Here is a 144,179-nt window from a genome sequence, read left to right as displayed (position 1 = left end):
ACAATATGTTTCTAACTGAGAAGACACGTTTTCCCTTTCAGTGGACAGTCATGTAGGGAATAATTTCTCTCACATTAAAATTATAACTCAGAACCACTTTTGGGTAATCCTAGGAGCTGCAACTCAACTTTTTCAAGGTCCCCATAGAATCCTAGAGCTCCAGAATGGAATACATAATTAATGTCTCTAAAATAAAGGACAATTCAGTGACATTCAGTCATACTGTAATTAATTGCTCTAATTGTCAAGAAGGTAAGCCACATAGGATGCAAAGCAAAGTGACATTTTAAAACTATGGATTATTTGCCCAGTCCAGAGATATAATCTTGATTTGAGCTTTTCTGCTGCTTATTTTCTTCTCTTTTTCCCCATTGAGTATACTCTAGCACAGGGGTGTCCAAACTTGGCAACTTTAAGACTTGTGGACTTCAACTCCCAGAATTCCCCAGCCAGCTCTGCTCTAGCTATATATACTATATACTGCTAAAATTCTCCTGTTTGTCTGTAACCTTTAACTTGATAGAATGATGTGTTATAGAGCAATTATATTTGAACCAAGGTACATCAAATGGGCTACCTTACAGAATGTGTCCAAAATGTGTCCATAGGTCATCAGGACCTATGACTTCTATGGAATTGAATTTTTGAAAAATTATAAACATTTGATGACATAAAAATATCACAAAGGAGTGTAAGACATAATACAAAATCTCATAAAATACTTCCTGTAGTCAGTTCCTGATATTTAACTACGCATAAGCTATTTCTCAAGGCAGATACATCTCTGAATTTCCCTAAATTTTAAAGAACTTTTCCAGTGAAGGCACTTCATTAGAAGCTCTGCCATTGTTGAAGGCTTTGATGGATCTGGTAAGGAAATACTATCTCTGAAATGATGATCTTATGGGTCACAGGTTATTTAGACAGCCACAAAATGGATAGTGCTGAAAAATCTGCAAATACTGAAATACATATGTAACTCTTGGCATTAAACTGATGATTTCTACTATTTTGAATGAGCAATATTCAAACATCTAAAGGACTCAAATACAAATCCATATTTTGGATGGGGACCCTAAATGGGAAACTGTGGAGCTCCATGGACTTTCCTCAATATTTATTTTATTACCAAGTAGCATTTTACAAGTTCAAAAACAATATTTATTTAATGATGGTGGTGGAAAACGAGCAGTCATTTTGTCCCATAAGCAATCATTTTGTTTTCTATATGTAAAAAAACAACAACAATGCAGTTCAAAACAGTTCCAAAAATCTTAAAATCTTTTTCTGATACAATCACTTGAAAATTGGAAAGCTGTAGATGTTCCTGTCCTCTTGGAAAAAAAGGAAGATCAGTCCTTCATTTTTATCTATTTATCCAAAATATTACTCTCTTTTTGATTTAATACAGAGAGAACTTTAATTATTTTCCCGTCTTGTCCTTTAGGCTGAAAACATCCATGGTTAATTCTACAGACATACAGCAATGCTGCCCTCTTTTGGTGAGAGAGAATATGTGCACCAAAAGCTAGTCAACAAAGCAATATCTTACATTAAAATAATGAATGTGAATCGATTTATCCTATTCGTATCAACGCAGAAATAAATTCCATTCGTTCAACTTTACTTACCTTTAATAGATGTGCATAGAACCTCAGCCTAAATATACTATCTCCTATCTTTGCATCCACTCTTTATTGATATTAAATTAATTAAAATATAGTTAGGTGTTTTATTCTTCCATCGCTTTTCTGTTTTGAAGCTAAAATTAAAAATCCCTTTCATAAAAGAAAATAAAAAAATATTTTCTGTAAATAAAATTTATAATTAAGTAAATATGGTTGGAGATATTGAGAAGGGGTATATCCAGAGTTTGGTGGGTACTTGTGGCCTCAAGGGAGACCTCTCTGCTAAAGTATTATTAACACTATGGATTAACACTATGGAAAGAGCTCATCAAGCATCTTTTTTGGAGAAAGCCTCACAAAGCAAAATGTGTATGTAAATTTTCTATTTCTCTGAAATGAATTCATGAAAAAACAGCTTTCATTTTCTTAAAGAATCATTCCACATAGCCTTCAATTTGCAACCACAATTGACCCCAAACTCTATGTTGCTAAGCGAGACAATTAAGTGAGTTTTGCTCCATTTTACAACCTCTCTTGTTTAGCAGTTGTTAAGTGAATCATTGCAGCTGCTAAGTTAGTAACACAGTTGTCATGCCATCACTCTGCTAAACAATTAATTCCCTCAACACTGTCAAGCTATTCACTAGGGCTACATTTACTATTACTATTAGTCTTCTCATCATTCCTATCACCCATCTCCTCCCACTTATGACTGCAGGACTGTAACTTTGTTGCTTGTATCCTTACGATTTATATTGATATTGATTGTTTCCTGATGGCTTATTTGTGCCCTATGACAGTGGTGAAATTCAATTTTTTTTACTATCAGTTCTGTAGGCATGGCTTGGTGGGCGTGGTGTGGCTTGGTGGGCGTGGCAGGGGAAGGATACTGCAAAATCTCCATTCCCACCCCACTCTGGGACCAGCCAAAGGTGGCATTTGCTGGTTCTCTGAACTACTCAAAATTTCCGCTACCAGTTCTCCAAAACCTGTCAGAACCTGCTGGATTTCACCCCTGCCTATGACTGTCATTAAGAGCTGTACCTTATGATTTGTGACTAATGTATCTTGTCTTTTTATGCACACTGAGAGCATCTGCGCCAAAGACAAATTCCTTGTGTGTCCAATCACACTTGGCCAATAAAGAATTCTGTTCTGTTCTATTCTATTAAGTGAATCTGGCTTCCCCATTGACTTTGATTGTCAAAAGGTCGCAACAGATGATCACGTGACTCCAGGACACTGCACCCGTCATAAATATGAGTCAGTTTCTAAGCATCTGAATTTTGATCACATGACCATGGGGATGCTGCAATGGTTGTAAATGTGAAAAATGGTCAAAAGTCATTTTTAGATTATGACTGATGATAATGACCGTTAAATCGAGAATTTAAAATGCCAGAGTGTGCATAGTGTGACTACTATTTTGAGACAACCCAGGAGCAAAATACAGTACACAGAGGTTTTGTCTTTCAAACAGTAGTTTATATACAGGACTTATATATACATACATACACGTGTCAGGCAAATACGAAGCAATCAATCAATCTTCAACTCTACACTGAGAACTACAATGCAGATAGATACACGAGGAGAAAGACACACAAGGAGAGAGATACACGAGGAGAGATGCCTTCACATGGCCTCCCTTATATATATAGCTTCTTAAAGTGGCAGTAACTCTGCTGATTCTTCATCATCATCTCCGTTTACAACCTTACAGCAGCTGTTCAGCTATTAAATCATCATTACCCTGACATAAAATGCTTAAAATGTTGAGGAAATTTATGATAAATCAAAAACCACTTTAATTTTTTCCAAAAACTGTCTGCAATCTACAGGCCAAAACTATTGTTAAATCTTCTTCATATACATCAAAGAAATAATTGGAAAAAATAGTCAATTTATTTCAAATGTTGGGAAGACGTAGAACATTTACTTCTAGCATGCATCTTTTAAGATACTAGGTCACTGGCTAGGATCTTGCATTTTGAATAACAATTACCCAATTTTGTATTATCCTAATCTAGCATGTTATATAAAACCATGATTTTTTAAATTAATCATAAACATGATAACTTATAACAAGTGAATGGTTTGTGGATCTGTCACCAAATTACATTTATAATGTATTAATAGGGTTTTTAAAGATTTCTGCTTTTTCTTTAGATGAGAGAATTCATCTCCTTGTTGGAGGTTAAGGTATTCTGTGTGTAGGTATGAATTTTCCTGAGAGTGGGGAATTTAAGCTGAACAATTAGTGAAGCAGCTTTTATAACTGCAACAAAAAATGAGATGTATTTATAGGAACTACATTATAGGCACAAAGCCTATGTGACAAACTGTCATTCAGCCACATCTTCCTGCTGTGTGCTAATTTTGTTGATAGCAAGAAGCAAAGAATAGTTAATTGTTAATTTAGATTCTCACAGGGATAGAAGGAGAGTTTACAGATATGGTTGGGGTGGGATTCTGGGGAAAAAAAAGAACTGAAACAGAAAATTGGGAAATGGCTGGTAATTAAAATAGACCACAATGTCTATTGAAGCTGAAATGTTAAATGCTACATAGGCTGCTAAATCAGAATCAGACTGGGCTATATATATGCACTACTTAAAGATAATGGTTGAGCCCAATCTGAAGAAGCATGTGAAAGACCAGAATAGGCAAGGGACTGTCGGAAGAAACGTCCTTCTGGATTCGGCTCCAAGTGGGGAAAAAGACACTGGAGACACGGAGGCTGCTTGGAAAGATGGTTTGAATGGTGGACAGGACCACATGGCTTGAGTCCTGAACAGAAAAGGTGATCACATGCTTCAATGTTGGGGAGAAGAAGAGAAGGAAGGACTGAGATGCTGAGTCCCTGGTTTTATGCCCTCTCTGGCCTTTGATCTTGAGCTTGTATTCTGATTGGTTGTCAGATTCCCATGGGGCTATGCAGGGACAACTATCTAGGCTGCGTTTTGAATCCAGGTTTGGTTGAGTTCTCAGATGCCATGTGATGAGTTGGGTAAAGGGCCAATATTATCATGTCTTAATCCCATCCCCCCTGGAGCTGAAGGGGAGAACTCTTTATTATGTAAAGGGGCTGGCTTGACCTTCTTAATGGCCCATTGACAAAGTGGGTGGGGGCAGGAAGCAGCAGGGAACTATTCTCAATTTAAACATGTTTCTTCCTTTTCACATCCAGGGAAATATAATATTCTGCCTTTTCAATATTTCCTAGGATATTTCATTTTTTCTGGGAGAGGGCTGGGTGATAACTTTCCATAGGACAATGACAGACGCAGAAGGTAGATAGATCAAGTGAAAAGTTAGCAGCAAGTTAGATAGCTATCACTTAAGCCAGGGGTGTCCAATTCAATTTCATGGAGGGCCACATCAGGGTTGTGTTTGACCGTGGGGAGCTGGGGTGGGTGTGGCCAGCTTGACGTCACTCATGTCGGGGACGCCTGTGGTGGCTTGAGAGCTCTGTCAGCGAAAACGGGCTCCTGTGCTCCATTTTGGCTGCAACAGCTTCCTGCAACCCTCTGCCAGCGAAAATGGAGCTTGGGAGGGCTGCACACAGCCTCCCGAGCTCTGTTTTCACTAGCAGAGGCACTGCAGGCCAGTCCTTCACTGTTTCCAGGATGGCCCCGCAGGCCACATCTAAGCACCAGTGGGCTGGATCTGGCCCCCAAGGCCTTGAATTTGACACCCCCGACTTAGGCAGTTTAAAAGGGGGCCGCCCTAGGATCTGTTTCCCCACTCCCATCACATTTTTAAAAGATTGGTATTGTTTTCCTCTCCAGCAGCTGGTGATGTTGGGTGGGAGGGAAACACAACCAGAGGAGTCCCCAATCTGTTGCCTTAAGCTGCCCTGCGCTAAAGTCATGAGCACTGAAGGACTTGTAATCCTTGCTGCTAAGAGATCTTTTCAATCAGATACAGATTAACAGAGCTGGAAGGGACCTTGTAGGTCATCTAGTCCAACATCCCATCCAAGCAGACCCTACACCATTCTTGACAGATGGCAGTCCAGTCTCTTCTTGAAAGCTTCCAGTGATGAAGCTCCCACAATGTCCGAAGGCAAGTTGTTCCATTGGTTGATTGTTCTCACTGTTAGAATTTTTTTCCTTATTTCCAGGTTGAATCTTTCCTTGTTCAGTTTCCATCCATTATTCCTTGTCTGCCCTTCGGGTGCTTTGGAAAATAGTTTGACCCCTTCCTCTCCGTGGCAGCCCCTCAAATATTGGAATACTGCTATCATGTCTCCCTTGCTCCTTCTCTTCACTAAACTAGCCATGGCCAGTTCCTGGAACTTTCCATTGTATGTCTCCAGTCCCCTAATCAGGGGTGGGTTCCTGCCAGTTCTAACCTCTTCTATAGAAGAGATTCCACAAATTTACAGTGCCGTTTAGAACCGGTTCCAGCTCCCTCCCCTGCCTGTCCGTACATCATCAAGATGAAGAGCGAGAGGAGGAATTCTGGGAGTTGAAGTCCACAAATCTTAAAGCTGTCAAGTTTGAACACTCTGGTTTTTTTTTTCTAAAGGGTTAGAGGTGCAAGAGTCTTGTAACTTGACAGCTTTAAGACTTGCGTGCTTCAAATGCCAGAGTTTCTGAGACAACAATTCCGTTGCTAAGCAAGAGCGTTAAGTCAGTTTCACCACATTTTACAAGTTGGCCACGCCCACCCAGTCACATGGCTGGCAAGCCACACCCACCCAGTCACATGGCCGGCAAGCCACTCCCACAAAGCAGGCCATGCCTACAGAAGAGGTTCTAAAAAATTTTGAAACCCACCATTGCCCGTAATGATCTTGATTGCATTTCTCTGCACTCTTTCCAGAGTCTCAACATCTTTGTTATAGTGTGGTGACCAAAACTAGATGTAGTACTCTAGGTGTGGTCTTATTAATCGAAGGACAGAGAAAGGCACACTGTACAGCCCTCAAGAACAGCCATTCAGCTGACACATGACCTATGGTACTGTATATATTCACCGCTAGAGGTTGCCCTATATCTCTTCCTGGTAGAATAAGCTCCATAGCACTCAGCATGCTGTACAGCTGACTGCTTTCCCTCTGTGGAAAGATTTCCAGTCTGCTGTGCAATCAGGCTGACAATGGAATAAACTTACTCAAGCAAGATCTCAGATAACACATCACAAACATTCAGCACACGGAAGCAACATCCTTCAATGCATCTCATTCTCCCTGTTCAGTGCGGCATGGGCCTACAAATGAATGATAGAGAAATCAGGGGGAAAAGGAAGACATGTAAATACAGCTGCTCTGAGTACACGAGAAGAAAAATCTATGCAGAGGCCAGCAAGTGGAATGAGAAAAATGGGGCGCTTAGTTACCCAACATTGCAGGTTCCATGATCCTTAATCTGAAGCATTTGGTATAATACTGTGTTTCCCTGAAAATATGACATGTCCTGATAATAAGGCCATGCCACATTTTTCTGGTGGGCAAATATAAGCCCTCCCCTGCAAATAAGCCCCCTGGACACCTCCCCCTCCAGCCAGGCAGAGCGCCGCTCACCAACCTAGCAGTATCCCGAAGGTGCCAAGCCACGGGAACTGGGAGGGGGGCAATGGTGAACATGTTGCAATGGCAGCAGCGGAGGTGCCCTGGCTCTGCAGGGAGAGCTGGGCCAGGTCATCCTGAGGTGGGAGGCGCATGAGTGGGAACAGCCGCTCGTGCAACCCCCCTCTCCATCCGTGCAGATCGCCATTCACTGGCATTTCGAAGGCGCCAAGCCGTGGGAGCCGGGCGGCGGCAAACAGGTGCTCACGCGGCTTGGCCATACCCCTAGGTCAGTGAATGGTGCTGTGCCTGGCTGGAAAGGGGGTTTGCCAGGTGGCTGCTTGTGAGCGTGGTCACTTCATGACTGCTGTGTTGCGCTGCTGCGATAGCACAAGACAGCTGTTCGCCCCTGAGGCTGTGCCTGGCTCTTTGGGAGCCCGCTCGCAAGAGAGCAGCCGCCTGGCAACCCCAAAACAATAAGCCCTCCCCTGATAATAAGGCCCAAGCCATATTTTGTGGGTCCAAAGAAAATAAGACACTGTCTTATTTTCGGGGAAACATGGTATATCAGGTGGCAACCCTTCCCCCCACAAGCAACACCCGCCCCTCCCAAGCCTCCTTTATTGGTTGTACCAATAAAGGAGAATATTTGTAGCTCAGGGTAAAAATGAGGGGACCTTGGTGCTCTCCGAGCTTGGTTGTTTTCTTGCAGGTGTTTCATGACCAAACTAGGTAACATCATCAGTGCTAGCAATACTAGCACTGATGATGTTACCTAGTTTGAGTAATGAAACGCCTTCAAGAATCATAAGATAAGAAAGTGGCTAGAAGAGATCACTGAACAGAGGATAGAGTTGAAGACAGAACTATTTCTCCTGGGTTTTTTTTGATGGGAAAATGGGGAAAAAGCTACAATACATAACACGACATATTCTAACTGCAAGTAGAATCGTGTTAGCACAGAATTGGAAACAAACAGATACTCCTCCAGACCCGATCATAAGAAGAAAAATTTATGAATGTGCAGAAATGGATAGACTGTTTATGGAAATGAAGGAGAGGGAAGAAACCAAGTACTACCAAATCTGGAATAGATGGTATTCCTGGCTTGAGAGTAAATGTAAAACTTAAGGGTATAAAATGTTAAAGTACATATATAGAATGCAAAAGGTACAGGAAATAGATGATGTTGACTTGATGCCATTATAAGCTAAATAAGGATATAATTTAGGATAGTGAAATGGAGATAGAATTTTTGTTAGTAGATTGTTACGAAAGACATTGCTATGGAAAAGCTGCTATAAGTGTAAGTTTGTGTCTTGTGTTTTGTCTCTTAAATGTTGGAAAATTCAATAAATACTATTTTTTAAAAAAGAAGAAACGCCTGCAAGAAAACAACCAGCTCTCAGAGAGCACCAAGGACCCCTCTGTTGCAGTCCCCATTGTCACAAAATGACTGCCAATAGTGGTTGTGGACTCTTATAAAATAGTCACATTCCCAAAGAAGTCAGCATGTAGAGCTGTGTTTACTGCTTCAAAGAAATGGTGCCTCCCTGCACAGAAAGAGCTGGCTGACCATTGATTTGAGCACAATCTCCCTTTCTCTTCAAATGCGGCATCTAACGCTATCAAATGCTACTTGCAATGGCACACTTTGGCTCTGCAGGGCAATAAAAGGCTAAGCCAAGAGAAGGAAAAGGGCTTCAGAAAGGTAAAAGGAGAAAAATACATGGATCAGACAGACAGAAAGGGAGAAGGAATGCTGGAATCCTGAACCTGCAGAAAAGAGGGAAGACTGAATGTATAGGGCTAGGGGAGGGCAAAGGACATTTTGGACAGGGTCATTCTAAAACAAGCGAGAAGGAAAAGATAGGAAGAGCTAGAGCAGGGGTGTCAAACTCAATTTCATGGAGGGCTGCAACAGGGTTGTGTTTGACCTCGGGGGCATGGGGCGTGGCCAGCTCAATATCACTCAGTGAAGGTCTATTTTGGGCCGCGACGGTATCCTGCAGTCCTCTGCCAGTGAAAATGGAGTTCAGGGGAGCAGCGTGCACCTCACCTGGGTTCCATTTGGGGCTGTTCTGACCTAGGCTTCCCAAGAGCATGAAGCAAACTTCTTGTTCTGACAAAAACCCCTTTTATTAATTTACTATGAATTCTGCTCATTCACATCCAGCAAAGTCTTTCAAGGGAGGATTTACAGTCACAGACCTTATCTGGCTTGGAGAGCTACCAGGCTAATATCTGCAAAATTTGGGAAGGAGTCTCGGAGAGTCATGAACCAATTAAGCGAACTAATTGCCTCCTGCAAACTCCACTCTGCTTTCGCTCCTCTTTTATTTCCTCTGGGAGGGGACATTCATCGTCCACCTGTGGCCTTACTCCCAAATCAACTCCTGTTATTTAGCTGTTCCCTTTGTCTGGCAACTCTGCGCAGGTGCACACTGGGAACAGGCTCCAGCTGTTCATCTGCCTCACTAATGTCTGACTCTGAAGGCAGCTAATAACTGGCATACAGCTCTGTTCCCATCTCTGCCTCCCAACACAGAGCCCTCATGAGAGTCTTCCACAGATTCCAGGACTGGCCCATGTTCCTCCCCAAACTCCTCACTCTCTGAATCTGCTGCCAGTTCTGCTGGCCACTGGTGGGCCACAACATTGGCCATGATGGCCTCCTGCAGCCCTCTCCCAGCAAAAGCAGAGCTCGGGGAACTCCATTTTCACTGGGAGAGGCACCACGGGCCAGTCCTTTACTTTTTCCATGGCGGCCTGGCGGGCCTGATCATTTTCAAAAGGAATGCCACATGTGAAGTGTTAATACCACTTTACAATGCCTTGGTAACACACTTGGAGTACTGCATTCAGTTTTGGTCACCACGATGTAGAAAAGATGTGGAGACTGTAGAAAGAGTGCAGAGAAGAGCAACAAAGATGATTAGGGGACTGGAGACTAAAACATATGAAGAACGGTTGCAGGAACTGGGTATGTTTAGCTTAAGAGAAAGAAGGACTAGGGGAGACATGATAGCAGTGTTCCAATATCTCAGAGGTTGCCACAAAGAAGAGGGAGTCAAACTATTCTCCAAGGCACCTGAGGGTAGAACAAGAAGCAATGGGTGGAAACTAATCAAGGAGAAAAGCAACTTAGAACTGAGTAGAAATTTCCTGACAGTTAGAACAATTAATCAGTGGAACAGAAGTTGCCTCCAGAGGTTGCGAATGCCCCAACACTGGAAGTCTTTAAGAAGATGCTGGATAGCCATTTATCTGAAACGGTGTAGGTTTTCCTGCCTAGGCAGGGGGTTGGACTAGAAGACCTCCAAGGTCCCGTCCAACTCTGCTATTGTATTGTATTGTATATCCGGCTTGCAACAAGGTTGCACCAGCAAAAGAGGTCAGGATAACCTTGGTAGGATATCCTTTACCCCTCTCAAATTTTCTACTGTTTCAAGGGTAGGACCACAGCTGCATCATCTGTATCAAAAAGCCACCGCAAAGGAATTCAATGTGAAATGTTATGCCAAGTCCCTAATTGGATGCTGAAATGTGTCTCCTGAGAAACCCCATTATATTTCATCCCAGCCTTAGCCGGGAGATAGATGGCATTCTTGTACTTCTTCTAGGTCGTCAGGAAATGCTTGCTGAGCCTCAGAATTTATGCCCAGTTACAACTGACTTTTTACTGAGACTCTTGCTGCCAAGTTGTGCAAGGCTGGGTGATCAAAGGGAGATCTGGCCTAATGCACTGAAGAGGAATCATCTGAGGTTTGCAGTCACTCGTTGCTGCCAGTTCCACAAGCGATGGCCACAATCAGAGTTATTGCAGAAAGAAAGCAATAAACCATTACTCTCAAGACATATTGCCAATAACTGGCATTGGATTCTGCAAGGCAGACAGACATTTCTAATATATCTTCTTCTCCTGGGACATGAGAATGTGCCTGTAGTGATTAAGAAGTTAAATGTGCTGTTTAATAAGAATATCAAAAAAGGCTGGGAAGGGGTTGCCAATAAATCCCAGAGCACAGGAACAGCTACACTCTGAAGAAACCTAATCAATCACAGTTCTAAAAACAGATCTTGTAAGAGGTTAGCATTTGCCATCCATGCAGTCATTCATGGCTGACTGCAGGGAGCAGAAAGAAGGAAGGCAATTGGTGTCAAAATTACAAGGGTTTGTACTTGTGATATTTTATGTAGTGGCGTCCTACTGACCTTGACATCGTTATGGCTTGTTCCAGATACTTACATGTCTTAATCTGAGGGCAAGAACATTTATGGAAATCTTTTCTGAATTCCTTCCTTGACACTGACAATTAAAGGAAGCACGGGAGTATTTTTGTTGCTGTTAGTTGCAAAGTCATATCTGACCCATGGTGACCCCATGAACAATGTTCCGCCAGGCCTTCCTGTCATCTTCCGTCCTCTGGAGTCCATTTAATCTCACTCCTACTGCTTCTGTGACTCCATCCATCTCATTCTCTGTCTTTCTCTACTTCTTTTGCCCTCAATCTTTCCCAGCATTAGGTTCTCCCCCAGTGAGTCCTTCCTTCTCATTAGGTGGCCAAAGTATTTGAGTTTCATCTTCAGGATCTGGCCTTCTAAAGAGCAGTCAGGGTTGATTTCTAGGGCTGACTAGTTTGATCACCTTGCAGTCCAAGGGACTCACAGGAGTCCTCTCCAGCACCATTGTTTAAAGACCTCAATTTTTTGGCTCTCAGCCTTTCTTATGATCTAACTTTCACAGCCATACATTGCAACTGGGAAAACCATAGCCTTGACTATATACACTTTTGTTGGCAGGGTGATATCTCTGCTTTTTTGCATACTGTCTAGATTTGCCATAGCTTTCCTCCCCAGGAGCAAGCATCTTTTAATTTCTTGGCTACAGTCCCCATCTGCAGTGATCTTGGGGCCCAGGAAAATAAAATGTCACTAGCTCCATTTCTTCTCCTTCCAGAAACCAGCCCCAGTCTCCCTGCCCCAAGCAGAAACTGGGGAGACCAGCTTTTAGAAATGCAGATTTGGTAATCCATTCAGAAAGACTGGGTCAGACAGAAACTCCAGATAAGCAACACAATTAGGCAAGCCAAAGGTTGACAAGATTAGCTCAGGTGAACACCTAGGATTTGCATTTCCCCTTTCACCTAGAGAGTCAGCCATGACCCCATAAGAATCAAGAAGGTATAAAAAACCCACCCACTCTCAAGTCTATTTTGTCAGCTGTCCCAGAACTGCACACTGTGTGTGTGTTGTTTCTGCCCATCAATAAACAGACTCTTTCTTTCCAATCAGCCTCCATTTTATTCCCGGCTTGGACCTGGACCTGGATATTTCTTCCAACAATGGCTAACTGCCATCCTGTAAAAACAGAACAAGAACTGTATAGACAGGAGATCACTTTTGGTCACTGAAGGCGACGGACATTATTGTCTGCTGTTCGTCTCTCTGGTGGGCTCCTTTTAGGAGCACAGGGGGTCTCGGAGGGGCCACCTGCTGCAGGGCGGCTTGCTGGAACCCCCCAGATTCGGCGGCAGCCGGCGGGGGTGTTTCCAGCCTCGCCCCAGGAGCCGGGGAATGGAGGGGGGGCATGGAACAGCATTTGGCTGTCTCCCCTTTCGCTGAATGGCCTCCGGGAGGAAGTAGTTAAATAAGGAGGAGCAGCTGGAATGCGGGTGGCGAGAGATCCGTCCTCATCTCCTTAATTATCATTAATGGATAAGCAGCAGACTATTGTAAATTCGTGTTCAATCTATTTGAAGCTGGAAGATTAGAGGGGGGTTTCTCTTTCTCTTTACCTCCCTCGGATAAAGTGGCATTCATATTATCTCTCTCTATATCAGAATGGAGAGAGAATAAAGGCTGACGTGTCACCTGTATTAACTATGTGAGAAAGATTCATATCACAACTGCAAGAGGTGATTGCTGAGCTGTTTTCTTAAAGGAAAAAAAACTTTATGGAAATCTTTGTTCTTCTCCCTGTGAAAGGAGGAGCCAAGATGGCTCTCCTCCGTCTTCGCTTTTGTACTTACAAATGAAGTCTGCCTTTTGAAACTACCTTTGAAAAAATCTCTGGCATTGTATTATTACCCCCCCTGAAGGACCCCTGGACCTCTCCTGTTATATGGTCTTCCAGGATTTTGATTATTTGATTTTCCCCTTTCTGGTGTGCCTCAGTGCCTTGGAACTGTGATGGAGAACTAACTTTTCACTTTCGGATTTGCCTGCCTCCTTCGATCGGTACAGCTGCGCACTCCACTGACGCCATTTCTTTTGTAAAAGATTTATACCATCTCTGAACTCAGATAAATGGGGCCCAAAAAACCACCAACGGGCAAGACATTCTCGGCTCCCACATCTGCCACCTCCAGCCCAAGTATGCATCAGATGAAAATTACTTCATTGTTACAACAAGAAGGGACTGGAGAGAGCTCAAAAGACTTATCCGTTACCCAAATGTTTCAGGAAATTATGAGGGGTCAAAATGAGTTGAAAAAGGAGGTGACAGATCTCAAAGAAGAACTCAGAGGTGTACAACACCATATAACAGAAAACAAACAAAGAATTAATGTGTTGGAGGAGGGGGCGGCTGGGCTGGGGGAGGAGGTTAAGGCAGTCTGGAAGGGGAATTTAGAATTGGAAAATTTTATGGCAAAGATAGAACTTGAAAGAATGTCCTTTTTTCTCAGATTCCAGAACCTACCAGAGACAGAAAGTGAAGATCTTAAGGATATTATGAGTACAATTTTAGCAGAATATATTAAGAGAGAGAGAGAACAGTTGTGGTGGGATATGGATCTGGTTTACAGGATTAATTCAGCATATGCTAGAACACATAATGTTCCAAGGGAGGTACATGTTAATTTTCTTAGGAGGACCATGAAGGATGGGGTGCTAAGGGCTCAAAGGGGGGGACCACTAAAATATAAAAACAAAGAAATTACCATTCTTAAGCAAATTCCCCCCCCAAAAAAATAAGAGAGAAAAGGACGAAGTACTCCTCCTTATCAAAGAAATTATATAATAAAGGAGTTTGGTTTAGATGGTTATTGCCAGAGGAATGTTGATCTTTTGGGAGGGAAACAAAATTAGAATTAATACAGTGGGGGAGGCAGAAGCCTTCATTAAAAAAACACAGTTCTCTCCTAGAGGACGAAAATATGGGAGGTAGTGAAAAAGGTAGTAATGTACAAGATATGAAAGAGGGAGGGGCTGTGACTCCATCTGGGGACAGAGAGGAGGGAGCAATATCGAAAAGGCTCAGGCCACAAAAATAAATGCATTTGAAATATTATTGTAATTGTTGATATACTAGAAAGTGACAAAAAAAGAGATGATTGAACACATGATTGATATAATGTAGAACAAGATTCTGTTTTTGCTTATCTTTTATACGTTGTCTTTAACATTGTAAAAACTGTGAGATTTGGAGGGATTTCTACCACCAGCACGGGAGCTGCCAAAATTTTCTATGTACCCTTTTACCTTTCCCCATAAATGTTTAAAAACCAATAAAATTCTTTTTTAAAAACAGAACTGTATAGACAAGAAAGGAGGCAGCCAAGGCAAATAGCTTCCCAAACAGATGATTCACAAAGTATGATAAACTAAACATTAAGGTAAAATGGAGCACTCGGTGCTTATTTTCTGCAAAGTAGCTGGGGGGCTAGTAAACTGGGTTGCAGAAATCCAGACAACCAACAACAAACTGTTGCGGCGGACTGGGGTGTTTGACCTCAGTTCACCAAAGATGGGACGTGAGACCACAAGGTGCTAGAGAAAACAGGTTTATTGATGCATTGAGTCCAGCGTGTTCATACACAATTCTGAACTGTCTTGGCTATGCCCAAGACAGTACTTTTATACTTTTTCTAGCTTCTAGGTTTTGGGCAAGTCCACACCCCCGAAACAGCCACCTGCTCGGGGGGGGGGGGTTTGGTTTGCCTTGGTCATCAAAAGCAATACTTACATTTCACATTTATGTCTTACAAATACATTTGGAAAGTTACAGAAAGAGAAGTGAAAAAGTTAGCATTAGCAACCTCTTAATGCCAAGGTTTATTAATACGCTAAACGGCAGTTTCATATCTTACACAAACACCATCTGTTTCTTGTACCCAAGTCTTGAAGCCTTTTGCAACTTATGTTCCAGTAAGATTTGTAGCAGATATTAAGCAAGCTAATTTAAAGGTCAATTAATATGCTGGCTCGATTGTCCTTTTAATATAGGGGAGTCTGGGTGCTCCTATATCCTTTAGGTAACCTGGCTATTTACCTGCTGCCTCAAAACAAATACAGAAAATAGGTAACTCTACCATTTAGCAGTTGTTCAGAATTTTGTAACCCACATCAGATAGGCTTCAGGATTTAGGATATGGGGTACTTCTATGCCCCATCCCAGGTGTGAAATGCCCAAACTGGTAGTAAAAAAATGCTACTAATTCGGGCAAACCGATATTTCTGACAATCAGCTGTGAAACACGATTTATATTAGCTAGAAAGCAGGATTTCCTGCTTTCTAGCTAATTTAAATCGCATTGCACAGCGGATCGCCCCCCTCGCTGTTCTACGTACCTTTCAGGCATGCTTGGTATCAGGCTCCACCCACTCACCCCGACATCATCACGTCCTTTTTTGATGCTCTGCGGGAGTGAAGGTAAGCAGATTTCACCAATGCCCAGTGGCGGGATTCAAATTTTTTTACTACCGGTTCTGTGGGCATGGCTTGATGGGCGTGGCATGGCTTGGTGGGTGTGGCAGGGGAAGGATACTGTAAAATCCCCATTCCCTCCCCATCAGCTGGGACTCGGGAGGCAGAGGATAGATGGGGGCGGGGCCAGTCAGAGTATTTACCGGTTCTCCGAACCACTCAAAATTTCCACTACTAGTTCTCCAGAATCAGTTTACTTTAAATCAGTTTCAATATTTAATATTAAAATTATCTACAAATAAAGAAACAAAATCAGGTGGGTTATAGAGCTTGGTAAACATCCAGAATGGTGTCACCAGCCATGAATATGTAACAGCAATAATCACATGCTGTTCACAATTTTTCAGATCTTAAATGCATCAGAAAAGAGGATTATTTCCTTGTGGGCTGCAAAGCACTATGTAGCCTTGCTGTATTTGGCATCTCAGAGCTTAAAATAAATCTTCTTCAAAATCCTGAGTCCTTGTAAAGCAAGCTTTTTGATTCAGCTCAAAGTACTGTAAGGAAATCATTCTTGTTTTGAATGTTAATAAGTATACCAGATATGCTAAATGCATATGTACAGGAATAGGTGTTTCCCATTCAGCTCATTCCTCTCAACATATCAGGAAAATAAAAGCTTAAGGAAACTGCCATGTAGCAAACAGTTTAGAAGCAAAATATGCCATGAAACTCTTTGCATAAATTAATGTAAATATACTTCCATTCCAACAGTAAAATGCTATTCCATTCATACATTCAAAGGTAGGTAGCAAATATGCTTTCACACAGATTTAAAATATGTACCATGCTAATAGGGCCACTATAAAAGTGATTGTTTATAAGGTGTTCCTTTCGTGTTCACCATCCAGAAGTTCTATTTACATTCATCTGCATGTTTTTAAAAGACAGCTTTAAAATTTGGTAACTGAGAATGGAAAACGAGATTTATTTAGCAAATGTTAATTAAGCTGCTTGGATTTACATTTGATTATTTAATTGTGATTGAAGTACTATGTACTTGTAGTTTGTTTTGAGGAAGAACAATTATCGTTTGGTAAATAAATGTATATTTTAGGTATCACCGTTGTTTATGTATGCATATGTGTATCAGAACATTTCCTACGATGTAAAGTCTGATGCTTCTAACAGCTTTTTCATGAATATACTGAAATTTAGTAGTGGAAATACTTTCCGTTGTTTTAATTCTGTGTTAGCAGCTGTGCGGCAGATGGCTTAAAAGAGCAGAGAACAGAATTAAACACACACCTACAAGTTTGCAACTCGGCTAAGAAGAGATGCTTAAATCATACACAACAAAGATTGTGGATTCAGAACATAGACTGTTTATTATATTACCAAAGTAAAAATACAAGGCAGTCCTCAACTTACAACCAAAATCAAGCCTAACAGTTCTGAGGCTAAACAAGACAATTGTTAAGTGTGTTTTGCCCCATTTAACGACTTCTTTCACCACAGTTGTTAAGCGAATCACTGCAGTTGTAAAGTGATACATGCAATTGTTAAGTGAATCTGACTTCTTGTTGTGGCCCGCCAGCGGGCAGCGGAGCTGGCAGCAGATTTGGACAGTGAGGAGGTTGGGAAGGAACATGGGCCAGTCCTGGAGTCTGGGGAAGGCTCGGATGAGGGCTCTGTGTCGGAGGCAAAGATGGGACCAGGACTGTCTGACAGTTATCAGCTGCCTTTGGAGTCAGACATCAGTGAGGCAGACGAACAGCTGGAGCCTTTTCCCAGTGTGCGTATGAGCAGAGTTGCCAGATGAAGGGAACAGCTAAGGAACAAGGGTCGACTTGGGAGTAACGCCACAGGTGGACAATGAATGGCCCCTTCCAGAGGAAATAAAAGAGCAGCGAAAGGGGAATGGAGTTTACAGGAAACAATTAGTTAGCTTAATTGTTTCGTGACTCTCTGAGACTCCTTGCCAAGTTTTTCAGATATCTGCCTGGCAGCTCTCCAAGCCTGCTAAGGTAACTGTGACTGTAAATCCCCCCTTGAAAGACTTTGCAGGATGTGAATGAGCAGAATTCACAGTAAATTAATAAAAAGGGTTTTTTTGTCGGGACAAGGAGTTTGCTTCGTGGTTTGGGGAAGCGTAGGTCAGAACACATCAGGGACTTTCAAAATTTCTTTCTAATAACTTCCATGTAATCTGGCAGGGAGACAGATCTTTTCACAGATAATGGAAAAGCTTGCAGCTGGCTCTTTACATAACTGTCTCTTCAATCTTTATCAGTCTGGGAACCCGGCACTGCTGCCTCAAAGATGGAAGGGAATCCAACCCAAAGCACTTACTTACCTGAATTAAATCTGCAGCATCTTATCCTGACTGCCTCTCCCAGCCAAAGTGCAAAGTCCAAGCCAGTGTCAAATTGTTTGAATCTTTAATTGTACCCCTTGCCTCTTCTCTCACCCTTGTAATAAAATTTTTAAAATAATTTTAAAAGTACTTTTTTTTAACTTTTAAAACCGAAAAGAATTTAATAATTTAAGAACTAACTAAATTGTTGCCTTTTAACTAAAGTCTCTGCAGAGCTATTTCAGCTCCTGATGACTACATGGGCATGTCCATGTCATTTTCTCAGCAATGTTAAAGTAATTTACTATGCATTCTTCTTTTCCTTTTCCTTTTCTTTTCACATCCTATAATAGCTTTTCACAGCACTTTACTGATACACAACATTAGTCACACAGTACTGTACAGTTATAGTAATCCATTGTAGGAAATTCGTACTAGTAGTGGGTTCCTACCAGTTTGGACCGGTTCGGCCGAACCAGTAATGGTTTGGTGGCCTGGGACACTGGAACCGGCAACGACCCAGGCCTGCCACACCCCAAACCGGTTCTCTAGGCGGCACCATCTTGTTTTTCAGTTCTGCGCATGCGCAGAAAAATTTTAATTGCACTGCCCATGCACGCACGGACAAAGCGTGCACATGAGCAAACTGGCAGTAGTGCCTGCCACAACCCACCCCTGGTTAGCACCCACCTCTCTCCTAGGAAAATGAGCTATTTTAGGAAATATTAAAAGGGCAGAATATTTCCACTAAAAGGGAGGCAGAAACTCATCTCCCCACCTCCCACTTGTCAATGGGCCATTAAGGCCTTGGCCAGTCTATTCTACTTAACAAAGATCTACTTCCTTCAGGCAAAGCCCTAGTAGGAATTGCCCAAAGCCCTTTCATTACATCATCACCCAGCAAGGCTCAACCAAGCCTAGGACTCAAAAACAACTTACAAAGTTACCCCTAAATGGCCCCATGGGAGTCTGACAACCAATCAGAATAAAAGCTCAAATTCAAAGCCCAACAGAGGGTATAAATCTATCTCTATCTCTCACCCATGTGCTTTTTTGCCCAGGATCTCAAGCCATGTGGTCCTGTCCACCATGAAAACCATCTTTCCAAACAGACTCCGTGTTTCCATTGTCTTTCTCCCTACTTGGAAGTGAACCCAGATTGACATTTCTTCCAACACCATAGTAGTAGCGGTGATGGAGGAAAATCATTTCCCTAAATTATGGTGAATTTCAAAACCAAATTTGCCTGCACTTTAGCACTTTGTATGCTGTATATGAACATGTGCACAGAATGAGAGGGAAATTTCTTTTTCTAGTTAGCTCAAGAAACCTTTCTATTAATCCCACTCCTCTTGGGGAAAAATGACTTGCCAGGCGCCTCCTAATTATATGAAGAAATGAGAGGAGGACATTTTGCAATGAACAAGAAGAGTCTTGGGGTTTAAATACAGCATAGAATTACCTGTCAAGATGACAGATTCCATTTCAAAACAGCTTGGGGGAAAAAATCTGGAAACAGGTTCATTTTGCAAAACAGTAGCATAAATCAGCATAAAATGGAAAGTTTTTAAGAATCTCGCAACAAATATTTGGTTAATCCTTAATCTGACTCCCCAACTGTACCTTCTTGTTCCTTTTTTAACCTTGCAGGTAATTTCAGATTCCATTTGTATTGATTTCAACATTATTTTTAAACTCACAGAAGAAAGGGAGAAAGAGCCTATCAAGATTGAAACCATGGTTTAAAAACCACCAATGGTTACAATCCTATACCATGTTAAGGTAAAACCACATGATTTAGAGCCAATCTACAAGTACGATCCGTTTTTGTGGAGTCAGCAGAAAACAGTATCCACTCAAAATTTGCTGCACCCATTGTTGATCCGAATCTTGCCTCGTCTTCGACTTCAGAAATTCCAATCCAGATTGCAGTGGGAATGGCCTGGTGCTCGATTCGAACTGCAGTCATCCCAAGACCTAATTGGTTATTTCCCTGCAGAGAAGACAACTCTTGCTTGGTAGATTCAGTGCAATACGTCCATCCACTCATGCATCCATCCATGCCTTTTTCTTTTAGGGATATCCCCTCCTTGTCCCTGTGCTTTTTCTTTGCTTTCCCCAGATCATCATCATCATCATCAGGCACCTCCTTGAAGTGGTTGTAATGTGGTTGTGGGACTTGAATGAGGAAGACAAGAACTTTGACAGAGGTTCAAACATGTTGAACCAATCTCATGAAAAGAGCCAGCCAAAGAATGTTTTATGTCCCTGCGAACCGCGAATAACTGAGGCGGTGAAAGGTTCAAACTATTTATTTAACAACAAACGCTACAAGGTATAGGCAGAACAGAACAGCAACTAGCCCGCCTGACAGCTATTTATACTTGGAGCTGTCAGGCGGGGAGCCAATGAGAGGGGTGTAATCCTCCCGCCAGCTGGCAGATGCGCCTTGGCCAATCAGGGCCTTCCAGTGTCTCTCGGCTGCCGCCAGTCGTATCTCCAAGGACACAACAGAATGTCTCTTATAGGGTGAGAGATATAAGTTACAGAAATCTATACTGAATCAGGGGTGGGATTCAGCTGGTTTGGACTGGTTTGGGTGAACCGGATGCTAATTTTACATCTGGTTTGCCGAACCGGTAGTTGCAAGGACTGGCTGGCCCTGCCCACCCCTCCCCTCCCAGGAGTCTCCACACAGTCCATTTTGGATGCCAGGTAAGTGCAGGGCCCACGCAGAGGCTCTGGGAGGGAGGGCGAAAAACGGGCCTTCCAGAAGTTCTGGAAGTCTGGAAATGGCCCCATTTCCGGTCTCCAGGGGACCTCTGGAACCTGGGAAAGGCCATTTTCACCCTCCCGGAGGCTCAAAGAAAGCCTCTGGACCCTGGGGAGGTTGAAAATGCCTCCCCCCCACTGTAGTGCAGGAGGCTGAGTAGGCCATGCCCACCAAGCAACCAGGCAGAGAACAGGTTGCTAATTTTTTTCAATCCCACCCCCATACTAAATCAGTCATTGCCCAGGTCACCAACGACTGGACTAATTGTTGGAATTCCTGGACATCTGGTGACACAGTGGGCTACAAGACTCAGGAGTGTTGCTGAGCAACCAAGGCTGGCAGCTGCAGGACTACTGAAAGAAAAGTTGCTTACCCATCATAAATGTATTAAGAAGGAAAGCAAAGAAATAATGATTTGCTATTACCAATAGTAATAGGTGCCTTGAGTGCAATTCCCAAACATCTGAAGCACCACTTGAACACCATCAGCACTGAGAGAATTACCATCAGTCAATTGGAAAAGGAAGATTGATTGTACCTGGAACAGCTGACATCCTGCCACGCTACATTTAATATTATTAAACCTCAACATCTGCCTATCCCAGGTCCTTAGGAAAGACTCGATGGGTAGATAAAAATGCCAAATCCAGTTAAACATCTGGCTGATAATGCAGCCAGCGATAATAATTTATTGAATTTATGTGCTATCTGACTTCCAATGACTCACCCATGACTCTGGGTGGTTTGGTCTTGGGATTAAGGCACCCGGCTACAATCAGGAGATTATGATTTCTAGTCCCATTTTAGACATGAAAACTGGCTGGGTGATCTTGGGTTAGCAACTCTCAGCCCCACACACTTCACAGGGATGTTGTGGTGGGGAAAGCAGGACAGGAGGCAGGAATATTATGTATGTTTGCTGCCTTGACTTCACAACTTCTGTCTTACCTAAAAGCAAGTTAAAAATAACAATGTAATAATGTATATTTATACCGTGTTTCCCCCAAAATAAGACAGGGTCTTATTTTCTTTTGCCCCCTGAAATAAACACTTGGCCTTATTTTTGGGGAGGTCTTATTATTTTTGAGGTGCAGGAGGCTGCAAGCGTGGTCTCCTCATGGCTGCTGCTGCGTTGCAATATTTTCAGGGAGGGCTTATTTTAGCACACGCACTCAAAAACCCGATTGGGTTAATTATCCGGGGAGGTCTTATTTTCAGGGAAACAGGTAATTTAAATTTGGCCACCCATCTCAGGTTCACGACTCTGGGCAGCTAACAATGTGGAAAAAAAATATAAAAGCACACAAAAACCCACAACCCAACTCCCAAATAGTACTCAAAACAGCAGCCAGATTACCATATATCAGTGACAAGTTAATATAACCAGAGGTGGTATTCATCCACTTCTGACAGGTTTCTGGAGAACCGGTAGCGGAAATTTTGAGTAGTCCAAAGAACCGGCAAATAGGCTGGCCCCGCCCTTGCTGCCTCCCTGTCTCCAAGCTGACCTTCTTTTATTGCCCCGAACAGGAGAATGGAGCAGGAAAGCAGGTTAGTGGGATGGGTAGAGAATGGGGATTTTGCAGTAACCTTCCCCTGCCACGCCCACAAAGCCACACCATGCCCACAAAGCCACGCTCACAGAACCTGTAGTAAAAAAAGTTGAATCCCACCACTGAATATAATAATAATATAAATAATAATAATAATAATAATAATAATAATAATAATAATAATAATATTAATAATAATAATAATAATAATAATAATAATAATAATAATAATAATAATAATAATAATAATAATAATAATAATAATAATAATAATAATAATAAATAATATAATAATATAATAATAATAATAATAATAATAATAATAATAATAATAATAATAATAATAATAATAATAATAATAATAATAATAATAATAATAATAAATTTGGATTTATTAGCCGCTCCCTTTCCCAGTAGGACTCGGAAATATAACCAATGCGTCCTTGTGGGTAGGCAGGGGTCTATATTCTGGCAAAGGAACATCCCCATCCGATTCCTCTGTGAACCGGAGTGGGAGCTGCTTGGTCACGCCGAGCGGGGGAAGCAGCCACGGCCTTCCCAAGCGAGCGACGGGTCTTACTGGGCACATTTCTCCGGAAGTGAGAGATTTCCAGCGCTAGCTTCACCGCGTACTCAGCCCCACTCCCCCCCCCCAAGGTCTGGTGACGAACCAATTCTTTAAGGGAAAAGCCAGGCATTGCAGCCCATGAGAGTTAGGGAGAGCCATTAGATCAGAACGAAGTGCTGGCGATCATCCTCTCTGAAGACAGCTTTTGTCAGAAATCAGCCATTTTGAATCAAAGCTGGAAAAGATGGGCGCAGGAGACATTGGCAATGGGCTGGAGAGGGATGCAATAGGCCAAGCAGCAAATGTAGATCCGCCCTCACAGCATGGCATATTACGCTGTCCTGATTTGTGGTGCCTGTAAGAAAATGCTTGTCTGATTATTCTGGCTTTACTCTTCTCCCTCTTCCACCATCCACAAACATCTGGGGGAGGGAGAGGGAAAGCCCACCAATTTCGGTACTGCAGTAGGAGTAAGTCAGGTCAGAGCGCAAGCCTCCATCCATCATCTCTAGTGCCTTCCTGTGCTGCTTCTCCCCCCCCCCCCCGCCCACGTGCCACTCTGCAATAATCCAAGCTGAATATAATTGCAATAACCAAAACAGACTGGAGTCATGAAGCCACTGAGTCACAAGCAATATTTTACTTAGAAATTTTCTCTCCCATCCCCCCCCCGCTTAGACCACAAATGCCAATATGCACCTTCTTTCATGTGATGTTTTGGAGCAACAGAGGAGGGGGGTCATTTTTACCCTTTAATGCTATACTGTTCTAGCCTACTCTACTTTTCACTGTTACATCATTTCCTTTTTACACCAACATTTATTGATTTATTATGAAATGTATTTGCTGCACCCCTCATACTAATGACTCTGACAGGCTTACAACATTTAAAAAGTGTGCCAACAAGATTGGCAAAAATGTACCCAACACTGAAATCGACCTGTTGGAAATGTAAAAAAGAACAAGGGACCTTCTATCACATGTGGTGGACCTGCCCGGAATCGCAAAAATATTGGAAAAGAATTTGGAAGTGGGCACAAGAAATTACGGGGGAACAAATAAAGTATAAACCCGAAACCTTCTTATTAGGAATAATCAAAGGGAACTACACAAAAAAAATTAAATATCTACTAACACATATATTAACCACAGCTAGAATAGCTTTTGCCCAATGCTGGAAGCAAAACAATATACCGCCGGACGAATTAGTGATTAAAAAAACCTTGGATTGTGCAGAAATGGACAAATTAACCCTAAAATTAAAGGACAAAGAAGAATTGGAATACTACAAAATTTGGAATAAGTGGTATGAATGGTTGGAAAATAAGAAAAATAATTAAGCCAAAAACAATATACATAAATAAACATAGAACTGTATATAAAAGTAGGTAAATATGTAAAATATCATAAAAATGTATAGATAAGATGACATAATGATTGTAATATATGGTAAAGAGAGGAAAACATATATAGATACGACGATGTAACATTGTACAAACTGTTGATATAAAGATTGTAATATGTGATGAAAAGACAAAAACAATAAAAATTATTATTAAAAAAAAGTGTGATTTTCATGTTTTGTGTCTGTACCTTTCATTTTATGGCCAGGTCTTTGAGGGAAAAAACCCGTCAGTGAATATTTACCTCAGCCAAGACTCATCTCACTTCAGGTCAACTGATTTTGCCTCCAGTGTAATGGGTGGCGAAGCATAATAGATTGCTGCACACCTTGCAGCTGTTGTCGAATGCTGTCAGCTTTGTGGGAACACACTTCTGCAACACTTGCATAGCTAAGAGAACTTAACCCCATTTCAATTACAGATTAGAATAAAACATGTCATGGGAACACAGCAGAAGCAAAAACACCTTCATTGCTTATGTCATGGTTAAAACAGAAAATCTTCACGGTTAGGCAAGGATGTGTCTGCTTTGGCTACTCTTTCCATAAACCCCCGCGTGCATAAAAAAATAAAGAGTAGAAAGGAAGGATCTGCCAGAAAACCTCTTTGTAACTGTTATGTTCTCCCCAGCAGATGGTAAATTCCTGCCTTTTATTGGACACAATGTGATCTGTACCAAATTCTTACTTTGCACCATACAAACATCATCTGCGAAGCTCTAACTATATACAGCTAAATTTTGATCTCCTTGCCTTAAAATTAATCTGGAATGGAAATGATATTTCAAAGGAATGATTGAGAAACGAACTTCAGCAGATTTTAGCAACTATAATCTAAAATATCTAATTGACTGCAAATAAACATAACCGATGGACCTATTCATCAATCTCTTAGTAGCTGTTTATTTTAGTCAACTAAATGAAAAATTAGTATTCGATACCATTTATTACGATGCTGTCCTTTGCAATTTATCCCTAAATTAGACAGCTGACGGCGCAGCAAAATATAGTATTTCATTCCTTATACACAGAAAGGGAACTAAATGCTCCTTTCCTTTTCCCTCATTTTTCATTTTTTATTAGCAGGAGAATATGTTGCATTAAAAACATGGCTTCAATTTCCAGATGCTCAATTAAAGAGGAATGTAATGTAATTTCACATGCCCAATAAACATTTTGTTTATGTACCAATGTTAGCTGCGCTTGAGACCTCAGGGTAACTTGCAAAAACAAAAACAGTCTGAAGGACTACTTGACTAAACCACAGCAGAATAGAATCATCCAAAATATATGTCTCAGCAAAATGGTGTCTTGATGGGTGAAAAACTCTTTCAAGCAGGAGTGTCAAACTCAATTTCATCGAGGGCCACATCAGGATTGTGTTTGACCTTGGAGGGCCGTGGTGGCCGTGGGTGTGGTGACCGTGGCCAGCTCAATGTCACTTGTGTCTGGGGCACCTGTGGTGGCCAAGTGCTAAGGCAGGAGTTCCCTGAAACCCTTCCTTCCTTCCTTCCTTCTTTCTTTCCTTTTCTTATTTTTCCTTCCCCCTTCATTCTTTCTTCTTCCTTCCCCTCTTCCTTTCTTTTTCCTTCCTTGCTCTTTTTCCATCTTTCCTTCTTTTTCTTTGTCTTTCCTTTTCCCCTTTCTTCTTTCCTGTCCCTTCTTTCATGTTCAAATGCAAAATGGGAAACATTTCTTCTTTTGTTTTGTTTTTAGTTTGTTTTGGGAGACCTCTGCCAGCTAAAACAGGGTCTGGCAGAGCCATGCATGACTCCCTGGCCACGATGACCTCTTGCAGCCCTCTGCCAGTGAAAATGGAGCTCCTTTTTCACTGGCAAAGACACTGCAGGCCAGTCCTTTGATGCTTCCAGGTCGGCCCTGTGGGCCAGATTTAAGCACCCGATGGGCCGGATGGGCCTTGCATTTGATTCCCCTGTTTTAGAGACACAAAGTTCTTCCCTCTGCTACTACAGAAAGTGTTAGATTGGGTAATGGATAGGCACACACAGGCTTAACGGTAACGGCTCTTTATTAAGTACAACAAGTGAGAACAATCCAGCGAAGGTTGAATCTGACAGAAGTCCTGTTATAGGGAGCTGTCAGACCCTTCGACCAATAGGATTAAACCTCTGTTCCCGCCGGATCAGAGGACCTTGGTGGAAACCACTGAAGTTAGAACGAATATCTAACAGAAAGCATGTTGCTTTGTTTCCAGCAAGCACTTTGCTACTTGTGAACCATGCTATTAGGCCTCTTCAGCTTCTTAAGAAGATGCGGAAGACCATATTTATGTCTAGGAAACCATGCACTACTTATGCAACTGTATTTTGAAATCTTTACATTTCATTTTCCCCAGTTTATTTCAGGGCACAACAAAACAAATATGATTTATTGCTTTTGTAAAGCCCTAAAATGGCTTTTGAGGGCCAAAGAACCTCATTGTCAGGTTTCCAAAAGATGCCCTAATTAATTCATGAGCCTCGAGCCAAATTTCAAAAGAAATCCAGTCATTTATTAAGAACACCATTTCGGCAATACCTCATTGCAGTCAGATCTGACCTCACTTAAATTATGGCTGAACTTTGCCCCCGTTTCTTCCCTCTCCTCAGTCTGTGTCATAAATCACATTCTCCAACTAGGTGCATGCCTCAAAAGCCTGCTGTAGTAATCTGAGATCCGACTCTAGCTGAAGGTATGCATGGAATGTGCTCCTCCCCTTTCCTCACCATGGCAACCTGATAACAGACATGCAAATGCTTTATGAGTTGACACTCATACTCCAAAATATAGTTTAGTGGACATTCACATAGGCATTTTTTCCTAAACATGATGATGCCAAAATAACAAAGTTCAGATGTTTGTCATTTTCCCCTCCTAACCCTACTCCCCTTGAAGGCTCACTGCTAGTGGTCCTCAGCCCATCATATTGCTACTTAGACTGAGCCTTCTCTTGGATGGTCCAGCATCTGTGGAAACTGTTTTCCAAGACAAGATGGCAGCTGGCATCCACAATGGCCTTCAAAAAGAACATAAAAACACCTCCCTTTCAACTCGTCTAAAATATTTCACTCTTCATTTTAAAGCATTTAACCTCATTGCTAAAATGATTATTCTGTTTTAACATAAATGTCCATATTTTATCTATTATTTAACATTACATTAAATTATTTTAATTAGATAAGGCTTATGCTTATGTATTTTATACATTTTGTTTATCGCATGTGTCTCAAATATTCAGCTTTTGTCATTTTCATGTAGTACCGGAGGGACTTTAGTGAGGGAGAGTTTAAAACTCCAACAAGAAGGAAGATTGATAGACAGGTTGACTCGATGGATTGCAGGGGACTGGACTTCAGTTCCCATAATCCCTTGCCTGGGTGGCCATTGCTGAGAATTCTGTGAGGGATGTATAAATTTGGAAGGCATCAAGACTGGCAAAACTGATATCCAAGTCTATTTTACATTTTATTAGAATAGTCAATGTTTATGATCCAACCCATCATGCATTCACACATATTAGAATCATATCTATCTATCTATCTATCTATCTATCTATCTATCTATCTATCTATCTATCTATCTATCTATCTATCTATCTATCTATCATCTATCTATCTATCTATCTATCTATCTATCTATCTATCTATCTATCTATCTATCTATCATCTATCTATCTATCATCTATCTATCTATCTATCTATCATCTATCTATCTATCTATCATCTATCTATCTATCATCTATCTATCTATCTATCTATCTATCTATCTATCTTTCTATCTATCATCTATCTATCTATCTATCTATCTATCTATCTATCTATCTATCTATCATCTTTGTAGGCAAGATACGTTTATTGACTTATACTTTCAATTTAGTGATTCTGGTGATTATCAATGCGGTATGTATATAACTGTGTGTCCAGTTCCTCCTAATTATGTACTCTCAAATAATTCAGTTCCAGATGGTGTCCTAGGGAGCATCTCAGCAAGGATGAGGTAGGAAAGAAGAAACGAATGCTAATGAGTTAGTAACACATGGTAAGTTTGCAAATTACTGTACTCTGGATTCCTAACATTGTGACTTGGAACAAAGACAACTTTGCAAACAAATAGGGTATTACAGTTGTATGTGCACATAATGCCCAAACCCACAATGAAAATGCAATTTTTAACCACTGTCATTGAAATATGGGGATAGCCACTAGATTAAATGGCTTCAAAATGGGATTAGACCAATTCAAGGAAGAAAATCGTCATAATAATTATTGTATATGCCTATGAAAAGAAGGGACGCGGTGGCTCAGTGGCTAAGACGTTGAGCTTGTCGATCAGAAAGGTTAGCAGTTCAGCGGTTCGAATCCCTAGCGCCATGTAACGGGGTGAGCTCCCGTTACTTGTCTCAGCTTCTGCCAACCTAGCAGTTCAAAAGCATGTAAAAATGCAAGTAGAAAAATAGGGACCACTTTGGTGGGAAGGTAACAGTTTTCCATGCACCTTCAGTGTTTAGTCATGCCGGCCACATGACCACGGAGATGTCTTCGGACAGCACTGGCTCTTCGGCTTTAAAATGGAGATAAGCACCGTCCCTTAGAGTCGGGAACGGCTAGCACATATGTGCGAGGGGAAACTTTACCTTTACCTATGAAAATCTAATCTTAAAACCTAAAAAAGGGAAACAGTTTCTGTTATCCAGTAAAACAGAATATATCTAGATTAGGGTTGAAGTGTGGAATTCTTGGCGTTCTCTGAGCTTGGGTGTTTGCTCTAAAATATTTCATTACCTGACTAGGTAACACTATCAGTGCTAGCAAATTTGGAGTTTGCAGCTCACTAAGCACTGATAATACTTAATCAGATAACGAAACATCTGCAAGCCAATGACCAAGTTCAGAGAGCACCAAGGACTCTACAATTTTATGTATATTTAATCTCAAAAGTCAATTGCACTAGGACAGGGGTGTCCAAACTTGGGAACTTTAAGACTTGTGGACTTCAACTCCCAGAATTCCCCAGCCAGCCATGCTGGCTGGGGAATTCTGGGAGTTGAAGTCCACAAGTCTTAAAGTTCCCAAGTTTGGACACCCCTGCACTAGGAGAAATAGGATGTGAAATTAGACGAGCTTTAACCAGCCTTTATCTTTACCAACATGGCCAAAGATCCCTGTGTTGTTGTTGTTTTAAAATAAGGTATATTTAATAAAAGTGATGATTGTAAATGGATTTCATGGCTTACCTCCTGTAGGAAGTTAGCACCCACCCCTCTCCTAGGAAAATGAGTTATTTTTGGAAATATTAAAAGGGAAGAATATTTCCCCTAAAAGGAAGGCAGAAACAGCCCCCTTCCTTTGTCAATAGACCATTAAGGCCTGAGCCAGTCTGTTTTACATAACAAAGGTCTACCTCCTTCAGGCAGAGCCATAATAGGAATCCCAAAGCCTTTTCATTTCATCATCACTCCAGCAAGCTTGAGACTCAGGACATCCTACAGAGTTGTCCCTGCATGGCAATACAAGCTCAAATTCAAAGCCCAACAGAGGCTATGAATCTCTCTCTCAAAGTCAGTAGAGTATCAAAAGTTTCAGGTTTACTGAGCAGACAGTGAGCAAATACATTTCAATTCTCCCTTGGCCACTAAGTTTAGGGGAGTTAGATGAAAAGAGGCCCTAGGCTATTCCACTTATGGGGCCCTTTCACCTCCCATTTTTAAGTTTGTAAATTACATGAGAGATAGTAAAATACATCATTACTGTGATATATATATCAATATATTAAATGAAACATGTTGTAATTGGTACAAACCTTTATAAAAAATGTGGCACGGATAAATAAAAGGCCCCTCTTGATCTTGAGGCCCTAGGCTGAAGCCTAGTTAGCCTATAGGAAAATCCGGCCCTGGAGTTGGTAGACCTCCAAGGTCAGTTTCTATCTCAGAGAGCCAATGGAGTGTCATGATTGATATGCTGGATAAGACACATGGAAATCCAGGTTCAAATTCCCCAGCCAGTCAAATCCCGTCAATAATTTTGGGTCAATTGTTAACCCTTGGCCCAACCTACCGCACTAGATTATTGCTCAGGAAACAAATATGGAGGAGTGGTATAAACAACATCTTGAATTCCTGGAGAAAGGCAAGATATAATGATAATAAATAATTAACAAATATAATTAATAATTGATTAATCTCCCTTACAAAATGATTGCAAGGGTAAAATGAGAGTGTATCTGCCATAAGCTACTGCTAGGAAAGACTTCCAGTGTTGAGACATTCACAACTTCTGGAGGCAAGTTGTTCCACTGATTAATTGTTCTAACTGTCAGGAAATTTCTCCTCAGTTCTAAGTTGCTTCTCTCCTTGATTAGTTTCCACCCATTGCTTCTTGTCCTCAGGTGCCTTGGAGAATAGTTTGACTCCCTCTTCTTTGTGGCAACCCCTGAGATATTGGAACACTGCTGTCATGTCTCCCCTAGTCCTTCTTTTCATTAAACTAGACATACCCAGTTCCTGCAACCGTTCTTCATATGTTTTATGTGTCCAGTCCCTTAATCATCTTTGTTACTCTTCTCTGCACTCTTTCTAGAGTCTCCACATCTTTTCTACATTGTGGCGACCAAAACTGAATGCAGTATTCCAAGTGCGGCTTTACCAAGGCATTATAAAGTGGTATTAACACTTCATGTGATCTTGATTCTATTCCCTGTGTTTATGTAGCCTAAAACTGTGTTGGCTTTTTTGGCAGCTGCTGCACACTGCTGGCTTATATTTAAATGGTTGTCCATTAGGACTCCAAGATCCCTCTCACAGTTACTACTATTGAGGAAGGTACCACCTACACTATAACTGTGCATTTTGTTTTTCTTGTCTAAATGTAGAACTTTACTCTTTTCACCATTGAATTTCATTTTATTAGATAGTGTCCAATGTTCAAGTTTGTCAAGATCCTTCTGTATCTTAAGCCTATCTTCTGGAGTGTTAATGTTGGCTATTCCTGCCAGCTTGGTGTCATCTGCAAATTTGATGAGGTCCCCATTTATTCCTTCATCCAAATCACTGATGAAGATGTTGAAGAGTACTGGGTCTAAAACAGAGCCTTGGGGTACTCCACTGGATACTTCTCTACATGTAGATGTAGTTCTGTTGAGGACTACACGTTGTGTGCGGTTTGTCAGCCAGTTACGAATCTATCTGGTGGTGATGCTGTCCAACCTACATTCTTCTACTTTATCTAGTAGTAGGTTATGGTCTACCTTATCAAATGTCTTACTGAAGTCCAAGTAAACTATATCGATGGCATTCCTCTGGTCCACTAATTTTGTCACTTTGTCAAAGAATGCAATAAGATTAGTATGGCATGATCTGTTTTTGACAAACCCATGTTGGCTTTTGGCTATTACTTTGTTTACTTCTAGGTAAATATGCACATATGTATATGTCTCTGTTCTTTTTGTATATATGTTTGTCTTATGTGTATTTTTATCCGTTTTTGATTGTACGCCGCCCCGAGTCCTTCGGGAGAGGGTTGCGGCTAATCAAATAAAATTATTATTATTATTATTATTATTATTATTATTATTATTATTATTATTATTATTATTATTATTATTATTATTATTATTATTATTATTATTATTATTATTATAGATGTTCGCTAATTTGTTGCTTGATTATCTTTTCCAGAAACTTTCCTGGTATTGAGGTCAGGCTGATGGGTCTATAGTTTCCTGGATCTATTTTTTTCCTTTTTTGAAGATGAGAACCACATCAGCTCTTCTCCAGTCCTCTGGCAGTTCCCCCGTGCTCCAGGATCTCTGAAAGATATAGTTCAGTGGTTCTGAGATCTCATCTGCCAGTTCCTTCAGAACCCTGGGATGTAATCCATCCGGTCCTGGTGATTTGAATTCGTCTAGGTAGACAGGTGCTCACTTACCATTTTCTTCCCTATTTCAATTTGTGTTCCTAATCTGATTTTTGTGGTGCTGTTTTTGATAGGTTGGACTGTTTTATCCCTTTGTGTAAAGACAGATGCAAAACATGAGTTACGTAAATAGTTCTGCTTTCTCCCTGACAAGACATTAGACATAATACACAAATTCTTACTAGGATTTTTATGCTCCATGGCAAAGAAATGGTCAGGATGCCTTGAAAGAAGCCACTGCTGTGGGCTAGAAGTCATTCAGGTTTATGAACCATAAATCTTTTAATGCATCATGGATAAAAAGGACCCCAATATGAATGCAAAATCATACCTAGAGTGGCAAATATAAAAATGGTTGCTGCTTAAACAGCAACAGGACATCTCATCACTGGAGAGAAGATTATGATCAAGTGATTTGTGCTTTCCTTGTACAGGTAATCCTCGATTTACGACAACCATTGAGCCCAAAATTTCTATTTGTTAAGTGATACATTTGTTAATTAAGTCTTGCCCCATTTTACGATCTTCCTTGCCACAGTTCTTAAGTGAATCACTGCAGCCAATAAGTTAGTGACCTGGTTGTTAAGCGAATCTGGCTTCCCCATTGACTTTGCTTGTCAGAAGGTCGCAAAAGGTGATCACATGACCTTGGGACACAGCAGCCGTCGTAACTATGAAACAGTTGCCAGGCATCTGAATTTTGTTCACATGAGCATGGGGATTCTGCAAAGGTCGTAGAAACTGTGAGAAATGGTCATAAGTCACCTTTCTAAAGTGCCATTAACTAAATTAACCATTCATTAACTTTGAATGGTCACTAAATGAATTGTTGTAAGTCAAGGATTACCAGGATATTGTCTAAATGGGCAACAGAAGATGGGCATCTTGAAGGTCCAAAGATCTTTTGGTTTGACATTGTCCTGAAGTAGAGGATACAGATATGTAACTGGACAGTACCTACTAATCAACTTTGGCTGATCTCAAAAGGATGACAATTAAATCTGTTTAATATATGAAGACTACAAAATCATCCCAATGCGTAGGTTAGGCTAGAAAGACTAGACTGTGAAAAATATCCCAAAGACAATGATAAACCATTTCTGTATTTTGTCTGAAAAAAATATGAATGTGTCTATACCAGTGATGGCTAACCTTTTTCTAAAGGTATGCCAAAATTTGTGCCCGCATGCCCACCCACCTGCACATGTGCACATGACTCCCACCTGTGCATGCACGAGTGCTCCCCATTCATACACGCGTGCATGCACTGGGGGGGGGGATTTCGCCCTCCCCAGGCTCCAGAGGCTCTTCTGAAGCCCGGGGAGGGCGAAAACCGTCTCCTGCAGCCCTCCAGAAGGCCAAAACCCAGCTGGCCAGCCCATACATGCGCACTAGAGCAGAGGGCTGCTGTGCTGGCAAATATGGCTGCATGAGCTACCTGTGGCACAAGTGCCATAGATTCGCCATCACAGGTCTATACACTATAGTCACAAGGATTTCCTCTTGATTCATAAGAGCTGTGGTGGTACAGTGGTTAGAGTGCAATACCGCAGGCTACTTCTGCTGACTGCCGGCTGCCAGCAGTTTGGCAATTCAAATCTCACCAGGCTCAAGGTTGAGGACCCAGATTGTTGGGGGCAATATGCTGACTCTGTAAACCGCTTAGAAAAGGCTGTGAAGTCTAAGTGCTATTGCTATTCATCTCTTTTTAACATTACAGTTCCTGTTCTGCATTTCTTTTTTCTTATACGCAAAATCCCTCATGTTTACTCTTGAAATGCAAGAGTGTTCCCACACAGAACGCTTCCTGATGGACTCCATCTAGTACTATCAGTATATAATAATAATAATAAATATGTTGGCTGGGGGGGGGGACACATAATCCTATACAGTAGATTCTACATTTCTCCATCTCCATCTCCCCCACACCCCATCTTATTTTTCCCTGTCTCTCTTTTCTAACCATTTGGCCTGGGATTTGGATAAATTAAAATCTGCAGTATAGTATTATACAGTATTTGTTTTATATACCGGTAATATTTGTATAGTATTATATAGTATTTGTTGACCAAATATAGAATTTGGTCAACAAAATTCTCATTCTTTCCTTAATAGGGTGTTGTTGTTGTTTTGTAATAAAGACAAAGAAGAGGGAGTAAAAGCAGGAGACTAACCAATTAGTCCGGATAGAAGAATTTCTAGAATACTCTATCAAATGCCACAAATAAGTCAAGGTGATTGTACAAGAAAAGACCCAAAGCACTTGAGCATGCAAAAATATTCCTAGCCAAAGCCCTTCCTGGCAAAATAATTCAGCCTGCAATAGATTTCAGTGGCTACGTTTATATTAAAAGCAGAGTGTTTATCATCCCAATAGCCCTTGGGATATTGACATTTGGTGAGTTAAGTTGATGAAGCAAGGCGCTTTGGATATCCCAGCAAATTAAGTATGGCCGAACCCTATAATTAATTGTCACATGCAGGAAAGAAGACCACCGTTGGCTCTTTAAATCTAAATTTAAAACCATAATAGGGAAAGAATATTAAAGTGCTAGTTCATAATCATAGCTGGGGGAGGGTTACGGTAAAAAAAAAGTATGTATTTTGGAAGCCTACTGCTGAGATTCGGATCGATCTAAATTGCTTTGTAGCCCTGAAAAAAGTGGATTGGTTCTTATTACAACATTGCAGGAATCTCTGAAAACGTACGGCATGCTGTTGCCTCTTGAGGAATGCAGCCTCTTGATAAAGCTACAGAAAGCAAAACTGCCAGGTGAAAAGAGTTAACACTTCTGTAGCTGGTATTGATTCATTTCTCATCAGATTCTTCACTATTGTATATAAATATTATACAGTCCAGTCTCTTGACCCTTTATTGTTATTTGGAGATTTTTGTAATTAGAAAGAAATGGAGGGTTTGCATGTTACAAATCAAAAGCATAAGCTTCTGCTATCTCACATGTTTTACTCTACAAAGTTTATAGGTCAGCATATATTCTCCTCTTACTAGAGAGGTTGCCAGGGAGGGCAGATGATTTTTATGTAGGCTTTCTCCTCCAGGACTCAAACCCGTCTACCACGCATGCAGTGGCAAAATTCTGTGTTGAAAAAATATTGGTTACAGAATTATAGCTGTCAACTTGTACCAATTTTTTGGAGGTATCTCTAACAATTTTTGGAATATTATATTTACTCACATACTTATCGGCTTTTTACCCAGGTAAACTAGGGAGTGACCCTAACAGTTTGAGAACATGTATTTTTTTAACAGGGATGTTATTATCCACTATTAATGTCAATACTATTTATATATATATATATATATATATATATATATATATATATATATGTGTGTGTGTGTGTGTGTGTGTGTGTGTGTGTGTGTGTGTGTGTGTGTATGTACGTACGTACGTATACACACACACACACAAACACACACACACACAAACACACACACACACACACACACACACACACACACACACACACACACACATATATATATATATATATATATATATATATATATATATATATATATATATATAGTAAAAAGTGATGTCTATTGCTGGTCTATGACCGTAATAAAGATATATTCTATTTTATTCTATTCTATTCTTCTGCTATCAACTTTATTTACAAGAGGGCTACTCTCTCCTCTCCCCCCAGTGGAATCTGTCAGGGGGAGGGAGTGGATGTCAAAAATATTGGTAGCCACAATCATACAATCAAAGTTCCCATCTCTTTTAGATTGTCACATGCAGTCTGCATGTTAAACCAGGGCAGGCTTCAATTGTGCAATTATCACTACCATCCTGGTTTTCCCCCCACACTTCTCTGTGAATATCTCTGTTCCCTGATAAGTGAGAGGTAGTAAATAGTGTACATTTGCACTCTTGTACATTTTGGGGATTTGTGCTCTTCTGTCTAGAAGAGAGGAAAAAAGGTAGGTGGTTCGTAAAAGGGAATTTTGCACAGAGGAGCAATGAGATGGCAAAAGTTTGCTTTCTTGTACACGAGTGTTTTGGGCTCACTGTGGCAGCTGTTTTATGGGGAAGGGGAGGAGGAGGAGGATTCCAAAAGCAACAACTGGGAAAGCATGCTCAAAATCCCAAATACACTCACCAATTACATACTGTATAATTCAAGATGACTTAACTTCTATGTGACATAGAATATGGAGTTAAGACAAATGGACAGTGCAATCCTGTTGCAATTCTCGACTTCCCCAACAACTTTAAATCCTTACCAGCTGCAGAATGAGAGGTGTGAGAATGTTTTTAGGCTTTCATTCCATCTTTGCCAGATATTTCTTTCTTTCTCTTTCTTTCTTTCTTTCTTTCTTTCTTTCTTTCTTTCTTTCTTTCTTTCTTTCTTTCTTTCTTTCCTTTTTCTTTCTTTCTTCCTCTTTCCCTCTACACTACCTCCCACCCTTCATTCCTTCGCTGATCTTCACTGATAAACCTTTTATCTATTTGAGGGCTAGACAGTAAGTAATAAAAGGTTAGAACGTAGTATGACAAAAATCCACTCCAAACTCAATTTCAGGAAATACGACTTCAGCAACAGAATGGTCAATGCCTGGAATGCTCTACCTGACTCCATTGTTACATCCCCAAACCCTCACAGCTTCAACCTCAAACTGTCTACAGTGGACCTCGCCCTTACGGACATTCCTAAGAGGTCCGTAAAGGGGGTGTCCATAAGCGCACCAGCGTGCCTACCGTCCCTGTCCTACTGCCCCCCATTTATTTGTATTCATTTCCTTTGTTCATGTCCATGTTCATACTTATACCTGCTATCTTGTACACGTTTGAAAAAACTAATCAATAAAAATAAAATAAATAAAAATAGAGAGCTTTGGTGGCTTGATATGTAGAAAATGGACCTGTTGTTTTGTAGTTTTGCCACAGTGTTTTCAAACGGGGTAAAATTATATTGGTGGGAGAGGAATTTTATTCCTTTGTATGGGGTGGGGTAGTTAATCATGTGAACTCTATTTAATGTCTTACTCAATCATTTTGATCGTGTGTCTTATCTGAAATGATAAAAACTTTATCAGGGCAGGCAAACCATCCAAACCCTGTAGCCAAGCCAGAGGCTTTAGAAGCTGCAAAAGTAGACCTAGGAGTCACTCCAGCAATTCTTAGTCCTGCTCAATCACTTCCTGCTTCATTCCCATCAAGGTTCAGGCGCCAGGTCTTCTGTTGCCAAGTCAGGAAGAGCTGCCCTTCAAAAGTGAAACGGTGGAGGAGACAGACCAAGAAAGTTCAGCTTTCTCCCCCTCCTCACTGTCAGCATAAATATATAAACACACTAATAAAACTGATATATTAAGCAATTAGAAGTATCCCGTTTAATGTGGAGCTATAATTTAAATTTGCAAGGGCAAAAGGTAATGAATAAGAATTACAGTCAAGTGCATACTATACTTCATAAAAGTATTTGACAATGATACACCAGGCTAAAAGGTAAACGTTCCCCTCGCACATATGTGCTAGTTGTTCCCAACTCTAGGGGGCGGTGCTCATCTTGTTTCAAAGCCAAAAAACTAGCGCTGTTTGAAGACGTCTCCGTTGTCATGGGGCCGGCATGACTAAATGCCAAAGGCACATGGAACTCCATTACCTTCCCACCAAAGGTGGTTCCTATTTTTCTACTTGAATTTTTACATGCTTTTGAACTGCTAGGCTGGCAGAAGCTGGGACAAGTAACGGGAGCGCAGGGGTGGGTTCCTGCCAGTTCTAACCTCTTCTATAGAAGAGGTTCCACAAATCTACAGTGCCGTTTAGAATCGGTTCCAGCTCCCTCCCCCCCACCCATCCGCACATCATCAAGAGGAATTCTGGGAGTTGAAGTCCACAAGTCTTAAAGCTTTCAGTCTTGAATACCCCTGGGGTTTTTTTCTAAAGGGTTAGGGGTGCAAGGGTCTTGTAATTTGACAGCTTTAAGGCTTGCGTGCTTCAATGCCAGAGTTCCTGAGTCAACATGACTGGAGGAGGAATTCTGGGAGTTGAAGTCCACAAGTTTTAAAACTGTCAAGTTTGAACACCCTGGGGGTTTTTTTTCTAAAGGGTTAGGGGTGCAAGGGTCTTGTAACTTGACAGCTTTAAGACTTCCATGGTTCAAATGCCAGAGTTTCTGAGCCAACATTTTGGTTGCTAAGCAAGAGCTTTGTTAAGTGAGTTTCACCACATTTTACAAGTTGGCCACGGCCACCCAGTCACATGACTGCCAAGCCACTCCCACTCAGTCACATGGCTGGCAAGCCAATCCCACCCGGTTACATGGCCAGCAAGCCACTCCCACCTGGTCACGTGGCCGGGAAGCCACTCCCACAAAGTAGGCCACACCCACAGAAGAGGTTCTAAAAAATTTTGAAACCCACCACTGATTACGCGGCACTAGGGATTCGAACCGCCATACTGCCAACCTTTCTAATCAACAAGCTCAGCATCTTAGCCACTGAACCGCTGCGACTCCTTGGACTCCTAGGGTAGAGTTTCTCAAGCTGGAAGTCATGGCTTCTGTGGTAGAGGGCTTCCTATGCAAATTAAAATGGGCTCACAAAAATGTTTTAAAATGTTTTTATTTAAAGCTTTCACAGGTAAAATTTGTTCCTACTTTGCCTAGACAAGCCCACCACTTATCCAGGCATATCCTACATGTAGTCCTCGGCTTACAACAGTTTGCTTAGTGACCATTTGAAATTACAAGAACACTGAAAAAAGTGACTTATGACCATTTTTCACACTTATGACTATTGAAACATCCCCATGGTCATGGGATTTACATTCAGATGCTTGGCAATTGACTCACATTTATGACAGTTGCAGTGTCCTGGGGTTATGTGATCCCCTTTTGCAACCTTCTGACAAACAAAGTCAAGGGGGAGACCAGATTCACTTAACAACCATGTTACTAATGTAACAGCTGCAGTGATTCACTTAGCCAATGTGACAAAAAAAGTTGTAAAGTGGGGCAAAATTCACTTAACCATTTTCTCACTTAGCAACATAATTTTGGGCTCAATTGTGGTCATAAGTTGAGGACTACCTGTACAGGCTTACATAGGCAACGTGGAAAGGAAAGCCCAGACAATTTTGAGAGATGGACAAACTCACAGTCTGGCCATCTATTAAAACTAGTCACCAATCTGAGCCAACGTCGTGACGATACAGCATGCGGTCTCGACACTCCGAGACCGCCGTTGATACTTTTGCTGCTGGATGGTCCATTTGGACCTAAACCATCCTGCAGAGAGGGTGATCAGGAAGATGAATCCTTGCTGGTCTCAGGAACACCGCAAAGTCCCTAATTGACCCAAGGGAAGCTCTTCAAGTCGGCGGTAAACAGGCAGCCCCAGGCTGATGAAGTTGGGATGGCTCCAGAAGGAAGGAAGTGAAAAGAGAAAGTGAGTCCATCTGGTGAGGTATTTTTTCTATTTTGAGAAAGACTGCCCAAAGAAACTTTTTTTAAAGCCAAATTAAATCCTTAAGCAAAAGAATTAAGCAGCGAAATTAACCTATATTAGATTGCTCTGGAAAGCTTTTTTTTTCTTTGTAACTATACTTTGTGGATTGAAGTGCTCGCAAAGTTTTTTGTTTCTCCTCTTAAAGTGAACAGATTATTTTTTCTTCTGTTTCTTGTTACTTTATTTTTTGACTTTTGGATTAAAACCTTCCTTTTTATTTTAACAATTCTTCCTATTGTTATTAAATTTCATTAAAGAACTTTGTTTCCTATAAACCAGAGATAAATATTAGAAAGTGAAAGGTAGCAACACTGCCACTCGGAGGTCAGAGGCTGGAGTTTTTGAAACAATGTATTTCTTCTCTTTTCCTCTTTGAACTTACTGACTTTGTAGCTGAAAGGTTTGCAATTTGTTTACAGAAACTGATAAAGAGCTACAGGCACGAATTGTTTTCGCAGGTGCTCTTTGAGAACTATTTTGGCAGGGGAGAGAAAGGGAAAAAAACCAGAACCCTTCTCCTTTGAAGAGCATAAAAGAACTTGTGTTTAAGTCAATCTAAAATAAAAAAATAAAAGAGGCCTGGAAGGCTAGAGCGGCAGTGGCTATTAGTTTTTCTTTTTCCTCCTTCTTTTTTAGAAACATGGATCAATACTCAGATGAGGAAACCTTAACATTCCAAAATATCTTGACTGGAATTCAAAATCTACTGGAAGGATATGGAAGAATTGAGAAGAAGTTGGAAAAACTAGTGTTCCTCACAGCAAAAGATGAAGGGGTTGGAGCCCCAAAAATTAAAGAGGAGAATGAAGACATAGAAGATAAAGACAAGACAATAGATGATTTTATTAATGGAGCAAATGTGGGTGAAAGTGGAAAGAAGGGAATATGGAAAAGGGAATTCAACGAACTGGAGCTCTACCTCAGATTCCAAGATACAGAAGAAGAAAAAAGAGAAATGATGATGGATTTAAGAAGAGAAATTTTTTCAGAAGCACGATTGACAACCAAAGACAAGCTAATTTTATTTTATTTTTTGAATAATTTTTTTATTGTTTTTGTCTTTTTATCACATATTACACTCTTTATATCAACAGTTTGTACAATGTTACATCGTCGTATCTATGTATGTTTTCCTCTCTTTACCATATATTACAATCCTTATGTCATTTTATCTATACATTTTTATGATGTTTAACATATTTACCTACTTTTATATACAGTTCTATGTTTATTTATGTATATTGTTTTCGGCTTAAATGTTTTTCTTATTATCCAACCATTCATACCACTTATTCCAAATTTCGTAATATTCCGATTCTTCTTTGTCCTGTAATTTTTGAGTTAGTTTGTCCATCTCTGCACACTCCAAAGTTTTTTTTATCACTAATTCGTCTGGCGGTGTATTGTTTTGCTTCCAGCATTGGGCGAAGGCAATTCTAGCTATAGTTAATATATGTGTTAGTAAATATTTAATTTTTTTTGTATAGTTCCCTTTAATTATTCCTAATAAAAGGGTTTCGGGTTTATACTTTACTTGTTCCCCCGTAATTTCTTGTGCCCACTTCCAGATTCTTTTCCAGTATTTTTGCGATTCCGGGCATGTCCACCACATGTGGTAGTAGGTCCCTTCTTCTTTTTTACATTTCCAGCATATCGATTTCAGTGTTGGGTACATTTTTGCTAATCTTGTTGGTGGTAGGTGCCAACGATAAAACATTTTATATATATTATCTTTCAGTGTCACTGATCTCGTTAATTTATAATTTATATTCCAATTTTTTTCCCAATCCGCTAGATCTATGTTATAACCAAAATTTTTGGCCCATGCTATCATACATCCTTTAACTATTTCTTCTTCTAAGTTTATTTCTAACAAATATTTATACATTTTCGTTATAAATTTGTTTTCTGGGCCAATTAAGATTTTGTCTATTTGTTGCAATTCCGTATATATTCCATATTCTTTTATATCTTTTTTATATCTTGATTGTAATTGGAGGTATGGCCACCAATCTATATTGATATTATTCTCTTTTAGTTCTTGGTTCGTTTTCAAATTCCCTTGGTTATCTAATATTTCACTATACCTAACCATTTTTGATAAATCTAGCGTATTGGGGTGTATCATGGCTTCCATGGTGGAAAGCCATGCCGGTATTTTCATATAGTGTTTTGCTTTAATTTTATTCCAGACTTGAATTAATGCTTCTCTAATGTAATGTCTATGGAAATATTTTTGCTTCTTTTTACTCTCTTCCCATAAGAAAAAGTGCCATCCTGTTTGTAGGTCGTGGCCTTCTATTGCTAATATTCGTTTTTTAGATTTATCCAATCTTTAATCCAAATTAGTGCTGCTGCATTGTAGTAGAGTTCCCAGTCAGGTAGTCCCATACCACCTCTGCTTCTATCGTCCTGTAATGCTTTCAGTTTTATCCTAGCTTTTTTCCCTTGCCAGATGAATTTTAGTATTATTTTATTCAATTCAGTAAAAAAAGTTTTCTCTAGTTTTATGGGGATCGTTTGAAATAGATATAGGACTCTTGGTAATATGTTCATTTTTATAGTTGCTATTTTCCCTAATAGCGATAGTTGTAGTTTCCCCCATAATTCTAGGTCTTTTTTTATTTGTTGCACTAATTTTGTGTAATTATTTTCTTTTATGGTTGAGCACTTTGCAGTTAGCCATATTCCTAAATATTTGACTTTCTTTACTACCTGGAGTCCTATTGTTTTTTCTAATTCTTTGTTCTGTTTTTCCTTCAGATTTTTGGTTATTATTTTAGTCTTTTCTCTATTAATTTTTAGTCCTGCCACATTTCCATATTTTTCTAGTTCTTGCATTAACCTGTTCCCTGTTTCTAATGGATCTTCTATGATAAATACTAAGTCATCTGCAAAGGCCTGTATTTTGTATTCTTCCTTTTTAGTTTTGGTTCCTCTTATTTCCTGGTTTTTTCTAATTCGTATCAGAAGGCTTTCTAGCGTCAGAATAAAAAGCAGAGGTGATAGTGGGCAGCCTTGTCTCACTCCTTTCGTTATTTCAAAAGACTCTGTATTCTCCCCATTCAATAGTATGCTTGCCTTTTGGGTGGAGTATATTGTTTCTATTAATTTTTCAAATTTATTTCCTAGATTCATATTTTTAATTTGTTGTTTCATGTATTGCCAATTTAAATTATCGAATGCCTTCTGTGCATCCAGGAATACAAGTGCCACTTGTTTCTCTGTATGCACCTCATAGTACTCCAAGATATTAGCAATTATTCTGGTATTATTTCTAATTTGTCTTGTTGGGAGAAATCCATTTTGATCTGGGTGTATGTAATCATTTAGTAATCTTTTTAGTCTCTCCGCTATTATTGTTGCAAATATTTTGTAGTCCACATTCAGCAACGAGATTGGCCTGTAATTTTGAATTTGGTTGTGGTCTGTACCTTCTTTATATATTAACGTAATGTATGCTTCCCTCCATGTGTTTGGTATTTTTGCTTTCGTCAATGTTTCATTGTACATCTCCAACATTAGGGGTTCTATTGATTCATTCAGCTCGTTTATCGTTTTGTACCATTCTGCTGGGAATCCATCTGGACCTGGTGTTTTATTATTTTTCTGTTTTTGAATTGCCTGTTTCAGTTCAATATTTGTTATTTGTTTCGTTAGCATTTCTTTCATCTCTTCCGGTATTACTGGGGGTTCTTCTTTGTTCAAATATTCTTGTATTTGTTTGTCATCTACTTGTTCCCCCTTGTATAACTTCTCGAAATATTTATGTACAATCTTTTTTTTCCCTTCCCTTGTGTGTTGTAATTCACCCGTTTCCTCTTGGAGTTGATATATTAGTCTTTTTTCTCTTTCTTTTCTCAATCTATAAGATAACCACCTTCCTGGTTTATTTGCTTATTCAAAAATTTTTTGTTTCGTTAGTTTTAAGTGTTTTACTATTTCTTCCTGGACTAGTATGTTTAATTTGTGTTTCGCTAGCATCCAATCTTTTCTAATTTTGTCACTTTGTGGTTTGTTTTGGAGTTCTTTTTCTAGGTTCTCAATTTCCTTCTCTAATGCTTTCTGTTGTGCCCATTTTTCTTTATTTCTTTTTGCTGAATAAGCTATAATGATTCCTCGTATGTAGGCTTTCATGGTATCCCATAGGTTTTGTATTGATGTCTGTTCTTTTGTGTTTTCTTTGAAAAATAGTCCCAACTCACTCTTACACTTTTGGATAAATTCTTTTTCTTTTAATATTTGCAGGTTTAATGTCCATCTTCGTCTAGTTTTTTTTTTCCCTTTCCAGATTATTTTAATGGGGTTATGGTCTGCCCAGGTGTTTGGTAGTATTTCAATTTTATATACTTCTGCCCCGATTTCCTTATTCATCCATTCCATGTCGATCCATGACCAAGATTGGTGTGGATTTGAGTAAAAGGTAAATTGTTTTTTATTTGGTTCCATTTTTCTCCAGATGTCTATTAGATTTAACTCTTCCATCATCTCCATACACGTTGTTGGTAATACTTTTTTTTGTTTTTGGTTTTTTTGTCACTTACATAGTCTATTTTGCTATCTACTATGGCATTATAGTCTCCTATTATACAGATGTTTTCCCCTCCAATTTCTCTGATTTTTTCATGTAATTTTTTATAGAAATTTTTCTGGTCTTCGTTTGGGGCATAAATTGCTACCAGCAATATTGGTTTTTGGTTTATCCATATCTCTAAGATTAATATTCTTCCCCTTGGATCTGCATAGATTAAGCTTGTCTTTATTCTCTCTTTAACATAAATTGCTAATCCTTTTCTTTTTTCTTCTGCTGATGCTGTATATAATTTCCCCAATTTCGGACATTCTAAGTATTTTATGTCTTGTTGTTTGATATGTGTTTCCTGTAGACATATTATGTCTGCTTTTTGTTTTATTAATTTTGCCCAGATGTGTTTTCTTTTTGTTAGTGAATTTAAACCATTGACATTTACAGATAGTAGTTGGATTTCTTCCTCCATTTTCCTAGATCTCTACTTGTCCTTATTTTTATTTGTCTCTAGTTTCTTTTTGACTTCTTGTTTTTGGTCTTACTTCTTCTTCTTTCTGTTGTTCTTCCTCTTCCCTGCTACGTCCTCCCTGTCTTCCCTCCCTTGCCTTTTGTTATCTTTCTTCCCTTCTTCTATATTCTATTTCCTCTTCTGTGTTTTGTTTCTCTTCTGGATACATTAATTGCTCGTATAATTCCTGTGCTTTTTCAAGGTTGTCAATTTTAATTCTCTTCTCCTGCCATGTTACTAACATCCCTTCTGGTATTAACCATCTAAATAGTATCTCCCTCTTAATTAATTGCGTGGCCAAGAATTGGTAGTCTCTTCTCTGTTCCCTCACTCTTCGTGGGATTTGTTTTAATATTAGTATCTCCTTCCCCTCGTACATCATCGGTTCTTCTCTTGTTATTTTATATAGTATGTCTCTTACTTTTTTCCTCGCGAACCTGATGTGCACTCCTCTGGGTAGTCGATGTTTCCTCGCATAATTGGTGGTAACTCTATAAATGTCGTCGAGTTCATTTATAATCTCTTGTTTATCTGTGTTTAAAGTTTCTGCAATTAAGCCAGACATTATCGTAGTTAGGTCTTCACCTTTTACCTCTGTCACATTCTGAAAGCGGAGGTAGAAAGCTGCACGGTCCATCTCCATGTGAATAAGCGATTCCTCTAGATTTTTATTTGATGCTTTCATTTGTTGTTCAACCTGGTTTATTTTTGTTTCTGTCTGTTCTGTTCTTTTTTCTACTTCTTTTATTAATTGTTCATTCTTTCCCAGAGCTTGTTGTATAGTTTCCATTTTATCATCTAATTTCTGTATATCTTTCTTGACTTCATTTTTCATTTCACACATCTCTGCTTTCATTTCATTCATATCTATTTTCATTTCATTCATATCTTTTTTCATTTCATCATGGTTTTTTGTTGCTGTTTCTTGGAATTTTAGCATAGTTTCTTGAATGGTTTGCAGCACTGTCTGTATATTTTCAGTATTCGACGCCACATTTGTTTTTTCTGTTTCATTCATTTCTTCTGTTGGTCCTTTGGTTGTTGGGGGGGCCGGCAAACCCCTTGTTGTTGGGTTTATTGCAGGGTTGATGTTCGTCTTTTTTCCACTTCTAAGTGCTGTTGATGTTATATTTGCCATTTCTCTTATAGTTTTATCTTGTTCTGAAAGTATCTTGTATATATTGTCCCAAACTGGCATTCAATCTTTCCCCCACCTTCTTTTTTTTTTGTTTTAGTATATCCGCATTAATCTTAGTATACTATATAAATTTTAAGTAATACAGTATAATAATAATAATTATTATACAATAATATCTAGAGGTGTTGGGAGAAGGGGTTATATAGGCAGGGAGGGAGGACTGGGGAGAGTCTCAATATTTGTTCATTTTAACATTTACAGTGCTATATTTAAGTACTTAAATGCTTAGATTGTTTCTTAATAATGTTAAATTTAAACTTATTTAAATGGTTGTGGCATATATAGCTAGTAATTGCCACCAGGATTCACACTTACTTATTTATGGTTATAGCAATGTAGCAATAAATATATATATAAATAAAGCTATTTGTCTTAAATATTGATTAATTTAAATATTTGGTTATAAAGATTATAACAATTGTTAAAAAAAGCTAATTTTAATAGCAGATGGAGGGCAACGAGATTACCTGAGAGATCCTTCAAGCAACAAAGTGCGGAGAGAAGTCTATAAAAACCTTATAAAGGAGATAAAAAGAAGACTGACACCACAATTGGCAAGAGAGATAAGACTGCTTTGTTACTGGAAAGATACAGGTTGACAATGAAAATTGATAATAAAAAATTAGTTAATTTTGGTGATCAATAAGTAGGAATTTAGTAATTTTTAGATTGTTTTAGATTGTTATTAAATGTTTATTCATTAACAAATAATTAATTATAATAACAATAATGAAATGATAATGGATACAGCTTAATGATATATACATGTACTGACAAACTAGTAAAAGAAATTTGGATACAAATTGCAAATTGCAATCTGGGAAAAAGACCTATAAATTTTATTAACCAATTTTTATTCAGATCTTGTCATAAAGGTGTAACACTTTTGGGGTTTGACGAGAGGAGGTTGGATATAAATAGTAAATGATTTTTAGCCAACTATAATAACAAGGAAATCTCAGTGGATATTGTTTACTAATATATATATGCTCTGGTTTTGGCAAAAGAAACTTGGGTACAAACTCTAAACAGCAAGTTGAGAAAAAAAAAGGAAAAAAAGGTTTAAAAACTTTATTAATTGACTTTTACCTAGAACATGTCATAAAGGTGTAATGTTATTGGAGGATTTTTGAAATAGCTAATGAATGCCATTATGTGGTTGAGTCTTTAAGTATGAATTATTTGAGGTAAAAGCATGTTCAAATAATTGTAGTCAAATGAGAATTGTGGTACATGGATAGTAAGATATACAAAGATTTTTGATTTAAAGTGTATAATCTAATATGAACTATAAGTAATGACTGTGGAAGAAATGCATGAAAGTTATCTGTAACCAATTGACACGCTTTTTACAAGATGTAATGAAGGGTAATTCTTTTTTTGTGTTTTTGTCTAATTAAAATAAAAAAAACTTTTTAAAAAACTAGTCACCAATCACAGCACTGTTATGAGTGACATCTGCAGAAACTTTCAGACAAGAGGATGGTCAGGGCTTTGCTGTAGCCCTTAGGATGTGTCTTACTAATTTTTCTCCAAAATGATTGAATAAGGATTAAACTTCAAGAAGAATGGTCTCTTCAATGTCAACCTTCTGTTGTTTTCTTTATCAATGGGCCTCTATTCACAAATTATTATTTGTCTTTATTTTCTACTAAGCCTTTCACCTCTTCCTTCTCTCCCCTTTATTCCCAATCTGAGGTGTTTTGTTACCATGAGAAAATTATTCCTTTCAAACTAATATTGCAATTTTCCCTGCATCTGGTGACTACTATGCCCTAGTCAATATAGCCAAAAGCTGGAAGTCACCATCCAAGAAGGCTTCCTGCTTCCTCACCTCCCCAACTTTACTACCTCCCTAATATTCTTGTGTCAACCCTGGGCTGGCTAAATATATAGCATGAACTGCTGCTGTTTCACAGTCATATACATTAAAAGTAATCTCAGCTGTTTTATACTACTTCAGGGGTGTCCAAACTTGGCAACTTTAAGACTTGTGGACTTCAACTCCCAGAATTCCCCAGCCAGCTCTGGGAGTTGAAGTCCACAAGTCTTAAAGTAGTCAAGTTTGGACACCCCTGTACTACCTGTAGTGGAGCCGAAACTGGAAGAGGTACTAGTGGGCAATTGGAATCTGACATCTGGAGAAGTAACAATTGTTAAGTTGGCACAAAGGCGAGCGGAGTCGTGAGGAGAATTAACCAGTCTTTATTGAACACGAACAGACTCAACAAATATACAGGAGAGAATCAATGCAGGGTTCGTCTGACAGCTATTTATACGAAGCTGTCAGACGAACCAGCCAATCCCCAAGCCAGAGTTTCCCCGCTCTCAGCCAGGTCGCGTCTTAGCCAATCAGACGCGACCTGGCTGTTGCTAGTGCAGATGCCGGCTGTCAGGGGGAATTCCCTGACGTCATCTGCATGGACACAATACTCCTTCCCCCCCAGTGACTGCGCATGTGTAGACGACGCACAAACGTAGTCACGCAAATAGTCTGGGCGGCGCCGGACCCGCCCAGAACGCCTCAGTTCGACAGGAGGCGCCGGAGAGGAAGGTGGTGCCCGTTGAAGCTCCTCCTGCAAGGGAGTGGAGCTCCGGGCGCCATCTTGGAGGCCCACCCCTGACGGAGGACGACAAGGACCAGGTAGGCAGGGCCGAGGGGGCGCAGCCGAAGGCGGGCTTGACTGGGGAACTTCAGGGTAGGCCTGGCCTGACTCGGGGAAGGCCAGTTGGAGACCGGGAGGCAGACGCCTAACGGGCGGCACATCCTCAACAATGGACGGCCGGAAGGCGGCGTCCGAGGACAGGAAGGCCCTGGGCAGCTGGACCGGGTGATCAGTGGCTGGTGGAAGGGCACCAGGAAACGAAACGTTGGAGGGCTCAGGCGCAGCGACGTCGATGGCCGACCTGGCAGGGATGTTGTCGCTGTTGCTGGGCAGGCGGCGCCTCAATTGATCCAGGTGCCGCCGCCATTCGGTCCCATCATGTAGCTGGACCCTGTAAGAACAGGGCCGGTTATGGCGGTGATGGTGGCAGGCACCCACCTAACCGCCCCTGAGAACGCCTGAGCCCATACAGAATCGCCCAGACGGAAAGAACGGGGAGGGGGCCCCAGGTTGCCAGGCTGTTCACTTGAATAGAGTGGGTGCAACCTATCCAAGGTGGTCCGCAGGTGCCGGCCCATCAGCAGCTCAGCTGGAGACTTCCCGGTCAGGGGGCAAGGAGTGGCATGCTGTACCAAGAGGTAAGCAGCCACCCTTGATGGCCAGTCTGCCCCATCCATCCTGCCTAACGCCTCCTTGGCCGAGCGGACCGCCCGTTCCGCCCGGCCATTACTAGCCGGATGGTATGGGGCGACTGGGGCATGGCGGATACCCTGAGAAGCCAGGAACAGCTGGAACGCGGTGGATGCAAATTGAGGCCCGTTATCAGAGACAATGACGTCCGGCAAGCCATGGGTGGCGAAAAGCCTAGTCAGTTCCCTGATCGTGGCCTCGGCTGTGGTGGACCTCATGAGGATGAGCTCCACCCAGCGCAAATATGCATCCACCACCACCATGAAGACCTGGCCTCTGAAGGGACCCGCGAAATCCACGTGGAGGCGGGACCAAGGCCCACGGGGCAATTCCCATTCCCTAGGAGCGGCTGCCGGTGGCGCCAGTCGGGAATGTTGGCAGGGGGAGCAGCCGGCCACCCAGGCGGCTATCTCGTCCTCAATGCGAGGCCACCAGACATAGCTGCGCGCCAGGCATTTCATGCGCACTATGCCCGGGTGGCCCTCATGAAGGCGAGATAGCACCTGATGGCGCAGGCTGGGTGGAATGACCACCCTGTCACCCCACAGGAGGCACCCACTGTGAAGTGACAGCTCCAACTGCCTGGCCTTGAAGGGACGAAGGTGCTCTGGCACCGGTCCCTCAGGCCAGCCCCTATGGACCCATAGCATGACCTGGGACAGGTCAGGGTCAGCCCTAGATTTCGAGGCCACCTCTCCGGAAGAGAGCGGAAGACAAATCCGCTATGGCCAAAACCGACAGGCAAGGCACTGTCGGGGGGTCTGCAACGGGCAGGGGGCAGCGGCTGAGGGCATCAGCGTGCCCTATGTGCTTGCCCGGGCGGTAGAGCAGAGTGTAGCTGTATGCAGCTAGGAACTCTGTCCACCTGGTCATGCGCGGTGAAAGGATGGGAGGGGTTGGCTTGTTACCTGCCAAAAGCCCAAGGAGTGGCTTATGGTCGGTGAACAAAGTAAAGTGCCGACCATAGAGGTAATCATGGAATCTCTTAATCCCTGACACTGCAGCCAAAGCCTCCTTGTCAATCTGGCTGTAGTTGCGTTCTGCAGAAGTCAGTGTCCGGGAATAAAAGGCTATGGGGCCCTCCGAGCCATTGGGCAGCACATGGCTCAGGACCGCCCCCAAACCCACGGGGGAGGCGTCACAAGCAAGAGTCAAAGGCAGCTTGTCCGAATATTGGACGAGGACTGCCTCTGACGTCAGCAAGTCTTTGACAGCCGCGAACGCATGCGCTTTGCGGCTGCCCCAGCGCCAGGCTGCCGATCGGTCGAGCAACCGATGCAGTGGCTCGGCTAGTGATGCCTTATGCGGCAAAAATGGCGCGTAAAAGTTAAGCAAGCCAAGGAACGCCTGCAGCTCCGTCTTGGAGGCAGGTGTGGGGGCGTTCCTGATGGCTGCTACCTTGGAAGGGGTGGGGTGAATTCCCTGGGCATCAATTGTGAAGCCCAGGAAATCAACCCGGGGCACAGCAAATGAGCATTTGCTGTGCTTTAATTTTAAGCCCGCGCCCCTGAAACGCTCGAGGACCTTCACTAGTACTTCGATGAGGCCCGATCGGCTGCTGGCGGCGATCAGGACGTCATCGAAGTACGGAACCACACCAGGGAGCCCATGGAGCAGCCGCTCCATTAGGCTCTGGAAGATCCCCGGGGCTACGGAAACGCCGAATTGCAAGCGGCGGCAACGGAAAGCTCCACGGTGGGTGACGATGGTCTGCGCGGCCGCCGCCTCATCATCCACCGGGAGCTGCTGGTAGGCCTGCGCCATATCCAGCTTCGCAAAGATGCAGCCTTGCCCCAAAGAGTGGAGCAAGTGCTGCACTACCGGAACTGGATAGGGGTTCGCCTGGAGGGCAAGGTTGATGGTGGATTTAAAGTCGGCGCAGAGGCGAATGAACCCATCCGCCTTAACTGGGAGGACCAAAGGGGTCTCCCACTTGGAGTAATCCACCGGCTCCAAGACTCCCTGCGCGACGAGCTTGTCCAGCTCTGCATCAACCTTTGCCCTCAAGGCGAAAGGCACCCTACGGGCCTTCAGCCTAATGGGGGCAACCTGGGGGTCTAGGTTCAAGGAGATGGGCGTTCCCTTATACGCCCCCAGCTGCCCATCAAACACATCGGAGAACCTGGCAAGTACATCGGCCACGTCAGGAGGCGTGGCCACCACTTGCCTTACCCCGTGCACTGATAGGCCAAGTGCCGGGAACCAGTCAAGGCCCAAGAGGGCCGGCAAAGGCTTTTCCACTACTAGGAGGGGAAGGCACCCCGAAAAGTCCCCGTACTCCACCCGCACCAGGTGACAACCCAGGGTAGGAATTAGAGTCCCCTGGTAGTCCCGTAGGGTTGTGTCTGGGGAGGAGAGCTGGGTCTTTGAGATGCCTGGACAGAGGCGGGAGAACTCTGCCCACGACAATAGGGATCGGGATGACCCCGAGTCCACCTCCATGGTGCAGGGGGAGCCCTCAATGAGGAGCGACGCCTTGATGCGCTCCGCACCTGCACCCGTGTGGAAGGCCAACTCTGCGGGGTTGGCGTGGAAGTCAGCGTCCACGGCGTAGCAGCCTCCGCGCGACTGCTGCTGCTGCTGCTGCTGCTGCTGCTGCTGTCGTCCAGCACGGCTTCCAGGTCGCTGTTTGACGGCGGCTGTGGTCGGGACGTCATCTGGACGCTGTGGCAAGGGGAACTGCGCTCGGCAGACCTGGGCCAAATGTCCTTTCTTAAGGCAGCGGCGGCAAACCGTGGCCTTAAAGGGGCAACCCGAACGGTCGTGGTTGCCTCCACAGCCAAGGCAAGCGGTCATAGCTTCCCGGGCTCGCTGAGGGCCGCGTCTTCTGGTGGACTGGCCAATGCGCGCCACCGCTCCCTCCTCAGGGTAGTCAATAGGCAGGGGAACTAGTTCGTCTACCAGGCAAGTGCGGCCTGGCGGAGGCGGCAGGTTGAACATCTCCGCCATTGACTCGTCAGAGAGTTCAGCCGCCCTTGCCTGCTCAATGGCCCCAGTCAGTGTGATGTCCGCTTGTGACAGGAGCCGCCGGCGAAGGTGCAGATCTTTCACGCCGCTGACGAACTGCTCCGTGAGGTTGCGATCGAGGTCGGCAAACTCGCACCTCATCGCCGCTGTGCGAAGCGACTGGAGGAACTGGCTCACCGACTCCTCCGGCTTCTGGACACAGCGCCTGAAAGCGTAGTGCTTCGCCACCCAGGATGGTGTAGGGGCGTAGTGGCGCTGAAGACGCTCCGTTAATGTAGCCCAGTCCAGAGAGTGGACTGGCTGAGGGGCGGCTAGCGAGCGAGCGGCGCTAAACATTGGCGTGCCGCAACAGCTCAAGAAGAAGCTGCACTTCTCATCATCTGGCACATCGCGACGGCCGTTGGCTATCAGATAGCACTCGAAACACTCCAGGAACGCTTCCCATGTCTCGCCGTCGCAGCCAAAAGGAACGAATGTTGGCATCGCCGACATGGTCTCCTCAGAGGTTCGAGCTAGGCTGGAAAGAAACGGGTCGCCGGTACGATTGTGCCAAGATGGAATGTTCGGTGGGTTAGCGGCTGTATCCCATCCTCGTCGCCAGTGTTAAGTTGGCACAAAGGCGAGCGGAGTCGTGAGGAGAATTAACCAGTCTTTATTGAACACGAACAGACTCAACAAATATACAGGAGAGAATCAATGCAGGGTTCGTCTGACAGCTATTTATACGAAGCTGTCAGACGAACCAGCCAATCCCCAAGCCAGAGTTTCCCCGCTCTCAGCCAGGTCGCGTCTTAGCCAATCAGACGCGACCTGGCTGTTGCTAGTGCAGATGCCGGCTGTCAGGGGGAATTCCCTGACGTCATCTGCATGGACACAATAACAATATATTGAGAGAAAAAAGAAGAAACAAAGGAGGAAGACATTAAGTTCTGTGTATTAGATCTGAATCTTAGTAATGAATGTTGAGCTTGAAGAACAATTGGAAAATCAACAAACAATGATTGAGACATGATGGCATGGCATAGGGTGGCATGGGATGGCACGGCACGGCACGGCATGGGTTGGGTTGGGTTGGGAAGTGAAACTGAGCGATGGATCCTGGAAGATACATGCTAATTGATAGGAGCATTTCATATTGCAATATTTTGTTCCAAGTTCCACTTGTCCACACTGTTTCATATCTATTCAAAAGTGGAAAACAAGATGTGGGAAGGCTATCCAAAAAAAAGTCCAATGAGATCTAATCATGGAACATGCTTGTCAAGTGCAAGGGGATAGAAAGCCTTGTGAACAAGTATTATTATTTTTATTTGTGCCAGGAGCATCCTTATTAAATGTTTATGCATACCGGCGAACATAAGAACATAAAATTTAAAATGCATGAAAACCACAAGTAATGTAATACTTAATATATTCAATTGTACAGTATATAGAATATTATATTAATAGTAATATATTATTTGTGGGCAAGTAATTGCAAGCAAGTAATACATCTTGAAGGGATGGAAAGGGCTCCATGTCAGTATTTTTCATTATAATAAGGCTCAATGCCAATGAACAAATGACATGCCCAGTGTTCAATAACAACTTTTGTAAATTAAGAGCACTTTAATTCATGAATGATCAAGGAAAACAATCTATGTGGTTATTAAAAGTTGAGAATAACCTAATGGCACATAATCAAAATAATCCTGAGGGAATAAATGAATGATATTTGGAATCTTTATAGACAATAGTTTTTTTTTCCCTTTCAGCTCTAGTAATTATTTCAAAACCTCTATTATCTCCTGTCCATAATGACATTTGGGAAATGATAGTCATTCCATTGGGCATCTTTATCATGATTCATGACCTGAAAACTCAGAAAGCTCACCAAACATAGGAAGCCCCGTGGATTTCTGCAAGCAAAGGATACCTGATGGATACCTGATCTTTGTCTCAGCTAGTCTGCAGAGCTTTGCAGGGGCCTGGGGTCAGAGTAAAGCATGTGTAAATGCTCTCTGAATCAACAGGAAACATGCCATGATGAGAAGAGAAGAGTGTGTTTTCCATATGTCATCTTTCACTTGATTATAATTACTTGACAGCTCACTTGACTTCTTGGTGCAAAAGGTGGACATTAATTAATGGTCTCATCCATATTCATAACTGTGGGGCAAATGCAGAAACCTGGCTGATGATGACAAAGAAGCAAATGAATTTATCTAAATATGCTCTGTGCAATTGGAGCATGATTGATGCTAAGTGGAACACGGAGCATAATTTTATAAGATGATTAATCTGCAGGGGTGTGAGTTTGTGTGCGGTGTGCACACAAATGGTCTCTGAAGGGTATTTTTCCTCAATGTTTATAATGCAGTAGGGCAGTGTTCCCCAACCTTTGGGGCTTGATGATTCAGTGCAGGGAAGGGGAACCTGGCCTCGCGAACAGTAGGGCATTGCATTGAGTGTGTGCGTGCAGCTCAATTTGTGCAAGCAGTGGGCCGGAGTGCATGCACATGCGCCCACAGCTTGACTTACACAAGTTGAACTGGGCACATGTACGTATGTGTGTCAGCCCACCATTCGCACAAACTGAGCTGCGTGCACATGCATCCTGGCCCACAACTCACGTGGCTCCAGTTCTGAACAGGCCACAGCCTGGTAGTGGGCTGTGGCTCAGGGGTGAGGACCAGTGGTGGGTTGCAAGTATTTGTACTACTGGTTCAGATGTGCTCCTGTGCGCGCCTGCGCACATGCAACATTTCTGTCCAGGCAGGTGGGTGGGGCCTCCCACCAACGCTACTACTGGTTCGGCCGAACCGGGAGCAACCCACCACTGGTGAGGACCCCTGCAGTAGGGGAAGGATTGCATTCAATGCCAAGATAAAGAACAGTAATATAATACAACCAAATTATAAGATCTATAATATTTTGCATGTAATACTCCACGAGTGGGGAACTTGAATCTTGACTGGGAAATGAATGAATTTCACATTGGAAAGCCCCATCAGTCAATAAATTTTTGGCAAACCAGAAGACACCGGAAGAGAGGTAAAGTTTGTCCCTTTAAACCCCCTGATTTCTTAATGATTCCCTCCACCAGTGGTCTTTGTTTAGCAACCACAATGGGGACCAGCAATTCTGTCATTAAGCAAAGGGTCTTAGTGAAACTAGTTTCACTAAGTGACACTGCAACTGTCCTTATGCTCTTATTTCAGTTTTACTTTGCTTTAAGGACCTGCAGAGGTCATAAATGTGAGGACTAGTCATAAAGATAATTTACCATCACAACTATGCATGGTCACTAAATGAGGCAATCCCTAAATGAGTATACGACTTTGATAAGACACCGCACACCCCCAAAAGCGAAACTGATCCTTAATGCATAGCCTTTAGGAGGCTTATAGAGTGCTCCTAGGGGCTGTGGGGGGCAGAAACGAGCAAAGAATTGCCCATTTCTCACTCCTTTTTGCCCTCCCCAACTCCCAGGAGCACCCTGGAAGCCTCCTAAAGGCTATGCACAGTCGTTTTTGCAAAAAATGCTGTATTCAGTGTATAAGACACACCCAGATTTTCACCCTCTTTTTTGGGGGGGAAAGGTGTGTCTTATACTCTGAAAAATACGGTAACCAGTTACTAAGCCCCATCTATCAAAACTTCCTATAGAATATACTTCCTTTATTACATTTTGTCTGGCTTTTTTTATAAGGACAAGAGAAGAAGGATTTTTGAACAAGTCTTCTTTGCAGCCCATCATGATTTTATGAAGTCCAAAAGCATTCTTACAAACAAAGATGATCTGGATGCTGGCATTTCACTTTGTAATATTTTAATTTCTAATTTTAGCTTTTTAATGTTAAAGGTGGTGGCGCAGGGCAGGAAGTAGAGAGCCTAGCAGCTTTCCAGACAGGTATCTCTAAACAACTGGATATCTTTTTCTATATATCCGACCCTTGTTTTAAACCAAGATTAGTCAGTACTGTCCATTTATCAAGCTTCCTTCAGATGGACAAACAGAGCAACCAGTCAATAAGATAGGAGGAGAATAGAATAGAATGGAATGGGAATGGGAATAGAATGGAAATTCTTTATTAACCAGTCATCTATCTCCACCACCTCCATCTTAGATACACCAAATTATAAATTATGTAGTGAATTATGTAATGAAATAAATTACATGAAATAAATAAAAGTTATATAATTGTTTATATTGTTTATATAATTATTTATATATGATTATAAATAAAATAATTATATAACCATTATTTATAATTATAAATTATGTAATGAAATTCTCTCTTCTTAAATACTATCAGAAATTGAAGAAAAGAATGCAGAGGGGACCCTTTGCCCCAGTAAATTGTGAACTCATGAAAGCAGCTCTCTGTAATCTCCAGAGTACCATACCAACAACCTTGTATAACCTAGAGAGAATAACTGCATTTCTCAAAGGAGATATTTACTAAGGAATGGGGAAAAGAGATGAATAAAGCACTTCTTGTATATCTGCTTTCCTTTTTTTCAAGTCCAGTACCAAAAAACTTTAATCTGGAATCTCCAAAAGAGAAGCTATGTATACCATCATACCAATACATTTGGCTTACTATTTCATCTATTTCCACCAATCCCTTTCAAAATTGTTTACTGTTTAGAGCAGGTACAAGTATTGTACCTACAAGTATTGGGTTTGTATCTAGGGCTCAGGTGCCAGCTCTGCTTGGTGTTTCTTTCTTGGGCAAGTTAGTTGGTTTATTAGCCCCCTTCGCCTGTGATGGTTTTGGTTGCTGCACCACAATACAGTGAGTATTTTGTGAATGGAAATGTTATCCTCAGAGCAACCATTTTGTGAAAGAACTCGCCACACTTTTTCAAAATTCAAAATTTGCTCAAAGTCTCATTGAGTTCAGTTGAGAGTTACACTAGATATAGTATTTTTAAAATAATACCCACATATACAATCTACTTCATCATATTCATTATCAAAATATTTCTACCTAAAGCCTGGCATATTAAATTCCTCATCATCCAAACTGGATTTCAGATTTAGATTTCTCTAAATCTAAACATTGTTGCTGAATGAAAAACTTTAAAAACAGAAAGAGAGATGCATTTTTACTGTGTTATCACATCCCTTTTGGCTATCAGAAGCCTTCTTATGCTGGCGTAGCATTTAACTTTGGGACACTGAATTTCTTATTATTATTTGCAGCAAATAGTCTGGCATTCAAACTTTATGATGATTTCATTTAAACTAATATGATGCATTAAGCCCCTTTGTTCCTTCTTCTTCCCATTTATTATTTAATTAAATCTCATCGCTCCCGACTTGTTCTACAGATTTGATGATGGCTTGAACATAAATATGTTATTGATATTCAACTTTACATCTCCATCCCCATTGACCAAAGTTAGGTTACTACTGCCCTCTCACAGTGCCTGGAGACTATGGAAGCCTGGAGGGGACAACAGGCTTCAGCGGAACCCCACTAAGACCCAGTGGCTTTGGATGCATGGAATTCCAGATCCAAGTCCTTAATGTCTTGAGTTTTGGATGGCGTTGCCCTGCCCCAGACAGACACAGTGTGCAACTTGGGGGTTCTCCTGGACTTGTGACTTCAGCTCAAAAAGAAGGTGGCGGTCATGGCTAGAACCTTTGCACAACTTCATGTTGTACACCATTTGTGCTCTTTTCTGGATTGGGAGTCCCTGTGTACAGTCACACAAGCCCTGTTCATCTCACACTTCGACTGTTATAATGTCCTGTATGTGGAGCTACTCTTGAAGAATATTTGGAAGCTACAGCTGGTGCAAAATGTAAGCAGTTCTTGGGCCCCCATGGTAGCCTATATTACACCACTGTTCCATGAGCTGCACTAGTTAATAATTTATTCCAGGTCCAATTCAAGGTGTCAGTTCTTACCTTTGGAGTCCTTCATGACATAGGTCCAGGTTGTCTGAGGAACCAGCTAACCCCATGGGATTAGCTCGCTCCAACCACACTGGTAGAAGGGGCATGCTGTGGATCCCATCAGGCAAGGAATTATGGCTGGCAGGGTCCAGATGAAGAGTCTTTTCTGGAACATCATGCCCCCCCCCTCCCAAGATGAGATTTGCACCCTTCTTTTTGGCCTTCCAAAAAGGCCTGACGACCTGGCTCTGCCAGCTGGCCTGGGGCTCCAATGGGTAGGTCTAATTTCCCAGCTCCTCCCCATGTCCATCTTGCTCACTTTCTCCTCATCTTTGTCAATTCTAAATCAAATTAATGTTACTATTTATTGTTTCAATGCTTTGCCACAGTATTGCTATTTTATTGAAAGACTGTAAGCTGCCTGGAGTTGCCTGGGGCAAGATGGGTAGCAAACAGAAAGACAGACAAATAGATATAGATAGATTAGAGCAGGGGTGTCAAACTCGATTTCACTGAGGGCCGCATAAGGGTTGTGTTTGACCTTGGGGGGCGGGAGGCGGCATGGTTGTGGCCAGAATGTGCATGACCTTGCTCGATGTCACTTATGTTGGGAGCGCCCAAGCGCTCTGCCAGCGAAAACAAGCTCCCGAGTTCCGTTTTCAGCTGTGAAGGCCTCTTGCAACCCTCTGCCGAGGATGTCAAACTCAAGGCCCACGGGCCAGATGCTCATGTGGGTTGCTTAGATCTGGCCCACAGGGCCACTCTGGAAACAGCGAGGGGGCGGAGCGCAGAGCCTCTGCCAGTGAAAATTCCGATTTGCTAACAGAGGATGGCAGGAGTCCATCGCAGCCAGAAACAGAGCTCGGGAGCTCATTTTCGCTGGCACAGGAGCCGCAGGCCAGTCCCTCACTGTTTCCAGGGTGGCCTCATGGGCCAGATCTAAGCACCCCACAGGTCGGATACAGCCTGTTGCCCTCGAGTTTGACACCCCTGGATTAGAGAGGGAGGGAGGAGGAACTGTCCCACCAACACCAACTGAAACCAGCGAAATAGAAAGGAGTCCAGGAAGAAATTATGATACATGGTATTGACAGCCCCCACAGGAGTGCAACCTTAGATTGAGTACGTTGGAATAACTGCCTTTCCTAACCTAGCATCAGGAAGATTTGCGGGGTGACAATTTGTAGAATTCTTAGCTATGTTTTCCTAGTCCAACCAGAGGCTCAAGAAAGCTGCTATATAGAATTGTGCTTTGTATCAACACAATGAACATTGATGGCAACCCTTTGGATTAGGCAAGGTTAAGAAAGAGGAGCAGCAAGCATTCCAGGAGAAGAGCAAAAGCTTGGAAGCCTCTCAATGTTTTTGTCAAATAGTTACCTTGGAGAGAGGTCAGCACTACCTGAGCAGAAGCAATAGAGGAAGCAGGGGAGGGCTCAGCAGCAGACATGGCAAATTCCATGCCAATGTAGCTCTCTGCCAACTCAAGGATGAATTGAGGGAATACTGTACATAGGTAAAAATGAACAATGAAACCTTATACATAAACTTATAAACTCAGAAGTAAATCCCGTTGGGTTTAATAAGAGTTGGGTGTATATACTAATAACAATTTAAATCCTACCAATTACCATAATAATTGCTTTCACCATACGATCGCTGTCATCCAAAATTTATTTACTAGGGTAACACACAGTCAGATTTACTACGCAGTGTGCATAAGATTATATTATTGATTATACTTGGAATGCTGCATGCTTAATAGACATTCTTATCTCAAATTAAGACTCAAAAACAATGAACACCACAATGCTGAAGAAAGTAGGGTTAGGCATAAATCCTTGGCTCAAAATTCTCTGCAGAGAAACTGAGTAGGCAATTTTGCTGAATTTCTGCAGGAGAAAGGGAAAAAAAATATATCCAGCAATTTCTCAAAGATCGGACTTCGTTGGAGGAAGTCCAAGGAGAAAAGTCCTCGCCTGATAACGTCCCCTGGGACACACTGAAGTGTCATGATTGCAGGCAGATGGAGGGACAATGGAATGGTGAAATACAAGACGAAACTCTTGATCACTGCATGACTCAGTAGATGCAAGAACACAACATATTCCAGTTTTGGAAAAATCTGGCGACACTTTCATCAAACTGAATGAGGACTAATAAAGGGGCAAAAAGCAAAAGTGATTCTCTACTCAGCATGTGTTAATAATCTGAGGAAAAGATTAAAAGGCAGACTAAAAGGGGTTTCAAAGAGCATATGCCCCTTGCTGCCCTGTGCCGCAAGGCACAAAATCTATATGCAGCTTGTGGTTAAGAGTGTGTGGATTTTAAATGAAAGCAAACTGGCCATTCCACCAAAGATTTCCCATGACTGGCATTTTCTATTTCTTTGTTCCGTTTATGTGTGTGTTTATATGTGGGGTTTTTTTTACTCAGTCCTTGCCATACCAATAAGTCCTTTTAGTCCTTTCCTAAATTCCCAGGTACATTTTATAGCTGTTCTGATTTCCCTGATGAGCACTTTCCTATCAGCCAAATAAGTCGATATGAGCAGCCCATGGAACATCTACCAGCATTCCAGGCACAGATCTCACTGCTGCTGTGTGAGCTGATAAATTATTGAACTGCCTCCATTGCCTCCCCCTGCACCAGCCACCTCAAGCAATAAATAAACCATTTTAGAGATTCTGAAGGATTTCACAGAGATGTAACAGCGATAACCACATCTCAGGAAAATGTTATCATCAGAACTCTTGGTTAAACAAATGCATTTATGGCTTTTAAAGAAGGGGAATTTATATCGGTTTCTCTGATAGTAAGCACCGTAGCAGATATCGTTGAAACAGAGATAGAGGGACCAGATTTCATAATTCCCAAATAATTAGCATCTCCCAAATAATAATCCTTGTTACCTACTCTGCCTCATTTCCAAAATTATGCTGTGCACGTGTCATCAGTTTGCACATTCATTTGTTTGTTCATTTTTTTTTGTTCATTTGCTACATTTATAGTTCGCCTTTCTTTTAACGGCTCGAGTCAGCACAAACAGCATTCCTTCTTTAAATTGTTCCCCACAGCACTCTGTGTAGTAGGTAGGGATGAGAAAGCATGACTGTCTCTAAGTTAGCCAACAAACTTCCCCAACTGAGGGTCAGTTTGAACTGTGGTCACCCCAGCTGTAGCCCAGTATCTTAACCAGTAAACCATCCAATAATTTTTCATAACATTTTGTTTTTTAAAGTTTTTAGAGTTTAATATTTTTGGGGTTTTAAATTTTGTAAGTATGCTTATTTATGGACTTATTTTTACCTCCTCTGCACGATATATGGTACTATCTTGATTATTGCTCTGTACGTCGCCCCGAGTCCCTGTGGGGAGAGGGGGCGACTAATAAGTTCAATAAAATAAATAAATAAATAAATAAATAAATAACTGCCTTCTTTTCATTCTGGAAGAGAAACACGGTGTGGGACACAGTAAAGCAGGATTGTGTTATATACACAGTTTGCAGCTCCTGAAGGATCACAGTTGAAAGGGTCCTCAAAGAACATCTAAACCAAACTTTCGTCCATGCAGAAAAGTACAACTCCATGAAAGAGAATTTGCCGATAGCTTGGACGTCAGGAGGTTGTGATTTCTGAACTAACCAGTTTCTTGTAACTGGAAGCCATTGGCCTTAGAGCCTGACATCTGCAGCCGTTGATAATACATCTCCCCTACGATCAGTACGGGAGAACCAGTTTGGTTTAGCGATTAAGGCATCAGTCTAGAAATTGGGAAACTGGGATTCTAGTTGCATCTTCAGCAAAAAAGGCAGCCGGGTGACCTCGGGACAGCTACTGTCACTCAGCCCTAGGAAGGAGGCAATGGCAAACCACTTCTGTAAATCCTTGCCAAGAAAGCTTCAGGGACTTGTCCGAGCAGTCTGTGAGAATCAGACATGACTGAACAAAGAAAAAAAAAAGTATTCAGTGTAATGAGGGTAGCTTCACCACCTATTGACTGCCACTTTTCTAATTCAAACACGTCCAGCTTTCCCAACTTTTTCTCGCAGAATTCCACTGATCAATTGACTGCATTAATTGCCAAACAGTGACCTGATCAAAACTGTAAGATAAAACCAGGAGCCACTGTTTTTTTTTAGAGATTCCTATCCAAATCTGAAACTGTAAGAGCCAGAGAGCTGGTACCCACTTAGACTGCCATCATCATTGAAGCAAAGAAGGTTTTGATGTCTGTAGCAAAGAACAAGACGATCCTTTCTGCATGTACAAAAGCTGAACAGATTAACTGATCTTCAGCCTCTTGTGATCAGGACATTCTTCTCCTCTGGCTTGGAAGCTACAGTAAAAGACCATCAGCACGAGACCTTTAGCTCTGTCTCTTCCCACCCTTCAGCATCTGTTCCTTAAGGCAGCTGCCTTCCCCTGGGTTTCAAGGAGCATCTTTGATCAAGATTAACCCCCAAAGATGTCTAGGAGTTATGGATTATATGTTGCATACTGTTTATATGCAAAATGCACTGGGAAAATAATTCTTGACTTAGGTAAACCTCTGCGCTGGGTGGATAATATGCTTTATTACATTGGCCCAGATATCCAGCAAGAGGCACACAAAAAAGTAGGCATTAAGCAGCTGCAGGAGGGCTCCTTACACAGCATGCGCGGATGGTTATAGGTGAGCCCGATGGAAGACACCCTCAAGGAGCAGTAAACAAGCTACTACTTTAGAACGTCGTCTGTGCACTTTAATTGCACATCTGTGCAACTGCACATCTGTGCACTGCCGAACTTTAATCTTCATCCTTCTCATGCAGCCGATATGCGGTTCACACAATTCAGCAAAAACCATCACGTTGGAAGTCCAGGCGATTCCCGGACCGCCCGGTGCCATCCGAAAACCACCAAGGAAGGTAGCAGAGGAAGCGCCGACTTTCTGCTTTTGGAGACCACGAGGAGCCCGGTCGGAAGGCTTCGACGAGGCTCCTGTTGAACTCGGCAAGCCGCGGCAACGCTTGCGCATTGCGAAGCAGCAGGTGTCTCCCTCGCCCTCGCCCTCTCCCCCCACCCACCCGCTTCCACGCTCCTCCAATGCCATCCGCTTTCACGCCGCCCCTGACTTCTGCGGGCCTCCCCTCCTTCCCCGCGCTCTTTGCGCGGCCGCCCTGCCAGTGCCGACCGCGCTAGCCTACCTTCTCTCTCTCTCTCTCTCTCTCTCTCTCTCTCTCTCTCTCTCTCTCTCTCTCTCTCTCTCTCTCTCTCTCTCCCCAGCCAGCCGGCTTACGTGGTGGCAAAGCGCAAGCGGCAGCCCGCGAGGCGGGGCGAGGCGAGGCGAGAGGCGCGCCTTCTTCCCTTCCCTTCTCTTTCCCTTCCTCAGCCTCCCCTGCGCTCCTTGGTTGCTGGCGCGCGCGCTGGCGACACCCTCGGATGCACGAGGCGCCGCGTGCACGGACGGGGCTGCTTTCCCACCTGCGCTCCTCTGGCGCCAGCCTGGAGCGGGCACCGCGGCGGCTGCCCTGGTCCAGTGCTTGCGCTGGGCGAACAATGGGCTGGCGAGAGGCGACCGCCGCAGAAGCAGCAGCAGCAGCCGCCGCAGAAGCAGCAGCCAAGCTTGCTGCATAAAAAGGAAGCGGGGACTCCTCCTCCTCCTCTAGAGGAGAAGCCAAGGTGACCAACGTTGCGGGGGCTCCGTCCCGTTGTGCTAGGTGTCGTGGTCTCTTGTGTCCGTCCATTCATTTCCTCATGTTCTGAACGGTGGGGAAGGGTAGGTTATGCAGATAACCGCCCCCACCCACCCCTCATCACCCTGCATGACATTTCCCTCGTTCACTTCTCCGTTTCCACCACCCCCGCGACCCCCCCCCCGCCACCCTTCGTCCACACCGACATGAAATGAGTTACACGGAGGGGTTCCTGCACATCTCCCCCCCTAGCCATCCCCATCCTCCTTAAGAAAGGGGCTCGGATGGAGTTGTGGGTGCAGACAGGGGAGCTGCTGCCACAATATCCCCCCCCCCCCCCGTTAATCAAGGGAAAAAGAAAACGCTTCCAAACCTTTATTGCCTCTGTCTGGTTTGTCATTTCATTCATCATCTTGGCTCAGAAATGGTGGATGAGGAGCCTTTTAATTTTGGGTGCTTCTGTGCCTAAGGTGTTCTTCCCAGCAATTCCGGCTGATTTATGGCATTTTATTCTTGAAGAAAGGACCAAACATTCTGTCTCTGCATTTCCCTTCATGTTTCATATGAAGGCATAGGGTGTTATTTCTTTCCTTTGTTTTTCCCCCCCACCCCACCCCCACCCCACCATGGGCAGCTTTAAACCTGCTGTCTGTTCTCATCCTCCTTTTTTGCAGTCGTATTGATGGAAGAAGCATCTGATGGTTTATTTAGAAATCTAAAGTCCATTGCATGCTCCTTAATATTGCTGCTAACCAGGCGCTGAATTTCTCTGTGTGTGTGTGTGTTTTTTTTTTTTTAAAAAATGTCTTTTCCTTGAAGAGGACGGGTTTAAATATGAACGAAGACCCGATGGTTAATTTATCGTGGCTGCCTCAGGATCCCTTAGAAACCAGCCCACCACCAGAGAACGTCTCGGCTGCAGTCACCTCTCTCATCCCTTCCAGTGACCCCGAACCGGGATTTATAGTAAACCCTTGGGATATTGTCTTATGTACTTCAGGAACACTGATCTCCTGTGAAAATGCAGTTGTGGTCCTTATCATCTTCCATAATCCCAGTCTCCGCGCCCCAATGTTCCTCCTGATAGGCAGCTTGGCCTTGGCGGACCTTTTAGCAGGAATTGGATTGATCGCCAATTTTCTTTTTGCTTATCTTCTCCAGTCAGACTCTACCAAGCTGGTCACAGTGGGTTTGATCGTTGCCTCTTTTTCTGCTTCTATCTGCAGTCTGCTGGCCATCACCGTGGACCGCTACCTCTCCCTTTATTATGCTTTGACTTACAACTCTGAGAGGACGGTGACTTTTACCTACATTATGCTTATCCTGCTCTGGGGTGCTTCGGTCTGTGTGGGAGTGCTGCCCGTCATGGGATGGAACTGCCTCAAAGACGAGTCCACCTGCAGCGTTATCAGGCCCCTCACTAAAAACAATGCGGCCGTCCTCTCCGTCTCGTTCTTGCTTATGTTCGCTCTCATGTTACAGCTGTACATTCAGATCTGCAAAATTGTGATGCGCCACGCTCACCAGATTGCCTTGCAGCATCACTTCCTAGCAACTTCCCACTATGTCACCACCCGAAAAGGAGTATCGACTTTAGCCATTATCCTGGGAACCTTTGCTGCTTGCTGGATGCCTTTCACACTCTATTCCTTAATAGCTGACTATACATATCCTTCTATCTACACCTACGCCACCTTGCTTCCAGCCACCTACAATTCCATCATCAACCCCGTTATATATGCTTTCCGAAATCAAGAAATACAGAAGGCACTTTGGCTCATCTGCTGTGGCTGCATACCTTCAAACATTTCTGCAAGGGCCAGATCACCCAGTGATGTTTGATTAACAGAGAAGAGGACCGTTGTCTATTTAGCATTGTGATGTGTGAGCCCTGCTGCTCTCAACACCTTGTACATAATAGATTCACAGTCAGTCTGTGGGGAGTATTTACATTTTTTTAAAAAAAAAAGCCTGTTGACCAAAATAAACCATGTTGTGTAAGTCCAGGAACAATTCTGGAAGTTGCTATATTTTTTTTTCTGGCAAAGCTTAAACGTTGCTTAGATTCTGTCCTTTAGTTTCTTCCAGGATCCAAAGAGGAGTGAACTCTGTGGATCGTAAGAAATGGATTGGTAGATTTGCTTTCTCTGTTTGAATGAATGGAAGCCCACTTGCTTAAAAGCTGTGTGTATCCGATGAAGGGTAGTAGAGGAAGAAGGCCTATTATATCAGATTCTACGAAACACAAATAGGAGATGGCAAGAGACTTTGTCCTGCTCTTCGGTTTTCAGGTGGCATCTGGTTGGCCACTGTAAGAGCCAAGTTCTGAGCTAGGTGAACAGTGGTGAGATCACACACACACACACACACACACTTCAGTTTAAGTATCTTACTTAAAGGACTTCCATGGATGTCAACGGCACAGTCGTTACATTGAGTAAATGTGTGCCTGATGCATTGTAGAGACATGTTAAGAACCATATTATATGTTTCAGTCTGCAGTGCTGTAGTTCCTAAAGCATCACTATTGATTTGGTTAAGAGTTTCCTCTCCAACCAATGCAGTCCAGAAATATATGTAGTCTTACCCTTTTTAACATCATAGCTTCAAAATTAGGAAGCGAGGCAGAAGCAAGGATGAAACAAGACAGGTTTGGGATCTGTAACTTCCAAAACCTTTTCCAGCCCTCCATTGTATTACAACCTGGGCAGAATCATTAAACCAGCTAGCCTAAATAATATTCCATCCCAAATGCCTGCAGAGGAGACAAAAAAAAATGTTGAGAAAAGAAAAAACAAGAACGACATCCTTCTTGACATTTATCGTTATGAGTTTGGTTGGATCCTGGCTTTCTTGGAAGTTCTGACATTTAATATGGCTTTATTAGAAAAGCAGACAAAAACTGTAATTTTGAGCAAGAGACATCTACTGAATATTTCACTAATAACCCAAGACTTCATCCTAGGATCTGTATTCCCATCTGAATTGCAGATGAATGGAAACAGATAGCCTCATCATCTGTATAGTTTATCATAGATGGACCTATATGGAATGATATATTTTCATTGCAAGCCTCTGGCTTGGGATGGCTATAGGGGTGGACCTGTATTTTATTTCTATCAATGCCTCCTAATCCTGCCACTCAAAGGAGCTTTCTTAAAAGAAAACAAAAACAGTAGTCCCTTTATATCTACAATAGGGAAACTGGTCATTTAGATAGTTCTGGGTAACAATTTCCATCATCTCTATCAGGATGCTTTATGTTGCCTGGGGTTTATGGAAATAAAGTCAAAATAACATACATTATGCTAGAGAACAATTCCCATAATTTATCTAATAAGCGAAAAACACAAAACAAAACAAAAGAACAGCCTCTTTCCAAATTGTTTACACAACTAAGAATAGATTACGTTGTTTCATTTTTTTTGCTAAAAGAAACATTCTTTTTCCTCTATTTTTTTTTCAAATGCAAAAATCATAACTTTATTAATATAAAACTAGGCTGTAAATTCAGTGAAAATCTAATAACCCTGGAATACGTTGATGCTTATGATTATAAATCCCGAACAACTAAATTTGCAATAAATATGACTGTTATGCAGTGCTTGAGGTCCAAATATTCAGAATTCCAGACAGATTCAATTTTTCATGTGGTGTTGCCCACATATATGGCGACAAACCGCTACTTTTGAATGTTTAACTTGACAAAACTACTACTTAAACTATCTTATTCACTGTTAAATAAATAAGGGCATGCAAACAGATTGTTGAACATTTTTTTATATAGGGGCAGCTGGTTATTTTTCTAAACATTCATTTTTAAGGCTCCAAGAACAATTTAATGGCATAAGCTACTTAATTTCAGCATTTTATCTCCCATCATCAATATGTAATTGCTCTGTAAAATATGCGCTGAGTTTTGTGTGTGTGTGTTTCATGACATTTTCTTTGTTCTGGCTCCAACCTCAAAGCTTGACATTTTCAAGTGGGAACACATGTGACCGCCAACCCCCCCCCACCATCCCACATAATGAAATGTGCATAAAACATGTTGTCTAGTTTAATAGCTACATATCCTTCATATCAAAGCACAATACCGAATGCATATTATTCCATTTCCTTCCAGGATATTAGCTTTTTTTGTGATGGAGCATATTGTCATATACAGAGGATTCAGTGATGCAAGGCAACATGGTTGATTTCTGTAGATGGGAACCTTTTGCGGCACAGAGCAGGAAAAAAAATGATTTAAAAATTGTATTCTATAAAATACAGCATTTCAAAGCCATTGTCATGCACACTCACTAAAGTAAATGTGACTTCTTTTGATGGAAGATAAACATGTATTTGCCGTCTGAGCAAGGGATGGCCAATTTCTGATGTCTGCATCAGGGAAACTCCCCAGCTATAGGCTGTTTGCTTATATATTTCACTCAGCAGAACAGAGAAACCAATCTGGAACAGTGTGTGAAAAAGATATGAGCATCTTTCCAGTTGAATCAATTGGCTTTTTTTCCCCTAATTGGGATTCTCCATGGACCAAATCCAACAGTATTTCTCTTACCTGCAGCCTTTTGCACATATCCCAAGTCTGCCACAAATTTTGGGGAACAGGGAGGAGATGATCCACCAGAAATGCCTGCTATGCTACTGGAAGGATTATGCCTTTGAACTCAATCTTTGCTCCCTGCACATCAGCAAGGAGCAGCTCCCTACATCTCTATGTCTCCGTGCTATATACAAAGCACCATCTGTTGAATTTTGGCCTGTGCGGAAGCTGCTCAAAGCATATAAGCTTTGTCAGGGAAAAGGTGGCACTCCTTTCATGCAGCAAAAGAAAAGGGCTGACTTAAGATTCAGGAATTAATTGGAGCAAAAGTCTGTGAAGTGTGGGAGGGCAGTAGAAATGTCCGTAGACCCCCCCAAATGTCAATCCAAGAATATGATGTTTGTCCAAGAATTTGATTGCTATGCATTTATATGAGTTTACACATCTTCTGAATGTTAAAGATATGCTATATTGTTGCAGTGGTATCTTTCTGTATAAATTGTTTAAATTTTAATTGTAATAGAAGAAATATTGAAAGTTATATTTAAAAAAAATACTGGTATAATATTATAGATGGAAGAAGATGCTATATTGCTGACACTGAATTTTATTAACTTAAGGGCTGATTCAGTCGAGTGAAATTGTGATAGGACGTTCTTCTAGTGCAGCAGGAACTATTTTTCCATTTTTAAGGTGAAAACCCTTGTACCTAATTTGTGTCCTGCCCAGAACGCACTCTCTTGTGTATAGCACTGCTTTTCATAGGGTAAATTCCTCCCTACCTTCAACTGAATGTTGAGGAAGTCCAGGAGTGCACCTTCTCAAAGAAACATGTTGGAATTGGTTCTTAATCTTTGTCTTTTGATGTGGTTATGCTGATGAACATGTCTTTTGTGGCACGTTTCTATGGTGTTAAAACAGTTTACAAAGTCTACACAGAACCAATTCTCTTAGGTGTGAAAAGACCTCATTTTGAGACCATAGGGCAATTTTTCCCAACATGGTGCCCGCTAGATATGTTGAGATTTCCATTTTCATAAAGCCCAAGCAGTATGGCCAGTAAAATATCTGGAGGGCAACAGGCTGGGGAAGTGCCCATACAATTTGTACTGCAATAACCTAGATTTTATGCCAAATTAAACTCTAGTTTGTTTGCTTTTTTTTTCCAACTTGAACATTGTAAGGACTTATCCAAGTGAATGTACTGACCTTGTCATTTACTCCAGACTCACAGATAACTACACCAAGAATCCACATCTCAAAATTGTAATGTGTTTCTGGGTGTACATTTCTACTATATGGAAGTTCTGATTGTTTCTGGGTTTACTCTAGGAACAAAGACATTTGGCATAATGCAATCTAGAAGGAATGCTCTTGATTTTTATACAAAGTGTACCAAATTTATGATGTATGACAACTATATGTTAGCTTGTTTACTAAATTAAAAAGTCAATTGATTTGAGTTTGTATTACCCTGGTAAAGAGAAGGAAACACTCTGTTAAAATGTTGTAGAAAAACTTTTGTCTCTCTCTTCCTTATGTGTCCAAGAATTGGATGTACTGTATTATCTATGACTTGCCAAGGAAATGAATAGCAAAAACTATTAGACATGAACAACTATCGCATAATGCTAAATCAGGACAAAAAGCTATAAAAAATGAGGAAATACGTTATTCTTTACCACATTCCTTTTTTTCAAACTAGTTTGGTCCAGATTTAATAGTAATCAATGACAGATGAGGGACCTATAGCCTTATAGGCATTATTAGCCTTATTCTGTACTGTACCACCCATAGATAGTACAGTACAGAATATTTAGTTCCCTGCAATTCTAGAACCAAACATTAAGAGTTGTAGTGCTGCAAAACCTGAAAGTGTTATGGTTTCCTACTTGTGGGGAAAGTTTGTTGGTTACCAAATGAATGAGCTTGATTTACACCACCATAATCACAGTTTCATTCCATAATGACAAAAATTCAGTAGTAACTAGGGAGAAAAATAGAGTATGCAAGCTTTATATTCATTCATATACCACATTATGATACTAGAATGTGTGTGTGTGTGTGTGTGTGTGTGTGTGTGAGAGAGAGAGAGAGAGAGAGAGAGAGAGAGAGAGAGAGATCGGATTTTTTTCTGGGTATTTATTTACTTATTGGTAATGGTTTCTTGTGATTGAATTGCAAGACTGACTTAATTAACTAAATTCTAATATGAATGAACACACATTAAAAGAAAACCCAGTTTCTCAAGAACTCTTTGGCTAAGTTCATAAATCAGTCAGTTCATACTTCCCACCAGCTCAAGGTTGACTCAGCCTTCCATCCTTCTGAGGTTGGCAAAATTTAAGGCCCAGATTGCTGCAGGCAATATGCTGACTCTGTGAACCTTAGAGCTAAAAAAGGTTGCAAAGCACTATGAAGCACTATAATAAGTCTAAGTGCTATCAGACTGAAACATGGTTTGTTAGCCCTGGTTTATTACATAAACCATAATTGGCTGGATTCAATTTATTAAGCTAAAACCAAAACAACCACATTATGATTTACTGCCAACCTAATGACTGGGTGGAGTGGATTTAAAATTGCATGAAATAAATACTTGCCAACAAGAAGGAAGTATATAGATACATTTCAAATGGAAATAACTTGATTTCAGCTTCTGTAATGTATAAGTAGGGAATGTATCATTTCCTTAGCCTCCCAAACGGTTGGATTGGAGTCACACATTTAATTCTTAACTTGACTTAAATCATTCAATTGGAAAAGGTTGATCCACATTGGAAAGGTATTCTGTTTGCCAATGGAGCTTTGGTACTCCAAATTTAGAGTTGCAAACTGGAAAAGAGGAAATTAACTCTGCTTGCCTGTGCTTTCACTCCTTTTAATAATTCACTTCTGCACATGATATGAAAGGGAACCTGTTCAGGCATTGCCCTAGCAATTTTCTGACTGGGTTTGGGCAGTATACTCACCAGTGTACTATCATGACCTGTACTTCATGGTCATGTATACAATCCTGCCTCTCCATCCTACTAATGTAATTGCACAGCAATAGCATGGCTATTTAGGTGGCGCAGTGGCTAAGACGCTGAGCTTGACAATCAAAAAGGTCGGCAGTTCGAATCCCTAGCACCGCATAACAGCTCCTGTTACTTGTACCAGCTTCTGCCAACCTAGCAGTTTCAAAGGATGTAAAAATATGAGGAGAAAAATAGGGACCACTTTGGTGGGAAGGTAACATCATTCCGTGAGCATTCAGCATTTAGTCATGCCGGCCACATGACCACAGAGACATCTTCAGACAGCGCTGACTCTTCAGCTTTGAAACGGTTATTGAGTAAAAACATAATTACCATTATTGCACAAGAGATTTTGAATATCTTTATTCTTATCTGTTATACGGGGACCAGTTTTAATGGGTACATATGCCTTTTCAGAACGTCAGTTTTACACCTAAGCAAGACAATGGAATTTTAATGGGGAATATGTGTATTCTCCCCAATCACCCCAAATGGAAGTCAGAATGGAAACTGGCAAAAAGAATAGTTGCATTTTCACTTTACATTAAATTACATTGAATATGCTACATAGGAATATTTCACACATGCCATCACATATGTACCCTTGCCCAACTATGTGATCCAATGAATATAATATAAATGAATTTTATATGTACTCATTTCTAAAACAGCCCTTGCATGCTTGGCATTGGCAACTCCCCTTTCTTACCAATTGAATCTTTCAGCCTGCTGTGAGTGACTAAGCTTTTGAGCACTATGCATTCCCAGATGTTTAAAGTCATGACTCATATCTTAATTTTAAAGTATCAAGATCTCTCTCTCTCTCTACATTCCCCCCCCCTCACATACACACACACCACTGTTTGGAATAGGGAAGGAATATGGCAAGCCTAAAATGGATTGATGGAATAGATTGTGTGTCTTTAAAATGTTAAAAGCAAAGTAGCTGAATAAATAAAATCCAATGACATTTGACATATTTTTAAGTTTAACCAATTGAATTCTTGAAATATGTATCATATGGCTAACTTCTAATTGGTTTCCAAGTGAAATAGCAAGATGCCAAAATCATAATTTAAAACGTGGAATATTTTTTAACCATCAAAAGAGTTTCCATCTATGGAAAGAGGAGAGTTTTGTTTTTGCGAAATTTCTCAATTTCACTTCTTTCCAAAAGGATCTGTGGGTTCCTGTGAAAAAGGGGATAAGAAATGGGTCTGAAAGGTCAGAAGGGAGGAGTTGACGAAGATGCCAAATAGAGTATTCCATATGGAAGGGGATTCAGTGGGTCACTTCCAGGGGTGGGTTTCAAAAGTTCCAGCGACGGGTTCGCTGCCCCGTCGCTGGGTGGGCGTGGCCATGCTGGGGGTGGCCTAGTTGGCCTCCTGTACCACAGCAGGGGGTGTTTTTTGCCCTCCCCAGGCTCTGAAGGCTTTCTTTGAGCCTTTGCTTCCAAATACAAAAACTGCTTCCAAATACCTAATGTAACATCCCCGGGGTCATGTGATCAAAATGAGGGCAGTTGGCAACCAGCATATATTTACAACTGTTGAAGCATCCTATGGTGATGCGATTGCCATGACTTCCAACCAGCAAAATGATTCTGGGGGAAGCTGGATTTGCTTAATAATCACATGATTCATTTAACAAGGGCAGTGATTTGCTTAGCAACTGTGGCAAAAGTAGCAGTAAACTTGGGCTGGACTCACTTAACAGCTACCTCGCTTAGCAACGGAAATTCTCGTTCCAATGTAGTCATAAGTCGCTCACAGTCACCTCGAACTACAAAATGGGTGATCTATACATTTAATAAAATAAATATACAGAGCACTACCCTTAAACCCAACTTTTCTCCTATGTAAAATAATAGCACCCAGAAGTCTCAGCTACCTAAAATTATAACCAATTCCAATGGAAGAGAATATATGAAGAAAATCACTGGCCCCTGGTGCCTCTGCCAGCGAAAATGGAGCTCCAGCGAGCTTCCTTTTCCCTGGAAGATGTTGCAAGAGGCTTTCACAGCCAAAAATGGAGCTCGGGAGCCTGTTTTCACTGCCAGAGCACTTGGACCACCACAGGCACCCTCAACACAAATGATGTTGAGCTGGCCACACCCACCATGGCCATGCTCCCAGGGGTGGGCTGCTATGGGTTTGGGAGAACCCATAACCAACGTTATGGCCTGTTTGGAAAACCTCCAAATCCCACCTGACCCCTCTCACCCCATCCATCCCAGGAGTCTCCATGTGGCCCGTTTTGGATGCAGCACTGGTGGGATTCAATGTTTTTACTACCAGTTCTGTGGGCGTGGCTTGGCTTGGCGGGCATGGCAGGGGAAGGATACTGTAAAATCTCCATTCGCACCCCACTCCAGGGGAAGGTTACTGCAAAATCCACATTCCCTCCCCATCAGCTGGGACTTGGGAGGCAGAGAATAGATGGGGGCTGGGCCAATCAGAGGTGGCATTTACCGGTTCTCCAAATTACTCAAAAGTTCCGCTACCAGTTCTCCTGAGCTGGTCAGAATCTGCTGAATACTACCTCTGAAATGCAAGGTGCAAAGGCTCGGGGGGGGGGCCTCCTGGAAGGTCTCAGGAGTGCAGGAGAGGCAGTTTTCACCCTCCCCGAGGCTCGAGCAAAGCCTCTGGAGCCTGGGGAAGGTAAACAACAGGTCTCCCGGAAGTTCTGGAAGTTTGGGAATGGACCCATTTCCAGCCTCCGGAGGGCCTCCAGAGACCGGGAGGCCATCTTCGCCCTCCCATAGGGTTGAAGCCTCCGGAGCCTGGGGAGGGCAAAAACACCCCCTCCTTTGCCATGGTGCAGGAGGCCAACTAGGCCACGCCACCCAGCAACCGGGCAGAGAACCTGTTGCTGAAATTTTTGAAGCCCACCCCTGCATGCCCCTCCTTCCCCCCAAAGTCAAACGCAATGCTGATGCGGCCCTCGATGAAATTGAGTTTGACACCCCTGACATAGATGAATATTACCAATGCAAATCTAGTGGTTTCCATGCACTAACTCTGCTTTCTTTAGTTTGTTTTCTGCAACTGCATTGATGCACAATGTAGAGGGTGCCCAGTGGAAATGCCAATGAGTGATAAGGTGACAATGCAAGACATCAACTAGAGAAGACTTAGATAAGATCAGAACAAGGCTCTTGGTGTAAGGACACAATACTAAGAATGAGAGTAACTTCACCTGGCAGTCTGAACTAAACAGTGAAAATACTACTTCCTTGATATGTAACGTACTGATTCTGGTGTTCTGCTGTATCCCACTTTTTGTGAGTCACACTAGTTGACATTCAGTGAGCTAGGTTTTCAAGGTGATGTGTCAGCAGAAGCCTCGGATGGGAAAACAGAGCATTATGTGCAATGCTGGGATTCTTCAAATATCAACATGGTTTTACATAAAATGTTTCTTTTCTCCGCAAAGAGAACTCTTTTAAAAAAGGAACATTGTTGACCCACATATGCCATATCCAGCTGAAAGACTTCAGTAACAATTTCACTTGCTAAAGCAGAGGTAAGCTAACAGGATTTGTCTGTGCATTTCTGTAATGCATGGACAGGAAGCAGATCATAACAAAAATATCCGTGTTCTGTTCTCCTAGCTCGGTACTCTTGAAACTGGTTTGACTTGGGAATATTAGTGTCCAAGCATTGCTCCAGGACTGAGCAAAGGGTACATAAGGTTTATTAGATAATTAAGATGATCAGCAACACACTAATAAAGAATTCAGCAGCTTTCAGAACACCAAGCAATTTAGAAATCTACTTGTCCATACAACTTTACTAGACGTCATAAAGGCCCTTTGCTTATTTCTACAATCTTCATGTTTCACTGCCAGATCACTCTCCTGTGAGCTGTGCTGGAGATATAAACATAATATACCAAAGCTCAGTTTGCTAAGCCTTTGTGTGTAATTGCCACTGCTGTTTTTGTCACACACATTACTGTAAATGCTTCATTGCTTCCCACTCAAGTTAAATGATCGTGATGTTCTATAGTTTCTTTCCTGTCAAGAATACCATTAGTTTTATTTGTCTTAGCCATTAAAAACACATAGAGCAAACATTTGGAACATACAGCAATTCACGCTATTATAATAAAATAGATCGGGGGGGGGATTACTTTTGGTGGCTGATGGTGGTGGGGATAACAAATTGTGGCGTTAAAGGCTCCAGTAAATAGAGCAGCATTGCAGAATGGGAGGAGCTTGTCTCAGAAATAGCCAAAGTCCTTTTTTGGTGAAAGGAGCAAAAATTGGGGGGGCGTTCTTTATTTTTAAAACCTGTTCTAATTTTAGCACTGAAACAAAAATGTTCACGTTTCCTGCTTCGGCATGATATGTAAAACTGCACTGCCAATATTCAATAATCGGTAGTAAGCTGGAGGCGGCTATCCCAAGCAGTTCAAAAAGGATACAGGCTCAGTAACTGTATGGATCTCAGCATGGAGTCCCACCAACCATAGAATTTTTCATCTCTCCTCCCCCGCCCAGAAGAGAGAGGGCCACTCTTACAGAAGACAATCCAACTCGCTGTCCCGTTGCTGGGTGGGTGTGGCCTGGTTGCCCTCCTACACCATGGCAGGTGGGGTTGCCCTCCCCAGGCTCCTGAGGCTTTTGTTAAGCCTCCGGGAGGGCAAAAACGGCTTCCCCTGGAATCTGGAGGCTCTCCAAAGGCCGGAAACAGCCCATTTCTGGACTTCCGGAACCTCCAGGAGGCCAGTTTTTTGCCCTTCCCAGGCTCCGTGCAGGCCCTGCATTTACTTTGCATGATGAACAGGCCATGTGGAGACTCCTGGGAGGGGTGGGACAGAAGGGCGGGAGAGGAGGAGCCCAGAGATGGGTTCCTACCGATTCAGCCGAATAGGTAGTAACTCGGCCAGACACATGACTGTACCGGTTCTATCCTGGGTGCCACCATCTTTATTTTCTGTTCTGCACATGCACAGAACAATGTTCATTGAAAAAATGTAACCCCCCCCCTTTTAATGGTGTGCGCATGCCAGTCCCAGAGAGGTCCCAGAGATGGGCCGTTTTTCACAAAATGGAGGTGTTTTTTCCTTCCCAGCCTTCAGAAGCACTTCAGCAGGGTTGGGGGAAGGGAAAAATGCCTTCTTCCTGGGTAGTTTGCAGGCATTCTCTTGGCTCCAGAGAGGCTGGAAACACCCCCCCCCTCAAAACTTTTTGCCATTGTTTTAGTGGGCATGGCTTGGTGAGAGGGGGGTCATGTGACTGAATGACATCAAGTTGACCACACCCACTCAGTCACATGCCCATCTAGCCACACCCACCAAACTAGTAGTAGCTTTTTTTTAGAAAACCACCCCTGGCGGAGTCAGCCAGGGGTGGCATGGGGGTTTGCTGTACCGGGCAGAATCCTAACTAGAGGATTACCCGAACCCATACGAACCCCCAGCAGCGCACCCTTGTACAGGATTATGCATTCAAATCTGTCTATCTTGTTTCTTGGGGAATTACAATCTGTCTCCCCCATCAACACCCTCTCCAAAGAAACCAACCCATGCCCGGCTAAACACATTAGTGCAGGGGTGTCCAAACTTGGCAACTTTAAGACTTGTGGACTTCAACTCCCAGAATTCCCCAGCCAGCTCTGCTGGCTGGGGAATTCTGGGAGTTGAAGTCCACAAGTCTTAAAGTTGCCAAGTTTGGACACCCCTGCATTAGTGCTTCCACACTGTGGAACAGAGCATATTGAATAGCTGTTAGGGTTCTAAATTCCCTTGCAGAAATAAATCATTGTCCAAGGCAAAACATCCTTAAAGGTCCAATGTATTCTACAGGCATGTTAGCACGGCTATGGAAAATTCCAACTCTGATGTACATCCTGGAAATCCACCCAGTTGAAAGTTCATGATTTATTATTACATGGTGCTCCTGACATCAACAGGAATACAAAGAAGGGCCTTCCCATGTCTATTTGAATTGCAGAGTGGACAGAGGCTTGTTTTTTTTTAAAAAAAAGTTAAAGGGGTATAAACAGCAATTCCCTCCCGTAGTTTCAGTACTGCTACCCACACCTATTTTTGGTAATTCCCTCATAGTCTTAAAAATTCTTTCAGTTCTACGTTCTTCTTCTACGGCCCTTCATCTTTAATGTTAGCGAATACAACTGTGTTCAATAATCCAACGCAGCCTCCTAAAAGAATAACATCTATTCTTCAGTCGTGAATCATTGTGAAGTTCAAATGAATTCTGTGGGTGGATGTTCAGTTTTAACTGTGTTTTGTGTTGTGACAGGTTCTTGGAAGGCTGGGCTCGTATGATGGAAGTGTTTTATTTCAGCAGAAACCATCTCTATACCTCCACCCCTGCATCAAAGCAAACTGCTATAGAAAGACAGCTAGAAAAGGAAGTAGAGAGAGAGAGTTCCTACTGAAATCTCCAGCTAGAATAGATGCAACGAATCCCATTGACGACATGTAACCCTTCAGTGGCACACTTATTAATGAAACAGAAAAAAATCCTCCACAAATAACTATGACTCTAAATGAGGCCACTACAGCAGGGAATGAGAACCTATCTGCATGCAAAACTGCTACTGTATATTGAACATAATACTCCTATAGCTTAGCAAATGTGTTCACGGTTGCATGTAACCTATTTTTTTGTCTTCTGGGAATAAAGCTGTTGTGTTGCAGTATCAAAGAAATCCCTTTTTCTCCAAAGAACTGTCACATATACCTTTGCATCCCCCACCCTGAAATATAGACCATTGTTATTATATAGACAAAAATGTGAAATCACAGCTGCCAGTTCTGAAGCTGCTGTTGGCATAAATCAGTGGTGGGTTGCAGGCGATACGCCCTGGTACGGGCATAGCGGAGCCTGCCCGGAGCAACGGGTACCGTTCCGATACAGTGTTCCCGAGGGCCCACCCGCCCGCCCACGCTCCTTACCATGTTTTAAAGCTGTTGGCACTTCCGCGCACGTGCAAGGTGCGTACAGCACATGTGCGACGCTCCACTGAGCAGCTGGAGCGTCGCGGAGGATTGTAGAAGCATCATTTGAGGCTACAACGCATGCGCGTGCACTTCACGTATGCATGTGGGTGATGCCGGGGCCATTCCAACCGGTACAGCCGGATTCCGGTATGGAATCCGGAACCCACCACTGACGTAAATACATATCAGGTTCTTGTGGTATAGTATCTGGATAGTATAGGTGTGATTGAAGCAATGCAGCCTAATGGAAATAACAGGTGGAAATTTTATCAATTAACGATTATTTTATTAGCTGCCCACTCTAATGGACCATGTTATACAGGGGATTTTGTTGCCCAGAAGAGTTTAAATATTGAAGCTCCAATTTATTCGCATTTTAACATGTTCACTCTTCAAGGTCTTCCATAAACAATTTAATATATAATATACACCTTGGCTGAAAGGCTGGGCTTATGGAAGGCCTTACATGTTGTCACTGACTTATTAATTGGTTCAGTGGAGAGATTCAAAAATTGTTACTATTACTACCGGTTCTGTGGGCGTGGCTTGGTGGGCATGGCAGGGGAAGGATACTGCAAAATCCCCATTCCCTCCCAATCAGCTGGGACTCGGGAGGCAGAGAATAGATGGGGGCGGGGTCAGCCAGAGGTGGTATTTACCGGTTCTCAGAACTGCTCAAAATTTCCACTACCGGTTCTCCAGAACGGGTCGGAGCCTGCTGAATACCACCTCTGGATTGGTTACTTAGCAAGATGGACCCTCTTCCTCAAGAAAGCTACTTATGACCTGATTTCAAAGTGAAGACTTTGAAATAAGGCTGCACACACATCCATGCAGTCACAAACCATGCAGACCACCACATTTTGAATCAATTGACGTTTTGAGATAGTTTTCAAGGGCAGCCCCACGTACAGTGTGCTTGCAATAGTCAAGACAGGAAGTGACTGGAAAATGGGTGACTTGTGACCGGGGGTTGTTGCTCCAGGAAAGAGAGTAATTCGTGCACAAACCACAGTTGTGCAAAGGCTGTCCTGACCATGCTGCTTCCTACCCAAGGAGAAATAATGAATCCAGGAGAATTCCCAGATGATGCACTGGGTCTATCTGGGACAGTGTCACCCCATCCAAAACCAGGTATGGAAATTGTCGATGGACCAAAGAACCCAACATCCAGAGCCATTATGTTGCCCCCTCTGCTTCTCAGATGACCATGAATAAGTCTGAACAAGAACAGATTCATGTAGGAAAGTTCTTCCTCTTGTTTTGCAAGGTGCCTTTTAGGGATAAATCCCTTTTTTTCATTTTAGATAAGCAACTGAAATATTCAGAAGGACTATTAATAAAGGGAATGCATTTTTTCAAGCACTGCACAGAAATGAAATAGCTATATTTTGTGCCTTGAAAACACATTTTTGGGCTAGGCCCTGGACTTCTCTTTACTTCACAGAATCATAGTGTTAGGCAGGAACCCTAGAGGTCTTCTAGTCCAGCCTCTTGATGATTGAAACCTTCCCCTGATCATCTTCAGGTGTTTTGTGTGAGTGCATTAGTTCCACCCAGCACAACCAAGGTTTAGGAGAGTTAGGAATTGTAAGGTAAAATCAGAAAAAACCAAGATCACATCTAATTAGAAGTTCATAAAAAGCATAAAAGGAAACCTCAAAGCACATTTTCAAATGAATTTGCAATGCTGGTCCATCCTTTTCCACACCAGCTGGCTGAAATGAGAGACCATCTTCTTTTATTCTCAGCTAAAAGCGCTTTCTTTTTCAGTATCAGCAGGTGGATAAGCAGAAAAGATAAATTGTTCCACAGCAGAACACGAGAAATGAAAACAGCCTAATATTCTCTTGCCTCAGGCCATAGTAATGCTGTCCCCCATTTCAGGAAGAAGAAAGTATGGGGCAACCCAAATTGTTTAAAATATTAAAGCTATGTGCTTCTGTGTACATACACACATACAATGAATGCAGTGGTTGGATGCAACCGGTTTAACAACCGGTTTGGTGAATGCACATGTACGCTTTGCACAAGCGCCTTATGCAGGATTTGAGTACATGTGCAGCATTCAAAACCTGCCCATTTTAAGCTTTAAATCTTGCCTTCTATATCAGCGCGAGTAAAACAGCTGAGCTAAAAACAGGGAAATATAGGACAGGAAAGAGCAGGGGACAGTGGGTGGGGCCAAATGCTCACTGGAACGACCGGTTCGCCCGAACTGGTCCAAACTGGCTGAATCCCAACCCTGACTGAATATCATAACCAGGTAATTGGCATTGTATACAGGAACATCTACACAGAATGATCTAGTCCCTGTCAAATCCAGATGGGAGATTTCAGAGGTGGTCATGGAGAATAACAGGGCTGAGAATCTGTGGGACTTCCAGACCCAAATGGATAGGCAGGTACTGGTCAATCAACCAGGCATTGTAGTAGTAGACAAGGACCAGAAGACAGCAGTGATGATAGATGTAGTAATACCAAGTGACATCAGGAAGGAGTAGGAGAAGTTGGAGAACTACCAGGGCCTGAAGGAGGAACTAGAAAGGATGTGGAAAGTAGAGGCCAAAATAGTCTTAGTAGTGATGGGAGCACTCAAGGCTAGGACTCCTAAGCTGGTAGAGTGGCTTCAACAGATCCAAGGAATAACACCAGAGCTCTTGTTCAGAAGAATGCAGTGCTAGGAACAGCTAAGATACTGCACCAAACCTTCCAACTCCCATGCTTCTGGTAGAGGACCTGAGCTTCAGGAAGACACATATCACCCATAAAGGTGAGAAGGGAGGCATGGAAGGAGACAGACAGACAGACAGACAGACACGCAATTCCACTGTGACATAAACAGTGCTTAAACCTTTTCTTTACATGCATTAGTGAGAGACTGAATGGTCCAATAGTAGGGGCTCCTATAATGACCTGTGACCAATTACTTGAATAATAATGGACAAAAATAGTTGCTCAAAAGATTAAAAAAAATATTTAACTGTTGCAAGCACCAATCTCCATCATGCCTTCATGTCATCCTGCATTGTCTTTCAGTTCTGTGTAGTCTTTGGATGCTCATCTAATGTTATGAATAGACTCCAGTGCCTGAGGAATTTGCCTGCCCCACTTTAAACACTTCTGAGTGATAATTGTAACATCTGGCCACCAGAGGTCAATATCTTTCCATAGGAAAGTGGGTAACAATGTACATTATTTAGCCCTTTTAAAATACTGGAGTCTTCAAGCCAATATTTTGGATAGTTGAATAACGTTTAATGTTTTCTTTATGCCTTTGAGTCAGTTTTGACATCTAGCAACCATATTATAGACAGGTCCTTGCAGTTTCTGGGAAATATTTTTAGGAGTACTTGGCTGCTCCTACTCCTTCCCAGTGCTAGGAGGGAGCAACTGGGTCGTTGTCACCCAGTAGGCTTTGTGCCTTTGGTTGAAGACTGAATTAAAATTCCATGCCTTTAACCACTGTACCAAACAGCCTCTGTAGTAGTACTAACCGAAATCAAATTATGACCAGGCATAACAAGCACTACGTGATCACAAAACTAAGATTAGTAAAGAATGCTTAGCTTACATTATGAGCCATGGTGGCACAGTGGTTAGAATGCAGCATTTCAAGCTAACTCTGCCCACTGCCAGGAGTTCGATCCTTACTGGCTCAAGACTGACTTAGCCTTCCATCTTTCCGAGATCAGTAAAACAAGGAACCAGATTGTTGGGGGCAACTTGTTGACTCTGTAAACCACTTAGAAAGGGCTGTAAAGCACTGTGAAGCGGTATATAAGTCTAAGTGCTATTACATTAACAAACATGCATTTGGGGGTGGGGTGGGGGGAAATGATTCAGGTCTTACAATACGTTAACTTATGATCATTTTTTTGTGTTTTGTGTATTCAATTCCCCAATTGGAACATTCTTGCCTAGGTAGGAATAAAGTTCAATTTAATTAAATAGGCATGATTCATTTATTTTTTCAGGAGAATGAGGCATACAGTAAGTCTAACTCCCACTGAAATATTATAATAGAAAGAATGTTTTAGAATGATTGTATATCGACCTCTGGATTTACGCATCTTGCAGTGCATAATTAGGTGGTTAAAACAGTTTAATGAATATTACAGTTTAGGATTTCTATCTAAAAAAAAATGAAGAGCAACATTAACTAATATTAACAAGAAATTAATTACTATGCAACAGCTCCTACACCATAATCCCATTAGGTGAAATCAAATGAAAATTTAAGTACCTTCTAGAATTTAAAAAGAAAAGATTAAATGTAAGCTTTATTAAGTTAATACTTTTATATAACTCAAGACAGATATGCAAAGACTAAATATCTAAATTGTAAACTTAGATCACTCGTGTTAATTTACATTTTATTGATCAAATATTGAAAAGAGATTAAAAAAGATTTTCAGTTTAGAAAGCAAACAAGTAAATCATGTAAATATGTAGTATTTTTAACAAATAACTTACTCAGTAGTTTAGAAATAGTTTAGAAAGAATTACTCAACGGTTTAGAAATCATTCAAAATACAACTATTTTGCTTCTAAAGTATACTGTAATAAATCTATAATAAAAGAAACTTTAGTACCAGAAACATTTTCTTTAACAATAATTTCATTACTTGACAATAACTAAGGAAAAACAGCCCCAGGCTTATCTTGCATCCCTACATTTCTTCAACCAAAGGAACATGTTTTCTCCTGTCCATTACTAACATTGTGTCAGGCCTGGAAGCCATCTTTTGCATTGGGTCTACAGGCCTGCCACATTAATGCTGTGGGAAACTGGGAGGAGGGATTACATGGAGTATGGGAGATATAGTCAAAATAACACTCCTTTCTCCGAGGGTCTACTTTTGTTAGGGGTGTTACTTGGAACCCTGACACATTGTGTGATACAGATTACACATGATGTACTGTATATATGAGATACATCAGGATCCAATGAATGCATAGGCGATAAATCCATCATTATTCTAAATATCAGAGTGCCAAAGTATGGGAAGCAATAGTCACCACTAGCAAACCAAAGTTATGTGTCAGGGTTCAGCATATTATGTAGAAGCAAAGAAAATGTTAATTATATTCATAGATGAGAAGTCACTCCTCAGCTTTCTAGAATTCAGGAGTTTGGAATTCTGGGAAACCAAAGAATTCACTACCAGATAAGACCATCTTCAAGATCATGGATGCTCACATCCTTTTTGTATAGTTTATTTTCACAAGCAAGGACAAGAGCTGATTATTTCCATATTTCAAACCTAAATCTTCATTAAAGATCTATGAGCAAATTCAAGATTTTTTTTAAGTGACTACTCTGCTCATTCTATTCAGTATGGAGAGGTTTAATGTTTTAATGAGAATTACTGTTTTTTCCGAGTATAAGATGCATCTTTCCCCCCCCCTCAAAAAGAGGTGAAAATCTGGGTGCGTCTTATACACTGAATGCAGCATTTTTGGCCTCCCGAAACCCTGCCCCCTTCACAAAAATGTGCAGAGGGTTTGGGAGGCCTACAAAGTGCTCCTGGGGGCTGGGGAGGGCAAAAATGAGCCAAAAACGGGGCCGTTTTTGGCTTGTTCTCCCCCAACCCCCAGGAGCACTCTACAAGCCTCCTAAAGGCTATGCATGCCCTTTTGGGGGGCAAAAAATGGGCCTGTTTTCACAAAAAAGAGGCTGTTTTTTGCTCATTTTTGCCTCCCCCCCGCCCCTAGGAGCACTTTGCAGGCTTCTCAAAATCTCTGCACGCCCCGTTTTTCACAAAAACTGAGGTGTGCAGAGGGTTTTGGAGGCCTGCAGAGTGCAAAAACTTTTGTTTAGAATTTACCTCTGCAAAATCTTGGGGCATCTTAACAGTAGTTGAAGTATGAAGGTACTATTTTTAGTACCTTGAAATGCTTGTTTTTATTATTAAATAAAATTCCATTAATGCATTTTGTTATTATTATCTATTTATGATACCAAATTTACCAGGTAGTTCTCACAGATCAAAAAGGACAGGAGCAACTCCGCCACTAGATACAATCACAAAGTGAAAAATCGAGTTGCTTCTTGCAAGGTTGGCAGCCACACAACTGTGATTAATAAATAGATAAAAATGAAAATAACGTGATTGTGCCCAATGCACAATGGCAGTTCTAGCTGAAGTAATTAACAAATCACCCATAGTTGTTAAATGCAATGTCACGTGACTACAACTTGCAACTTCTTGCCAGCTTCCACACTGACTTTGCTTGTCAGAAGACAGCTAACTGTGGGATGCTTTGACTATTATAAAGTTGCCATGAACCCAAATTGCAATTGCATAATCGCAACGATGTTGTGACAGCCAGAATTCTGAGTACCAGTTGAAATTCTCCTTTTTCAGCACAACTTGTAATTTTGAACAGCCACTGAATGAGCAATTGGCAAGTGAAGAACTGTCTGTATTTGGTCAAGTTGTTTCTGCAGTTATGGACAAAACAATGGGTAAAATGAAAAGTGAATTGCATCTCACTGAGATCTACAGAACACACAATGTTGAAAACATTAATGTCGTAACATCTCCTATTTAAAGAAATATTTTTTGGGGGGAAGGTGGGGTAAAGGCAAGAGGGCAAACGGAAACAGAGATGCCAAGTGCATTTTTTAAATAAAGATTTCTTAAATAAATAAATACATCTGGAAAGAACAAGCAACCAAGTGGAGCTTGTGCAACAGAGTTGTTACATGAGCTCCTGTAGGGGCCCTACAACTGTTTGTGCCACTGCATTTTGTGCCAGCTGAAGTTTCCAAATATTCTTCAAGGGTAGCCTCATGCCAAGCACATTGCAGTAATCCAAGGCGGAGCGCAGGGCTTCATAATCCAGGAAAGGACACAAGTAGTATACAATAGAGTGCCAAGCCCTGAGCAACTCCACAAAGGAAGAGAAGTGAGCTGGATTTCTCACTCCCTAGCAATATCGATTGAGATCGACCTTGGGGAAGAGTGTTGAAACCAACACAATACCATGCCATTGAGATGGCCTCCAACAGCACAGGCAGGGAGGTCATTATGCAGCAGGAAGATTGGTACAGGAGCAACAATCTCATGGTCCCATCCCATGATCCCTTTCAAGACAGGGTCTTATATCTAGAAACCTGTGGAGCAGGTCCCCTAATGGCCAAAAGAGATTCTCAGAGGATTATTACCACTCCACTTCATCTACCCTGGGGTCTTGACAGAGCCAAAACCCTAAATCCAGCTGGACATATCTCCAAGATGGAAACTCCCTTTTCGGGAGTCTGCCAGGTTTTGAGGATGAATACCAAATCAGTCTGCTCTTCTCCAACGAGGGCATAAATAAAGGATGCCTCATTATTAACTGACCTGGCATATTATACTTGCCATATATACCATGTCTTGCTTTCTTTAGGCAAATAAGTAATGATAGGAGCAAGAGAATTAACAACACTAAAAAAACAGACCCAAGATAAACCAATCGTTCTTTTGATGTTCAGTCCCTTATCTCTGGATTGTTACATGTTCAAGCCTGAGATTTAGTAACTGAAAATTGGTGGCAGTTTACCTACTACAAAAGAGGTTTAGCAGCAGATGTCCCTTTGTTCTGCCCGCTATAATAAAACTATAGGTAAAGTGGCACCCAATGAGGAAAGGGCATTTTCTGGGCACTGCTAACTCCCACTCCCTCAAAAAATGATAGCACCGTTTCATAGAAACAAAAATTTGGAAGCAACAATAAAATTGTGAATTCTAGTCCTGCCATAGACATAGAAGGTAAATCCCATTCTGTTTTCAACCCTGAATAATTTCAAAGGAATTGAAAAGTATAAAGTAAATTAAGGTAGACTTGAAATGTAAATAGAAACTGCCATTTTTAAAATGCCAACTCCAGTTCACTTTTAGAGGCTGGCCAAAGGCATTATGTGTCTACCTTATATGTAATATAAGCAGCCCTTTAAATAACACGTGAGAAGTAAGAAAATGTATATGAATCAATTTGGAACATACATTTCAATAAGTAGGGATGTATTTGGATGAGGAAACCAATCATAAACGGTCCATTAACACATAGTAAGGGGGCAAGAGGAGCCTGGGTAGTTAATCGATTTTATATTTGGAGCCCAACTATTCATAAATATATCTATAAATTCAATTACATTATTCACTGAACCATAAGGTCAATATGCTCAGCATAAACTGGGTGAATTTAAAAAATAGATTATGAAAGCTGAATCAAATTAGCAAGGAGGAAAGGCATTGGGCATTCCACAATATTGTGCAAAATCATTCATATTCATTCTGTATCGCCCTTCCAGTTGATTTTGCATGGCTGTAGTTTTTATGCTGATGTCGACCTACTTCTGCTTATATGCTATTTGAATAGATCCAAATCCAGAATATTTGGAAACATAATTATAATGAACACAAACTCATTCAAAAGATTCTGGCAATAACATAGTTGAGAGTTTTTTTAAATAAAGAAGTAATTAGCTGCTAGCAGTTTTTGCATGTTAATGATGGTGAGTCAAAATGGGAAAATCAACGACAATTTGTTGCTTAAAGATATTACTTTGCCATAGTAAAGGAATTGCTTATAATATTCAAATAGTAAAAACAATTATACATATTTATGGTAAAGAAAAACTGCTTCGCTGCAATTAATGCAGCAAAAACTGAAAATAAAAGTTCATTTTTTTCAATCTGCAGAAACACTACGATCGGAAGCAATGTTTCTTCACCTTGGCAACTTTAAGATGTCAGGACTTTAATTCCCAGAATACCCCAGCTACCATCTGGGGAATTCTGGCCATTGAAGTCCAGACGTCTTAAATTCACAAAGTTGAGAAACACTGGATCTAAAGCAATTAAATTAGATCAACCTGAACCTCACCAAGGAAGCCTACTTGTTCTATTATATACCAGTACCGCCAGGGTAGTCTATAAATGATTTTCTAGGTCAGTTCACTGGAATACATTGGTGCCGCACACCCATTTTCAGTCTGACCAGTCATTTTCGTCACATTCTGATTCATCATCTGAATCGCTGTATTCCACCGCAATCCGCCGAGAAAGAATTGTGGCCACATCATTTCCAACTGGCTCACGCTTGGCCTCCTGTTCACGCTGTTCCTGGACTTTTTTCAGCTGGATTCCTGAGACAAGCAAAGAAAAGTGACTTTTTGTGCTCTTTTTGTCCCTTAAAAAGCTTACAAATACACAGGACTGAATCATTCATGGAAATATACCAGAATTATCATAATTAGTACATCATAGCCTTTCCAAGCATGAAAATATTTTTTTTTTAAAATCAGTCAAATGTCCCTATTGATGACTTGCTTATTTAAAGCCAATGACTTATTTCATACGATAAAAGCTTCAACAAGGGCAATGTCTATATCAGTGATGGCGAACCTATGGCACGCGTGCCACAGGTGGCACGCGGAGCCATTTGTCAGGGCACGCGAGGCACTGCCCTGTCAGCTGGCCAGCGCGCATGCGCGTGCTAGCCAGCTGAGTTCACCGTTTTTAAAAGCCATTTTTTCGCCCTCCCCAGGCTCCAGAGGCCTTATAGGAGCCTGGGGAGGGCAAAAAGAGCCTCCCCGCCCCCCCGGAGACTTCAGGGACCGTCCGGAAGCGTCCCTGAAGCCTTCGGAACGCTTAAAATGACCCTCCGAGCAAACCGGAAGTGACTTCCGGTTTGCTCGGAGGGTCATTTTAAACGCTCCGAAGGCGTCAGGGAACCCTCTGGACCATCCCTGAAGCCTTCGGAACGCTTAAAACGACCGTCCAAGCAAACAGGAAGTCACTTCCGGTTTGCTCGGAGGGTCGTTTTGAGTGCTCCAAAGGCATCAGGGAAGCCTCCGGACGGTCCCTGAAGCCTCCGGGGGGGGACGGGGTAGGCTCTTTTCGCCCTCCCCAGGCTCCTATAAAGCCTCTGGAGCCTGGGGAGGGTGAAAAAAGCATGTAAAAATGGGGGTGTTGCACCTGTTGTCCGTGCATGCGCACTGGGGGTGCCGCACATTGCATTATGGGTGAGGCATGCCCGCACATGACCCCCCTGCGCTCCTCCCACTTGTGGCACGCGAGCCAAAAAAGGTTAGCCATCGCTGGTCTATATCTTTAGAGAGTATTTTTCTAATAAGGATGTGTGGTATAAACAGCTCATCATCCAACGGAATATTATTCTTTGTGGATAGGGTAATTATCTATTCCCGTGATGGAGAAAAGGTGGCACGTGGAACCATTTGTCAGGGCACACGAGGTGATGCCATGTCAGCTTGCCAGCACGCATGTGCCTTCTTTTGAGGCCATTTTTGCCCTCCAGAGGCTTCCCTGAAGCCTCCAAAACGCAAAAACCCATTCCTACAGGCAACCTGGAAGTTTGGGAATGGACTTCTGGTTTCGTCGTAGGGCCGATTTTCGACCTCCGGAGCCTTCAGGGGCCTTCAAGAGACTCCCCTAAAGGCTCCGGAAGGCAAAAAACGGTCCTACGAACAAACCAGAAGTCACCATTCTCAAACTTCCGGGTTCCCTGAAGATCCATTTTTTGCCCTCCGGAGGCTTCAGGGAAGCTCCTAGAAATCCTCTGGAGCCTGGGGAAGGTGAAAAAACTGCGGCAAAAATGGGGGAGGGGGGTTCGCTGATCGCGCACATGCGCCCACACTGCAGGGGGGAAGGCATAGCATTATGGGTATGGTACGCTGGCGCACGACCCCCCTGTGCTCCCCTCGCTTTTGGCATAGCAGCCAAAAATGGTTTGCCATCACTGATCTATTCCCATTTAGGACTTAAAATATCTATTTCCTAATATCTATTTACATAAAAATCTATATTGTTTATATGCTTTTTGATACTTTCAGATGTTTTTAAATACATAATTACACGCTCAGGTCTATCCAAGAAAGGTTATAGTGTCCATGCATGTGCATACACCCAACTTCCTTCACTTATACCCATCATATATTTTGTGTCTCCCCGTCTCCCCTGGGCTCTCCTAAATCTCAGGGACCTTACCTATGTATAGGCTGCAGGGACCACTTTTTCTCCTCACTGGGAGAGAAAAGAAAGCACCCTATCTCCCTCGTTCCTTGCTAAGAAGCAAATTAACATCACTGCCTTTTTGCAAGATGACAGCAAAACAGAAAAACTGACTTGCTGGTGGATGTAACAAAAGAGTTACTACTAGGAAAGAGCTGCAGGAGAGGAAGAAGCAAGTTTCCCTTCTGCTTCAAATGAGCCTCCTAAGCTATTCCTTAGTAATATGTTGACCTAAACCTTCATCATTTACCAGTCAGGCTGTCCAAATGGTACAGTCCACGAGGGACAAATTTAATACATCTGGAAGATACCATGTTGAGAAAGATTGGGCAAGCATTTAAAAGCAGTTCAAGAGCAACCACACCACACCTCTGTGGCTGATGATTGTTCATCAAAAGAAAACAATAAATGCAACCGAAAACAAGATAGCTGAGATACAGCTTTCAGCCTAGAGAACACATGTGGAACAGAGATCTTACATCAGTGATGGTTAACATTTTTGGTGCCGAGTACCCAAAGCATGTGTGTGTGTGTGTGAATGCGTGCCAGAACCCCCCAAATGCAATGCATGCCTCCCCCATTTTTGGCTTCCTTGTTAGTGCAGGCCTTCCAGGCCCAAAATGGGGTGCAGTGTGACCTCATGCTGTGCCCCCACACCCTGTTCTGGCTTCTAGATTGGTGCAAGAGGCCTTCCAGGCCCAAAATGGAGCACGGGGTGGCCTCGTGCTGTGTCCCCGTGCCCCATTTTGGCTCCCTGGTTGGAAACAGAAGGCCTTCCAGACCCAAAATGGGGCCTGGGGGGTACGCGCATGGGCGCAACCCCCAAAACGCAATTTGAGTGCCCACTATGCATGCACCCCACCCTCCCTACATATATATGTGTGTCCCCCACATGCCCCCCCTCGCATGTGCAGCAGAGACCCCAAGACAAGCTGGCTGGCGGTGGGCTGGGGCAGAGAGGGCTCTGCATGCCACCTGGACCATCATGGTCTTACATCATGCAAGCACTGAACACCCAAAGCCTGTGATATTTAAAATCACAGGTCACGTTTTGGAAGTCTTACCCATCCGAATAGCAGCAAGAAGATCACTTCGAGCCCCACTGATGGGTGACTTGATAGACTCCTGCATTTTAACCTCAGCTACTGCAGGAGTGTGCAATGGAGATGATGAGAGAGAAGATCCTGCAGGAGGGCCTGGAGGAAGAGGAGGTGGGCCAGGAGGAGCAGGAGCTGTAACAATATGCCCGGAAGGAGGAAGATGAAGAGTGCCAGAATACAGTGTACCAGCCATTAGTCGAGAATGGGTAGGTAGCACAGGCATTTGTAGAGGACTAACAAAAGCAGTCTGTGCAGAAGGAATCATAAGCGGTGATGCAGGGTCTGGGCCTCCGGAAGAATTGTAATAATCCATCATCTGAGCTGCGATCATTCTATGCATAAAACAGAACAAAATACTTGTTAGTTGAAATATCAATTAAGTACGCAACGTAACAATCAATTAATTCATATTCTATTTGATTTGAACTTGAAAAAGTTTGTTTGGGAACGAACTTCTGATTGGGCCATTGGGACCCTCCCCACCCTCCAGAGGTTTTCGTAGAGCCTGGGGAGGGTGAAAAATTGCTCCAATGACCCAACCGGAAGTTCGGAAACAATCCGTCTCCAGATTCTGGGGGGGGCGGGGGAGGTGTTGTGTGTGCATATGCAAGGGGGGGGGGTCTCATGCACGCATGCACAGGTCGGCATGCACACATGCGGACGCAATTTTGGCACACTGTAAGAAAAAGGTTCACCATCACTGTACTAGAACATTTATTTACAGCACCAATATTGTCCACGTTGGCTTTTATTTAATCAGGAAGGTATAAATGATTCAGGCAGAGGTTTATCCTCCAAGCTTGCTGCTTGGCTCCCAAATGCTTCATTACCAAACTATAAACAAACAAGGCACTTCACCTCAAATCCTGTTGAAGATGTTACCAAGTTTGGTAATGAAACATCGGGGAGTCAAGCAGCAAGCTCGGAGGACCTGATCTCGGCCTGAATCTGCAACCCAAGCTACGAATATTCTCTACAATTTCTAAGGCACAAATGATTTAGAACAAATTACACACAGTTTTCCAGTCTCAACATAATTTCCCCCATATTAATCTTTATCTCAACAGTTTTAACAGTATCACCAGGAAGTAGCAACTTTCCTATTTTGCTTTATTTAAGAATATGAACCTCCGAGTATGGTTAGCAACATGCAGTTCCGCATACAATTCACACACCAATGATATTTTGAACATAGAGCCACAGTGGCAGCGTAGTGGTTAGAATTCAGAACTGCAGGCTACTTCTGCTGACTGCCAGCTGCCAGAAGTTCGGCAATTCATTTCTCACAGGCTCAAGGTTGACTCAGTCTTCCATCCTTCCGAGGCAGTAAAATGAGAACCAGGATTGTGGGGGGCAACATGTTGACTCTGTAAACCTCTTAGAGAGGGCTGCAAAGCACTGTGAAGCGATATATAAGTCTAAGTGCTATTGCTATTCATCATGAGCAAAGCTTGTCCCTGTCTGAGACTATCCTGTTTGCTCTTCATCATCCAGAAGCTGTTTCTATGGAACTCTTGACGAGCAGGAGAAAAATGTTTTAAAGAGTTAGGTTCCATCAAGTCAGCCACTTATGATTGGACAGATGCTTGCCATCTCAGCCTGTCCTCCAGGTATTAAACACAGTAATTTCAAAACTGTTGCAGTAATATATTTGATCCCAATTAAGCATCTGATTCATTGTCTTCATGTTCTATTCCTTACAGAGAAATTTTTGTAGTCATTCATCTAGTTGCATCATATGTTTAGCATATATTTATGTTCGCTGACCATTGTATAACACAGGGGTCCCCAACTCCCAGGCAGTGGCCTACTATTGGGCCCTGAGCTGTTCAGAACTGGGCTGCCCACAGCAGGGTGGGAGCATGCGCGCGCACATCCCACTTGTGCAAGCAGTGGGTGAGCACATGCATTCCATTTGTGTGAGTAGCAGGCACGTCTGCCCACCGCTTGCACAAATGGAGCTGCACATGCACTTGGCCACTGCTCGTGCAGAACCACCTGTCTCTCCCTCCTCTCCACCAGTCCGCAAAGCCAGAAACGTTGGGGAACCCTGGTCTAACATGAGGTCAAAACTAGCTATTTACCCATAATCTGCTGGTATCAATGTAACAGTGCCCAGAGCACCATCTAAGATTTGGGGTGGGGGTGGAGGTGGTTCTTGAGGCCTATTCAAAGTAGCATGTTGCGCTGTAGTAGAAGATAACCTATATTCATGTTCAAGGCCCTGTTTTGCAAGCATAAACTGAGCGCCATCCCCTGTTCCACATGAAGGCACATAGCAAAGTTGATGATGAAGTGCATGATTTGGAGTAGCAGGATATGAATAACTGGTAATATCCGAAACGTGGGATCTGAAATTAGAAACAAGAATAAGGGGAGCCATGAACAAAATATAGTTAAACTCACTCAATTTAAAAGATTATCTATTTGACATTTCACAGTTTGTTAGTAGGTGAGATTAGTACAACATTAAATATTAATGCAACATTAAAATGTAAGCCACATCCACAAAACAACTTTACTCTAATTTTCAAATTATAGGGTATACATTCCAACACATATCAAGGAAGACAGACAAGCCACATTACCAAGAAAAAAAAAATCAAAAGATGAAAGTAAAACTATCAAGGCAGATTATTGCATTTTATCAAAATCAAACCCAATCCAAAATGTTAATTTTTTCCTGGGATTTTTTTTTGCATAAAAGTAACTTTATCTAATGAGAGCGAGAGAGAACTGTTAGCTGGTCACAAAGCTTGGAAAACAGCAAACCTTTTAGTACTTAGTAGTTAAGACCAAGCAGCAATTGTCCTTGCATCCTTATGCTGCAGAGAAGTTAAATTAGCAAAACAAATTATGCCATATTGTCCTTTGGTTAAAAAAAAAGTGAAACAGATGCTCATCATCTTATTCAGATGGAAAGCCAGGGAGTTAACAAAGCACTTTCAATAAAACAAAAAGACAAACCCTTTGGGCATCTGGGACTCTTTTGTGCCTCCTGCCTGCTCTTGTTTCTGTATGTCACTTATGAACTCAATGCCCATTTTCTTTCTCTCCCACTCTTCTTTCCTGGTCCTTACTTTTCTCACATTAACTTGATGATGCAGGCTTGAATTCAGCTTGTGCCTCTCTCTCTGAATCATAATGGGCACAATATAAATCATAACAAAAAGGGATTACATACAGGATGGAAAGATGAGAATTTCATATGCCAAGAGTTACATTAGATGGGCATATGTTATATTTTTTAAATATTTTTTTTAAAAAGCTGTTTTGAACCTAGGTGTATTTATTTTAATGGAACTGTTGCTTACAGCCATCAGTTTACAACAAAGCAAGGCAATTTTTTTATTTTGCCAAGCAACAAATAAATACAGTCAGAAAAAAAGACATTGGCCAAAAAGGCTTGAAAAGATGTGAATTGGCTAAGATAACAGAATCAGTAGGATTATAAAAGAACGGTAGAAAAAGGTGACTGTTTCAGATGGAGAGATCAGAATTTGTTATCAGAATATCACACAAAATATTAGACTGAAAAATATCTTCTTAATGCAGACAAAACAACATATTGGCTAGAAATTCTGGAAATATTTACAAAAAGAACATTTGTTTTAAAACTTGATCATGCAATAGTTAGTTACAAAAACCTCTGCCTTTATATGCCCAAGCTTTAAAATGAATACAACATGACATAAGCAAGCCACAACAGATGTTAATGGAACAGTGAAATTTGTGGGCTGCTGCACTATTCGTTATATTTGTTGTTTTCTTCAAACCAAGTAGAAGAACAAAAATGAAATAATGCCTGACCAATCTAATTTAAACACTGTATTCAGGGGTGAGCTGTTGTAGTTTGCATGGGTTCGGGCAATCCTCTAACTAAGGAGCTGCCCAGTTTTGCAAACCTGCAAATCCCACCCCTGGCAGCCCCATCCCCATCCCTCCTTTCCCAGGAGTCTCCACGCAGCCCATTTGGGATGCCAGGTAAGTACAAAGCCAGCACAGAGGCTTGGGGAGGAGAAAACAGGTCTCCAGAAGGCTGGAAACGGCCATTTTCGCCCTCTCGGAGGCTTGAAGAAAGCCTCCAGACCCTGGGGAAGGCGAAAATGCCCCCCCATCCGTGGCGCAGGAGGCCGACTAGGCCACACACCCCCATGGCCACGCCCACCCAGAAACCGGGCAGAGAACCCCTTGCTAAAAATTTTGAAACTCACCTCTAACTGTACTTGAGCATAGAGTCCTCTGGCTTAGTTCAAAAGCAACAGATACAGAGATTTGATATCTCGTGAATTTTTTTTAACACTTCAGCTTTAAGCACACAGTGCCTGAGACATTTCCTGTCCCAGATTTCTATGGGTTGTTTTTTTTTTGCTACAATCGGCTGTTGCAAAAAATAATAATAAAAAAAAAGTCTTCATAGTTAATTTAATTTAGAAAAACGCAGACACCAAATTGCCAAAATCATCCAAACTGGAAAAAGAAAGATATACCTCTCTTATATTGGTAGTCCACGACTTACGACTACAATTGAGCCCAGAATTTATGTTACCACATGAAAAAAATGGTTAAATGAATTTTGTCTCATTTTATGACTTTACTTGCCACATTTGTTAAGTGAATCACAGCAGTTGTTAAATCAGATTGTTAAGTGAATATGGCTTCACCATTGACTTTGTTTGTCAGAAGGACACAAAAGATCGTCACCTAACCCCGGGACACTGCAACGGTCATAAATGCGAGTCAGTTGTCAAGCATCCGAATGTAAATCACGTGACCATAGGGATGCTACAACTGTCGTAAGTGTGAAAAATGGTCATCAATCACTTTTTTCAGTGCCGTTGTTACGTTTGAACGATCACGAAATGAACTTGACTATCTGTGCAAGTGGAAGTTACGAATCTGCAACAGATGAAGGATACTAAGCACCACTGAATATATAAATCTTATTATCAACAGACCTAGTTTCGGGGGACAGAGACCCTTCAGAAGATGCTCCAGAGTAAATATTCTGAGACAACCTGTTGTCTGGTCTAAGTTCTTTGTCATAGGCCATCATATTCCACTCTTGGCGCCTGTTCCTTGCTTTTCTAACTTTTTTCACCTCACGAGTTGTGCCATCTACACGTTTTTGATCCTGATATAATATAAAAAAGCGATGAAGCATGCAAAAGAGAGAAACAAGGAAAGAGCAAGTTTAATTCTGTTAAGAATATGAAAATATGATGCGCAGGTGAGCCAAGCATAATCAAAGCATATATTAGATTCCATTGGTTAAATTTATATAAACAAATTATCAGCTATGTTTCAACATTTATAGGATATGGACATCTGATGGTCCCATATTCATTTTTTTCTCTCCAATAAAATGATTTTCATGCTATAGTATGCAAAACTTCCTCTATATGATCTAGTCAAAGCAATCTAACTAACAAATCAATAGTTTTTCAATACATCACATTAAGTAACTTGAAAATATTTTCTCATTACATGCTGTGAGTCAGTACCAATGTACCTACAAATAGCCTTTTGTTGGGTTGTCTTCCAGCTGCACATTAAGCTTATTCAACTTTTAATTTTGTTCTTCAAATGAAGCATGTATTTATTCTGAAGCAAGCTGATTTCCACTTTTCCTAAGACTGAGCCAGGCGGTTTGGTTTTGTTTCTCTCAAAGCATTTCTCATGTTAACTGATTAGATATTTGTTCAATAGTTTAAGGATTTGGATGGTGTAAGCCAAATCAAATGAGAGTTTTTGAAGTTTGGATGCATATAGCTTTCAAGAATAGGCTGTCTATGTTTGGAGACCATGTTTAGAACTGGCAACTTAATTGTTAAGCGAAGCAGTCACTAAGTACTACCAAGACTGTGCTTTACAATCTTACTGCAGCTTTCATTTGCTTTACAGATCTGCAAAGGTGTTGTGGCCTGCCAGTGGCCAGCAGAGCTGGCAGCAGATTCGGATAGTGAGGAGGTTGGGGAGGAACACGGGGCAGTCCTGGAGTCTGGGGAAGGCTCTGACGAGTGCTCTGCGTTGGAGGCAGAGATGGGACCAGGGCTGTCTGGAAGTTATCAGCTGCCTTCGGAATCAGACATCAATGAGACAGATGAACAGCTGGAGCCTGTTCCCAGTATGTGCATGCACAGAGTTGACAGATGAAGGGAACAGCTAAGGAACAAGGGTTGACTTGGGAGTAAGGCCACAGGTGGATGGTGAATGGCCCTTCCCATAGGGAATAAAAGAGGAGCAAAAGGGGAGGGGTATTTGCAGGAGACAATTAGTTCATTCCTGCATTCTTGACAAGTATTGTGGTGTCTGAAAGCTTGGCCACTCTCCAAGCCTGTTAAAGGTTGGTAATTGTGAACTTTCTTGAAAGACTATGGGGCTGGGACTTTGCTGGAGAGGAATTCACTGTAAATTAAATAAAAGGGGTTTATCGGGATAAGGACTCGGCTTCGTGCTGCTGGGGAAGCCTAGGTCAGAACAGAAGGTCATAAATGTGGGAACTTATAAAGTTACTTTTTCATCACTGCGGTAACTGTGAATGGTCACCAAATGAGATCTACCTTTTCAGAATTACAGGGTACTGATTATTTTCAATAAGTGCTTACTCCCTGCTTATTATTTTCATAGTAAGTAGACAGACATTGAATCAGGTAAATTCATGAGGGGTTGCATGAGGGGCTGAGGACATCTGGATCACCATGACAGAACAATTGACTCCAAGAGAAATTCATTAGTTCTTAATAAAATGGGTCCTTGATTTACAATCCGATTGGGACTGGATTTTTCATCCTAAATTGTTAGGGTTGTAAGTTGAGGGCCCTACATAACCAGACTCCATTTCACGACATTTTCTGTGGCAGATTTTCAGTGAATCACCACAGTTGTTTTGCAAATTCACAATTGTAAATGCAAAACCATTTTTTCAAATGGGCTTTTTTTTCCCGCCAGAAACTGGCAATGAACATTGCAAATTACAGTCATGTGACCACCGGATTCTGCAACTAGTCCTAAAGGCGAGTCAGTTGCCAAGCACTTAAAATTCTGCCACATGACCGCAGGGGTGAGTGTGACACATTTTATGATGGCCAAAAGTGCCTTCTGAGCCATAAAGCACCAATTCTGGATCCACTTTAATTTTGAATGGGCATTAAGCAACCAGTTGCAAATCAAGGATTTTCAGTAAAGGTAGTTAAGGGGGGGAAATTCTCAGTTCAGTAGTTCATAGTTCACAAAATGAATACCATAAAAATGCTAATAGCAGACCTGTTAAGATTATTTTTTCAACCCACATTTCTCCATAATGTCCTACCAACTCCCTGTTTCCCACAGTTTATTACATCTCCTTTACTATGTGCCTATTGTTCGTGTCACCACACTGACAACACGTAAAGCCCCTCGTAGAGGAAAAGCAATAGCAGGGCACCCAATCACTGCAGTGTGATATTCCTTTTTATGCAGAGCCTCTAGGTCAGGGGTCAGCAATCAGTGGCTCTGGAGCCGCATGTGGCTCTTTCATCCCTCTGCTGCAGCTCTCTGTTGCTCAAAATATACGTCACAACCGCCAAAGTGCGACAACCCGCTGGCACATGATTTATTGAGCTTTTCAACCCCCGGTAGGCCACCATAGTTAAATCCAAGAAAAGTTTCGGAAGAAAACAGAATGTTTAATTCAACTGCATACACTAGTTTTGTTGCCGCTCAGGAAATACTCAGGCACGGGACGGGTTTTGTGGCCCCCGGTGTTTTCTTTTCTGTGGGAAACAGGTCCAAATGGCTCTTTGAGTGTTTAAGGTTGCTGACTCCTGCTCTAGATCCACTAACCTGTCTTTTGTGGCATACTTATGAAAGAGAGAGGGGGGGGGGAGAGGGAAGGCAGCTTACTCTTTTAATTCTGTTCTTTCTATGCATTACTGAGGAGCTGCAGCCACTTAATTAGTTTCAGAGCTCCAGGGATTGGTCACATAGCATATATACCAGGGGTGTCCAAACTTGGCAACTTTAAGACCCCAGAGCTGGCTGGGGAATTCTGGGAGTTGAAGTCCACAAGTTTTAAAGTTGCCAAGTTTGGACACCCCTGATATATACAGACTCGTTTCAAGAATGTCTATCAAATTCCTGAATTTTATTACAACTATGATCTGAAAATGGAGAATTCGGGCAACATTCCTTCATGATCTCATTTATATGCATTCACATTTCAAAGCAGTAAACCTTCATTGAGCAATCTAGTCCATTATTTATGCACAGCTGTAACAGAACTATGCTAATCTTTCAAAGTTGGAGCTTAAAATAATCAAAAGGTTCTTCAATTTCTCTGATAAGAGAAACCTCTGAACTGAAGGATTTTATGAAATTTCTGTAATAATTCAAAATATCTCCCAAAATGTAGTTTTATGGTAAAACTAACTGGGAGTTTCTTTAAACACTCCATTAACAAATCTCCAGAAGACTTTTATTTTCAAAATGCAGGTAAGAAAGCACACATTTAAGAGGAAAGGTAAGGAAATAGTCTGAAATACAGAACAGCTTTGGTTTTTACAACCATTCCTATGTCAGAAACATCGTTAAAATGCAGTATAAGCTATTTATCCTAAAGCATAATGGATAAATTATGTTTATTTATTTTTTAAAAAAACTGTTTTGATTTACCTTCTGTCGTCTCTTCTCTTTTCTCTTATGCTCTGTATCTTGTAACATTTTCTCTTTCCAGAGGTCAAAGAAGTAAGAAGGATCAGTATAAAATTTTAAGCCATCTTTTTTATCATCTCTGTAAAAAAAGTGGAACAAAACGTTAATTTAAAATGGCCATTGCTGCTCATGATCCACTCAGTATGCTTCTGCAGATTTCACATAAAGTTAGTGACATAGCACATAAATATTTATTCTGGGACATGGATCACTATTTCCTCTCCATAAAAAAAGGTTAATTTCCAATGGAAAAGATCCCAGAATATCTCTGGAGAGCTCTTCCAGGCATAGCATAGAAATTACTGGGCATACTTCATATTTGTCTAATGAACTCCATCACGGTCCTTCATTGTTTCCAGAGCGGCTCCATGGGCCATATCTAAGCACCCCACGGGCCTTGAATTTGATCCCCTGCTCTAAGTGGTTAATAAGAGCCCAAGGTTTTCTGTTACTCATCAGGGAAACTTAAGCAGATTTCAAGTGTTTCTTTATCTGAGTATATGAAGTTCAATTATGTTGATATTCATTATTCAGTACAAATATTGACGTACTACATGTATTTTGCATGGTGTATGAGAACATGTTTTTCTCCTGAAAAAAAAACCAATACATGAAAATAAGAAGGAAAACTTCATACCCAGCTGTATCAGATTTATCCATTGCAAATTATAATACCTGTATGATGTAAGAATATTCAGTGGAGGTGGTTTGTCACTCTGATTGTAAATATCTGCTATAGGATTGGGAATGCTGCTCTTTGAAACAACCTGTTGATCCTGTATTGTAGAACTTTTGAATGCTTTCTTCATATTAATATCTTGCAATGAAACTGTTAAAAAGAAAGGAGAAATAACCACATGAGAGACTGAGAGTAGCTTGCAATATGCAAGTGAAATGACGGAATAAAAGCAAATAAAAAAAAGAGTGACATCTCATTTTGTATGTACAACATGAATTGTGTGCTCCACATTTGAGACTAGATTGTGAACAAACACAATCTGTTCTAATCAAGACTAAAACACAAAGTTATTCAGATAACTTTGTTTATCATTAGTTATTGCTTATATTGCTTACATTACATATTCTTTTATATGTATATTCCTATCGTTATCTTTTTCTTTCTCTTTGACAATTCTTGTAAAAACAAAAGAAAAGACAATATAGTAATTTTATTAGTCTCACTGATTTTGACATGTTTCAGGACTTAATGCGTTTCATAGGAACAGTCATAATAGGGTAGCTGATTTCTTGAATATTAATGTTACCGTATTTATTCGAGTTTTAACGCGCAAAATTTTATACCCAAAAAAGAAGTCAAAGTTTGAGTGCGCGTTATAAACGAGGGCTGGGCTGGGGTGGCAGTGGCGAATTGTAAATTGTAAATTTTCGGACTGCAGCCTCGATCCCGGCCTCAGGCGCCGCCGCGCCATGCTCAATAGTCGCAACTCAGCTGCCTGCCGCCTTTCCCCTCCTTTGTCTCCCCGCCGCTGCTGCCGCCGTTTAAACCAAGGAATCGTCGCTTGTTCTACCTACAGAAGGTCCAGCATAGAAGCAAAGCCGAAAGAGATCCTTGCGAGGCTCTGCAGGCTTCCTCGGAGTAAGGAAGGCAACAGCTCCCCTCACCCCCCAGAAAGCAGCTGGGCTCGTCGCGATGAAAAAGGCAGCCCTGATGCCGAGGAGAGCCTTGCAAGGAGGCGGAAAGGAAAAGCCCGAAAAGGCACCAAAAGAAGCGGGGGGAGCTTCGCCCGCCTGGTGGGCAGCCATCGAGGCGTTTTCAAAGGCGGCGCCTGGGAGAGATGAGGCGGCGCTCCGGCGGTCCTGTTGCCAGCGTTCGGCGGCAGCAGCGGCGCTCCGACTATTGCCGCCGCTGCTGCCGCCGAATGCTGGCAACAGGTGCGCACAGGCTGCCCACCAGGCTGCCCACCAGGCGGCAATAGTCATTACTATTACAATGCTTGGTGTGAAACAAAATTTTATACCGATTTTTAATCGAAAATTAGGGGGTGCGCGTTATACACGTGTGCGTGTTATACTCGAATAAATACGGTACTTTTTTAACAGCAATATTTCCTTATTAACATTCAATGAAGTAATCAGAAATAGTGTTTTTCACATTAAAGTAGAAACATTCTAGCAAAACACTGCCTATGGATTGGACAAAATGGCCTAAATGATTATTCCAGTTCTGAGACCTCTCTCTCATAGAATCTAGTTAAAAGAACATTAAGACATATTCTATAAGAAAGGTCTCAAATTTGCAACGTCACGTGATGTATCGAGACTTTTTTCCACTTTTCTAAACCGGGCGTGGGCGTGGCCAGTGTGTGATCCATCCGGCCCATAGGCCGCAAGTTTGACAGTCTAGAAAATTTTTAGATGAGAACTGGTGAGAGATGCTTATTGGTTGTGCCATGGAATGGTCTTAAGTCAACTTGGAAAGATCCTCCTCAAGCAATATAATAAGTAGATTGCAAAAAGAATCAGGGAGAGAAATTATTTATCAAAAATCATTAAAAGGTTTTATTACATTGATGAATTTGTTGCTGCTATCTCACATACAAACATGCATCTTTTTCTGAAGCAGATAGTATTTTAAGAGATCAATTACACCATTAAAAGTAATAATTGCGGTATAGATAACTATGTCTTTTTGTCAATATCACTTTTGACACAATACTTGCATGAAACTGCCTACCTTCTTCCACAGTTGAATCCAATTGAGTAACCTTGACAGACAGACAGTCAATTCTGTCTTGAAGAGAATTTGCCCTGATGTAAAAGTTGTTGGCTTCGTTAAACAACTCACCAAATATGTCTTCAGCATGTTTGCCTATAGAGAAAAGATAGGATCATGTTCCCCAGATTAGAAATAAATGTTTTTATTTATTATTTACTGACAAAGATTTTATAATGCTAATTTATACAACCCTGTGTCATTCTGACATTTTAAAATAATATTATAAGAAGTCTTCAAGATATCATTGTTTTTACTGAAATCCTTATGGCTTTTTGGAAACAATTCTATTCATTGATCATCAATTAACCTTTAACTTGACTAATGACTACTGCTTAAAAATACAGTTGAACTTCCATAATAACATAGCAATTTATAACATCTCTGAATGGCCAGGATAGCTAAAAGTTCCCAGAATGACATGAAGAAGCAGACAGCTATGAAGCCAGAATAGATATACCCAAGCAAAAATTGTTATATTTTTCCTGGTATTCCTAGCTTCATCTATGAAAACTAGACATTTAAAATATGGAATTATAGTAGAGGTGGGTTGCTCCTGGTTCATCCCATTGCATGCAGGTTGCAAACTGGTAGTAAAACTGGCAGCAACCCACCCCTGAATTATAGGGTACAATAGCCCAATACATGAAGTTTAGGCAGATTAGAATCCACCTCACTTCCTTTGTCCCTTTCACAGCACATGTGCTTGGTGCTCCCCTTCCAAAACTCAAGATAAACCTCATATTCTTCAGTTTTCCATATAAAAATAGGAAGAAAAAATAGCATTGAAAACAACTCAGGGAACTTACTTAAGCTGCTTAGCTGACGTATGATAGCAGCAAGGGTACTATTGGTTACACATTCCAATTCGCTAGTAATTCCTTCAGGTAAAGCTCCTTGGCATAGGTGCCGAGGTTCAATGTTCCTTTTGATTAATGGCATGTTTCAATGTCTATAAAAAGAAAGAAGAAAACATTATTTTCATCCTCCTCCAACATAAAAGCAAGATGTAGTGTAGAAGGAAAAATGGGCCCATGTCTTACAGAGAATGTTCTGGCTAACTACCTCAGGAAGATTACCCAGGAAAATCATTTTTGTTGTTTTTCTCGTGGCACCAATTTATTGGAATGCCTTCTCTCTCCAAATAATCGCATTGACCTTGCTCTAGTTCAGGCATCTACTAAAAATATTCCTATTCTGCTTTACCACTTGAGATATCTGCCACATATTGCTGGCAGATTCATCACCACTGTTACAATTTATTGTATTCAAGTGTACTTTTAATACTGTGCACTGCATGGCAGGAAACATACTAGTATATTTAATTAAACAAATCTTAACGAATTTGCTTTGTAGCTTTCTATATATTATTGAAGAGGAAGTAACTATTCTTTCTTCGATCATTTGTGAATTTGCAAGTCAATATTATATCCTTGAACAAAACATTTGTATAGGAAGCCCTTAAAAAGAGAGCTGAATAAATGTGTTCATCAAAAACATAAAAAATTCCTAATGTACCTCTGGCTTGACATTTTAGATCAGGACACATTGTGAGCAAAGAGCTTAAGGGGTTTAGAAAACTAGGGCTCAAACTGCTTCTCATTTTCTAACATCTGTAGTAAGAATAAAGTGTAAATAGCAAGAAGACAAGAAGCGGATGACATTTGGTGCTGAGCAGGAAATGACTCCTCAGGATCTTTTTATTGGCAGCCAGGCTCCTCTTGAAAAAAAGCAGCGGGAATGGGAATGACTTAACGGGAGCTACTTGTGACCTTACTTGCCAGTTTCCCCATTAATTTTCCTTATGGGAAGCCAGCAGGAAAGGTTCAAATGATGATCATGTGGCCTCAGGATGATGCAACTGTCATCAATGTGAACCAGTTGCCAAGCACCCAAACCATGATCACCAAAAGTTCTGAAGTGGTCAGAACTTTGAGAATTGGTCATAACCATCACTCATTCAGCACCTGTAACTTCAGTCTCTGAACAAGTGATCATCAACCAAGGACTACCTGTAGATTTATTCTCCATGGTGCCTGAAAGCAGGACAAGAACCAATGGTGGAAGCTTTAGAGCAGGGGTGCTCAAACTATGGCCCGCGGGCCGGATACAGTCCACCAATGCAAAGTATCAGGCCCCTGGAGTTGTGGAATTCAGCCCAGCCCCACCCTGCCCTCACTGTCTGCCTTATCTTCCAGTGAGCATCCACTCTAGCTGCACTTCTGGTTAGTTATTTCACCGGTTGAGCTGCATTTCTGATCACAGTGCTGCCGCCGAAGGTAAGGCTGAAGGGTGCAGGGGAGGGCCAGCTAACTGAGGGATGATCTTGCCAGTGTAGCTACATGATCCAGGGCCGGTGGGTGAGTAGGGGAGGGGTGCTGCTGGCTTGAAAAGCAGCTGCCAGGAGGAGGAGCCAACGTCCCTACGAGACGGACATGCGATCTCAATGCTCTGAGATCGCTGCCGAAACATTTATCGCTGGGTAGTCCAATCGGACCTAAACCGTCCCACAGAGACAGCAAACGGGAAGAATACGTCCTGCTGATCTCAGGGACACTGCAAAGTCCCCGATCGACCCAGGAGAAGTTCTTCTAGCTGGCAATAAAAGCAGCCCCTAGTCTGATGAAGTTGGGATGGCTCCGAATGGAAGGAAATGGAAAGAGAAAGTGTTTACAGCTGGTGAGGAATTTTTACCGTTTTAAAAGAGACTGCCTATAAAAAACTTAAAATTAATTTAAATCTGAGAACAGAAGAAATAAGCAGTGAAATTAAGCTTTGAATGGTTTTGGTCAGTGTGTTATCTTGCTCTTAAATGCTATTTTTATGGATGGAATTTATGCAAGCCTTTTAAAACGAATGGATTAAGTTTTCTTCTTCTATCTTTTTTATTATTTTTTTGCAACCTATGGACTAAAATTCTCCTTTCTCATTACTACGTGTGTTTTCCTCTTTTTTCCTCTATTTTACTCAAGAATTTGATTTTTATTTTTTTAACTTGGAATATAAAAAAAGAAAAGAAAAGGAAACAAAGAGAATTCTAACAACAGAGGGAAAGTTAGAGCTGCTGCTCGGACGCTGGAGGCTTGTGTATTGGGAACAAAGCACTTTCCCTTTCCTCACTGAACAGTCTGGCTTGGCAATTCAAAGTCTCACAGTTTGCTTATAGAGAGTGATAAGAACCAAAGGACAAATTGTTTACACAGGTGTCCTTTTGAACTATATCTCTAACCAGAGAAAGTGAAAAGAAGATTCTACTGTGAATTTATGTTTAACCTTGTAAAAATCCTTCAAGCCAGAGCAGCAGTATTTGTCAGCTGGAAATTATGGCACAACTTCAACAGCAGAAAGAAGCTTTAAGTTTGCAAAATATAATGTTTGAAATTCAGAAATTATCAAACATATTTGAGAGGACGGAGAAGAAGTTGGAAAATCTAGAGCATCTAACAGTAAAATATGATGGAGATGTTTATCAAGTGGAAAAAGTGGAAGTTAGAGTCCTAAAAACCGAAAAGAAAAATAACCACAAAGAAATCAAATCCGCTGATATCTATAGTGATTGGTTTGTGTCTGGAAATGGAAAGAGTGGAATACGGAAAGAGGAATTAAATGGAGGGGAACTCTACCCCAGATGGCAAGATACAGAAGAAGAAAAAACAAAAGAATTTATGGATTTAAAGAGAGAAATTTTATTAGCAACATCATTGATAATGCCACTGACAATTAAATATAAGCTGATTAAGGAAACAGAAGGGCATCGAAATTATATGAGAGACTCAATAAGCTATGAGTTGCAAAGATGAGTCCATACATATTTGATTAAGGAGATGATTAGAGGACTGATACCACAAATGGCATAATACATGAGATTGTTTTGCTACTGGAAAGATACAGGTTGATAGGTGAAAATGTATAATCTAAAACTTAAATTTAGTGAAATTTAGTGACAATAGATATGGTTTAAATAATCAACCGATAATGATAATAATGTATACATATATATTGGTATGACAAGTAGTAATTGGATATGAATATTGAATGGTACCTATGAAAGGAAGATTAGATTTTTTTTTGGTTATATATAAAGGTTAATAAAAAAGAATTAAGTTGAATTTAGCTAAGTTTTGATTATTGGGGGGGGGATGCTATGATAATGGATAGAGTTAAATGAAAGAGGGATAATGATAACAATGTATATATATGTATGAGTACAACATAAGGAAATTGGATGTAAATTGTAAACAGTGATTTGGAAAGGAGGATTAGAAATTGTTATTACTAAATATTATTGATGTTTAGTCAGAATAGGCCATAAGGATATAGTGTTATTGGAGGATACTAGAAATAACAAATGAAATGCCAGTATGTGGTCAGGTTTTAAATCTTGGTACATTTTATGATGAAGGATGTTTAAACTATTATAGTCAAATGAAAATGGAGGTATGATGATGGTAATATGTATAAAAATATCTGATTTAAAATACTTGACTTAATACAAATTTTGTGATGACAGTGGAAGAGACGCACGAAAGCTTTTTGTAACCAACTGATACACTTTCTACAGTATGTAAAGAAGGAGGATTCTGTGTGTTGTGTTTGTTTTGAAAATTTAAAATAAAAAAACTTTTAATTAAAAAAGAAAAGAAAAGCAGCTGCCAGCTTGTAAAGTAGTGCTTTAGAAGTCTTTAAAAACAGCCTTTTAGGATGTTTTTCAAAGCCATGTGATCCAAGGTCAGTGGGTGAGTAGGGGAGGGGCAAGTACAGGAAGGACAAAGGCAAAATGTACTGCTAAATTGGCCATGCCCACCCAGTCACATGCCCACCTAGTCACACCCTCTCCAGCCGGTCCACCCCCCCCCCCAGCAGTCTGAGGGACCATGAATTGGCTCCCTGTTTAAAAAGTTTGAGGCTTTAGAAAGAGTTCTAAATTTGAAGTAAGGAGGAATTTCTGACTGTGAGCTCCTAAGCAATGGAATAACCAACCTCTTTCTTGGAAGCATGAATTTCCATTACTGGAGATTTCAAACAAAGTCTGGGCAATCATTTCTTTGGATTGCTCTGACTATTCCTGTCCTGGGCAAAATCTTGGGCTAGAAGTTCTGTAAGTTCCTTCCAGTCCTATAAGTTTATGTTCTCAGAAACATCTAGCTCTTATTGTGTCTCCACAAACGTCTGCCTCATTTAGAAACCTTTTGTGTTGTAGCAAGCAAAACATAATCTCAGCATGTTTATCACAAGTTCTTAACTTTGGACGTTCTGATATAAATATAAATAATGCTAATATAAATGGTTGCATAATTATAGGCTCAATAGACATAATCCCCTCTAAGATAAAACAAAAAGTTGGACCATAAGAAAGGCTGAGCGCCAAAGTATTGAGGCCTTTGAACTATGGTGCTGGAGAAGACTCCTGCGAGTCCCTTGGACTGCAAGGATATCAAACCTGTCAGTCCTAGAGGAGATCAACCCTGACTGCTCTTTAGAAGGCCAGATCCTGAAGATGAAACTCAAATATTTTGGCCACCTAATGAGAAGGAAGGACTCATTGGAGAAGAGCCTAATGCTGGGAAAGATTGAGGGCAAACAAAGAAGGAGACGGCAGAGAATGAGGTGGCTGGATGGAGTCACCAAAGCAGTCGGTGTGAGCTTAAATGGACTCCAGAGGATGATAGAGGGCAGGAAGGCCTGGAGGAACGTTGTCCATAGGGTCGCGATGGGTCAGACATGACTTCGCAACTAACAACAACAGAGACAAAACATCTTCATGTTATCATTGGTTTTGATTTGGATGCTACAAGCCAGATGTTAACCTTGAAACTCTTTAAGAAACAGCTCCCATGAGCACAATCACTTGGGAATTTTGAACAAAGAAAGGTAAAAGGAAAAGGGGTTGTAATACCTCTGTTCCTAAGTTAATATCTCCAAGGTATTTTATTTTCCCCATACCTCACCAACAGAAAATTCCTATGTGGCACGTTTACATCTCACAGGATTTTTACATGCAAATACCTTTGTTTCAAAATGAGCCTGGAGGAAGGGAGGGGATGAAGCAAAAAATGAAGCGTATGTAGTAGTAATTGTCATGTTTTGATTTTTAGTTACAGAAATCAGTACCAGAAATAACATATATACACATACATGTATACAAACTATACTTCTATATTACTCTACTCCAATTTCAGTTCAGTAGTGACCATAATCTTTGGAATGTAGTAGTAAATGACTATTCCAGAATGTTTCCACAATAAAAATAAGTAATTCTGATAAATTGCCCCCTGGCATATTACAGGTAATCCTTAATTTATGACTTAATTTCCTGCATTCAGACACCATGGAGAATAGTTTGTCCATGGCTTATGACTACAATTGAGTCCAAACTTTCTGTTGCTAAGTAAGACAATTGTTAAATGAGTTTTTCTACATTTTACATTACGTTGTTAGTAACACAGTTAAAGTGAATTTGGTTTCAATTATTGGCTCTACCAGAAGAGCCAATAATTGATTTTGGCAGTTCGATGGCAAGACGAATTGATGTAAATATTTAATAATACAATACGATGTTGACCATGCAATAGTGTACATGTGGTTGTATGTTATGAAAATGGAAAAATAAAAAACTTTAAACTAAAAATAAAAGTGAATTTGGTTTCCCCACTGACTTTGCTTATCAGGTTTCAAAAGGTGATCACATGACCCCAGGACTCTGCAACTGTTCAAATAAATATGAACCAGTTTCCAAGCATTCAAATTTTGATCAAGTGACCATGGGGCTACTGCAAGTGTTCTGTGAAAAACTGGCATAAGTCACTTTTTTCAGTGTCGTTCTAACGTCAAATGGTCACTAAATGAATGGTTATAAATCAAGGACTACCTGTATTCTGTCCAGCTAAGGATTTCTAGCTTTTCTCACAAAACCTCTCCTTTCAGCACAACACTGAGCACAAGAAACAAAAGAAGCATCTGTAGTGAATACTTATTAACCATAAGTGTGGAGTTAGAATTTATTATCCCAAATACTGGCTTATCTTCATATAAATTATTTAAAGTACCCAGATACTCAACTTAGCTATATGCAAAGCAAATTTCTATCTCCCTCTTAATTCCTTAACCAGCAAGATTTTTTCCCTTAGGGTTTTATGCATTATCTTAATTGCCAAATGTAGCAAGGTTTTGCTGATTACATTTGATCACATTTGTTCTTTGTGTATCATTCCTTTCTGCTTTTTAAGATTTCCAGTGTTGGCTTTCAGTGGTGAGATCCTTATGAGTGATACTTATCAAGGTCTACAAAATACTATCTACCTGAGGGGGGGGGGGGGAAGTAAATCACAGCATTGACCTTGCAGCAAAATTACTTCTTACCCACCAGGGACTGATAATATAACAAGTAATTCTGCTACTTCTTAGTCATTAGCACAACTGTTAATAGTTTGTACCATAATGAGTAAGGAAAGATGTAGCGCAATTACAAACTCGAGAGGATGCTCCCTGCTGCTTCTTGTATGAATGACTGCTATCAGTATGTCTCCTTCCTTTCAGAAGTAGTGCCTGATGACATGCTTTTCCAAAATCAAAGTAATCAGCTCCTTTGAAAACAGGCAATTCCCCTGCTAATGATTCTAAAAGCCAACATTTGCAAATGGGTGGGAAACATTGCTCCAATTCATAATTCCAAGAGTTCTGTAAAAAAAAATAATGCTGTCATCACAACTGATATTCTGAATTCAATTCTCCCAAGGCCAGAAATTTGGGGATATGGGAAGATAGCTAGGACTGTGGTGGGATTCAGCCAGTTCGCACCCATTCGGGAAAACCAGTTGTTAACTTTCTAAGCACTTCGGAGAAATATCATTTCCCGCCACCCCCCCCCCTTTACAGGGCTAATCCTGTAAGGAAGGCAGGAACGAAACCTTCTGGTGTTGTTTCTAGCCTAATCTTTATTGCTCTGCTCACAGAAACTGCCTCTCCGGTTAACCCTTATTACATTGCAACAGCTAAGGCAAAGCGCCCATCGACCTGAGTGATGTTGTGTTGGCCACACCCACCCAATCACATGACCATTGAGCCCTGCCTACCCAGCTGGTCATTAGGGCAGAGAACCAGTTGTTAAATCATTTGAATCCCACCACTGGCTGTGATCAAGGATTTGGTTGCACCCCCACACAAAACTGGGTGTAATCCAAGCTCTGGATGCCAGTGTGGTCATTCTGTTGGAACAGCCAGGTCACAAAGTGAGCCAAAATGAAAATAAACATTCTGATGCAGGTTTCCCATGCTTTCCATCGTATGATTATCTTTCAAATGTTATAATTTTATTGCTCCTATGGATAGGAGTTAGCCATTAGATGAGAGACTAGAAAAGTATATTGTCTTTTCACAACAATGGTTAAGAAGATTTTAGCTTTCTTCCTCGTAACCTAGCTGATATTCTATGTAACTCTGCCACAGCCTTGCAGGTAAGCCTATTAGGTAGCAAGCACTATGACACAATAATTTTGTAATTCAATTTGAACTGAACGAGCTTCCTGGATGAGAAGCAAAATGTTATCAAAGGGGGGGGGGGGGGAGAAACCAAGTTGCATTTTGGAAAAAGTACCTTTGGATCACCCCTGAGCTGGATGATTAAGAATCTCCCTAAATATTGCACAATGTTTATTTAAAAGGGGGAGGGGACTTAAGTCTGCATGATATTTCATATCAGAATAGAGACATCTGATAAGATCTGACTATCTACTTTTATTGTAGTTGTGGGGGAGAAAAAAAAACAGCCCAGCACATTAAAACATTACAGAGATGCAAAAGAAAGAACAAAGCTATGGGTAAAAACAAAACAAGCAACAAACTACCCATCACCCATTTACATATTACGTAAGAGCAGACATCTAAAACATGCACTTTGGAAGGATAACAGAGGTAGCAATTCTGTTATTTATGGGAGACCAAAATAAATAAATAAATACAAGCAGCTTTTTCATGTTCCCTGGTCCCTTTGTTTGAATTGAAGCCATGCGAATAATCCTTACAAGGAGCAATACAAGAGATCATACCGATGACCTCAACCGCATCCCCTATAGCAGTGATGAACCTTTGTGGCACCAAGTGTCCAAACTGGAATGTGCACATGCCGGAGTGCCAGAAACCCGAAGAACAGCTGGCTGGCATGTGCATGCCTGTTTTTTGGTTGATTTGGGGGGGCGTTTTTGGTTTGAAAAATGGCCTGCTTTGGGGGCATTTTTGAGCCATTTTCAGGTTATTTTTCAGGGCGTTTTTAGGCCGCTTTCTGGGCCATTTTCCGGTGCTCTGGGGCCCACAAAGACCAGCTGGCTGGCGCATTGGAAACTAGAAGATCAGCTGGCAACAGTCCGCGTGCCCACAAAGAGGGCTCTGCCTGCCACCTCTGGCACGTGTGTCATAGGTTCGCCATCACGGCCCTAGAGGGATGGCACTAGTGGAGAATTTTTTAGAATCTGAATGAGGGCATGACATCAAGCCAATCTAAAGCTTTCCCAATGGGATTGGATAGAATAGTATCTGGATTCCTGTTTTTTTTCCATCTTGTGTCCATGATTTTATTCTGTTTATATTGTGGTTTTATTGAGTGTGAGGGATCCTCAGTGTTCTCTGAGCTTGGTTGTTTTCTTGCAGACGTTTCATTTACGTACCAAATTAGGTAATATCATCAGTGTTAGATGTTGCCTAGTTTGGGTAATAAAACATCTGCAAGGACCCCTCATTTCAAACCCGAGCTACAAATATTCTCCTTTATTGGTTTATTGGGTGTGCATTTATTTATATTTGATGATTTTAATGTTTTTATGTTGTAAGCCACCTAGAGCTGCTTTGGAATGAAATGGGCACAAAATAAATTGGAATAACAACAACAACAACAACAACAACAACAATAATAATAATAATAATAATAATAATAATAATAATAATAATATCTCTCCCTTCCAATAAGAAACTTCAATATTAGGGCCAAGCTGAGGTTTCTGACCTTCAGTGGGCCTCTTCTTTGTTTAAAAAACATGTTGCATGTATCCTAAACAAAGTTACTGGCTAGAAATACCCAGGATTAATATCCTATTTTAAAGATTTCCACCATAAAGCAATAAACTGTCTTGAAGAACACTAGGATTAATTTATACCAGTAATTAAAATAGTCTCAGGTCTTAATTGTAAACATACGGTATCTGGTTCCAACTTAGATATTACATTTCATACAAAATATTGCAAAGTCTCTTGAAAATCTAGACCAGCAGTCCCAAAACTTCCTAGCTTTATGGATCGGGGGGGGGGGGGGAATGGTTCTTTACGAGCAGCAGTTGCACACACAGTTCCATTTGCACAAGTGATGGGCACTCACACACTTGAACAGGAGTTGCTAATGCATTTATTTGGCTCTTTTATTGATCAAATTCATTTGGAATGTAATTGGATTCCAATTAAAAATGTAATTGGAAAAATTACTGCTAAGTATTTGGCTACTGCATTTTAATAGTTATTTATTTGAGAAATAGGGCATTGGTACTTACCTGATACGCCTCTTCTCATAGTGGGGAGGAGTATCCAGGATGGGTTGACCTTGTCCTCTCTTGATTGGACTGAGTCAGATAAGCTCTTTTAGCCATGTCTTGGTTATCAGGCTCCACCCATTTATCGGTGAAGAACTCTATCCGACTCGCTGTGTCATCCACTCTAGACTTTATTTTAGTTTCAAACCTTTATTTATTACTTCAACAGAACAGTTCAACAAACAACATAACAATTTCGCAACATACCCATATCAGGGAGGGGCTGGATACTCCTCCCCCACTATGAGAAGAGGCGTATCAGGTAAGTACCAACGCCCTTTCTCCATAGTGAGGGGAGGATTATCCAGGATGGGATGTACCAAAGCCTACATGTCCCTAGGGAGGGTTACACATTTGAGTATATGCCCAAACTTATGCCTGGTGAGGTGTGTCCCCTGCCCTGTGAACAGCCTGCAACACCCTACATCCGAATGAGGCTTCCGCAGAAGCAAAGGAGTCCAACTTGTAATTCCTCATGAATGGTGAGGGGGGAGACCCAATGGCTGATCTCAGATAGTGAGGCCTGCATGGCCCAGGCCGCCGAAGTTGCCGCGCTTCATGTAGAATACGCTGTTATAGAGCTCTGTGTTTGCAGACCCCGTGACTGATAGGCAGAAGCAATACAGGTTCTTAACCACCTGCCTATCGTGGTGGAAGTCACCTTGTTCCCCAGGCAGGGACCGGCTGGAAGGAAACAAAGAGGGCTTTCTTATAGCCTGGTTCTTCTGAGGTAAATCCTCAGAGCCCTCCTCACGTCCAAGGTGTGCCACTTCCTCTCTAATGGGTGAGAAGGGTCCGGGCAGAAATTGGGCAATATCACCTCCTGCGAGCGATGAAAGCAAGAACGCACCTTGGGTATGAAGGAGGGGTCCAACCTTAGCACTACCCTGTCCTGGTGGAACATGCAGAGATCTTCCCTAGTAGACAGAGCCTACAGCTCTCTCTCGCCTGCTGCTGCCTCCCGCAGCTCTTTCTGAGCCTCTCCGGCTCTCACCTTGTTCTCTGGTGATTGCTGCCAGCGCGGGCGCTCCGGGGTGTTTTAAAACGCCATGGTTCATCACTCGACCCCTGAGGAGGCCTCTGCGGAGCTCGCTTGCCTGTCTTTGGTGAGAGTCCTCACTTAGTGCCCTGGGTCTCGCTCTGTGACCTGGGCTGCGTGCTGCCTTAGCAGTTGCTGCGCGGGCTTTCTACCCCCGTTGGGGTTTCCTCAGCCTCTAGTGATTGATCAGGCAGCGTGGAGGCAATTTCAATCGCTTTTGCAGCAATGTAAAATTTTTCCTTTAAGTTTCTTCAGGATCTCAGGATGAACGCAGCCGTCCGTTGATGGACTGAGTCGATAACTGGGTGGAGCCTGGTGACCAAGGCGTGGCTAAAAGAGCTTATCTGACTCAGTCCAATCAAGAGAGGACAAGGTCAACTTTTACTATAAGGAAGTTTGATATTTAATAGCAATAGCACTTAGACTTACAGTGCTTTCCAGCCTTCTCTAAGCGGTTTACAGAGTCATCATATTGCCTCCAACAATTTGGTTCCTCATTCTATTGACCTTGGAAGGCTGAGTTAACCTTGAGCCCAAGGTCTATTGACCTTGGAAGGCTGAGTTAACCTTGAGCCTGGTGAGATTTGAACTGCCAAATTGCAGGCAGCCAGCAGGCAGCAGAAGGAGCCTGCAGTACAGCTCTCTAAGCACTGCGCCATCACAGCTCATTAATATAATATACCCCCAGATACCAGCTGGTGAGAAGAACATATACCACTGGTTTATGCAGCAGTTTTGGCCATACAACTTCTGCGAGTCTTAACATTGTCTAACAGTAACATTGCTTACATAACATCTGGTCATCATCTGATGGTCAAACCACAAACTTTAGTGAACTCACACACAATCATTTTGCCACGACTTTTTTTTTTTTTTTACAGAAGATGGCTTCACTGCAGAATATAATGGGTTTTGCCGGCAGAGATAACCACAATCAAGTGAAATAAAGATAACCTAACCGCTAATGCACTGAATCTGCAAATCCTGATACAGAATCAATATTGTCAGCTCCCGGGAGAAACAAGGCATATTCTGGTTTACTGAAAGTAAGTAGGAAGCTTATAGAGAAGACATGCCCCACATGCCTGTAATTCTTTTTCCAACTACGGTTCTTCCAGAATCTCACTGGCAAGAATATATTAATTTACTAAGAAGTAAAGATTCAGGTTACATGAATACCATTAACTGACATATTTCCTGACATATATCCTCAACAATAATTACATAGGTCTTGCTCATTTTCTTACTGCCTTTCTATGACCTGGCAAACTGGTCAGTCTCTTTACTGATAACAACAAGACCTTGTAATTGGCTGTTTATCAAACTATATCCTGATTTTTCATCAGTAGGGAAGAATTATACTTAACTGTGTCAGACAATTATCAAACCATTTTCAGGCAGGGTTGTTGAAAACGTGATTAAGCTTTAACCATAGACTTTCTTTACTGAGACAGATTATTTGGATCCTTTCCAAGTAGGATTCGTGTATGGAATAGAAATTGTATCACTCACATGTGGATAACCTGTGATAGTAACTGATCAGGAATGGCACATACTTTCTTAGTGGCATTTGGTATCAACAATCATGGTTTCCTAATAGTTATCAGAAAAGGTTAAGTATTGAAGATCCATTGGCCAGTACTGGACTGCGGCCCCTTGGGAACCAGACCACATAAGCGGTAGACAAGCGTGCAAAGTTCCATTTGTGCAAACAGGGGGCGCACACATGAAATCATCCCTTCTTCCCGCCACCGTTGATCCATGGAGCCAAAAGATTGGGGACCATTGCTATAGTGGTTCAACTTCTTTCTGGTGTTATGGAAAGATAAACCTCTGGATACCGTAAAGTGGTATCCTTTAACAACAGGATTAACATCAAAAAAGGACTCTAGAAATAAATACTGGAATCAAAAGAACTACCAACTCAAATGATCAGGTAGTAAATGATAGCCTAATCAAGGAACTACAAAGGAGAAAACATCCTTGACGGGGCAAACCACTATATATAAACAAAGAGCAAACTCTACTCCCTTTTAGCACTGAAGTTATTACTTAGTCTATAAGCAAACAACCAACTTCAGATGGCACAAAGGACTCCATAAAGTGGTATACTCTAAAGCTTGGCCTTCCCCCTCTCAAGGATCAGACTAGTGGGAAACGTTATCCATTGTTTCGGATACATTTGCCCTTTTCCATTCTTGTCCAGTTACCTAAAGTAGCTCAGTGGTTAGAATGCAGTATTGCAGTCTAACTCTGCCCACATCTGAAGTTCAATCCTGACAGGCTCAAGTTTGATTCAGCCTTCCACCTTTCCAAGGTCAGTAAAATGAGGATCCAGAGTAATATGTTGACATTGTAAAGTGCTCAGAAAGTGCTATAAAGTGGTATATAAGTAAGACAGTGCAATTGCTATTACCTCTTCCCTATATCTCATTTGGATAGTTTTTCCTCAGCCTTTCTTTCCTTCCTCTATGCAACTATCTTCATGTTTATGCTAGAAAGAAGAATGTGTGATTGTGTGGTTTGCACTTGTGACAATGTTTTTTATATGTATATGAGTAACTTATTTTTATTAATAATAATTAATTTAAAATTAATTTTAATCATTAATTCAATTAATACACATTTATTAATTCAATTAATACATTTATTAATTCAATTAATACACATTTATTTTTTGTCATTCTCTTACCCTTTGGAGCGTATGGGAATACATGTGTATGAATTTACCAGGTACAGTACATACATATACACACACACAGTTCGTGAAATGCAGTCTTTATGATTATTTTCAGCTGATAATAGAACAAATTAACGAGTTTGGGGAGTTGAGCATTGCACAGGATTTTTGAATTTTTAATTTGTTTCTGTTCTACTTTTTCTTTAAGCAAGGATAACGTGGCAAGATGGGCAAAAAACAAATTTAATAAACAAATAAAAACTTGAAAGCCTTTTTTGTGAATACAACGCTTTCTAATACTAACGATTAACAATTAAGCAGAAACCAACAATAGTTAACAACTATGTTATACAACATATTCCTCATAAGTGCCTCACTTCTGTAATTACCACTACACTGTACAATCAATAGTGCAGAATTAAAATGTGTCAATTTGGGAATAACAAAATTCATTAAAGTGCCAAAGGTTAAGATAACTTATTAGTTGTGACTGAGGAAGCATCAGAACATTTGTGTCAGCAGACTAAAATGTACAGTAAACATCTCATTCTTTTATGATGAAAAAACACCAGAGCTAAGGAAGGATGTTTTTTAGAACTAAAGCAGTATATTTCTGTGACTAAGTTCAATAACAAGGCAACTTATAAAAATTAAATAAGTTACTTTGGATTCACAAAGGTGCTTTTTCTTAAGAAAGTGAAGTTGTCTCTTGAAAAAGCACCTTTGGGACAATGACCTGGATGACTGAGAATCTCCATAGACATTTGCTTTCGGTTCCCTTTTCTGCTATTGATAACAGGGATATTGGTGATTCATATTAGCAGAACAGATAACCGAACACATAGCGAAAGCAATACTGAAAGGGCTGATCTGTATGCATCCCATGATTAAGAGAAATTGTGAAGCTAATGTGTAGCCAAATATGCACAAAGGCTATTCAGCAGTGTGAACAATTTGTCCAAGTACTTTCAAATTAGTTATGTAAAAGACCAAACACTAACTCAAGTAGCTCTGAATAGAAGCTTCCTCCAAATGAAGAAAAGACACCTGTGTAACTTCATTTATCTGATATCAACAATATACAAACACACATGCACAAAATAAAGAACGTTTTTTTCCACAAAGCGTCTTCATGGTTTTACCCAACCTAGTACCCACTTCAACTAAATATAAAAATAAAATGCTTTGAATAATATGAAATTGCAAATTCTTGATATTTTGGATTAGATAGAATGCATAAAGCTGCTGTGTGAGATCATTGGCCAGTTTAGGTTTGGTATAATCTGCGGAGTTCCCTGATAGATAGGTGGGTGAATATGTTGAAGGCCTAGCTCAGCGATGGCGAACCTTTTTTCGCTCGCGTGCCACAAGTGGGGGGGAGCGCAGGGGGGTCGTGTGTGGGCGTGCCGCACCCATAATGCGACGCGCGACCCCCCAGTGCGCATGCGTGCACAATGCGCGACACCCCCCCCATTTTTACATGCTTTTTTCGCCCTCCCCAGGCTCCAGAGGCTTTATAGGAGCCTGGGGAGGGCGAAAAGAGCCTCCCCCGCCCCCCAGAGGCCCTCCGGAGGCTTCAGGGACCGTCCGGAGGCTTCCCTGATGCCTTCGGAGCGCTTAAAACCACTCTCCGAGCAAACCTCGGAGGGTCGTTTTAAGCACTCCGAAGGCATCAGGGAAGCCTCCAGACGGTCCCTGAAGCCTTCGGAATGCTTAAAACGACCCTCCAAGCAACCCGGAAGTCACGTCCGGTTTGCTCGGAGGGTCGTTTTAAGCGCTCCAAAGGCTTCAGTGAAGCCTCCGGATGGTCCCTGAAGCCTCCAGGGGAGGGGGCCTCGCGTGCCCTGGCAAATGGCTCCGTGTGCCAGTTGTGGCAAGCGTGCCATAGGTTCGCCATCACTGGCCTAGCTGATTGCTGGTATCATGAGGCAACTTGGGCCTGTGACAAAATCATCCCCCTGAGTGGCTCATCTCTATAATCCAATTCCAGATGGTTCCTTGGATTCTAGGAAATAAAGCAATGGAAACAACACCTAGAGTGTCAGTGGATCAGCAAGGTAATCAGATTAAGATAGTTGGAAAGGACCTTGCAGGTCATCTAGTCCAATCCCCTGCCCAAGCAGGAGATCCTACATCTGCCTCTACCTAGAACCTCCTGATTGTGAGGCAAGAGCTCCCCCTCTAGGCTGAACACAAGTATGGGCCCATGGTCAGGCTTACTCTGTGGCAATAAGAGGAAAATACTGATTGCTTCTCGTATTGGTGTCTTGTCGTTCAGGTGGTCATGTTTCAAATGGTCAATTTTCTATTAGAGAAAAATCACACTAAAGAGTCGTGTCCAGTCAGGATGATTAATTATTCACCGAGGGATGCTGCAGACATTTCAAAGGAAGTGTTGGTAGTCAGATCTCCTCCTTAAAAGAGCCTCTCTGGATCTGGAGGTACTAAAAAACTACTGGCTAGTCTCCTTCCATTGCTTTTGATTGTTGGGATAGAGAGAACTACAAAGCGCTTGGTTTAGCTGGATCCTATCACATTGTGTTCAGGTCTGGAGAAGGAATAGAGGTGGCATTTGCTGCCTTTGCTCTTTGTCCACCAAGAAGTTTTAGACTTCTCAGGCCTCTTTAGTATCATTAATTTTGGTATCCTTCTGGACACTCTGCAAGAGTTGGAGCACTGAGTGGCAATTTCCTTTCTTAACAGATGGTTCTAGTTAGCCATGATAAGGCAAGAGAAATCTGAAGCAATGATTATTCCTTGTAGGGTAACACATACAGTAGATGAGTTTTCTCTCCTCTCCTATTTAATATTTAAATGACGAAACTGGGAACGGTCATCATGAGGTTGAAATCAGTATAATCAATATACAGATATTGACAATATCCAATTTTACATAGATATCCTTGCCACAGAGGGTCTATGGAGGCTTGAAGAAATGTTATGATTTAAATTTTGAATTGAAATCATATTTTTGGAGTATAAGACGCACCTTTTTTCCTCAAAAAAGAGACTGAAAATCTGGGTGCGTCTTATACATCGAATACAGCATTTTTTTTTACTCCTGAAGCCCCGCTCCTTCACAAAAATGGCCGTGCATACCCTTATGGAGGCTTTCAGAGAGCTCCTGGGGGCTGGGAGGACAGAAGTGAGCAAAAAACAGGCGGTTTTTTGCCCCCAGCAGTCCTCTATAAGCCTCCATAAGGCTATACATGCATTTTTTGTCAAAAAATGGGCCCGTTTTCGCAAAAAAAACCAGGCCGTTTTTTGCTCCATTTCTCCCCCCCCCCCCGGAGCACTCTGCAAGCCCCCCCCCCAGGCTATTCATGCCTTTTATTTTTTAAAAAACAGGCCAGTTTTCATGAAAAATGGGCCGTTTTGGGGAGGTTTGCAGAGTGCAAAAAAAATTTTCCCCCCCTTTCTGAAAGCTCTTTAGTTAGAATGATTGATGAGAATTACATTGATCAAGTGCTGTGCTAGCAGAAACAAAGTCTTAGGTGCTGCAGGTTGTCAGCGATTTCCTTCTCCAGCATATGGATAAATACACCTGGAAACATCTACCCACCTACCTACTCTCTCTCTCTCCCTACCTACCTACTGTATTTCTCTCCCTCTCCCTCTATCTACCTACCTACCTACTCTCTCTCTCTCCCTACCTACCTACTGTATTTATCTCTCCCTCTCTAGCCCTCTATCTACCTACCTACCTACTCTCTCTCTCCCTACATACTGTATTTCTCTCTATATATATATCCATCTACCTACCTACCTACTCTCTCTCTCCCTACCTACTGTATTTCTCTCTCTCCATCTACCTACCTACCTACCTACTCTCTCTCTCTCCCTACCTACCTGCTGTATTTCTCTCTCTATCCCTCTATCTACCTACCTAACTCACTCTCTCTCCCTACCTACATACTGCATTTCTGTCTCTCTCCCTCTCTCTACCTACCTACTTTTTTTAAAATTTGCCTCTTCAAAACCTTGGTGCGTCTTATACTCCGGAGCATCTTATACTCTGAAAAATACGGTAAATCTTGAGTCAAGGCGCAGTTAATGACTGTAGCCACGAAAGGTATTTAAAGAGGGTCTTTAAATAAATTTAGTTTTATTAATTTTATTCTGTTTTCTCTGGTTTGACATTTTAGTTCTATACTTTTACTGTATATTTTTTTGGTGTGTTTTACCATATAAACCGCTAAGAAACCTTTGGGATTGATGGTCTATAAATGTGATAAATAAATATTCTTCGAATGTCATAATAACCATGTGAAAAAATGGCAGATTTTCTTTTAAAGCCCTGGGTTTTCATAGTTAAGTTTAACTACTGGTATGTAAGTTTAACTATTAAATTCATAACTGTTTATGAATTAAAGTATTAATATCTGTCTGTCCCAGAATAAAGAATATCATATTCAGGTGAAAATACTTTCTGGATGTCTTGAATCTTCCTGATATGCTCATTACCAAACTTGAATCTGTTTTTCTTTGAGATCACAATACCATTTGTTGAAAATTTTCCCTATAACAAAGCTGCTAGATACATTGTTGACATACATGTGGTGTGCCTTGGAAAATGTACTCAGTCAATCTATAGCACTCAAGAACTGCATTATCCATCATTCTGTGAGGCCAGCTATTAATGCTTCTGATTCTAATCACCAAACCTATCCATTTTGCAGTTTTTATTATATGTTAATTTAAAAATATGTCATCAAAATTCTAACTACAGAAGACTTGAATAATCTACACCGTGAATACTCAATGTCTCAAAAGTGTACTTAAGCCATTAGTCGTATTTTAACTGTAGAAACAGGCTGCTACTTTAGGTGTGTGCATGTGTAGAATATATATTATCCCAGCTGCAGTGCCTAGATGTAGTGATGGCAAATGACAGCAACATCAGAAAGAGGGAATATGAGAAGCTGGAGAAGTACAAGGGCCTGAAGGAGGAACTAGAGATGATGTAGAAAGTAAAAGCTAAAGTGGTCCCCAGGGGTGGTAGGAGCACTTGGGGCTGTGACTAAGCTTAGAGAGTAGTCCAACAGATCCCAGGAACATCATCAAAGAGTTGTGCATGTATGTGTGTGTGTGTCTCTCTCCCTAGAGTGGTGACATCTGTGAGGCAGCCAGTAGAAATAAGTGATGAAATTCTAGTGATTCAGTGCTGAACAAGAGGCAAGATAATAGCTCACTTTGAATACCTTAACTATGTGTTGAGCAGCTCATTGCTCAGAATCCAAACTAAGATGAAAACAGTTTGTTTTCATTTTCTGGCCACTCAGCAATTGCATTCATGTCTTTCTCTCTTAGTTTCTCTACTTTTCCACAATTCTTTGGATGACAAACAGTAATTATAATTCTGACTTGTTTAATTTGGGCATCACCTGAAATCAGTTTCCACAAACAAGGAGTTGCAAACAACTTTATGCTTTCCAGTTGTAACCTTGCCAACTTATACAAAACAGAGTTTATCGGTTCTGACACTATACCACAACTTATGGTTAAAAGTTTTCTAATTCTTATTAGGCATTTCTAAATTAAACTGGAAAGGTTAATCAAAATAAAACATTCTGTTTTTAGTCACAACTATAGACAGAATGCACTGTGACTGTCCAGTCTCATAATCATAACCATGCACTGTACCCTGCACAGCCGTGTTCTGGAATAACTAGAGTTATATCTATTACTAGGCAATTTAGAACTGATTGTTGTTGTACTAATATTCTTTTTCCCACAGTGTTTTAACTTTTCATCAGTAGCCATTCCTAATTTATGTCTTTTAACGTTTTAAAATGAAATTTACATTCTACAATAATTTATTTTAGCACCGGGCAGCTAACTTTTCCCATTCCAATTCACAAATTAAACCTACCTACTAAAGATACCATCATCTCATCCATTAAATAAGCATTACAAGGAGTTACCCTAAAGAGACATAAAAATCCAAAGTATGTGTGGTTTTGTTTACAGCTTAGGGTAGGTAGAGAAAACTAGTTTCAACAATTTAGGGTCCCCATCTTCTACACACAGTATATCACACAAGTGAGTACAGTACACACACCCCTCACATTTTGTTGCCAGCAGTTTAGACATTAATGGCTGTGTGGTGCATTATTTTGAGGGGACAGGCACATTTACGCTATTATACAAGCTGTATACTCACTACTTTACCTTGTAGCCAAGTGTCATTTTTTCAGTGTTGTTACATGCAAAGATGCACTTAAATGTTTTACAAAACGCAAGGGGTGTACTCACTTCTGTGATATACTGCAGCTATCAAACTTTTTCCCAATACAATTTACTTCCCTTTGAAACGCAATCCGACCAAGTCAAACGCTTCCCCGCTTTTTAGCGCCTCCAACGTATTGAAAAAGCAAGCGTCGATTTACCTCTTTCCCGTACTAGAGATTTACAAAAGCTGGAGAAGTCCAGCCGAGAGTTATTTGCCCTGTTTAACTCAAAACGTTTTGTAGAGGAAAAAAAAAGCTCCAGGATGGGGTTTGGGACGGCCATAAAGAAAATGCTAATTCTTCCCACTAGTTGCAGAACGGGGAGGCAAGCCCGCATACCGGGCCACATAAAGCCCTGGGATGTGGGGTGGGGGATGTAGTAGTCTTGAACGCATGGGAAAGCCGAGGCCACTTTGGTCCCGGGGCGGAGTCTCGTGTCCCGTCCCCCCCTCCTCTCCTGTCCCGTCGCCACACTTTTTTGTCTTGAAAAGCGCGGAGAGAGCCACAACTCTCTTTCCACGAGTTGCGATGCGCCCTTTTCCCCAAGCGGATCACAAGATCGACGGCAGGAAAAACCCCGATCGGGGGGGAAAAGATCGATGACGCCAAAGCGCTTCACTCTGCGCCCGACAAGGCGGCTTTGGACCAGCGCTTTTGATTATTATCCCTCTGGGTTTCAATTCGCGAAGGGCTGGGCTGTGGGGGGGGGGGATATATAGGAACCGAGGAATCCCCCCTCCATGTCGCTTCCCTTCTGAGAGGGAGGGGGCCAAATAACGGGACACGGTCTCTCTCACACACACACACCCGTTTGCCTCAACTCTCCGCAATTCCAAACTCACAGAAAGGAGATTATGGAGGGGGCATAGACACTCGCCACTTGGGATTAAAAGCCCCTTACCGCACACCTCGCCTCTCTCCCGAGAATAACGCTGTTTTTAAGCGAAGAAGACACGGCATTTGTTCCCAAAATAGGTTTCAGGGCTTTCTCCTCCCTTCCACACGCTTTCCCCCCCCCCTCTCTCCCCTCCACCACACCGCCGACCCCCCCTCCCCGGACTTACCTCGCGCCACATTCCATCTGCTCGGTCGGTCCAGCGCGCGCATGCACGACCGCGCGCAACCGCTAGCCGCGCTTGCAGCCAGCCAGCCTGTCTGTCCTTGGCGAGGATTAGGGGAGTAGAAAGCCGCTCGGCTGGGCTCGCCAGCCAGGCAATTCCCCGTCCTCCCTCTCGTCCACCACCCCCCGCTTCCTCCCCTCGCGCTCCCGAGTGTACGAGAAATTAGCCCCGCCCAAAAGGAGGCGGGCGCAAATTAAAAAAAAACCATCCTCATCCTCATCATTAATAATAATGCTACGGCCGGAGGAGTTTGGGTGGAGGTTGGGATCTGTCTGTCCGAGCCGCAGAACTGATTGGCTGTAGCGGTAAGGACCCAAGGAGAACCATCTTTCCTGGGAAGATTTAAGGAATAATAACAATAATAATAATAACATGCACGGTGGGTTTGACCAATCCTCATCTCCCTTGGTAGCCCTTTTAACTACGAAGTTGAAGTTTGCCCCTCCTCCGGAACAAAACAGAACAGAACAATGCCAGTGCTCTCACAAAGCGAACTGTTTTGTTGGAAGCCTTTTGAGTTTGGAGAGGATCAAGCGGGATTTTGAAAGGCTGGGAGGACCCGCTGCTGAGGGTGGGGGGGGGGCAGACGAATGTCTTTCGTAAAATAGTGCGAAAATCTGTTAATTGGTGGGAAGAATGAACAATTTTGTGATCCAAATATTGCTTTTAACTACTTTACTTCAGATATGTACAGTTTCTTATTGCCTCCTCTTTGTGTTTGTATTTTCTATTTATTGATGTGTTTTTATTTGACTGTACACCGCCCCGAGTCCCTTTGGGGAGAGGGGGCGGTATAAAAAAATCTAAATAAAGTAAAGTAAAGTAAAGTTTCTCCGTCACCTGTCCTGTTTTCCATGGTCTTTTCTAGTCCACGCTCCTGCCTTCCTCCCTAACAATTTTTGCCTTCTTCCCCCAACCTATTGGCGCACGCCAACAGCTTCCATCATCATTCCTTCAACAGTAACTTTATTAATAAAGTTATTTAAAAATGGGCGCACCCTCCTGTATTCATTCGAACAAAACATGAGAACTGCTTATACTCGGTGTGTTTTGCATGAAGGATAATTAATAGCAGGAACTTCTTTTGTGTGTCCTTTCTCCAGTTTCTTAAGCTTAATGATTTACAAATAAACGTCTTTAAAAGCATACTGACATCCATGGATAGATTAAGACATCCATCCTTAGGCAACAGAAGTTTACTGCTGCACAAAAAAAGCAGGAACACATTAAATTGGTATACTTTGCTGCACAGTTTACACACGAAAGCTGCAGTTTTGGAAGCCATCCCGTTTAAAGTGGGTGCTTTGGGACAGTTTTTTTAGTTTTGTTTTTGAGTTCAGGAAATGTGTAACCTGGCAGAAACTTCCTAGAAGTAAGAGCTACAGTATTAAATGTAAAAAATAGGGCACAGGACTTGAGGTTATTACATATGTTTGAAAGATAATACACTAAGCTAAGTTAATAAACAGCATAGTCTTTCTTATAGTATAGTATAGTATAGTATAGTATAGTATAGTATAGTATAGTATAGTATAGTATAGTATAGTCTTTATTGTCATTGTACAAAATAAATACAATGAAATTGGTTTTAATCTCACTGGTGCAAAATTATATGGGAAACGAAAAAAGAAAGAAAAAGAAAAAACTAGTCATACGTTTCCCCTTGTGCATTTAGCTGCCAAATCTATAATAAGTTAACAATAGAAACTTTTAAACAATTTAGCACTTGAAGAATGGCATACATCAGATGTATGATCTATACCTATGGTTGAAAAAAATCATGACTAAAATTTAGATTGTAAATGCATGGAAGGTGGAATCATAATTGCATTGAAGCTGGAATGCTTCTATAATATGAAGTAATAAAGTGTAACAATATTGTGGCAATGAAATGTCTATTCCAAATATTGTGAACTTCGAATGTTATAGGAATAGTATATAAATCAAGCAAGATTTAAAGGAAAATGAAAGTTGAATATTTACTTTCCTCCCCATCAACTTTAAGCAACAGATTTTAGCAGGCATAATATTCTTTTTTTATACCTAGGCACGAAAAACCAAAGGTACAAGTACAGATTAGGTGAAACCTGATTTAAAAACAGTAACTCTGAGACAGACCTTGAATTCCTAGGGGATGATCACTTAAACATGAACCAGCAGTGTGCGGCAGCAGTCAAAAAAAGCTAATGCAATCCTTGGTTGTATAAAACCATAGAAGAAAAGAATCACAATCACATGAAGTATTAGTACCCCTTTATAAAACCTGGTTTTTTTAAAAATTCATAAACATTTTGAATACAGTGTATTGTCAGCATATATCATTTACAAAAGAAAAACAAAGTGAACAAAACAAAATATTAGCACATATACTGGTAATAATAGTAATAATATAACAGAATCATTTTGGTTCAATTTCTCTTTATATTAGCTTATTCATAATTCTGTTATCTGTATAAAGCCTTAGTAAGGCCACATCTGGAATACTGCATCCAGTATTTGGTTATCACATTATAAAAAAGATGTGCAGACTTTGGGAAAAGTGCAAAGAAGAGCAACTAAGATGATTAAAGGTTTGGAGACAAAAACATATAAAGAACAGTTGCAGGAATTGGGTACGGCTATTCTAGAGAAAAGAAGGACTAGGGGTGACATGATAACAGTATTCCGGTATTTTAGGGGCTGCCATAAAGGAGAGGGGGGTCCACTTATTTTCTAAAGCACCAGAAGGCAAGACAAGAAACAACGGTTGGAAACCAATCAAGGAGAGAAGCAACCTGGAATTAAGGAGAAACTTCCTGACAGTGAGACCAATTAATCAATGGAACAGCTGGCCTTCAGAAGTTGTAAGTGCATCATCACTGCAGGTTTAAAGAAAATACTCAACAGTCACCTGTCTGAAATACCTTATGCCTGAATACCATATGCCACCAGCCTTGAAATTTTGGGCTTGGACAACCTAGAACAACGCTGACTAAGGTCTGACCTAAGCGTAGTACACAAAATTGTCTGCTACAATGTCCTACCTGACAATGACTATTTCAGCTTCAACTGCAATAGCACACAGGCAAACAATATATACAAACTGAAGCTAAACCCCTCCAAACTTGATTGCAGAAAATATGATGTAGGCAACAGAGTGGTTCATGCCTGGAATGAGCTCCATTTTCACTGGCAGAGGGCAGCAGAAGGCAAGTCCTCTGCTGTTTTTAGGGTAGCACCGTGGGCCAGATTTAAGCACCCCACAAGCTGAATCTGGCCCCTGGGCCTTGAGATTGACACCTCTGCTCTAGAGGGCATAAATAGTCCATTCTCTTGACCACTATAAGGATGAATTCCTGAAAGGTTGAGAAAAAAGAAACTAAGTCCTAACCTAAAGGAAGGAAGGTGCCTATTCCTAACCTTATCTTGATGCTTAAGCTGTTGTCTCTTTCCCTCCCTATTCAATCCCTCAGACAATAGCCAGAGACAACTCCATGGTGCTGCTAAGGTTTTTCCATCTTTTACAGAGGTTGATATAATTGAGAAATCAGATGTCTGAAGTTGTATTTCTTCCACTTTGGGTTGTTTTTGTCTCTGCATTATGTACAGATGTACATAATGGATTTTTTTTTTGCTGATATCTATTATATCTATGTTTGTTGGAATTATATTCAGGCTATCATTGCATTCAAATGTCCCTTGACAAAAAAAATGAAATGCACAGGTACAGTATAGGTGGTACCTTGCTCAATAGCAGTAATTGTGAGAGGGATCTTGGAGTCCTAGTGGACAACCATTTAAATATGAGCCAGCAGTGTGCAGCAGCTGCCAAAAAAGCCAACACAGTTCTAGGCTACATAAACAGAGGGATAGAATCAAGATCATGTGAAATGTTAATACCAGTTTATAATGCCTTGGTAAGGCCACACTTGAAATACTGCATTCAGTTTTGGTCGCCACGATGTAGAAAAGATGTGGAGACTCTAGAAAGAGTGCAGAGAAGAGCAACAACGATGATTAGGGGACTGGAGACTAAAACATATGAGAACGGTTGCATGAACTGGGTATGTCTAGTTTAATGAAAAGAAGGACTAGGGGTGACATGATAGCAGTGTTCCAATATCTCAGGGGTTGCCCCAAAGAAAAGGGAGTCAAGCTATTCTCCAAGGCACCTGAGGGTAGAACAAGAAGCAATGGGTGGAAACTAATCAAGGAGAGAAGCAACTTAGAACTGAGGAGAAATTTCCTGACAGTTAGAACAATTAATCAGTGGAACAACTTGCCTCCAGAAGTTGTGAATGCCCCAACACTGGAAGTCTTTAAGAAAATGTTGGATAGCCATTTGCCTGAAACGGTATAGGGTTTCCTGCCTAGGCAGGGGGTTAGACTAGAAGACCTCCAAGGTCCCCTCCAACTCTGCTATTGTATTGTATTGTATTAAAAAGTTTTATCCATACAGAATTGGACGTGATCATTTTCCATCTTCCAAATTCATTGTATCAAAAGAACCTAGTGTCTTTATAAATGGACATATTTCCATAAAGGTAACTGCTCATGTCTTTATTCTGTAGCAAATCTGTTAAAAGTTTAAAAGGTTTTAGACCAATACAGCATTAGTTTACATTCATAATTTGCATAAAATTGGAGTCACCGTGTATTTTATAACTGCAATTCTAATTAATTTTAAAATATAGATCAATGGTTTCCTCCACATTATATCATTTTTTGTTTATTCAATTTCTATGACCATCTGCTAAACAAGTCATTCTTTTATTATTGCTAAAAAACATAAAAGAAATTAAAAACAGATATATGTGGTCTCAATTAAAAATTGATTTGATTTGAAAAACAAATGTTCATCATAATAAAAAAAAATTTAAGAGGAACGAGACCCTTCATTCACTCAGGGCCTGAGGCACATCACCAGGTCTTTGGGGCCTACAAAAGGCCAGCAGCTCCAGGGCCAGCCCAATCTTCAGAGAGAGGATGCTCCATAGGGCAAATGCTACAGCAGTACAAGCACAATTCTTTCCCTCCACCAGCCAGCATTCCCTGGTCAATGCCCATTCTTCCAGAATGGATTGGACAGGTAGAGACAACTTGGGAAAGAAAACCCTTCGGGTAGCCTGGTCCCAAGACGTGAAGGGTTTTAAAGATGGTAACCAACACCTTGAATTGCACCCAGAAACAGACTGGCAATCAATGCAGCTCACAGATAATGGGGTTACCTTCGTGGAGTAACTGACACCATTTTGCTACCTGTGCAGCTGCATTCTGCACCAGCTGATGTTTTCAAATTGCTCTTCAAAGGCAGCTCACCACAGTAATCCAGATAGGAAAGCATGAGGACGTGAGTGACAGAAAGGAGAGCCCCCCCCCCAGTGCATGAATGGGTGCAACTGGCACACAACTCAAAGTCCCCGAAGTCCTTCCTAGTGTTGTCGTCTGTCGGCGGCCTGCGGAGCTGGCAGCAGAGTCAGACAATGAGGAGGTTGGAGAGAAATATGGGCTAGTCCTGGAGTCTGGGGAAGGCTCAGACGAGGGCTCTGTGTCGGAGGCAGAGAGGGGGCCAGGGCCATCTGGGAGTTATGTGCTGCCTCCAGAGCCTCCCGAGTCGGACAGCAGGGAGGCAGAGGAACAGACTCCCCTTGTTCCCACTGCATGTGTGCGCAGAGCTGCCAGAAGGCAAGAACAATTAAAACAGAAGGGATGACTCGGGAGTAAGGTTTGGAGGTGATTAGCCCCTCCCATAGGACATAAAGGAGGAGCAAAGGCACATGAGCCTTTTCAGGAAGCAACTTGATTCATGCTGGTCAGTTTACCTTCTGAAAATACATTTGGACTCTTTGCTCCATGTGGCCTAGCCAAGCTAATTGCCAATGAAGTCTTTGGCAGTGTTTTCAAAGAAGACGAAGGTGAATGCTTATCAGCCTTACCCCAAAGGACTTTGGCAGCCTGCCGTAGATCTCTTTACTACTATTTGGAACTCATTACAGGCTGTGAATGAATATAATTCACAGCCTTTGAAATATAAAGAAGGTTTTTGGACTTAATGCAAACGTTTTACTGTATCAGGAAGCCTAGGTCAGAACACCTAGCTATGGCTTTTGCCTGCTTTTCCAGCAGAAGCCATGAGTCAAAGAGGACCTCCTGATTGTGCACCTGGTCCATCTGAGTCAGTGCCATTCCATCCATGACGAACAATGGAAAGTCTCTGGCACCAAGGCCATTTGATTGGGTTGAGGAGAAATCTCTTGCATTCAATCCAGATTCCCAAAGGTCATAACATGGAACAAGACGTCCACAGCATCACCCTCTCGCTCTCACAGAGAGGGACTCCTCCGGGTGCCGTCCACTAAGCAGTGCCGGAGGGCAGCACCCAGGAGTAGGGCCTTCTCTGTGATGGGCCCAGCCCTCTGGAATGACCTCTCCCCCGACATTAGGACAACTACTGATCTCTGCTCCTTCCGCAAGAAACTCAAGACCCACCTGTTCCAACTAGCCGGCCTGGCTTAAATTAGAACTATATTCTCGAATCCCCCTGGCAATTTTAAATGGTAAATTTCGGGTATTTTAATTGTTTTAATTTTATTGTACTGTTTTTTAACTCTATGGCTATTTTATTTATGAATTGTAAAAATGTTTTATGTATATACCTCTTCCATGCCATATGTTTATATATTTAATTGTACGCCGCCCCGAGTCCCTTCGTGGAGAGGGAGCGACTTATAAATTGAATAAAATAAATAAAATAAATAAATAAATAGGAATCTTGGTTGGAAATATAAAGCTCTCCCAAAACCATCAGATCACCTCACCCGCATTGCTCATTAAAGAGGAAGAAAAAAGTACTGAACCTGTGGCACACCACAAAGCAGGAGCCATGGGCTGGAGCTATCCCCTCCTATCAACACTGCCTGGAACAAGCCCCGGAGGAAGGAGGGAAACCAACACAACACAATGCTACCCACACTCCCAACTCCCAAAACATATCCATGATCAATAGCAGTGAAAGCTGAATTATGGTGCAGTTAAATATGTAATATAAATATTTAATCATTATAATTGGGGTCCAGTAAGAAATATGCATAACTTGTAGGGCACTAATAATGTAGCTTTGCACAAATAGCACATTGTGTTAATAATAAACTCCACTGGCAAATGCCAATAGGATTGCAGCCAGAATAACACCATTTAACAAGAAGAAGGTATAAAGTATGTTCGTGAAAATTCAAAAAATAATGACAGAAGCTCCGTATTTAAATCCCGGAGAGGGGGGAGGCGGAACCCTGCAACCCATTTAGGATTAGATAAAATGTCAAGTATCTACTAGGGGAGACAGAAAACCAGAACTGGATTGAAGTGGAATGGGAGATGGAACAGGATACACTGCAATTTTACACATTGCAACGTTTTATTGTAATTTAGTTTATATTATTTCCAGCATGCCTATGTCTGTGAAAGAGTTCTCTATTGAGAAGATCAAAAGAGACACAATGATGGTTGCAGCACAAGCCCTCATCCCTCTGTATGTCGTTCATCACATGGAAAGGGGTAGGGCGCTCTCTCTCTCTCTCTCTCTCTCTCTCTCTCTCTCTCTCTCTCTCTCTCTCTCTCTCTCTCTCTCACACACACACACACACACACACACACACACACACACACACCATCCCTATGGACCCTGCCAGACTTTGGTTGATCCTAATTGTAAGATCTCATACCAATATAACAAAAAAATAAAAGCCCAAAACCTAACACAAAGAACTTTCATTAATGGATAAGACATGTATATATATATTTTAAAGAAAACATGGATTCTAAGGTACAAATTGCCCCCATTCCCACAGTATGCTTAACTAGGTCAATGGGAGGGTATAAGGCATCAAGACAGCATAAAGATCCAAATAATCCAGTCAAATGAGATAAAGCAGATTAAATGTATCCCAGGACTGTCCCAGTATGCACAGTGTTAAATTAACTCTCTACTGTCAATTATATCATAGAAACATATAAGCCCTGTTAACCAGCCCTTTGGGTTTCGGAGTCCCTCAAGGAGAAAGAAAGAGCATCTGAAAAAGCATGCCTGTCCATTACAGATCCTACTGGGCAGCCTAGCAGTACAGTGACATGTTTTTCAAACATGATGGTCTGCAGTGATGCAGTGGGAAAGGGGATAGAAATATCATGTAACTCAGTGGTGGGATTAAAAAATGTTTACTACCGGTTCTGTGGGCATGGCTTGGTAGGCGTGCCATGCCTTGGTGGGTGTGGCTTGGTGGGGCGTGTCAGGGTTCCAAATAGCATCCAAAATTAAATCAGAGTCCAAGGCAATTGTTATGGCTACATATCATCAACTCCATACAATTCCGCCTCCCATTTTCCCACAATAGAAAATGCATAGTAGAATAATAGAAAGTATGGCAGGCCAAAGATCCAACAGAAAAGATGGCTGCAGGCCTGACACCGGGCAAGGATACTATAAAATCTCCATTCCCTCCCCACTCCAGGGGAAGGATATTGCAAAATCCCCATTTCCTCCCGATCAGCTGGGACTCAGGAGGCAGAGAATAGATGGGGGCAGGGCCAGTCAGAAGTGGTATTTACCGGTTCTCCGAACTACTCAAAATTTCCACTAACGGTCAGAACCTGCTGAATACCACCTCTGGTATAATTGTGCCTGTAATTTTCTAGTGCAAGGATTCGTGAGCTATCAGGCGAAAATGGATAATGCTGCAATACCTTCCAAAATTGGTGATTTTTGATTTTTGAGTTGACATTTGTGTGCCGGAATTGTGGTTATAGAGATTAAACTGAGCTAGTGGCTAGCTGGCTGGCTCATGTGTGTGGTAAGAATAATGGCCTTTATTAATATCTCAGCTGAAAACTCCTTAGACATGTGTTCCAATGTCATCTTCCATTTCACTTCTCCACTCATTTAAAGGTGCGTTCAAGATTCTCCAATCATTTCACTATTTGCACATTTGATTAGTATTGTCCTATCATTCACAGGTTTTCCTAAGTCACCCCTTGGGAAGATATGTCCTGTTGTGTGACACAAAGGTCAGACTTTATGGCACATCTCATAATGAGCTTTAGGCTGCACAGATTTAACAGCTAAAGCTCATTATATTGCAAGTTGTTGTCATGCCCCTTCAAAGGCTATTGTGAAAAGGTTTTTTTTTAAAGGAGCTTATCTTGCAGCTCAAAAATCTGTGAATGGGTGCTATAGAAGTCTTGAATTAACTAAATGCACTAAGAGTTGGGCAGAGTTCAGTCTTGCAAAGAAAAGAAATTCAAATCCTCCTCTTCTAAATGGAGAGCTAGCTGTAATCTGAAGCAAGCAGCTAAAGCATTAGTCACTCTGTGGAAACAGACCAAAAAGAAGAATCTGTCTCTTTCTTTCCCTTCAGAGAAGACACAGAAACCAACATGGTTGGAATAGGATGAAATTTTGTAGAGAAAGACATTGATGATTGACAATATATATATAGGTACCACTCACTCATCATGAAATCTCCAGAACCGTAAAGCCTACAAGCTTGAAATTTGGCACATATGTTCCTCTTGGCTTCTAGGTGCTCGCTAAGAAAGGATTTTTTGAAATGACCACCAGATCATTAGTATTTCTTATACAGTAATTAACATGCTCTGATGCTAAGGAGTTCTACTCCTCCTTCCCACCTAAAAAGAACTCTGTTTCAACTGCCAGTTGTTTCACATTCTCACCTCAGTTCAAACTGGCAGACGTTCCACTCCTTCACTCAGGAGCGGTCTGGAGCTCCTTACAGTACTAAAAGTCAATTCCTCACTAAAATGTCTATGGCTTCCACCTATGAAACTGCTTCTGGACTCAAGGTAGTGTGAGCGATATTTCCCTTATGTGTTTCAATCACCAACCACCACTGAGCCAACCTATTGGGAACCGAATTTCTCCTGCATAGCCCAATCGCATAGTTTTGTCGTGAAGCACAAGTATCCAGGTAGTTACAAATATTCTACACTTCAATTTTGTTAACAAGTATCAGGTAAATTGAATTTGTTCCATTAATTAAATGTTTTAATTAATGTTATCATCATTAATGTTGTTGTCATCATCTTATTTTTCCCCTGAGAAATATACTGTTTCCCTGAAAATAAGCCCTACTCCAAAAATAAGCCCCAGTTAAGATCATCAGCCAGATGGACACAGTACTGTATTTCCCCAAAAATAAGACCAAACCAAAAAATAAGCTGTAAATTTATATAAGACCCAGTCTTATTTTTGGGGAAACATGAGTGGGTTGGATTGATCTCCAATTTAGCTCAATAGTTGAAGGGGGACTTCAATCTAATTCAATAACAACACTTGCTCTTGGTTTTGAAAAGCTGTACAGTTAGTTCAAAGGATTTAAAAAATTAAGAGAAAGGTTGTGTAGAAACCTACTGAAACTATAGAAGACATTAAGTTTTTTATGATATTTAATGAAAATTGTCTGGTCTACCATTCAAGAGAGAATCCCAAAGGTTCTGATTGCACTTGTACTAAGAAATTTTCAGATTCTGGTTCAGGTGCAATTCACAATATTTGGGGAGATGTGAAAGTCTCAAAATAAAGGAACACATTTATGACTGCACATGTTAACTTACCTATACCATCTTTCCTCTAGTCTTAAATATTTAAACAATAAAGTTATCTTCATCTGGGTGTTCTTCAGATGTAATCCTGAACCATAATCCTCATAAATCCCTATTAGCAAATTTTGGACCACGCTAACTGGGAATTATGGTCCAGCATTTATGGAAAACACTGTTGGAAAATCTGAATGGCTCACAGCTGCAAAAGAAAAGTTGCAGGCACTCTACAATTTTATTGTCAAACATAGCAGCAAAGAGCTCGGCAATTTATAGAAGCAGCATTGTTGTTGCTCCATTTGTTTTCTGGCATTTCCCTCTTTGTAGAGACTCCAAACATGAGGCTTTCTAAAAAGCAAGCTCTGTGAAGATATAATTCACATATACAATTTGCTCAAGAGATAGATAATATTGGGAGGGTTGTTCCCATCCTTCCTTCGAGGCAATCTTTATACAATACAATACAAGACAATAGTAGAGTTGGAAGGGACCTTGGAGGTCTTCTAGTCCAACCCCCTGCCTAGGCAGGAAACCCTATACCGTTTCAGACAAATAGCTATCCAACATCTTCTTAAAGACTTCCAGTGTTGGGGCATTCACAACTTCTGGAGACAAGCTGTTCCACTGATTAATTGTTCTAACTGTCAGGAAATTTCTCCTCAGTTCTAAGTTGCTTCTCTCCTTGATTAGTTTCCACCCATTGCTTCTTGTTCTACCCTCAGGTGCCCTGGAGAATAGTTTGACTCCCTTTTCTTTGGGGCAACCCCTGAGATATTGGAACACTGCTATCATGTCTCCTCTAGTCCTTCTTTTCATTAAACTAGACATACCCAATTCCTGCAACCGTTCTTCATATGTTTTAGTCTCCAGTCCCCTAATCATCTTTGTTGCTCTTCTCTGCACTCTTTCTAGAGTCTCCACATCGTTTTTACATTGTGGTCACCAAAACTGGATGCAGTATTCCAAGTGTGGCCTTACCAGGGTATTATAAAGTGGTATTAACACTTCACGTGATCTTGATTCTATCCCTCTGTTGATGCAGCCTAGAACTGTGTTGGCTTTTTTGGCAGCTGTAGTTAATGGCAGTTTTTGGCAGCTGTAGTTAAGCTCTAGTTAATATTGGGAGAGGAGAGAACTAACTGTACAGCTCAGCAATATTCTGCTTCTTTTCCTTCTGACATCTGTATGAAGAAATCTTGTGAGGTCATTTGCATGGATTGAAATATCATCAGGATACTAATGATACCCAGTTGTACATCTCTACATCTGGGTTAACCAAATGATCCCACCAACTATCTTTTCTAGCATCTGGAACTTGTGAGGATCTGGAGAAAGAATAGACTCTGGCTCAGCCCCGATAAGATTGAATGGTTATGGGTTCTGAGCCATCATTCTCACCAGGGGTGGATTGCTGCCAGCGTTGCTGCTGGTTTGCTGCGTGTGCGTGCGCTGTTGACTATAAATTGTTTTGTGCATGCGCAGAACATGAAAAACATTACTAAAAATATAACAGTAGTAACTGTGCTCAACAGTAGTAACTGTGAGAGGGATCTTGGAGTCCTAGTGGACAACCATTTAAATAGGAGCCAGCAGTGTGCAGCAGCTGTCAAAAAAGCCAACACAGTCCTAGGCTGCATCAACAGAGGGATAGAATCAAGATCACGTGAAGTGTTAATGCCACTTTATAATGCCTTGGTAAGGCCACACTTGGAATACTGCATCCAGTTTTGGTCACCACGATGTATAAACGATGTGGAGACTCTAGAAAGAGTGCAGAGAAGAGCAACAAAGATGATTAGGGGACTGGAGACTAAAACATATGAAGAACGGTTGCAGGAATTGGGTATGTCTAGTTTAATAGAAAGAAGGACTAGGGGAGACATGATAGCACTGTTCCAATATCTCAGGGGTTGCCACAAAGAAGAGGGAGTCAAACTATTCTCCAAGGCACCTGAGGGTAGAACAAGAAGCAATGGGTGGAAACTAATCAAGGGGAGAAGCAACTTAGAACTGTGGAGAAACTTCCTGACAGTTAGAACAATTAATCAGTGGAACAGCTTACCTCCAGAAGTTGTGAATGCCCCAACACTGGAAGTCTTTAAGAAGATGTTGGATAGCCATCTGTCTGAAACAGTATAGGGTTTCCTGCCTAGGCAGGGGGTTGGACTAGAAGTCCTCCAAGATCCCTTCCAACTCTGCTATTGTATTGTATTGTATTGTATAACAGCAATGACATCGGAAACCAGGGAACCGGTTCAGGGGCGTGGCCAGCCTGGGTCACTGCCTGTTCGGGCGACCAAGGCCAAAATACCACTACCAGTTCGCCCGAATCAATGCGAACCGGTAGCAATCCACCCCTGATTCTTACATCCTGAGATTGTCCACCTTTATCAGATGCAGTGGATCAACATATTAGGCTTTTAAATTGATGGCTACTGCTCAATGAGTGCCACCTATGACTAGAAAGGCTATTCTTGCCTTAACTTCCTGATTGGACTGTTTGCAATGCCTTCTACATGGGCTGCCCTTGAAGAACATTCAGAAGTTCAGAATGCAGCAGTCCAGCTCTACTGGTAAGATAGGTACCAAATTGGGATTTGAACCCTAGTCTCCTGCATCAAACGCGGTATTTTAACCATTACCCTATCCATCTGCATATAATCTGATAAGAATAAATTGAAAATACAGTGGTACCTCAGGTGCCGACTGTAATCTGTTCCAATACTTCAGTCGGCACCCAATTTGGTCGTGACCAGGAGCAAGACAAACTGCGCATGCACGCACACAAAAAAATGGCACGGCAGGAGAAATCACCACGCTGTGTTTATTCAGCACCCGAGGATGTGTTTGTGACGTGAGTGAAACATTTAGCAGATTTTTCAGTCGTCACCCAAATTATTCGTCGTCTGAGCCATTCGAGACCCGAGGTCCCACTGTAGGTAATATCAGACAAATAACTGTTTATATGAAGTAATATTATAAAAATCAGAAAACAATAGTATAATCCAGTACAAATGCTCATATGATTGTACTTGGGTGAATAAAACTTTAGGTCTGGTCTTGCATTGTTCTTTCAGGGGACTCAGTTAGGAGTATGTTATATTCTGTGTTTTACGGTTTTACCCCATGTTCCTTTTTACTGAAAAAGGAACATAGTGAATGAAATGTGAATGTCCCATGTTATGGAAGGCAAATTGGTTCCAATTAGCAAAAAAAGTAACTGCAGACCTCTCTTGGTCTTGCCAAGTTTAGAAGTCTATTTGACCAACTATTCTCCCCAGATTATTTTAATTATCCAAATTCCCATATGTTCCTAGTGCAACTCAGTGGCAAGGAAAAATATCAAATTAGGAAATTAGGCTTACTAACATTTTAAGCCTGATGTTCTCCAGATGAGTTAACACTCATCTAAAATTCAATCAGATGCTATCGCCTGCTAACCATATGTATAGTTGCTGTCAAAATCAGGGAGATCTTCTAAATGAGTTGTATACAGAATTGAAACATTTCAGATTCCTAGGAATTAACATCAATATTTTAGGAGTCTGGGAAATATTCCAATATATCGGAATTATTCTGTTTTTAATCTAGCACTTTATTTTAGCCATACACACCCATATAGCCAAGTAACAAAAATGTGCAACATTTCATTGTTCTTTTTATAATTTCTAGATTCCAGATTTTGCCAATATAACACATTAAAGGCATACTGTATGTTTTGGGTTTAGCTAATTATGCATAGTCCATACTATAGTGAGTAGAACAAAAAAAAATATTATTAATTAAGCTCGTTCATCTTTTAACTAACTGAATTAATCACTAAGAAAAATAATTCTTTCAGTGCAATGGTATAAACCCGTGATCGTGAACCTATGGCACGCGTGCCACAGGTGGCATGTGAGGTCATTTGTTAGGGCACGGGAGGCATTGTCCTGTCAGCTCCAGTGCGCATGCACGCACTTGCGAGCTGACTTTGGCCTTCTTTTAAGGCCATTTTTCACAAAAAAACGGCCTTACGGGCAAACCGGACGTTTGGGAACTTCAGGAGCCTTCAGGCAGCTTCCCTGAAGCCTCCGGAAGGCGAAAAACATCCCTACGAGCAAACCGGAAGTCACCATTCCCGAACTTCCGGGTTGCCCGTAGTGCCATTTTTCTCACTCCAGAGGCTTCAGGGAAGCGCTTGAAGCCTCCGGAGGGCTTCGGCGGGAGAGGGGAAGAGGCTGTTTTCACCCTCCCCAGGCTCCTAGAAAGCCTCCCGCTTTTGGCACGCGATCCAAAAAAGGTTAGCCATCACTGGTATAAACCATTTTTTCTCAACCTTTTCTTCACCACGGTCCCCCTTTAAATACCTTTTGTGGCCACAGACCCCCAAGACTTAACTCAAAATTTAAATCATAACATTTCTTCAAGCCTTTGTGTATCCCATGTGGCGAGATAACATGGTGGACACAGGTTGAGAACCACTGGTATAATTTTTTCCCATTCAATTGAACAAAGTTGAAGTGAGATTAAATAAGAGAATTGTTTCCTACTTTCTTCAGATAATTCTTCCTCCAAATTAAATCAAAATTCCAAATTGCATAACAGCCTTTCTTTCAAACATATCACTATTAAATACGATCAAATTCCCACACAAACATGGACATGCCTGAATATATGTGTTTCAGGGGTGGGTTCCTGCCAGTTCTAAGCTCTTCTTATAGAAAAGGTTCCACAAATCTACAGTGCCATTTAAATCCGGTTCCAGCTCCCTCCCCTCACCCGTCTGCACATCATCAAGATGAAGAGCGAGAGGAGGAATTCTGGGAGTTGAAGTCCACAAGTCTTAAAGCTGTCAAGTTTGAACACCCCTGGGTTTTTTTCTAAAGGGTTAGGGGTGCAAGGGTCTTGTAACCTGACAGCTTTAAGACTTGCGTGCTTCAAATGCCAGAGTTTGTGAGCCAACATTTTGGTTGCTAAGCAAGAGCGTTGTTAAGTGAGTTTCACCACATTTTACAAGTTGGCCACACCCACTCAGTCAAATGGCCGACAAGCCACTCACACCCGGTTACATGGCCAGCAAGCCACTCCCACAAAGCAGGCCACACCTACAGAAGAGGTTCTAAAAAATTTTGAAACCCACCACTGATGTGTTTGTAAATGTATATACGAAAGCCAGTTTGATGCAGTGGTTAAGACATCAGGGTAGAAACTAGAAGACTGAATTCTGGTTCCACCTTTGGCACAAAGCCAGCTGGGTAACCTTAGCCAGTCACTTTCTCTCAGCTCTAGGAATGAGGCAATGACAAATCATTAAAAAAAACTGTAGATGACCAGGTTGAGCCCGAGGGAGGAGTCAAACATGTCATCAGTCATGAGTCCCTGCAAGCCTACAAGAGAGCTAAGTCCAACCTACCTTAAGCTCTTTCTTAGTTCCCGCTAATTTCCCTTGACCATTAATAGTTCAGATTCATTTGAACTGATTGGATCTCCTGATTTCCCTAGTGCTTGACAAAACCTTGCCAAGAAAACTGCAGGGATTTGTTGTCCAGGCAGTTACTAAAAATCGGATATGACTGAGTGGATTTTTTTTTTAATGATATACACGCTGTATATTTGCATGAATAGATGCATGCAGGTCCAGAGAAGTGAAGGGGGTGGAAAAAAAGAGGGCAGCGTTAGAGAAAGATCAATTATCTGAAGCCAAATCCAGTCACACAGAGATCCCTTTTATTCCACTCCTCCAGCTTTTTAGCAGTTTCCTCGCTTCCCAGATCTTTTTACTTTTCAAACAGTCTCCATCTGTCAGTGTTTATGTAGCACTCAAAACTAAGCAAGAAGGGAAGAGAAATAAGTTATTGAAAAAAAAACAAGCAGGATAAACGCCACAAGAATCTCCTCGGATGCCACAAGCTCTCTTTATAATGCTGGAGGTTGCAGCTTCCGGCTCATCGTATTATCTCCCCCAAGGGACTGCTAACATTCTAGTGTGCTTTGTTCCTAAACTAGGGATTTTCTTTCCAACTCTCTCCCAGAATTATGGGGGGGAAAGGTAATAGTCCAGTGATATTTTCCAATACAGAACAATAATGGATGGATGCAGCACAACGGCATCTCAAAAGTAGAGTGGATACCATTTGTTAATTTTTTTTAACCTCTGGATTTATCACCCAGTTATAATATACTTCACCAAATCTTTTCTTCCTTCAATTTTTTTTCAAAAAATGCTTATCTTCAACATGTGCTAGTGAGGGGTGTCAAACTCAAGACCTGGGGACTGAATCTGGCCTGTGGGGTGCTTAGATCTGGCCCATAGGGCCTCCCTGGAAACAGCGAAGGACTGGCCAAGGGTGCCTCTGCCAAATAAAATGAAGCTCTGTTTTTCCTGGCAGAGGGTTACTGGAGGTCATCGCAACTAAAAACAGAGCTTGTGAGGGCTGTGTGTGGCCCTCCCGGGCTCCATTTTCGCTGGCAGAGGGTTGCAGGAGGCCGTCGCAGCCAGAAACGGAACTCGGGAGACTGTTTTCTCTGGCAGAGCGCTCGGGCCACCAAAAGCGCCCCCGACACGAGTGACATCGAGCAGGCCATGCCCACCCTAGCCACGCCCACCCTCCCTGAGGTCAAACACAACCCTGATGCAGCCCTCAATGAAATCGAGTTTGACATCCCTGTCCTAGATGGATCTCCGGGATATTTTTTCCAAACAGCTCGTTCTGTTTGATTAAAAAAAGAAAAGAATTTGCATTCAAAATTACTTTTAAAAGAAAAGAAATACTGGTGAGATTCTCATGGATAGAATCAGTGGTGGGTTCCTACTGGTTCGGACCAATTCGACTGAACCGCTAGTAGTTTGGCGGCGTAGGTCACTGGAACTGGCAGCGACCCAGGCCTGCCACACCCCCGAACTGGTTCTCCTGGCGGCACCATAGGCACCACCATCTTGGTTTTGGCTTCTGCGCATGCACAGAGCAATTTTCATTGTACTGTGCATGCATGCACAGTACGCATCAAGCACGTGCACACGCGGGGCACATCTCTGAGCAAACCGGCAGTAGCGGCTGCCGGAACCCACCACTGGGTAGAATGTGGTGTACAGATAGTCCTCGGCTTACGACCACAATTGAGCCCAAAATTTCTGTGGCTAAGCCAGACATTTGATAAGTGAGTTCTATCTCATTTTACGACCTTTCCTGCCATGGTTGTTAAGTGAATCACTGTAGTCATTATGTTAGTAACACGGTTGTTAAGTGAATCTGGCTTCCCCATTGACTTTTCTTATCAGAAGATCACAAAAGATGATCATGTGACCATAGAGATGTTGCAAGAGTCATAAGCGTGAAAGATGGTCATAAGTCACTTTTTAAACTGTCCTTGTAACTTTGAACGGTCACTAAATAAACTGTTGTAAATTGAGGACTGCCTGTGTTTGTCCTTATTTATAATAGAGATGGCCAAGAGGTGCATATCAGTTACTGTACATGCCTTCTTTTTCATCCAGCAACAGGTTACGTTTTCAATGCCATTCAATTTCCATATTTCTGTTAAATGCAAAGTAAAGCCACGAGGAAGTGGGGAGCTGGTGAGATCATTCTATCTCATCTATCCTTCCCCAAAGAAGGCGGCAGTAAGATTTTGGAAATTGTGCTCCAATTACCATTCCATTCACTTTTGGGGATAGCTCTATTGACCAAAACACAAATGCCATGATTGGCTAATCCAAAATATCCATCTCTCTCTGGACATAAGTAGTTGCTTTCTGCTTTTCTTCTATTGTCCGGCTAATTTTCAAGAAACTGTGAGCAACTGTGTTGGTTCTCCATTCAATTCTTTATTTTGTCCATGAAACCCAGTTCCAGTTTTCTAAGAGAGCAAATATATATGAGACCTTAAGGCATGTTCAGAGAATATCACTTTTTTTTTCATAACTTCAAGCATGCTTCACTTACCTCTAAATGTCACAGAATATATTTTCCCTTTCTATCTCAAATATTTTTTCTATTATCTTTTTCCTGATGTTGAGAAAACTTTGGAACAGAGGTAATCAACAGACTCTGAATGTGCACTCCTTTTAAAAAAATATATCCTGGAGCCATTTCCGTTGCTGAAAATCAGTTGAGTTTAAGATAAGAAATACATTAAAAATGCTTCAATCCTTATACAATTGCTTATTTCTAAGCACAATTCAGAATGTGGATAATACTGGTAGCAATAGCACTAGCACGTAGACTTATATACCACTTCACAGTGCTTTATAGCCCTCTCTAAGTGGTTTACAGAGCCAGCATATTGCCCCAACAATCTGGGTCCTTATTTTACCGACCTTGGAAGGATGGAAGGCTGAGTCAACCTTGAGCCTGGTGGGATTTAAACTGCCAAATTGCAGGCAGTCGTGAGTCATTGCATAATATCTGATATTCTTCAGATGTATGATTGACTGTTGATGACAAGGAAAAAATTCTTCTCAGACACTATGCTAATCTTTGAAATCCCCAGCATCAAACAATCACACTTCAGTGTCAACACGTCGCTTCCTTTTTAAGATTGAAGCACTTCATATGAACTTAGTTAGATTTCTTTCCTTTCCTCCCTTCGTTCATTCTTCATTCCTTCCTTCATTCCTCCCTTCCTCCCTCCAGTTTTGACTCCTGACAACTGCCTGCATTTCTCTTGGCAAGAAATAGTTTGCCATTAACTTCTTCTTCCTAAGGCTGTGAGACAGTGGTGGGTTTCAAAATTTTTTAGAACCTCTTCTGTAGGTGTGGCCTGCTTTGTGGGAGTGGCTTGCCGGCTATGTGACCGAGTGCGAGTGGCTTGCCAGCCATGTGACCGAGTGGCAGTGGCTTGCCGGCCATGTGACCGAGTGGGAGTGGCTTGCCAGCCATGTGACTGGGTGGGCGTGGCCAACTTGTAAAATGTGGTGAAACTCACTTAACAACGCTTTTGCTTAGCAACCAAAATGTTGGCTCAGAAACTGTGGCATTTGAAGCACGCAAGTCTTAAAGCTGTCAAGTTACAAGACCCTTGCACCCCTAACCCTTTAGAAAAAAACCCTCCAGGGGTGTTCAAACTTGACAGCTTTAAGACTTGTGGACTTCAACTCCCAGAATTCCTCCTCCAGTCATGTTGGCTCAGGAACTCTGGCATTGAAGCGTGCAAGTCTTAAAGCTGTCAAGTTACAAGACCCTTGCATCCCTAACCCTTTAGGAAAAAAACCCCAGGGGTGTTCAAACTTGACAGCTTTAAGACTTGTGGACTTCAACTCCCAGAATTCCTCCTCTCGCTCTTCATCTTGATGATGGGCAGACAGGCGGGGGGAGGGAGCTGGAACCGGTTCTAAATGGCACTGTAGATTTGTGGAACCTCTTCTATAGAAGAGGTTAGAACTGGCAGGAACCCAACCCTGCTGTGAGAGTATGATTGGGCTGGCTTTGGGCCTAAGCTAGAACTGGAATTCATGATCTCCTGGCTCCAAGCCTAGTGTCTTAACCACTACACCATTTGGTACAAACCCTTTCAGAGCCCATGAATAATGTGTTCCCTCAAAAAAGAAAAGGAAACAGAAAAACAGGCAAATGCCATTCTTGATGGTCTCAATTACATCATTTTAATGCCCAAATCCCCACAGCTGTTTACCTCACAAACACTAAATTGCCCAATCTCCGGAAGAATATCCATCTGTTATAGAGGAGAAGTGAGAGGGATTGCAATTATGCTTTTCATTAGAGTTTCCCTCTGCCCTTCTCTGGTCTACAGCTCCATAATTTACACATGGTGGTGCATGCTAATTTACTGTGAGGTTTTTTTTTTTACATTCTTCTTCCAGACCCCTGAAGCTGCTGAAGATACTATATGCCTGCCCACCCTTCATTCCAATCTGACAGCAGAAACTATCTTGAAGATGGTGGGAAATTCTTTGCAAATATTATTGACTTTGCCAAATTACTGCTGTTAGATTTCTTAGAGTTATGTCCTTTGACCTT

At 41.6% G+C, this 144,179-nt stretch overlaps 2 protein-coding genes across 7 annotated transcripts; one reads left to right on the top strand and one right to left on the bottom strand.

Annotated features, from left to right (window-relative positions):
• Positions 1-63,466: 63,466 nt before the first annotated feature.
• On the top strand, positions 63,467-66,099 carry GPR12 (G protein-coupled receptor 12). The gene is made up of 2 exons (XM_081951425.1): positions 63,467-63,885; positions 64,719-66,099. The coding sequence occupies exon 2, from the start codon at positions 64,734-64,736 to the stop codon at positions 65,739-65,741; it is 1,008 nt and encodes a 335-aa protein (XP_081807551.1). The 5' UTR covers positions 63,467-63,885; positions 64,719-64,733; the 3' UTR covers positions 65,742-66,099.
• A 19,712-nt stretch (positions 66,100-85,811) lies between these two features.
• On the bottom strand, positions 85,812-123,733 carry WASF3 (WASP family member 3). Of its 6 annotated transcripts, none has more exons than XM_081952641.1 (9): positions 123,574-123,733; positions 102,799-102,941; positions 101,951-102,085; positions 99,931-100,084; positions 99,217-99,334; positions 95,523-95,698; positions 92,649-92,915; positions 90,529-90,896; positions 85,812-87,579 (listed from the first exon to the last, which is right to left on the bottom strand). In XM_081952641.1, the coding sequence occupies exons 2-9, from the start codon at positions 102,929-102,931 to the stop codon at positions 87,422-87,424; spliced, it is 1,509 nt and encodes a 502-aa protein (XP_081808767.1). In that variant the 5' UTR covers positions 102,932-102,941; positions 123,574-123,733; the 3' UTR covers positions 85,812-87,421. The 6 variants fall into 6 exon arrangements, with proteins under 6 accessions (XP_081808767.1, XP_081808769.1, XP_081808768.1 ...); XM_081952643.1 differs by lacking the exon at positions 123,574-123,733 and adding an exon at positions 123,411-123,515; XM_081952642.1 differs by lacking the exon at positions 123,574-123,733 and adding an exon at positions 122,669-123,001.
• Positions 123,734-144,179: the final 20,446 nt, after the last annotated feature.

Source organism: Natrix helvetica (genome assembly GCF_964273705.1).
Source record: "Natrix helvetica genome assembly, chromosome: 4".
NCBI classification, from domain to species: Eukaryota; Metazoa; Chordata; class Lepidosauria; order Squamata; family Natricidae; genus Natrix; species Natrix helvetica.
The sequence above is the reverse complement of the archived record's forward strand: the minus strand, read 5'-3'. Positions and strand labels throughout refer to the sequence as shown.

Coding starts and splice junctions, on each gene's coding strand:
- WASF3 (XM_081952641.1), bottom strand. CDS start 102,931: ATGCCATTAATCAAAAGGAACATTGAACCTCGGCACCTATGCCAAGGA. Junction 100,085..101,950: donor GGATTCAACTGTGGAAGAAG/GTAGGCAGTTTC, acceptor TCTTTTTAACAG/TTTCATTGCAAGATATTAAT. Junction 99,335..99,930: donor AATATTCTTACATCATACAG/GTATTATAATTT, acceptor CTTTTTTTACAG/AGATGATAAAAAAGATGGCT.
- GPR12 (XM_081951425.1), top strand. CDS start 64,734: ATGAACGAAGACCCGATGGTTAATTTATCGTGGCTGCCTCAGGATCCC.